Source organism: Pholcus phalangioides, unplaced genomic scaffold, assembly GCF_987345545.1.
Source record: "Pholcus phalangioides strain wild (caught in Gottingen) unplaced genomic scaffold, Ppha-v1.0 ptg000041l_1, whole genome shotgun sequence".
Classification (NCBI taxonomy): Eukaryota; Metazoa; Arthropoda; class Arachnida; order Araneae; family Pholcidae; genus Pholcus; species Pholcus phalangioides.
In genome coordinates this window covers 2,812,651-2,920,303 of record NW_028301627.1, presented here as the reverse complement: position 1 = coordinate 2,920,303, position 107,653 = coordinate 2,812,651, and the positions used below count along the sequence as shown (strand labels likewise).

The 107,653-nt window shown below is 38.4% G+C and overlaps 7 protein-coding genes and 1 non-coding gene across 13 annotated transcripts; 4 read left to right on the top strand and 4 right to left on the bottom strand.

The window, feature by feature from the left end:
* The first annotated feature begins 7,660 nt into the window (after positions 1 to 7,660).
* Positions 7,661 to 107,230, top strand: LOC149065049 (uncharacterized). Of its 3 annotated transcripts, XM_089254335.1 has the most exons (4): positions 85,456 to 85,508; positions 85,569 to 85,705; positions 100,028 to 100,279; positions 104,304 to 107,230. In XM_089254335.1, exon 4 carries the CDS (start codon positions 104,473 to 104,475, stop codon positions 106,123 to 106,125), a length of 1,653 nt encoding a protein of 550 aa, XP_089110461.1. In that variant the 5' UTR covers positions 85,456 to 85,508; positions 85,569 to 85,705; positions 100,028 to 100,279; positions 104,304 to 104,472; the 3' UTR covers positions 106,126 to 107,230. The 3 variants fall into 3 exon arrangements, with proteins under 3 accessions (XP_089110463.1, XP_089110461.1, XP_089110462.1); XM_089254337.1 differs by lacking the exons at positions 85,456 to 85,508; positions 85,569 to 85,705 and adding an exon at positions 7,661 to 7,714; XM_089254336.1 differs by having other exon boundaries at positions 85,468 to 85,705.
* On the bottom strand, positions 8,384 to 15,557 carry LOC149065056 (uncharacterized). The gene is made up of 3 exons (XM_089254338.1): positions 15,424 to 15,557; positions 14,936 to 15,102; positions 8,384 to 10,670 (listed from the first exon to the last, which is right to left on the bottom strand). Exon 3 carries the CDS (start codon positions 10,511 to 10,513, stop codon positions 9,344 to 9,346), a length of 1,170 nt encoding a protein of 389 aa, XP_089110464.1. The 5' UTR covers positions 10,514 to 10,670; positions 14,936 to 15,102; positions 15,424 to 15,557; the 3' UTR covers positions 8,384 to 9,343.
* Positions 16,180 to 25,689, top strand: LOC149065055 (uncharacterized). 4 transcript variants are annotated; one of them, XM_089254492.1, is made up of 2 exons: positions 16,180 to 16,338; positions 22,399 to 25,689. In XM_089254492.1, the coding sequence occupies exon 2, from the start codon at positions 22,717 to 22,719 to the stop codon at positions 23,914 to 23,916; it is 1,200 nt and encodes a 399-aa protein (XP_089110618.1). In that variant the 5' UTR covers positions 16,180 to 16,338; positions 22,399 to 22,716; the 3' UTR covers positions 23,917 to 25,689. The 4 variants fall into 4 exon arrangements, with proteins under 4 accessions (XP_089110618.1, XP_089110615.1, XP_089110617.1 ...); XM_089254489.1 differs by having other exon boundaries at positions 22,060 to 25,689; XM_089254491.1 differs by lacking the exon at positions 16,180 to 16,338 and adding an exon at positions 16,352 to 16,443.
* Positions 40,094 to 41,256, bottom strand: LOC149065054 (uncharacterized). Its single transcript, XM_089254416.1, has one exon. The coding sequence runs from the start codon at positions 41,154 to 41,156 to the stop codon at positions 40,173 to 40,175; it is 984 nt and encodes a 327-aa protein (XP_089110542.1). The 5' UTR covers positions 41,157 to 41,256; the 3' UTR covers positions 40,094 to 40,172.
* LOC149065053 (uncharacterized) lies at positions 45,520 to 46,341 on the top strand. Its single transcript, XM_089254279.1, has one exon. It carries the CDS (start codon positions 45,520 to 45,522, stop codon positions 46,339 to 46,341), a length of 822 nt encoding a protein of 273 aa, XP_089110405.1.
* Positions 54,051 to 67,168, bottom strand: LOC149065052 (uncharacterized). Its single transcript, XM_089254417.1, has 3 exons — positions 66,971 to 67,168; positions 64,326 to 64,413; positions 54,051 to 55,298 (listed from the first exon to the last, which is right to left on the bottom strand). The coding sequence occupies exon 3, from the start codon at positions 55,130 to 55,132 to the stop codon at positions 54,155 to 54,157; it is 978 nt and encodes a 325-aa protein (XP_089110543.1). The 5' UTR covers positions 55,133 to 55,298; positions 64,326 to 64,413; positions 66,971 to 67,168; the 3' UTR covers positions 54,051 to 54,154.
* On the bottom strand, positions 58,504 to 83,425 carry LOC149065050 (uncharacterized). The gene is made up of 2 exons (XM_089254278.1): positions 82,170 to 83,425; positions 58,504 to 59,449 (listed from the first exon to the last, which is right to left on the bottom strand). The coding sequence occupies exons 1-2, from the start codon at positions 83,313 to 83,315 to the stop codon at positions 58,634 to 58,636; spliced, it is 1,962 nt and encodes a 653-aa protein (XP_089110404.1). The 5' UTR covers positions 83,316 to 83,425; the 3' UTR covers positions 58,504 to 58,633.
* LOC149065051 (U4 spliceosomal RNA) lies at positions 77,657 to 77,797 on the top strand. The gene has a single exon (XR_016195698.1). It is a non-coding gene; the product is annotated as a U4 spliceosomal RNA (small nuclear RNA).
* Positions 107,231 to 107,653: the final 423 nt, after the last annotated feature.

Genomic DNA, 107,653 nt, shown 5'->3' with positions numbered 1-107,653 from the left:
ATATCATGTTTTTTATGGAAGATCAGAAGATCTGCGAAATGTGTCAACGATTGTAAAAGATGCAATGGGTTCTTTGACGTGTACGTTCAACTAAAAAAATGGATTTAAAAATCTCTCCTTTTTTTTCGATAATTATAAATAACGCAAATAAATATATTTATAATTATTATATAATCATACTTTTCAAGGATAAAAAAAGTAGAAAATAACTGCCCTCGGCTAAAACCAAAAGGAGATTACTTAATAATCGATCTTTCAACCGCATCTCATTTTCGTGAGGCCCCTCTTCTCTTGAGGCCTCCGGGCCGTGCCCGGGTGGGCCCATGCGTTAAGACGGCACTGCTTATATGTGCCGTAACACTAAAAATTTCGAAAAACAGTAATATTTTTCTGCAATATTTCCCGTCCCTCAGCTGAAATTTATTTATAAAAAAATTCCAAACATAATATGAAAGCAACGTATAATTTTAAAATACTGTACATTAACCATAGCTCTCAAAAAAAAAACTTGGGGATTTTTAATTTTTTCTTCAATTTATATGGAAAAAATGAACGCTAAATAAAAATTTTTGAAGCCAATAAAAAAAAATTAAGAACAAGCAAATTGACTGTTTTCACGTGTAAATGTAGGAATAGCACCAAATAATGATACGGAAAAGTTTAGAATTTTTTTTCTCACTTTTCTTGCCGAAATTTCCGTCGCTCGAGGCCCCCCTCCCCGTATGGTATACGTCGCTTGTTTTCACGACAGTTTTAGTCGTTTGTTACAGTCGATGTGCTACTGATAGTTATCACGGATGATTCTTATTGTTTTGTTTACAGTGAGTATTCAAAAACTAAAAATATAGTATTCAGGAATGGAAGAGCAGAGAAGTTTGTAGGGTGGCTATCTCAACAGCACACTAAATATAATGCCTCACGACTGGCAACGATGGGTTGTGTGACGTCACGCTATGTTGGCCGAAGTGAAGCGGGATATTTTGCTTGTGGCACGGAGTCAAACACGCGGTAGTATTCGTGAGTTATAGGCTTATGTATACATATTTTTTGTTTTTTTGAAAAAATTTTGAAATGGTCTACAAATGTATTATGCCATTTTGCAATGGCAATTACAAAACAGGATCAAAAGTAGCAACTTTTGGGTTCCCTAAAGAAGGCGAGTGTAGAGAAAAGTGGATTCGGTTTGTTCATAGGAAAGATTTTATTCCAACCAAGCATTCTCGGGTGAGTAGTAATTAATGTTATGTTCTTTGAATAAAAATAAAATTTAGTACCACTTACGGTGACCCGACCCGTAATGTGTTTTAACATGTTTATTTATTGAGCTCTGGAGAGAAATGTTTGTGCAATGTTACTGTGCTCTGTTTTCATTACTTCTTATTTTCTCAATTACAATGAAAAACATTTAATAGTGAAAATTCTTTCAACCAAGATATTTTTTTTTTCATTTTTCTTTAGGTGTGTGAGTTGCATTTTGCAGAGACAGATAGAGAGGGAATCCAAGATGTTTGACACCAAGAATGGCAAGTTAGTTATTGCAAAGCTGGATAAGCCTCGTCTACGAAAAGGGGCTTTTCCAACAATAATACCTGGTGCCCCTTCATATTTGTCTAAAGCAAAAGCTTGCAGAATGAGCTTAGATGAAAAGAAGGAAGCTAAAGAGAATGAGCAACTTACAGTGACTATTGCTGAAAGTTTAAAATCAAAGCAAAATGAAGATGAAAAAGATTTTTTGTCATGTCACGAAAAACTTAAGGAAAAAATCCAAATCCATCTGAATGAAGAATGGTATGTATTGAAAAATAGCAAGGATATTATCATTGCAAGGGTAAGCAATAGTCCTAATGTTGCTCCTTGTATAACTCATTCTGTTGTGGTTTCACCAGATTTTGAGGTTAATGTTTTTATTGCATCTTGTAAAATGAATACGATTGGTAAGCACAGTCTACCAACAAAGAGCAAAAGTTTGAAATTCTTTTGCGACATAGCTGACTGTTTGGAATCACTGGCACAAGGACATACAGATACTAATGAGACATTACTCTCTCACATTGTTGAATATATTGAGCTATTGCATTCAGGAGTTCATACGGAGCAGAAAGATATACTGGAATTTTGCATTCATCAGATGAATAATTTTCTGCTTCCAACGATGAAAAGAACTTACAAATCACATTATCTTGTGTTTTTTAGTCTCTTACATTCCATCTCACCCCATGCCTACTGTTTCATGCGAGCTTATTGTTTTTTTATCATGCCTCACCCCTCCACGATAAAAAAAGTTTGTGGTGAACTGAATACCAATCCTGGGAAGGAAGTGTTCATTACATGCGATACATTAGAGAAAGGTTTGTCTCTTTGGGAGAAGCCGATAAAACTGTATCTTTGATTGTAGATGAAATCCATATAAAAAGTTATTTTGACTACAATGGTGGTAACGTAGTTGGCGTGGCATATAAATCTACTGTAGCGGCTACATCAGCCCATGCATTCATGGTAAATAGTTTTTTCTCAAAATATAAAGATGTAGTATATATTTTGCCAGTGCATAATTTTAATGCTTCAGATTTTCATTCGGTAATCCGGAAATTGGTTAATGCACTAACCACCATTGGCTTTAATGTGTTGTGTATTGTAACAGATAACAACAGTATTAACAGCAAAGCAATGAGCTTTTTTTGTACCCCTAATCAAGTCAATATTGTTTATCCTCACCCATGCAATGATGCTAGGCTATTGCAATCTATAGAAATAGCCCCATTGTTTTATGTCATTGATTGTGTGTACACATTTTAAAATGCATCCGTAATAACTGGATTGCACAAAAATGTAATGATCACAGTTTTTATTTCCCTAATTTTGATTTGGCAGAACCACATCAAATGTATAGTGCTTCTTTTGGTTCTCTTCGCAAGCTGAGAGAAACAGAAGGTGAGAATCTTTTGAAGTATTGCAGAGGGTTATCTTTAAAAGCTCTGTATCCAACAAGCTTAGAAAAGCAGAATGTTAAATTGTCCTTGCAGGTGTTTGATCCATTTGTTGTCTCAGCTCTTCGGGAATTGGGTCCTAAGCACAACATTGCAAACTGTGAAGGAACTGCCAAATTCATAGAAATAATTTCATGGTGGTGGAATGTTGTCAACGTAAAAACACCATATAAAGGGGCACGTTTTAATGATCCTCAAAAAGAATCATTGTATTTTACTGATAGTGATAACAATGTTGTGTTTCTAAATAATTTTATAAATTGGTTGGATCGATGGGAGAAATATTCTTTAGATAACGGGAAGCTGTCTAGAGAGACCCATAACGCCCTACGACATTCTACATATGCTTTGTCAGAGCTTGGTGCTCATTGTGTGACAGATTTAAAGAAAGATTATTTTTTACCAGGATCTGTTCAGAGTGATCCATTAGAGGCACAATTTGGTAAATATAGACAGTTGGCAGGATCACAGTACCATGTGTCTATGACAGGTGTATGAATCAGAGTCGAAGTTAAGATTACAGAGCACCATGAAACTTTCTTACAATTCTGGTTCACGTGGTACTGTTACAGTAGATGACTTTGATGTAGACTCTGACAATTTGACATACATCACAAATTTCTCTGCGTCCATTGTTAATCTTCTTCCTCAAATATATGTTGATGGCAATGATATTGAAAAATGTGAAGAAATATTGCCTGTAATTGTTTATCTAGCAGGCTATTGTGTTTTTTCCACTTTGAAATTTCTTAAATGTAAATTTTGTGGTGAAAAGCTCTCTCTTGAAAGGGAACTAAATTATGATAATTCGTATGCATTTATCAACAAACTAGATAGAGGAGGCCTGGCATATCCTCATCCTGATGTTACAAATGCTGTCGTTTACAGTTATGTAATTGTGCAAAAATTGGTTTCTGATCCTCTTGAAGAGATTTTTCTTAAATGCCATTTCTGGCATCGTGTTTATACTTTATATTTCTGGCATCGTGTTTATACTTTATATTTTCGACATTGTGTTTATACTTTATATTTTTGGCATCGTGTTTATACTTTATATTTTCGGCATTGTGTTTATACTTTATATTTTTGGCATCGTGTTTATACTTTATATTTTCGGCATCGTGTTTATACTTTATATTTTCGGCATCGTGTTTATACTTTATATTTTTGGCATCGTGTTTATACTTTATATTTTTGGCATCGTGTTTATACTTTATATTTCTGGCATCGTGTTTATACTTTATATTTCTGGCATCGTGTCACATACTTCATACTTTTTGCATCGTGTTACAATTACATTTCTGGCATCGTGTTATATACATTATATTTATGGCATGCTATACTTAATATTTTTGGTATGTTATATGCATTACATTATGTACATAATATTTGTCATGTTATTCATTGTATTTACCATCCTCTTGTGCAGTTTAATTTGTGTCCATAAATGAAATAAAAATATTTTAATGTTGTACTTGACTAGTTTGTTGGGTTTCCCTCCCCTCCTCGTTTGTAATGGAGAAAATTCCTAAATCACCAGAAGGTAATGTTTAAATGTTAAGATCTGAATATTTAGCTGCCAAAGATTTCACTAAAAAACGGAAGTATTTGTTGTAAGATAAGGTCATCTTTTCTAGCATTATTTTAGTTTTGCTGTATTTTTTTCATGAAGGCAACGTTATTTAAGAGCTGCCAACAATCACCATTAAAAATGCATATGCTATTACTTTGAGGACCAAGAAAAAATATTGTTGTAGAGAGGAGATCGTTACATTAAGATTACGTGTACAGTTAAATCCTGTTATAAGGAACTCTCTCTCTCCTAGAGACTGGAGAAATAACTTCGTTATAGAGGAATTCCAGGTTTTTTCATTGTTCCCATGAGAACATATCTAGGGGATTAGAAAAGAGTTAAAAGATTTTTGCTGCCTGCATATTATCAGTTGCCAACATTTTAAATTTGGTGGTATCTCTTCTGAATCAGAGTTATCAATATCTCCATAAAATGCGTTTTTAAGTATTTATTTCACGGTATAAAATTTATAATTTTTTTAATAAATATATCAACTGATTAATTATGTATTAGTTTTATTAAATTCGGTTTTTCATTGTGGTGATTTAGAGCGAAATATAGATGGTCTTGCCATTTCAAAATTTCTTCAATAAATATCTTTATAGATGGATTTATCATGGTGAATTTTTTTTTTGAGAGGAGTTAAACATCTTAGACACGGCAATTCCAAACCAGATTTCAAAAATGTTATGGAGGGTTATATTGAGTATCATTGTAGCGAGGTCTCACTTTACTGTTATTTTTAAATTTATCGCGAAATTAAAAATCCCTTTAAATCTGTCTAGTAATTCTAAAAAAAAAAAAAAAAATGCACGAACATCGCATTTTAGTAAAAGAGGGAAAAGTCTTGCAGTGAAGCCGATGTCACCAATGCATTTTCCTCTGAGCCAATTCGTGCTGACGCCACATTCCAGTTCCGAGGCATTTCTAGTGTGGTGTTGTTTTTCGCTTGTTTTCACGACAGTTTTAGTCGTTTGTTACAGTTGATGTGCTACTGATAGTTATCACGGATGATTCTTATTGTTTTGTTTACAGTGAGTATTCAAAAACTAAAAATATAGTATTCAGGAATGGAAGAGCAGAGAAGTTTGTAGGGTGGCTGTCTCCGGTGAAAAGAAAGATACAACTGTCACATAATAAAAGATGAAAGCCTAAATCACTCTGTGAGCCCCTCTCTCACTTATTTTATCTGAAGAGACACTAAAGGCAAGGGGCATCTGAAGAAACAGGCGGCCCCTGCTATGGGGGGCGGGGGAAGATGGTGTTCGTGTGAGTGGCAGACGCGACTCGTATCAACACTCCGTGATCGGAAACGAACTATCCCATACACATGGCAAAAAATAAATAATTAAAAAAAAGGAGGACACTAAAACCAAAACTTCTGCACCCATAAAGAGCTCTCTCAATAGTATCGGTGCTCTCGTGGAAGAGAAGCACTTCCTGTAATCTATGAGTGAATATCTGAACTCGCTGAAGCCTATTTTCGGGAGAAAATAAAACCGAGTATTGATGTAAGCCCATAACTGCATGTAAAACTGAATGAAAAATTGTATCGTTATGGAAAATTCAACCAAATAACGATATACAAAAATATGTACGGTTGTAACGAAAAAACACACGACAGTGATATTGGCGGGGAAATTTCTAGGGTATCGCACCAGAATGTTGCCGTTGCTATGGATTTTTGGTAATAGTAACCAATATTTTTCTAATTTAAACAAATAAACACATCGGTTTTTTATATATTTTTTTCTATATCATAGAAAAAAATTGAAATATTCTGTATAAAGGATCATCGAAAACCTCCGATATATGGGAACTATATTTTGCGGCGAAGAAGGAATACACTCTCTACCTTTCTCTTCACTGCAAAGTTAACCTGAAACGGACTATAGTTGTATAACTTTTCTCATCCTTCCTAACTTCTTGCGAAGTGCAAGACCCGCCCAAAAGAGGCATTCGAACTGGACACCCTAGAAAATACTTCACTTGAAAATGAATGACATTGCTGAAAGACAAAATTTCCAAGTGGGTATCCAAGGGTTCGAGCCGTTCCTATCATTTATAAGTATGTAAGAGCGTGATTTTTCTGAAAATTGTGTTGAAGAATCGCTATCGGCAAGTGAAGTTGTGAACCGCGACACACTGTGGTGCTATCGATCAGAGGCTCCATGAGATTTATTTTGTGAAAATTATGTTGAACATAACGGCGTTTGGCGTCATGGCTCTCAATCAATATGCCATGAAATTTCTGGGAGCCATTGGAGTGCTTTAAGATCAAACGATACAATTTAGGTTACAATATCGTTTCTGATGGTACTGAGAACAAATTATTGATTTTTATATTTTTACCTCCTTTTCTGATAGAGGGAAATAAATGAACATTGCTTAATTTCCGAGTGTCTTGTTGTAAAATAAATGCGACAGTATTTACTACCTTTGAAAATGGTTAAAAAAAATCGGATCAAACGGACAACCGTGTCATTGAAATTCTTGATTACTCTGACAAATGAAATGTTTATTGCTCAACTAATAATCATAACTACATGGGAAAAAAAGCACAGCTTTTATTCATAAACAAAAAAAACAAACATTTTCTTCTTCCATTGCATTATCGAGGGTTTTATTTGAGCCATGGCATCTCTCCAGCGTGAAATCTTTGTGATTCAATAAACTTCTGATGACAGAAAACCTTTTACTACAGAACACTTAGGCCGAACGCATACTGCAGCGGGGAGGTAAGAGGACGACTAGGAAGGAGAAAATGCATCGGGGTGTAGATAGAGGTACTCGCACATACTGAACGAGGCGGAGGAGAGCGAAAATGCCCGGAGAGTTTCTGAAGGGTAAAGAACTGAGTGGGTGTGATGATGTGATTCCCCCTCAGAATTTTTTTTTTCGAAGAGAGGGAGGAGAGAAACAAACCAATCAACAGACAGCGAAAGGCCTCACTTCGCGGTAAAAACAAACCGAATTGATCATGTCGCTTACCTCGATGAGTGGCCTCTTTCTCTTCTTTGTCTCTGCTCGAGTATGTGAGGCGTAGAACAAAACAGTACAATTGTTTTCGACGCTTACCTCTATCTTTTACTTCCCCGCCGCAGCATGTGTTCAGCCTTATGGTATGCCGCTCACTTTCACTATGGAGTCTGTCGTGAGTAGTTTTTCACCGATCGTAGCTTTTTTATGTAGTTGTTTAATTTAGTACATATGGAGATAAAATAGGAAAAATTGTGTATTTGTTATTCCATTAAATATTTACGTGTTTATACGGGATGTGGTTTGTAGGAAAAAATTTCGAAGGTCATGGATATTCAAAAAATCCGTCAAGTTGTTTATGTTCTATACAAATGTTAACCCCAAGGTCACAACATTCAAAATGTCCAACGAGGTGATTGAAAAAAAAAGATTCCCATAAAAATTATGGATGTCTCTCACACACACACAAAAATACAACCAAAACACAGCAACCCAATATAAAAGCATATAGCACGTAACAACTACCAATTAGTATCACATAATGCACTGCCCATAGAGAAGATTATGGCTGTCTTAATCTAAGTATGGATAGCTTTTCGATTTACCCCACTATGTTTATCGTACTTTTTTTGTGCGTATTAATTGTGTCAGAATTTACGACCCTCGGAAGTAAGCTATTCCATTTATTGACAACCCTATTACAGAAAAACTCCCTGCGCCACACCACAACAGATTCACAAGTGGTTGAGAAAAACCACAGTTTTATTCCTTTGGGACCATTCAAGTATTATGTAAGCAGATTTTTAGCCATTTTTGACCCCCTTTCCCCCCCCCCCCCCCCTTGTCAGCAAAATTTCGTCAGCAGCTTGGAATATATCATATCTTCAAAAAGGGTGGTTGATGTCGTAAGCAACCTTCAAACCCCCCTCCCCATCAAAAGTCAACAAATCCAAAACCCCCCTCCCCGATGCTGACGTAATACTTGAATGACCCCTTTGTTGTACACAGATGTCATCCAACACTACTATGATAAGATTCATTGTTTGGAAGAAGTCATCTTTTGGAATCGATCTAATGCGGAAAATTTGAATAAAGACCGCAAAGAAAAAAAAACCTTTTCAGATAACTTTTTCCAATTTTCATCTGTTAGTCTCCCTATTCGGATACATAACTTCTATAAACCTTGTGTATTTGAACATTGGTAAGAGCAGTTTATGCTCTCCACACTAATGTTGGACAAAGTGAGAAAACAAGAAAAACAAAAGTTCAAATTATTTTTGTGTCTAACCCTTGAAAAAAAGAAACATACTTTTCAGTCGATTCTTTGCGCAGAAAAAGTAATTTCTTGTTTTCCCATAATGGTTAATCCCCAAAATACAAATAACCACCATTTTAGTTTATTTACAGGTGAATAAACGAAAAGTTCGCTGACTTCAAGGAAGGAAAAAGCCAGACGTGAATTTTTCAAATGTTGTGAGCGGAAATAGCAAAAAATTCAAACACTGTATACAGGAAAAGTTAATATTTTCAATGTATGGAAAAAAATTTCAATTCACGAAAAAAATTCGTCGTACTAAACGGGAAAACGTTGTAAGCTGGGTTGACTATTTGAATTGCAGATTCGAGAAAATATTTCATAACGAAAATTGCACTCGTACGGCATCTCACGAATATCAATTCTTTTGTGATAATTAAATGCCCGCCATAACAGAACGTTTCACCACAATAATCACACCTATACGACTTCTCACCAGTGTAAACTCTGTGAATATTCAAACTTTCCAATTATACAAAATTTTCTACCTCAATAATCGCACTCATGTAGCTTCTCTTTAGAGTGAACTTTTTTGTGTTTATTTAGATCAACGATTCGAAAAAACATTTTATCGCAAAAATCACATACATATGGCTTGTATCCAGTGTGAATTCTTTTGTGAATATTTAAATCACCGATTCGAGAAAATGGCTTACCGCAATAATCGCATTCATATGGTTTGTCTCCAGTGTGAATTCTTTCGTGAATATTTAAATCATCGATTCGAGAGAAACTTTTACCACAAACATCGCACTCATGCGGCTTCTCACCAGTGTGCAATCTTTTATGTCTGCTTAAATGTCCAATATGTGAAAACATTTTATTGCAGACACCGCACTTATATGGTTTTTCTCCAGTGTGAACTCTTTTGTGTTTGTTCAAATTTCCGATTTCAGCAAATGCTTTACCACAAACATCGCAATCATATGGCTTCTCACCAGTGTGAATTCTTTTGTGTTTATTTAAAGTGCCGTTTTCAGAAAACCTTTTACCACAAACATCACACTCATGTGGTTTCGCTCCTGTGTGAATTTTTTTGTGGTTATTTAAAGTGCCGATTTCAGAAAACGTTTTACCACAAACATTGCACTCATGTGGCTTCTCTCCAGTGTGAATTTTTTTGTGTACGTTTAAGGCGTCGTTTCGAGAAAACGCTTTACCACAAACAGAGCAATCATATGGCTTCTCACCAGTGTGCACTCTTTTGTGTTTGTTTAAAGTGTCATTTCGAGAAAAAATTCTATTACAGACATTGCACTTATATTGTTTCACTGCTGTGTGAATTCTTTTGTGACTAGTAAAAGTGCCATTTTTAAAAAACCTTTTACCACAAACATCGCATTCATATGGCTTTTCACCAGCGTGGGCTCTTTTATGTATGTTTAAAATTTCGTTTTGAGAAAACGTTTTACCATGAACATTGCACTCACGTGGCCTCTCTCCAGTGTGAAATCTTCTGTGAATGTTCAACTCAGAGATTTTCGAAAATATTTTCCTGCAGCACTCACAATTATGCGGATAATCTTTAATACCGAAGTGATCATGAAAAATTGGTTCGGAATTCATCACATTCAATGTTGTCGAGATCCGAATGCAACTAGAATTGTCTCCATCTACATCATGTCCGTTATATGATTTCATAGAAGATGTTTCATCCATTTCAAAAGAGAAGAATGTCAAAGATGTATTGAATCATCATCTTTGTAATTCATCAAGTTCCTTGTCTGATTCAATATTTTCGTAAATACTGTTGTTGAATTTTGACCTGTATAGAATTAGAAGTATTCTTCATATTTTGAAAAGTATCTCCGGTTACCTAGAAAAAAATAGAGTTATATATCATAATATTTTCCATACGTCAACCTATACAGTAAGCAAGATATTAAAATTATCACTTCAACAAAGATAATAATAATATGCAGTGGACGCCCCTTATAACGTTCTATTAGGAACATTCGCAAAAAGCATTTTAAAGCAGAAAACGCTTTAAACAAGAAATTTCAATGAGTAATATTAAGTGTTGGGACTACGGAAAAGAGTCGTACTATCTGGGAAGATGTTTCAGGCGGGAACATTACAAGCGGGATCGACCGTACGTTAAGTTCTTACGATCTCAGCTAAAATCATACTCCAGAGTATATTCTTCAGAAATGTATGAAACTCCAGTAACATCCTAGGTAGGGCAGTTCTAATTGATCGATCAAATATTGAGATTAAAATTTTAAGTTGATTTAATCGACTCGATCAATCCAATTAAAATTCATGTAATTTTAGTAAAAATGTTAATTAACCTCTAGCGCTGGAAAGACGTGCTATGTCGCTTGTTATCTGCTTCTAAAGCGGCAATGGTGTGCTATCTACATCTACTTAATTTACTCTGTTTATAATATATATATATATAAGTAAGTAGGTATTACATCAATGCAATATTTAAGCGTGCAATCAGTAGTGCTATTGAAGAGAACTATGTTTGTTGTAAAATTTTATTTGTTTTATTGCGGTACAATAAATAAAAACAACGGCATGGGTTATGTCGATTTACAGGATAACTACTTATTTTCCTTTCCTATGACGAGAAAATTTTATAAAAGCTAAAGAAAAATATTTTCTACCTAATCGATATGACATGTTTCAACGCATTTGTTTTATTTCGCAAAGCACATCAATGGCAAAAAATATTCATTTTCAAAATTTCGGCTGGATGTTGCTGAAGAAATCTTACAAAGTATAAATATTCCTGAATACAGAACACGCGGAAAGCCTTCTGAAGATAATATACCACTGCATCTGCAGGCAAAATAGTGGGGGATATTTTCCAGGAAAAACTCCACCTACAAAAGGTTAACAAAGGCCTCAGCGAAAGTGCAAGGTATGTGTAAAACACAATAAATGCAGTAAAACTGTCTGAGAGTGTAAGAAATGTCTCGTTGCATTGCATATTCATTATGAGGATTGCCAAATGGTGAGAAAAGAGTTGTGATACTTTCAGGACCCAGATCCGATGGATACAAAATTTCACCCTTCTTTGGATAAACTATTTGTAAAAAATAATAATTATATACCATTTATTTCAGTATTGAATGACAAACTCGAGAACCTTCTTTTTTTTAAAATGACCATAACTGACAGAGCAAAGTTAACAGATGGTTGGCCAGCAGAACCTTGAGCCAAACAAAAGCATAAAAAGCTGCACACAAAAAAAATCTCGTTGATACCCATTTACAAGATTTTTATTTTTTTATTTGCAAAATGCATATAAAAGACAAAACAAAAGCCACATAGAAAGGACGACATGAGCACAATAATCATATTGGGCCCCAAGGGACATAAATAATGTCCTTCCAGGCAGCCCTATGGATTAAATTATTATATTTTTCTGCCATTTTCCAAGTACCATATGTTATGTTAATAACAAATTTTATGTAATAAGATACGAATGTTTCAAAAAGTGAAAATCGCTGTAAAAATTTGAATTATCAGATCTGAAATTGTTGAACTATGATATTTCTTGCACAAATAATGAGTACGAAGGTTTTAACAACTGGCTGTTGCGAAGATATATTTTGGAAAGAGAGAAAATTCAGCGGCCCCTGCAGGGAATCGAACCCACGTCCTTTCACTTTCCGGGTGAATGCCCGACTACAGAGGCACGGAATCTCTCAATCTTTCCTTGGAGCTCGTATACCTGGAAAGTGAAAGGACGTGGATTCGATTCCCAGCAGGGGCCGATGAATTTTCTCTCTTTCCAAAATATATCTTCGCAACAGCCAGTTGTTAAAACCTTAGTATGGTAGCGGAGAGTGACGTCATCCTTGTACAAATAATGAGTATATGGAATAAATTTACCTTTTCGTTTCACAATACTATTCATACATACACACACATACATATATACACATATAAATACGTATATGGTATAGATATATATATGTATACCCCCACTTTTTTGTACCATGACAACGTGAAAAATGTCTGTTTCCGCCATGATTAAATCATCCCAATATTTCCCATTGATGTCATTATTTATATTGTATCCTACGAAAACAATCTTCAAATATATTTTTGTAATTTTGTATGCTTTTTGCATACATGAAAGCATCATATTTATTGTTACGATTATGAGCTGTCGACTTAAATGAATCCACTATTTTTGGAACAGTAAACGAAAAACATTTTTGAAAAAGTTGTTCTTTTTTAGGACTTTAAATTCATGTTTGATTCTTGCCGAAGTTCTGTTTGTTTTCCTCTAGAACCAATTATTGTTTTTGAACATAAAATTTATAAGTCTATATATAAATATATATAGACTATATATAAATGTATAGCTGTCTAATTTCCAATGTATGACAATTTATATTGTTATCATATGTATGCCACGTTTGTATTATTAATGTGCTTGCTTTGTTGTATGCATTGGTGTACGCAAAGGGGGTAGGGGAGATTGGGGTTCTAACCTCCCTCAAGCTGAGACGATAGTGTTATTTTGCAGGAAAAAACTTAACCCCCCCCCCCACAAGAAGAAAAAAAAATTGACCCCCCCCCCCCTACACCAACAAAATTCTCCGTATGCCTATGGTTGTTATGGTTGTATGTATTACTTAATTTCGTAATATTGGTTAGGTAAAGCCCCACCCCAGGCACATAATTCATAAGTTATAATTGAGTAAATCCCACACATGCATAAAAAAAAAATGTCCTTTAAAAAATCTCCATCTATTAAGTATTTAATTTATAAAGTAAAAACTATATAAATTCGGATTTTACTAGTTAATTTATCACATTGCAGGTTCCATTTTAAATCATCCTGTATATTAACTCGTAAGTATTCATGTTGGTTGTATTTCATGACAATTGCAGTTCCGTTGTGTTTGTCGGTGGCAAGTGTGTATTTTAATACTTTCGGGTGTAAGCCCGAGCCTGACTCGGGATGCCATTTTTGTTCAAGGGAACTAAGCCCGAACTTTTAACTCTAGTAGCTATAAAATGGCTGAATATATATGTGTTCCTAGTGTTTTTAAATATAATCTATAAATCTTCTAGTTCCAAAAAAAAAGGAAAATAAATAAATAAATATATATATATATAGATGACACCAGCCAATGTATGTAGCTTGTAGCTTTATGTAGAAGTAAGTATGGTTGAAACACATTTGTCTTCCTCTTCCTAGGTAAGGTAGCCATATTTGTTGATGACATGATTTTTTTTTAATAAAAACCATTTTTAGATATTTGTACAACATTTGGATAAGTTTTTACACAGAATTGTTTGAAATTTTATCTTAAAAAAAATTATGGTTTTTTATGCGGAACTTTTTTAAAACTCTAAAACATACTTTTTAATTATTTCTCATTAAACATTAATTAATTGTACCATTAAATAATTGCTATATAATGAAAGAAAAGAGTTTGAAATTTATAGCTAAAAAAACTGTTGAGATATATTCTAAATATTAACAAAAAAAATCATTAAAAGTGCCAAAACCCCTCAGTCCACAAGGACAAACATAGTCGAAATAGCTTAGACCCGAAAGTGTTAATCGAGATCTCGGAATTAGAGTTTATGTTTCATGTTTTAATGCATTGATGCTGGGTACTGTGCACATTTAATTCAAGTTTGTTTTCGGTCATCCACTGATTAATGTATCTGAGGTCTCTTTCTGTTTTTTCTATAAGTTTCTCAAAGTTGTCGTGTTCCATGTAAAGACCTGTATCATCAGCGAATGTTATAAGTTGTCCGTTTAGATTCAGCAAACAGAAGTCATTAATATAAATCAAGAATAATGTAGGGCCCAAAACTGATCCCTGAGGGACACCCTTTTGAACCTGTAGGTATTCACTTATTTTCTTATTTATGACGACTGCCTGTTGTCTTTTACAATAATTCAAGTTTTGAACCATTCCAGAATACCTCCTCCAATACCAGCTTTACGCAACTTTTTTGTTAGTATATTTAGATCTACATTAGCAAACGCTTGAGTGGATTAATTTCAACGAATTAATTCGCTCAAGAGATCTTAAAAGGTATTGGGGCAGGGAAGGAGTCCCTGAATCCGTTAAAACAGCCCCATATGCATCTACTGACCTGCAGTTGAAGAGTTGATGATGAATGAATCATGTCTGAGGGATCGCTGAATCCAAGGAAGATGGAATCATAATTGTATCTCTTGGTGATCATGATCATTATTTGATGATGGTTTGACTTTTCAAGACCGTTTACGACTTGACTTGTTCTTTGGAACCAACCTAGGGCTTTGGAGCGGACAAAAAAAAAAACCAGCTTTTAGAGTGAGAAAGAATCACCATATAATTAGAAGGTATTTGAAATAGGGCTATACATGGGATATTTATCATACATAATATACAATGAAATCCCGCTACAACGAACTCCAACAAACCGGAGAAATCACTTTGTTATAATGAAATTTCGTTGTAAAGGAATTCCAGGTTTTTGCACTGTTCGTATGTTAACTTATCTGGGGTATTAGAAAAGTGTTCGTTAAAAAGAGATTTTCGTTAAAACGGGATTCGACTGTATATATGAACACACACATTAATACAGGACTAACATACCCTGGTCTGAAACTATTTAAAAAAAAAGTATTGACAAATCGGATCAAGATCAACGGGAAAATCGTAAATATTGTCGACTGTGACTGCACTCAACTCACGAGATGAATAAATGATGAAATTCGTAGTCGTTGTCTCTCGAATCACCTTCACGCGATGCCATTTCCCCTAGTTAACTAACATTTCACACTTTTTTCTTCTCATTTCTATCTCAAATAACTTCCCTTTTGAAATATTTATATTATGGTAAAATATATATTCAGCATTTATTTTTAATTTTTTTTTTCCTTGATTTTTTTGGAACATTCTTCTCCAAACTGCTTCTTTTTTTTTTATTTGGATACACGAGCGCCATCTCCTGAAAAACGGAATCATCGTCTGCCATGACAGAATCGTAACAAGAAAGTCTTATACGAATTTTATCGTAACGTTCTGAGAAAACTATCGTAAAACTGTAATGAAATCTTATAATAAGAAAAAGATTATTGAATTTCTCGGAAGATGGCGCTTTTGCTATAGATAAAAAAAAATGTATGACCACATAAACTTCCGAAAATCAAGGAAAAAATTTAAAATTTTAGGAAAAATAAATTGATAAAATAGTTTTAGAAAAGTTTAGTGCCAAGGAAAATGAAAAATATCCCATAGGAAAATGGGTAGTCTTCATAAGAAGAGTATGACGTCATGTAAAAAAAAAAAGATCTCGAAAGATCGTAAGACAACAACTACGAACTTTGTTAATCTTGAGAGTTGATTTTGGTCACAGTCGACTATGTTTACTCGACGGGCACTGCTGTTGAGATCGTGCTCTCGTTGATTTCGATCGTTAAAGGATCATTAAATGGTCATAATGGAATATAATTAGGATCCTTTTTTTTAACGTAAATTCACTAATTTCTTGGACAGATTCAAATACAGGTCAGTAGATGCATGTAGGGTCGTCTTGACTTATTCGCGAGCAGGGCTATACAGTAAGTCCTGTCTCATCCCTTTGTTGATTCAGTGGACGTGGCCTCGGATCAGGTGCGTTACGTCACTGCTTACTTCTAACTAAGACGCCTTTATATACATAAGTATATACAGTGTATAAAGGGGTTCTACTTCTAACTAAAGATCGAACTTGGAATTCCAGGATAGCCAATGGAAATCAATCGGTTCTGTCAGGGCGATGATGTCAGCTGGTACCGACTCCGGCCAGCAGCCCCTAGAGATAGAAGGCCTCTGCACTCTGTTTGTGACGTCAGTAAGTAGTCCATTTTCCCTCAGTATAGGCAGGGGAAAAAAATCCCTGCTCGTACCAGTATCATCGTTGTGGGGAAAAGAAATGATCGGGCTCAGAATTGGCTATTTCTATGCCCTACATCCAATCACTATGCGGTATTTGTGAGCCAATCAGGAAGATTCTACGCAAAAATAAGAAGAAACGAAATAGGATGCTGTGTTTCAAAATGTGGCAAACTTGCTAGGTAGTCTGAATGACGTTTATGGCAAGCACTGCAGAGGCCTTCTATCTCTAAGAGGTGCTGCTCCAGCCAACACCGTACATAGCAGAAAGACTCCGCGTGAAGCTCATGACGTCACTGAGTTGCCCATTTCCCCTATAATCATTGGATATACTGCAAAAAAAAGGTGAAGATTCCACAAACGTCGGCCTGCTATATCCATGACCTCCACATCCTGGAGTGGGGCCCCCAGACTGGGATCGTTTGTAGGCCCCCGGTCATACTTTTTACGGGCCCCTTCTGTGGTTAATTTATACCTTGAAAAAGCAAAAAATAACTGTCCTGTGCCCCAGGGCTAGAGCCCCTGTCAGCCCCCCTCCTTGTGGGGGCCATGGCTATATCCAATGGCTACGGGTAATATGGATGACTTCAAAGCTCAGCACGGAAGCTATCTGCTATAAAAGGTGTTGCTCTGGCGCGTCAGGAGACAGCCCTGATTCTCGAGCTCAATCATTTCTTTGTAGGGGCGGACAGAGCCGGTCCTAGAAATTTTTCTGCCCTTAAGAGACGATCATGTAAAAAGAGTTTTCTTTCGCTGTTGCCCCAATAAGCGTGGGTAATGACTCCCGTGGAGGAGAATTTCCCAAAGAACTTCCTGATAAGGATTTCATCATCCGGGACATAAATAAAAATATGCCGAACCAATACATTGGCATAACTCTTGATCAAGCTACTGTATGTAGCACAAACGGTGTTTCCCCAAAAATAAGATTCGTTCTCCTATTAATTTTTGCCCCACAATGTGCATTAGGGCTTATTTTTGTGTTTTGTCCTATTTTCCTGATGTTGAAAAATTTACATTAATTCTCTGGCTAATTAATAAATTTTGACTTGAATTCCCCATGATTCCATTTAACTATAGAACCATTGGCCTTTATCTCAAATGTCCAGCAACAGAGAGCTCGCCTAAAAAATCTTTCCTATAATCGAGCATTTCTTGTCCACGGGGGTGTCATTGACTCGCTCTCTGGGCAGGCCCCATGCACTAAGACAGGCCTATTTTTTATTGCTTGTTTGATATACCTAAAATATCATGAATCCAGATATTGGCAGTCATTCTTGCTTGCCGTTGTGTGGGCATTGTGAGGATTCGGGTTCGAACCCCATCAGCCACTCATTGGTGGTCGGCTGAAGTTTTTTTTTACAGTTTTCGAACTTTGGGGGGGGGGGGAATTTGAGCTGGTCAAGAAATCTATCAAAGTAATCCCTTTGCAGAGAGCGTGCAGACCTTCAATAGGATAGTTAAATAACGTAAAAATTTAAGCATTTACTATCTTCACTAAGAAACATGAAAGACAGATGGAAGCACTAACAACACAAAATAAGCATTACTGGCAAGATGAATACCTAAAGTGTCTCACATATTCTCAGAAAAAACATTCAGACATGTACTGATTTATTAGAATTTTGGAAGAAGAAAACATCATAGACAGAGAAATAAGATTCCAATCGCTCCTCATAGCTATTCCAATTTTCAACTGATTCATCGAACAGTTACTGTTAGTTCAAAACAGTTAATTCAGAACAAAACTGGAACAGTGCGGTGCCCATCAAGCTTATATTACTGGAGGGAACATCCAGCCACCGTGACGGCAGCGACATCAAATGCAAGGAAATCATGTGACTTGGTGAAAACACAATTCGTACCTGGCAATTTCTCCATTGAAATATACAGTTCAGTCTCGAAATATTGGGTTTTAAAGATTAAAAACAAGGATAGAGAACTCATCTAAAGATGAAAAAAAATTAAATTATTTATTTCATTAATGCGGAAAAATTTCTTTCGTTAATGCTGAAAATTTTTTTTCATCAATTCTTGAATTTTTCTTCATTAATTCTGGAATTTTCTTTCATTAAATCTGGAATTATTTCCTTTATTAATTATTTCTTTCATTACTTCTGGAATAATTGTTTTTTTTTTCAATTCTGGATTTATTTCTTTCATTAATGCTGAAAAATTTCTTTCCTTGAATTTTCCTTTATTAATTCTGAAATTTTATTTCATTAATTCTGGAATTTTCCTTTAGTAATTCTGGAATTTTCCTTTATTAATTCTGGAATTTTCCTTTATTAATTCTGGAATTTTCCTTCATTAATTCTTGAATTTTCTTTCATTAAATCTGAAATTATTTTCTTTCATTAAATCTGAAATTATTTTCTTTCATTAAATCTGAATTTATTTTCTTTATTAATCATTATTTCTTTCATTACTTCTGTAATAATTGCTTTTATCAATTCTGGATTTGTTTCTTTCATTAATGCTGGAATAATTTCTTTCCTTGAATTTTCATTTATTAATTCTTGAATTATCTTTCATTAATGCTGAAATTATTTCTTTCATTAATGCTGAAATTATTTCTTTTATTAATGCTGAAATTATTTCTTTTATTAATGCTGGAATTATTTATTTCTTTTATTAATGCTGGAATTATTTATTTCATTGATTGTGAAATTATATCATTAATTCTGGAATTATTTATTTCATTGATTGTGAAATTATATCATTAATTCTGGAATTATATCTTTCATTAACTTTAGAATTATCACTTTTATCAATGCTGAAATTATTTTTCATTAATTTTGGAATTATCATTTTCTCATCAATCTGAAATTATCTTTCATTAATGCTGGAATTATTGCTCTCATTAATGCTGGAATTATTGCTCTCATTAATTTTGGAATTATCTCTTTCCTTAATTCTGGAATTATCTCTTTCCTTAATTCTGGAATTATCTCTTTCCTTAATTCTGGAATTATCTTCCATTAATTCTGGAGTTAGCGCTTTCAATTATTTTGGAATTTATCACTTCATTAATGCTGAAATTACCTCTTTCATTGATTTTGGAATTATTTCTTCCATTAATTCTAGAATTTTTCTTTCATTAATTCTGGAATTGTCTCTTTCATTAATTCTGGAATTGTCTCTTTCCTTAATTCAGGAATTCTTGCTTTCATTAATTTTGGAATTATCACTTTTTCATCATTCAGAAATCATCTTTCATTAATGCTGAAATGATCTGTTTCATTAATTTTGGAATTATCTTTCATTAATTTTATTATTATCTTTCATTAATGCTGAAATTATCTCTTTCATTAATTTTGGAATTATCACTCTTATCAATGCTGAAATTATCTCTCATTAATTTTGGAATTATCACTCATTAATTTTGGAATTATCACTCTTTAATTTTGGAATTATCACTCTTATCAATGCTGAAATTGTCTCTCATTAATTTTGGAATTATCACTCTTATCAATGCTGAAATGATCTCTTACATTAATTCTGGAATTATCTCTGTCATTCTGGGATTATCTCATCGATGCTGAAATTCTTTCTTTCTTTTATTGTTTTAAATTCCTGTGGATGCCATAAGAAAATAAACGGGGGATTGTGTTTTGTTTTCACCAAGTCACGTCATCTTCCGAGAAAGATGTTGGGGACAAAGTTCTCAGCACTGCCAGGGCGGAGACCGGTGACGTCATATTCTCTTCAGTAATATAATCTCAATGGCGGTGCCCACTAGTTGAGTTTGCCTAGCTATTTCAAAACAAGTACTACGGTTCTGGTATTTTTTTAATCCTCGGTCGCCAGCATTTTGTGCTTATTTAATGGTCCAGCTGATTAGCCATTATTTTTGATTACAAACATACTCAAATACACGATAATGACAGACGCATGAAAACCAGATGCTGTCGTAACAATGACGTGGCGCGAACTCAACTAAACTTCCAAAAGCGGTGATACAATATAATGGTGTTGTAGCGCCATCTGTCCGATATAAAGGCAATCACATACGTAACATGGTGCGAGGCATATGCAGGGATGCGTGGGGGCAGCATCAATAACGAAGCTAACTGATCTAATGTCTAGGCTATAGATATGAATTGGTATCATCATCATCCCCTAGGGTTACCAGATTCGAAAACTGACAAAGGAGAACGATTGCGCGGTTTCGGAGTTACGCAATTTTCAATGGAAAAATTTGCATTTCTGAAATTCTAACGTAATCACAAGAATATTGATCGCTGGGATTAATTATTAAATGTTAATCAAATAAAAAAATGGTTTATTTGATCAAGATTTTGTAATGAAACTAAACTGATTTCTCATAGGTTACACGATAATTTCCCAAACTTTTTGTTTCATCGCCCTCTACTTCAGAAATGTTTTCTCATATCGCTTCCGAACTCAAGTGAACCTATAGGATCGTATGTAAAATCCGCAGGTTCTATTTCCCCCTGGACCATTCCCATTTTGGAAAACACTGAGTTATGAAGATAAAAACTTGGCCGTGATTTAGAAATTGAATCGCAAGACTTCTATGGTATCTGCTGTTTCTGTAGAGAAGATGTTCAAAGTTCAACGTTATTGCCCCTCCTAACGAGTATTTTAATGCCAATTCAACTCTCAGTCAATTTCAACCCACAATCAAAAGTGGGTTTTCTTGCCTACAAACACAAGCAGCTTATTTGTTTCGATGGACCACGTGGCATGCTACTATCTTTTGCACAGATTTTGGGGGAGAAATACGGTCTTTTTTTCGCCGTACCCGAATCAGTCACAAGGCAAGTTACATTTTCTGAAGCTTAGGAAAGTACTATAGTGCAATATACCTGTATTAAGTTGGAAAAAGATAGGTTTTTCCATAAATTTTGGTCCCAATTAGCTGATATACAGTCCACGTCGCTTATAATCGCGGATAACGTTGTTATTTGGGTATTGTTATCACTTTTACAAGGAACGAACCAATATAATAAATGGGGAAAAATTCGTATGTAGTTATCGGGACTTCAGATAATGCCATAAATTTTTTTGCGATCGATTTTTTTTTGTGCATTCCGAAGCTAAGGTTTAACCCATAGTTTGCCAAACTTTTCGTTCCATCGCCCCCTTGTTCAAAATTTTTTTCTTCTCTTCGCTTCCCAACTCAAATCAACTCATAGGATCTTATACTAAACCGTAAGCTTCTATCGCCCTCAGGAGTGGGGCGTATAGTAAACCTTCCGTGAAGTTTGTTTCTGTGTAAAGCTTGTTATATATGTGTAGTGCTGCCATCTGCAATCAATTTTTTTAAACTAAGTTTTTCTCAACTCATAGTGAGTAAAGTGTAATGAATGAATAATTATACCGTTGCAGGCCTGTTGCTCTCTTCAACGAGACTTTGACAGAGGAGATTGGCTCGCATTCACGCCTCGAAGTTGGGAACCTCAGAAAACCAACTTCAACCGCCACTGCGGCGACGGTGGGCCGCTTTTATTTTTTTCCGCTTTTTCTTCAAGCCGCCACTGTGGCGACGATGGGGTTTGAACCCGGATCCTCGCTATGCGAGTCCGTCAATATAACGTATATACCAAGTTGCAATGATATACGTCACCCAGAACGAGCTCTAATGGTCTGAGTAGGGACAATTTGAATACAACCACCCTGTGTATTTTAATCCATGATGATAATGACATATCACTCTATTTCTTCCAGACAACTGGAGATCTTCGGGAATATCAGAAGAAAATTGTCAATTGTATGGAAGTGAACATAGAATGACATCTTTTTTAACAATATCGGAATCAGATAAAAGTATTTGAATTGACAGTCTCTACTCTTAGTTAAAGTATATCTTTGATGGTCTTCCAATTCCACTGAAATGGGAGGAGCGTATGGTAAGAAGTCACCCGATGTAGATAAAAACCCCATTCAAGTTATTTTCGGTTCCACTGAACGTGAAGCGTTCTGAACACGTCTTATGATTGCTCCAGCACCAGAGAAAATCTGCACGAGTGTCATAACTACACAAAAATGTTTTCGAAAAATTCTCTTTTGAACAGACGTCAGAGAACTGAGATCCAAAAAAAGACATATGAATGCGGTGTTTGCGGAAAAACGTTTACTCGAATAGGAAATTTGAAATCTCACATAATAGTTCACACTGGAGAGAAACCACATGAGTGCGATGTTTGCGGGAAAACGTTTTCTGAAATTGGAAGTTTGAATATTCATAAAAGAGTTCACACAGGAGAAAAACCATATAAGTGTGATGTTTGTGGTAAAAAGTTTTATCGAAACGGAAGTTTGAAATCTCATAAAAGAGTTCATACCCAAGAAAAGCCACATGAGTGCAATTTTTGTGGTAAAAAGTTTTCTCAAATCGGAAATTTGAGATCCCACAAAAGAGTTCACACCGGAGAGAAACCACATGAGTGCGATGTTTGTGGTAGAGCATTTTCAAGAATCTGCGATTTAAATGCCCACAAGAAAGTTCATACTGGAGAAAAACCACATGAGTGCGATGTTTGCAGTAGAACATTTTCTCAAATCAGCAATTTAAATGCCCATAAAAGAGTTCACACCGGAGAGAAGCCATATGAGTGCCATGTTTGCGGTAAAACGTTTTCTGAAATTAGAAGTTTAAATTTTCATAAAACAGTTCACACCGGAGAAAAGCCGTATGAGTGTGATGTTTGTGGTAAAAAGTTTTCCCGAACCTGCTCTTTAAACATTCACAAAAAAATTCACACTGGCGAAAAGCCACATGTGTGCGATGTTTGTGGCAAAATGTTTTCTCAAACCAGCAATTTAAATGTTCACAGAAGAGTTCACACTGGAGAGAAGCCGCATGAATGCGATGTTTGTGGGAAAATGTTTTCTCAAATCGGAAATTTAAAATCTCACAAACTAGTCCACACTGGAGAGAAGCCACATGAATGTGATGTTTGTGGTAAAACGTTTTCTGAAATCGGAAGTCTGAATATTCATAAAAGAGTTCACACTGGAGAAAAACCTTATAAGTGCGATGTTTGCGGTAAAATGTTTTCTCGAAACGGATGTTTGAAATATCATAAAAGAATTCACACTCGTGAAAAACCACATGAGTGTGATTTTTGTGGTAAGAAGTTTTCTCAAATCGGAAATTTCAGATCCCACAAACGAGTTCACACTGGAAGAAGCCACATGACTGCGATGTTTGTGGTAGAGCATTTTCAAGAATCTGCGATTTAAATTTTCATTAGAAAAAACCACATGAGTGCGATGTTTCGGTGGAACTTTTTCAGCTCATAAAAGAGTACACATCTTGAGGGCACCCCCAAGACCCCTCTCGTATCTGTTTTCTGAATTGACCATTAACTTTGTGATCGCATTTCATTGTAAAGAAGACGGTTATCTAGTATTGTAATAAAATCTCTGCGATTTACGTTGTAAAACGGTTTTTCAAATAGGAAATTTCGATATTCGTAAGAGACTGGAGAAAAAACCATATGAATGCGATTTCCATCGGGTGAAAACTTTTCGTTAAAGCTTTTTGGCACGATTAAGTAGTTCATTCGAAAAGAAAATTTTTTTTTTGATGTACTGGAAAATTGACAATTTGATCAAGATGTTTCCGAATACGCGAAGGATAGTCCATATTTCAATCGTTATTTATATCGATCCGTATTCAATCTCTCATCAATTTTTTCACATTTAAGTACATTTTGCTCAAATTAACACTATGCTTTCGAATTGTAATTGTTACTGTGTTTTTTTCGGTAATTGATAGTTATTAGAAAGTATGTAATGCTTAATAAATAATATGTATATTATATTCAAATTTGTTTTCTATTAAGGTTAATATCGTAAATTATGCTATTTTATAAATTACAAATTCGTCATTCGTCGAATGCCATAAGAACAAAAGTATGGGGAAAGGGAGAAAAAAATTATAGGGCATTCAAGAAAGTGATTTCTTGAGTGATACATGATAACTTTGGTAATATTAGATCATATTAGGGCATCAGTTAGTACGAAAAAAAATTATTTACATATCCGTTTTTTATGAAAGCCCTCTTTCGATTCCCAAGCAGGCTTTGTTTTCGTAATTGCACATCCATATTTGCACTGGGCATCTTGTTCCTCAGCCACCTCGTTGGGTATTTTGCCAGTTGTGGCTTTGTATTAGTTTGTAGCTTAGAACCGAAGTTACGGCCACTTTAGTGTAGCGATTTTACATCAAGTGATCTGTGAATAAAAAATCTTGAGTACGTTTTACGGATGGCATTTTTTGCCAAGAGTTTGAACATGGCTTCTAAAAGTCTATTTTGTCTCATTACAACATTTTAATATAATATTCTGTCATACATTGTTAACGTTATTAACGAAAAAAATCTAAGGTCTAACATACGTATTTGTTTCATTACAATGTTTTACACACGATATGTAAAACGAAATTTGAAAAATTCACACGTACATCAACAGATTTCTTGTGTAACCATGGGCGGAGATACGGGGAGGCGCGGCAATGTCAAAGGTGAAGTCGACTGATCTAATGTATATATGAATTGACATCATCATCGTGCCCCCCCCCCGACTTCCAAGTCTATCTCCGCCTTTGTGTGTAACTCATGAGCATAAAATTACAATCTGTTACATTTTGGTTCAAAACCCGCATCTTCACTTGCTGAATGTACTGTGAAAATAACTTTCCATCATAGAATATTTTGCAATCGTATTTCGAATGTTACATTAATTTTGCTAAAAATTAGACCTAAAAATGCAATACCTAGTCCAAAATTTATTTTTTTCATTGTTTTGAGAGACCTTGTATCGAAAAATGTTAAAGTACCATTTTATAAAAAAGTACCAAGAAAGGTAGTCGGATATCTTAAGAATGTAACGAAGATTGTGTGTGCATGTTTTTTTTGTGGTTTTTCAGATAATCGTTCTTCATTCTTTGTATTTGAGTATACAGTGGCGCTCAAAAGTCTTTTTGGCAACAATAAAATTGTCTACAAATTTTGTATTTGAACTTTTTAATGAACTTTATTCTATGAAATACACACTGAATCTCATTACAAACTATTTTAACCAAAAAAATGCTTTGCAAAATCAGAAAGCGAAATTTAATCACTTGTATGGAGGGTCAAAAGTCTTGTGACTTTAACAAGAAAGCAAACAGCTAATAAATAGTCAAATCCGTTGTGTCTTAGGCATTATAATTAATTAGAATAAGTCAACTCTTCATTGGGAAACCTTTGGAATGTATCAATCAATATCAATAAACTACATAGCATGTTGGTCAAGGCCGTAGAGAGGGGGACTTGGTGTCTTGTCCCCACGCAATGTGAGATAATGACTTAAAAAAGGGAAAAAGATGGCCAAACCTATTGTTCTATTACTTTGGTTCCCCGAACGAAATTTCTAGCTACGGACCTGATGGAATGTCTTCGGAAATCAACATAAACAACATCGACATTTTTGTCTTTACCCAAAGCTTAGTCACGTCATCATAGACGCAAAGGAGAGATTAGTTACACATGACTTCTTCTGCCTGAACCCATGCTGATTATCCGACAATACATTATTCTCGTCTATCCACTTCACCAATTGCCTTTTGATAATAATTTCCAAAATTTTCGAGAGGGAGCTCGTCAAACTTAATGAACGATAATTTGACACAGCTTCTCTACTACCCTTTTTAAGTATCGGAACCACATTAGCAAGCTTCCAATCCCTTGGGACGATACTTTCAGCAACACTGCTCCTGTAAATCTGCGACTGGGCTCAAATAATTTATATCAATATCTATCCTAGAGTCTTCTGGGAAGTGATATTCCCCGAAGATCCTAAGATAGATATTGTTACGAAGATTAAGTATAGCGCAATTTTTTGAGAACCTCGCTGGACAGTAATTTCCTGTTACCAAACTGGAAATACCAAGATACACTCGAATTGATCCAGAAACTCTCGTATGACTTCAAAAAAGGAGGCGTCGCCAGTTTTGAACCATGGGAGACTTTTCCCGAAAATCTGTCGTATCTTTAAAAACGATGTGAGAAATCATTCGGAACAATATCATCTAGTCCTGGTGCTTTGCTTGCACATACATTTTTTAGAAACGTTTTAGGACTTCCACACATCTCTCCCACTTAAATATCGTTAACGACTTTGTCACCCCGTGCCACATCGTTACTTTGTATTTCGCCTTCACTATTAAAGGCTGACGCGAAAATGTTATTGAAAGCATTACACATACCTAGCGCCGTCTTAATGTATGGGCTCACCCGGGCGCATCAAGAGAAGAGGGGCCTCAGAAAAACGAGTAGTAATTGAATTTTTGAGAATTTCCAGGTAAGGCCTCAGATGAATCATTTGGTCCGGGGGCCCATGATACCCTTAAAATGGCCCTGCACATACCTACACTGCTCTCTACCCTAGACCCTCCTACCGAGAGGCGAGACCAACTGTCCCCTTATATCCATCATTGACACACATGAAAAATAATTCTGGGTCAGCGCCAATGTTATCTGCCAACCTAGATTCAACTTCTTCTTTACTATCCCTTATCGCTTAGGGAAAAGTTAGACAATAAAAGCCCCAAGCTAATTAATTTCAGCTACACGTATCGATAACTATCTTCCTTCTGCTTTACATACGTCAAGGCAGTGCATACAAATGAGTTGGCACTACAAGAATTTTTGCATTTTGTCAAAACAGTTTTGTGTAATGTTCTTAGAAACTCTTTGAGAACTCGCATGCACATGCACTTTATGTGCCGCTGTAGCCCATGTGTTTTCCATCGGATTGAATACCGGAGAACACGCGGGCCAGTCCATTTGCAAGGAATCATTCCCAGGTCGAATTTGCGTTGTGAAGGGGTGCATTGCCCTGTAGAAATTGAACTGTGGAGCCATTTTGGGATTCAAAAAATGAAATTAGATACTGATTCAACAGTTCCCGATATGTCTGAGCATTCAGACGTTCAGATATAACAGCTAACTGCATTTTTTCACTAGCATTGAACGCATCCCAGACGATTACATCACCGACTCCTTGTTGACGCTTGAGGTAGCTCAGTTCTTTCTTTCTGATATCATGCCAATAATATTCAAGCCAAAATTAATTTTTTTTTCACCACTCTAAATGACATTATGCCCCGACATACGACATTTCGAGGATGACGTCACTCTCCGCTATCCAAAGGTTATTAACAGCTAGCTGATGCGCAGATATATTTTTCTGGAATTAGAGGAAATTCAACTGCCCTGCGGGGAATCGAACACACGTCCTCTTAGTTTCCTGGTGAACGCCCTAGACCACTAGACTACAGAAGCAACGAATATCTCAATCTTTCCTTGAAGCTCGTGTGCACTGAACGGGACTGTACATGAACGGTCGGACACAATTCAGGACAAAACTCACAATTGCTGACGATTATGAGAATTATGGCCTCTGGGCAGTACCACACTATGGTGTTGCGAGGTGTGATTTTGCTTCTTGATAACGCAAGGCCGCACACTGCCGAAGCAACAAAGACAACTCTGCGTGCTTGCTGCTGTGAAGTACGGATCTATGGCCTTGCGATTACCACGTGTTCAGATCGTTAAAGAAGGGCCTGAAAGGCTAGCGCTTCACCTGCAATCAAGCTGGGCATGGTGCTGTGGAAAAGTAGTTCCATCATCAGCCTTCGTCTTTACTCATAAAAGGTATCGAAAAACTTGTACTACGTTGGGACGTTTGCCTGAACAATGGGGGTAATTATCTGTAGACTCTCTCTACTGTGCTTCTCATTCATACAACAGTCTATGTTTCACCTGAAGTATGTGTGAAGTTTTTAAAATGTAACGGTCATTATTTCATCGCGAATTGTGTTGTTGGCTCTCCCCGTATGCTTAGTAGCCAGTTCCCATTTTACATTTAAGCCAGTACTATTATTCTTTTTCCCATCGCGTTGTGTAACTTCCTACTGAGATTGAGGTCTCCTTCTATAGTGAAGAGCAACCCCAAATCCCCGTATTAACCCAGGGTTAAACATATTCTAAACTAATTAGAAGTTATTGAGAGACTTGAAAATAATTACGTATACTCCCATTTAAATTTACATTGAATTTATTTACATTATTATAATGAGTCATTACAGATTACACAGGTACATGCACATTAACAATTTACTTTTTCAGAGATGTGGAGGAACATATTCTAAAAACATGACAATACATATTGAGCACCACTTACCCCATCAAAGATCCTAGACCACAATTTCTTCGACGTCATCCTTCTGTCCTAAGATCCCGACTCTCTCTCCCTCTGATCTAACTACCAAAAACTCTCTCTTCTCCTCTCTCTTGCGGAATGCCTCCCCTTCCCCTCTCTCTGTTAAAATCTCTTTATATTTTGATTGATAATTTCAACTCCACCTTTTTGCGCTATTTCAAGACTTTCCATTCGCCCATCTTGAAATTCTCTTTTCCCGTCTGAACCACTTTTTAGTATTAAACATAATTTCATTGGCCCATCTCCTTCTCTGGGAAAATCTCACATTCCCATAACCTTTGACCCTGCCATTTAATTTAGATCCGCTCCACGTCCATAGAAACCGTCTAGACGCACATTCCTTCGTAAATCAATGCATTTGACCAGCGACAAAGATTAGCCTTATCTTATTTTTCATAAGATTTCCAGTGCCACGGTCTTCAGCTTGACACGAATATTATTTTACCCACCTAACGTTCTCAACTAGGGTCCCGTTTTATTACATTTCCTTTATTATCTTCGACTACATACAACTGCATTCCAAAATATAGCTTTTCCCATAAATTCAACAGTCTGTCTCCTAGGATTAAACTTTCCCATCACATGCGATTCACTATTACCCAAAATTTTGCCTCCTGACCTACTTTCTTATACTATCGTAGGTTTCTTTTACCTTCACTGTAACCTCTTACTTTTCTTTTTTTTTTCTGCTCGTTTTCCCATGAAAAACTACTACCATTATATAATATCTATAAACTATTTCGATTTTCCCTAACTACCATCAATTAACTCATCTCGTTAAGATTAACTATCTTTAATTAACTCATCAAGTTAACATTCCTCCCCTTGCCGGAAAAATTTGCTCACAGCAAATTTTCAATCCTCTCAGCCTGGGACTAGTTAACTACTGAATCATTCCTCCTCTTCCATTTACCCTTTCATCATATTGTTGATTTGAATTGAAACAACAATATTGTATACTATACTAGGCTGGGTTGGGGTAAGTCATACTCAAAACACATAACTGTTTCATGATAAACACAATCATACTTATATCATTCATTTTACAACACCATATAATGCAATTCTTTCTATAAAATTTCAAATACTGCAGCTAGAATGATTATTACTCTCTACCTTCACCACATATCGATTATGTTCATGCAAGTACTAAAATTATTTGACTTCAAGGTCCACAAATACTTAAGGGTTACATAAGTAATAACATATATTCTTTCAAAACATTAAAATATTAAATTTACTAGCACATGAATAAATATCCCTCAACTAAAGCTTGTAATTAAACATAAATGATAAACAGAAAATCCATTTGAAAAATAGAATATGTGATAGGACAACAGATCTCGCTAACATCATCTTCCAATGGGAGAATCATAAGGTGAGTCTGCTTGTACCTAAATAAATCATATATACAATGACCTTCTCCATTTCTTCTTATCGTCTACATAGAGAAACAAGAGTAGAACAACTGAAAATAAAAATAAATATCGTTAGAAATGTCATTAAAATAATTCTTGAAAAGTGTGACAGGAATGTATTGGGAAGTCTATTCCAACCGGAAAACCAACGATCAGGAGATACTTGTCCTGCGTAAAACTGCAATGTAGTTAAATTCGGATGCAACAGTTCAATGTCTGCAGCTTCTAAGCAAAACGACAGCGGCTGGCAGGTATGTACGGTACGGCCATAGAGACATAGCTTGTCGGAAATGCACCTGGTTTCCGCCTTAAATTCTACCAACTGTTTAGTGGGTGTAGATTGTAGTCTCAGAGTACTAGTAGCGACCTCGATTCGTTCAAACTTGACAGTCACCATGCCCTCAGCACACGTCGAATATGCCATGAACGTCATTCTGGCGAGTGGCGCACAGGCATAACAGCCAGTTGTCGTGATTTCCTCACTTTGAAATTTAGGACACACTGTTCTTCTTTCAACTACAATGTTATAGTTGTCAAAGATGAGTTGCACATTCACAGGTTTGGTGAAAAGCAGCTCCGATTTCAACTGCTCATTTTCATCAATGAAATAATAATGATAGCCTATGGTGCGAGGAAGCGCAGCGACTTTGCTATCAATCATACGGTTGAGCGCGGAATTCTTCATGTCACAACGAAGCAACTCCTCATATGCACTACACACGATGCTACTTTCCGCGAAAATGAAAGTTTTTGTTAGTGATGCATTTGCTTGAACCTGCCCGATTGCGTTATCTTGAGGCACCCCTGCTGGCGAAACATATTCCATATATGCTTCACGTTGTTTTCCGACACGCCTAATGAGCGACTTCTGTATAAGTTGAGTCGGTTGATCATAAGCTCCTAGAACTTTTATTTTTATGCCGTTCGTTGTAGACATCGCGTAATTCATCACAGTGGCTTGTGATGTTCCGTTCATACTTTCCTCCATTTCGAGATCGTATGAGCAAGTATACCCTGTAATCGCCCTGATTTCGTAGGTACGGAGATAGTCTGGAACCAGAAAAGCTCTGTAAAATAAACAAGGTTGCGAGTCTATTATATGACACGACGATGAACCTCCATCAATCGCAATACATCTGTTAATTCCCGGAAACTGTTTAGATTCCGTTGTTTCGGCTGAGAACCTTTTACCAGAAACACAGTGTTCTCCCCAACCGCACATAACATTTTGAGGACACGCTACCTGTGCTACCGCCTTCAATTCCGTGGGAAATGTAAAGTACATCCTCTGAGTATTCCATGAGCATCTAACTTTATTCAGTTTGATACTCAATGAAAATAAATTATTTTTATTTTCATCCTGAAACCATAAACAGTGAGTGTAATGTAAATTTTCTAGTGTCACCGTCGCTTGAGTGGTCATTTTACATGATTGCGCATCGTGAACATCTTCACACTCTGCCGTAGTCGATTGCACGATTAAATGATTATTGCATAGGGTTGATGAGGGTTGCACCATAGCAAATAATGCTATTAGTACCAGCATGTTCACTGCATGCTCTGGCATCCCTACACGATTAAGGTACTCTTGCGTTTGTTGTACTGAATTTCGCAAACGATTTCCCACATGAGCACCTCCTATCATCGTAATTCGAGCCGTTCCTTTAATCAATCGAAATATCTGGTAAACAACCACCACTGTTGTTTTTACCACTTGGAAAATCGCCACCAATGCGGATTTTAAGTAAATTATTGTTATTGAAGCTAACAATATACACAGGGTGTAGACGAAATATGCTGCCGTTGCTGGAAGACATTTCAAATGCTGAAATGCTGCTATACAAAAGAAGCACGGTAACTTTCTGCATATCGTACGACCATTGACATGCAGCTCCTCTCGTATCGTGTGACCGCCTTTTTCGGCTACGAAAATAAATCGCAATATCCCTGGAAAACGAAGAAAGTTTTCTGGAACTACGGCTTGAGTAGATGTGAGATTAAAGTGAATTATTGTTTCCAGGCCCTCTTTACGCACGATCAACAGTCCTGGAGATGACACTGCCACAATAGGATCATGAAATTCCAAAGTTTCACCATTCAAGGTGAATATTGCCTCCTCTTCATCAAGTAGCGACCTTCTATGACGTTGATGTGTTTGTGAGTATTCTAATGGGTGCTCACAAAACGTCAAAGATATAACTCGGGGTTCATCAATTCTTTTAACACCGTCATAATGAAATATATTGGATCGACCAACCTTAATGTGGCAAAAGCATGCTGATTCCCTACTGCAATTTACTTCTTGGCAATACTCGGCAGTTCCATTACAAGGCAACTGAGTAGTGCACGCACAAGGAAATCCATCCTTATCACATTCGAAGATTCGCGACGTTCCAGTTAATGATGCATTTTGTGATATTGTGAACAGGCGAGGTGTAATGAATTTCTCCTCCGTTAGTGGTGACCAAATGTAACTAATCCACTTTTTCTGGTCACACTGGCTACATAGCTTTGAGCTAGCACAACTATTTCGTGGGAAATACTCGAGGTATTCTTTGGGGACCGCATGGGAACACTTCTTAGTTCCTTCATTAAACAAACAATATTCTGCGTTGTGTTTGAGCGCCACCACTGGTAATAGCGCCAGCACCAAAATCTGAAATTAATTGAATGCGTTTAAGGTATAATTCTTATGTTTTGATTTTTTTTTTTTTTTTTTTTTTTTTTTTAATGGAGAAGTCATACTCAACAAATCCTGCCATGCTTCCTTAGTCCCTCCACATCACTGCATTAAGTCAATTTAATATTACTATTCATTAAATTAACATGATTTACTTTAAATTTTCTTTGGATTTTTTTTTTTTTCAATTCCTCACCTCAATGACATTTAAGAGTTTACTCGCCAATTTATCAGCTAATCGGTCCAGCACCGTTTTTTCCGACTCTTGTGATGCACTAGGTTGTGCCATCCAAGCAAATAATTTATCAGCAATATTCATATTATTGCTACTCGCATCATTACTAGTTCCACCTTCCAACTCTCCATCTCCAGCAGGATTGGTACTTTCTGCCATCCTGTCAATAGAATTCAATTTTTGCACTCTACCATACACATTGCGCGCACGTAAATTGTAACGTGTTGCCTCAGAATTTGACTGAGTATCAGCCACATTCGCGGCAGTTAAGCTGCTTTCATTTTCGGTTTCATTTACACTACACGCGTCATCAATAAAAGATAACTGTTGGGGATCTACGTGAAAACTTTCTGGAGAGACATGGTTTCCCAGCTGGTTTCGGTTTCCCCCTTCTGCATTCGGAGGCAACTGAGTCTGTCTTCTGGGGATTATGTACGAGTGCCATAACTCAGGCAGTTGTAACTCCCCCCCATTGGCTTCATTTTCTTTTTCCTCTTCGTCGTCTGAATTTCCCCCTGCACTTACGATTTCTACTTCTGACCTGTCCTCTACTTGCGACTCATTTTCCCTCATTTCAGGAAATGGGTCATATGGCCTATGTAATGATACTTTTGTGAGTCTATCCGAATGGACCAGTTGAATATCTTTTGGTTTATGTACGTTTTTTATTCTAAATAACACTGGAGATTTTTGTTCAATGATTCTATATGGTCCCGTGGATAGCCTACATAATTTATGAGACACCCCTCTTTTGGGTTTCCCCGGGGTAAATAAATATACGGAGTCACCTAATTTTAACTTCTTGTCAACAGCCGTTCTGTCGCGATACTGCTCTTGACGTTCTGCTGCTTGCAGCATGCTAGAACGTACAAAATCATGTGCTTTCTGTAACTTTGGCAGCAGCTGCAATACATATTGTTCATGCGCATAATAATTAAAAACTGGTGGTTCTTTCAACAATTCCCCTGCCGTTACCATATCTCTTCCAAAGAGGACAAAATGTGGTGTTTCCTTTAACACCGCATGAACAGCACTTCTATACGACATTAAAACATGGGGTAACATATCATCCCATTCTTCGGTTTCCGTTATCATGCACGCTAAAGTATGCGTAATTGTCGCATGACTCCTTTCATTACTGCTATTTGTCTGGGGGTGCAATGCTGAGGTAGCTAAAGGTTTGATCTTCAACTTCTCAAGCATGGCACGAAAAACTGACTTATGCAAGTTTGCACCTCTGTCTGTAAGACAAAATTGAGGCCGTCCATATCGTGCAATAATTTCGGAATAAAATGTCTTCGCCAACGTTTCAGATTTCGTATCTGGCAATGCTATGGCTTCAATAAACTTAGAAAAATTGTCCATCATGACCAAAACATATTTATTCCCCGACATAGTTACGTTGAATGGTCCCATAATATCTACCGAAACTAACTCAAACGGTTCGGTTGGCATAAAGTTCCGTTGTAATGGTGCTTTCTTATTTGGATTATGACTTCGTCTTTCTAAACAAATGCGACAAGTGTTAACGTGAATTTGGCAATCTCTATAGTATCCCGGCCAAAAATAATGACTACGCAGTCTTTCAAATGTTTTGTCGAAACCCATGTGACTACTCAAATTATCATGAATTTCTTCCAATATTTCTTTTCGCATTAAAGTCGGTATTACAATTTGTTCAATATACTCTTCTCTGACAGGCCTAATGTCTTTTGAAGCATAATGGCATAGCAAACCATTCTTCATAAAATATGCCTCAACCATCTTTTTGACTGGCTCTACATTAGCCGAAGTTAACATGTCTATAATTGGTTTTAAATGTGGGTCCAGTTTTTGCGCTTCGCGTATTCGATTTTCTAACGAAGTCGAGTGAGTTTCGACAGTATTTATCTGTCGACTTAGACAATCGGCGACGACATTGTCACGACCCGGTTTATGAACAATTTCAAAATCGTATTCTGACAAATTCAAACACCATCTCGTCAATCGCGGATTATGTGTTTTAAGGTTAAGCAAGTATTTCAATGGTTTGTGGTCACTTTCCACAGTAAACCGTCTACCTAATAAATAAGGTCTGAAATAATTGATACCCTCCATAATGGCAAGTAATTCTTGTTCAATTGCTGGATATTTCTGCTCAGCCGGTTTAAATTTTCGGGACATGTATGCAATAGGATGATTTCCCTGTTCATACCGTTGATATAGACAGCATCCGATTCCTATCTTACTGGCATCCGCCGACATTATAAAGTCCATATTAAAGTTAGGATATGCTAATACCGGTGGATTTCGTAATGCTTTCTTTAAATATTGAAAAGCTTCTTCTTGACTCCGACCCCATGTAAATGTGATATTTTTCTTAGTCATATCCGTAATAGGTTTTGCATAATCCGAATAAAATGGTATAAATTTCTTAAAGAAATTACACATTCCGAGGAAACGTCTACAGTCCTTGACTGTGCGTGGTTGTGGAAATTCATCGATTGCTTTTACATTATCGGTATGTGGACGCACACCGTTTTCGGAAATGACATGTCCTAGATATTTAATTTCTTTCTTCAAGAAATCACACTTTTTCGGTGCTAATTTTAAGTTATACTTTTCAAGCAATTGAAAAACTCGCTCTAATTTCTGGATATGGGTTTCTATATCAGGACTAGCTATCAAAAGATCATCGATGAAACAATGAATATGTTCATCATGTAATTCCGACAATAAACTGTCAGCTAGACGCTGAAATGCTGCCGGTGCTGTTTTTAACCCCATTGGTACAACATTGTATTGATAACACCCTTCTTCATTGCTGAAAGACAGATGTTTTCTATCATTCTCATCAATTTCGACCTGATAATATGCACTACAAAGATCAAGACTACTAAAGTATTTAGCGCCATTTAATTGTGCCAAAATATCCTGAATTAACGGAAGAGCATATTCATCCGATTGAATTGCTTCATTTGTCTTACGAAGGTCAACACACAATCGATACCCGCCATTTTTCTTTCGTACCATAAGAGTGGGAGCTGGATGACTACTGACACATGGTGAAATAATTTCACTCTCTAACATATCGTTTATTTGCGCCCTTAATTCCGCTCTTAAATGATACGGAGTTCTATATCGTGGGGATTTCTGTATCGGCGTTCCATTCCACGGTATTTTGTGCTTTGCCAAAGTAGTTCGCCCGATTTCCGTAACATCTCTGGCAAATACATGTGTATATTTCAAGAGCAATGGTAATAATTTTCTTTTTATTGACGGTGATAAATTATTTAGGTCAAAATCCTGTTCCGACAGTCTAGGCAATGTCTTTTTCCTTAATGGAATTGGAGCCTCTCTAACATCATCTTGTTCCGAAATCGTTCCAGTTCCCAATTTTGTACCCTTATTCACATGCCTGGGCTGTTCAGACATATTGGAAATTAATACTTGAATTTTCCCAGTCTCGTCAATTTTTCCCACTGAGTTTGCTACCCACAAATCACTCAGCTTATTGTTTCTTGGCGTAACCTCTATTTCACTTCCATATTCAAATCCTGGCACATTAACTGTAATCACTTTCTGAGTACGCGCGGGCACCCAAATTTTATTAGGCATTACTAAATTTACACATACATTTTCTTCCTGCGGCACTGTAGCACACCCTGAATTCAATAGTTTTATTTCTGTAAACTTATTCTTTAACATGCCCCTTTTGACATCAAAAACAAAATCTCCCTTTTGGAGAAAATCATAACCTAAAATCATCTTATAATCCCTACTCAGCTCATACTCGGAGACATATACTTTATGATTCACTTTGAATTCTCCCAAATTTATAGGTATGCTATAACACGCTTCGTGTGGTAACGTCTGGCCAGTTACACCACGAATTTCAATATTTTGATTTCTTAATTGACGACACTTCACAGTACACATTATATTATTCATAATACTAGAATCAATTACACTAATACAAGCACCAGAATCAATAAGAGCACAAAATTCTATATCTCCAACTTTCACTGTCACAATCGGTAGAGGAAAACCCCTAACCTGATTTTGTTGAATCCTATATACAATGTTTTCTTTTCTATTTACATGTCTTCCCCTACCCCATGACCGTCACTTCCGAGGTCGGAAAACCTGCTGTTTACAAAACCCTGTCTCTCCCCTAGTGCCCCAGTTATTGGAAGAAACCTGTCCCCTACGAAAATCCTGCTGCTGACGGGGATTCCCTCTGCGAAAACAATTTCGCAATAGGTGGGTGGTTGACCCACATCCAAAACACGCGAGATTCCCTCTCGGCTGGAAACCTCGACCTGAAAATCGCGGAGGCACCTCAAACCTCTGCATATTACGTTGAGCTGGAAGTGGGGTAGTTGACATTTGTGGTGGGACCCCTCTTCCCCTACGAGCAAGGACATTTCCTTCTTTTACTTCTCGTAATTCTTGAGCCAATTTTTCCATTGATGTACGCTGGAGCATACTTTCTTTCGCTACTTCCGCTAACATAGACTGCAATGTGTTCAATTCAAAAGAATTGCCCGTTGCTTGCCTCTCTATGGCATTTACTGTACCATAGTTCCGACTAATTCCCTCATTTCCCTCTACAAGGGCAGCAAATTTGATTGCGGTGGCCAAATCTTGGGGGTCATGGTTTAGTACATGTTTTTGTATTTTAGGGTTCAGTCCCGCTAAAAATTGTGACAATTTAGTACGATCTGCCAATCGTTCAACGTCTGGACTATTGAAATTTGCTCCTTGCAGGAAACCGAAAGCAGCATTTTTTACACGCGAGGCAAAATCTTTGACCGATTCATTCGGTTTTTGTCTACATCCCGTAAAGTTCTGGAGATGGTAAGTTAAAGGAAATTCATTCTTGAAATGTCTCAAAAATTCTGTCTTGAATCGCTCATAATTTCTTTCCTCTCTTAGTTCCGGACTGTTTGCCAGAAATTCAGCGGCTCTTCCCTTCAATTTTGCTTTAAGCACAATCAATTTTTCTGTATCTGCCCATTCCGCAATTCTACCAATTTCCTCTATAGATTGGAGGAAATATTCCGCCGGATAAGACGGCTCTGAACCGGAGAAACTATTAAGGAGGCCTAAATAACCCGCAATTGTATTTATTTTGACAGCTGCTCTGTCACCGGATGATTCTACTTCATTACTGTGGCTCATTTTGTTTAGTGTTTAATTACGTGCAAGTACCCGATTCAATTAATTAACTTATTTGAAAACAAAATTATAAACATTTAAAAATTATTTTCAAGTCTCCAAAATCATTTATATTTTAACGTTACTTTCACGGCACCATTGTTGGCTCTCCCCGTATGCTTAGTAGCCAGTTCCCATTTTACATTTAAGCCAGTACTATTATTCTTTTTCCCATCGCGTTGTGTAACTTCCTACTGAGATTGAGGTCTCCTTCTATAGTGAAGAGCAACCCCAAATCCCCGTATTAACCCAGGGTTAAACATATTCTAAACTAATTAGAAGTTATTGAGAGACTTGAAAATAATTACGTATACTCCCATTTAAATTTACATTGAATTTATTTACATTATTATAATGAGTCATTACAGATTACACAGGTACATGCACATTAACAATTTACTTTTTCAGAGATGTGGAGGAACATATTCTAAAAACATGACAATACATATTGAGCACCACTTACCCCATCAAAGATCCTAGACCACAATTTCTTCGACGTCATCCTTCTGTCCTAAGATCCCGACTCTCTCTCCCTCTGATCTAACTACCAAAAACTCTCTCTTCTCCTCTCTCTTGCGGAATGCCTCCCCTTCCCCTCTCTCTGTTAAAATCTCTTTATATTTTGATTGATAATTTCAACTCCACCTTTTTGCGCTATTTCAAGACTTTCCATTCGCCCATCTTGAAATTCTCTTTTCCCGTCTGAACCACTTTTTAGTATTAAACATAATTTCATTGGCCCATCTCCTTCTCTGGGAAAATCTCACATTCCCATAACCTTTGACCCTACCATTTAATTTAGATCCGCTCCACGTCCATAGAAACCGTCTAGACGCACATTCCTTCGTAAATCAATGCATTTGACCAGCGACAAAGATTAGCCTTATCTTATTTTTCATAAGATTTCCAGTGCCACGGTCTTCAGCTTGACACGAATATTATTTTACCCACCTAACGTTCTCAACTAGGGTCCCGTTTTATTACATTTCCTTTATTATCTTCGACTACATACAACTGCATTCCAAAATATAGCTTTTCCCATAAATTCAACAGTCTGTCTCCTAGGATTAAACTTTCCCATCACATGCGATTCACTATTACCCAAAATTTTGCCTCCTGACCTACTTTCTTATACTATCGTAGGTTTCTTTTACCTTCACTGTAACCTCTTACTTTTCTTTTTTTTTTCTGCTCGTTTTCCCATGAAAAACTACTACCATTATATAATATCTATAAACTATTTCGATTTTCCCTAACTACCATCAATTAACTCATCTCGTTAAGATTAACTATCTTTAATTAACTCATCAAGTTAACAGTGTTGCTTACAAAAATGGTTGCGGCAAGTACATTCCATATTGTATCTGTGTTTTTCCCATTCCGGGGCTTTCATTATTATTAATAGATGCTATGAATGCTTTTTAAGAAAATTTTATTCGAAAACTCATACAAAAACAAATTCTTATTTAGTAAGAGCTTCACTAAAGAAAATTAAGCATGAACCTGGAAAAATCGCATTCGTATGGTTACGATGGATTGCTTCTCTCCAGTGTTGGAATGGCGGATTCAAGAAAACATTTTAGTACATGAATCGCACTTCTACTTCTTTTCGGTATGGACTCTTTTGTGACTTTTAAAGCTCCCTATATGAGAAAACACATCACCACAAACATTACACTGACAGTGTGATGTATTATCACACGGCAGAGAATGCCGTGTGAATTCTTTTGTGACGATTGAATTTGCTAGTATCAGAAAACCTTTCCTCACAAATATCGCACTCATAAGGCTTCTCACCAGTGTGAATTCTTTTGTGAATATTCAAAGAACTGATCATAGAAAACGTTTTACCACAAATATCGCACTTATGTGGTTTCTCTCTAGTGTGAACTCTTTTGTGAATATGCAAACCGCTGATTTGAGAAAACCTCTTACCACAAACATCGCACTCATGAGGCTTTTCTCCAGTGTGAACTATTTTGTGAGTATTTAACGTGTAAATAAGAGAAAACGTTTTACCACAAACGTCACACTCATGTGGCTTCTCTCCTGTGTGAACTCTTTTGTGACGATTCAAGTGGTTAATCAGAGAAAATGTTTTACCACAAACATCACACTCATGTGGTTTCTCTCCAGTATGAACTCTTTTGTGACGTTTCATCGTGCCGATATCAGAGAACTTTTTCTCACAGAAATCGCACTCATGTGGCTTCTCCCCAGTGTGAACTCTTTCGTGGCGTTTCAAACTGCCTCTTACAGAAAAAGTTTTACCACACCAATTGCACTCATATGGCTTTTCTTTCGTATGAACTCTTATGTGTTTCTTCAAATCGCCAATGTCAAAAAATATTTTATCACAAAAACTACACTGATGTGGTTTATTCCTTCCTGAGTGAATTTTTTTGTGTACGTTCAAGTAGCGCATTCGGGAAAACGTTTTACCACACAAATCGCATTCGAGCTTTGCAATGGCGTGAACCATTTTTATATGCTTGTCGAGATAAGATGTTTTCGAAAATATTTTTCCACAGCGCTCACAAGTAACAAGTTTATCTTCATTAAGGAGGTGATAATGAGATATTGATTTAGGAGGCTTTACACTCAGTGCCGCTGGAATCGGAACACAGCTAAAATCACCTTCATCTATATCTTGTGAGCTCCTACAAGAGAGTTCATCCATTTCCAAAAAGAAGAATATCAAAGAAGTATTCTAACTGTGAGCGAAGAGTAAAACTCTAGTTTACTATGTTCTTTTTCGCAAAACAATATCGTTCGAAAAACTGTTGTAGCATGTCCACTTCATAGAATTCACGATTCCCACCTACAGATTTCCACCAGGGTCTTCCACTACCTATAAAATTAGATGTATTATAATTATTGTGAAATCAAGTGACACAGTATAAGAAATACGACAATTATCAAATTAGCAATGATACAAATACTTCTCAACCATACATGCACTTCGTACATATTCCTCTACGGAATCGGTACACGCCGGAACGTGTTATACGAGTGTACGTATATGCATTGCTCTAACATATTTACGTTTTCAGAGTTGTGCTTCTTTCGTAACAATGATATTTTCTTCCGTTCCGAGAGCAACTCCGGTCTATCACCATGGGCAATTTACTAGCGATTGAGTTGTGTCGGAAGTGTAAATGTGTGTACCCAACAGTTTGAGTGCGTGTATAGTTTTTTTCTTTTGTGCTGCTATCTGTGAACGGAGTGATTGATTTGTAACATTGTAGGTCGGTTTCTCTCTGTGGCGAAAATTTTTAACGGGGAGATCGGCTCGCATTCACCCTCCAAGTTGGGAACTACGGAAAACCAACTTCAGCCGACCACCACTGTGGTGTCGGTGGGAGTTTGATTCCGGCGAGTCCAACACTCTGGCCGCCGCTCCACCACCACAGCGGCAGTATCAATCAGGGTCATAACCAGGATTTTTGCCACCCCCACAACTTAAAAATTCGATAATTGTATGACGGTGTTCTTTGTTCCAACCTGAAATTGCAGCCCCCGAAATTTTTTCCGCCAGGGGACGTTGCCCCCCTCTTGTTCCGGCCTTAGTATCAATGGTACTGATGGAGAGTGGCTCATGAAGTTGCCCAATTCTTAACTAGAAAATGTAATTCTCAAACTTTAGGATTGCACCTAAAATCTAAAGTGGGGACAGCAATGAAGAACGTGAGCGTTGTCTTCCAGACTTGACGTAAACACTGGGAATAAATATCACAGTGGTTTTTTCAATTCACGACAAGCTTTTGTGTTTAACAAGTCGTTCCATGGGATCTCGAAATTCGGACGATATTGCCAAGGCCCGCGTCAAGCGTTCGGTCTGTTAAAGAAGGCCCTGAAAGGTCAGCGTTTCACCTGCAATCAAGCTACGCGCGATGCTGTGGAAGAGTGGTTCCATCATCAGCCTTTGTCCTTATGTTCGTCATATAAACGAAAGGAACAACAACAAACAAGGGCTAGAGTGTTGTAAAAATGCAAGTCCAAGAGCAGTGAGGCACACGCAGCTGCCCCATTCAACTTTTTATGTGGAGGATAGTTGGAACGATAAAATATTGATGCCATGGACACCTTCAAAGCCGCAAAGACTGGCCAAGGCGAGAAATGCCAGGACTATTAAGGGGATACCCAGCTGATAAAAATACAGGAATAGACGATTGACCGCGATTACGCCCAGGAGATCACTTGATCATCCGAAAAGAAAAGCCGAGAGACGATTAGAATATATCAGAACCCACTAAGAAGCGACTATGGTCTGACGTCACCAGAAGCGGAAAAACCAGCAACCAATGGCTCAAACAACGAGTTCACCTTGGAAAAGCGGACGGTTAACAACAAATTCAAGAAAATGATATCTCATACACTTGACAATGCAAACGAAGGTCGGTCTACTAGTTTTTTTGTTCTGGGCTTACCGTTGTGAAGTTTATGATCAAAAGGCGAAGATCTGTCCTAGCAACACAAGAACTGTCGGGCATGCTGCACATGTGTCCTGTAATAATGCCTTGAGACGCAATATACAAAGGAGCAGCGAACCATATCAGCAAAAACGGCATACATTCAATTACCATGCGTTGTCCGAGCATTATGCTTATTGCTCGGGCAGTCAACGCGTAACGCATGAATACAGTAGAGAACACTGGAGAAACGTGTTGCATATTTGTGTTTTAACCTTATGTGGCGCCACTGGAGATTTTGTATGTCTATATATATCATGTGCAACCGCGATGCGGCGCTCTTTTTCCCATTATGCTTCTTATTGTGATGCTTATGTGTTCGCGTATCAGTATGTTTAACTGCACTGTGGTTAGTTCTAATATATTAATAAGTTGACATTAACTTCGTAATGGATTAAATCCCCGTTGTGTTTTCTTGCATACAATGGCGTTGAGTGCTTCCTTATAACTGCCTTACTACCCGGAGATTTTTAATTCATTATTTTTGTGCACATGACATTAGGCAGCGTTAAAGCTTTTAATCTATCCGTCGAACATTGCAACATGTCGCGCGTTTGAAGCAATATTTCATTGCAAATGAAATTGTGGATCCACTTCGTAAGACAGCCATATTTTTTACTGTTGTGGGCTCGGAAACCTACAGATTATGTGATTTCCTCTTTCCTGCATTAACTACTGGCAAAATTTTCGCGCAGTTGGTTCAGCTTCTAACGACACATTTTGAACCGACCCCCTTCATAGCCTGTTGAGACTAAAATTTTTCAAGAGAAACCGTTTGTAGGGAGAATCGGTATTTATCGCGGAATTGCGTCACATGTCGAAATATTGCAATTTTTTGGATCTCATGTTACGTGATCGAATAGTTTGTGTAATCGAATGTGAAGAAATCACTCTGAAGTTGGTCACTGAACCAAATCTAACTTTACAACGTGCCATCGAAATAGCTGTCGCGATGGATTCAGCTACGCGTAGTGTTGTGTTGACATTAAAAATTCTACTGCTTCTCCAGGCGTTAATTTAGTGCGATCAAGAGATCGAGAATTACGGAAGGGACAGACGAATAATTCTAGTAAATCTACAACTAAAAAACACTTTCGGAAAAATTGCTATATGCGGTGCGGATTCAATAAACATTTTTCATCTCCGTGTCGTCAGCATATAAAAACGTATTTGTCGTGCGTATTTTTTCAAAAGTTGGACGTATTGCCCGAATATGTCAATCGTCACAAAAATCAAGTGCCACGTCGAGAGTTTGATCAGAAAAATGATTCGGTATTACAAGTTGCGAATCAATCATATAGTTTATTCAAATTCTCAAACTTTAACGCGTCCGATTTACTATTACCGGAAGACTCCAGCGCGTGGTTCTTCGAGTTGAAGAATGCGACCTTGAAATGGAAGTTGATACGGGAGCAACTTATGCTCTCATTTCACAATCTATCTTTGAGCGTTTCAAAACGATTCTCCCTCGTTTGCAAGACACAAACGTGGTTTTGAGATCATATACCACGCATGAAATTTTAATTTTGGGAAAAGTAGATGTAATGTTACGTTTGGAAATAAGTCGGCAAAACTTCTACCGTTGGTTTCGGAGAACTAAAATGTCACCTTGGCCGGCCGGAATTGGATGCTTTGAATTTGATGGACATATTCGTTCAACAAGAGGGAAATAAACTTTCTAATCATCAACCTCTTACTTTACAATCAATATTGAGAAAATTTAATCATGTTTTCTGCTGGTCTCGGTGCTATGCGGAATGTGAAAGTTAATTTGGTTTTGAAACCGAAAGCAGTTCCCAAACTTTTCAAACCTCGATAGGCAATAGCAATTCAGTGCCGATAGCAATTCATGCTAAAGTTGATGATGAATTAGATAGACTGTTACGCGAGGACATTATTGAGCCTATTAAAATTTCTGAATTTGCTACGACGGTGCTTCCAGTCCTTAAACCTAATAGTGCTGTACGATTTCGCGGCGATTTCAAGGTCACTGTTAATTCTGCCACGGAGTTGGAACAGTACCCACTTCCGAATATTGAAAATATATTTTATCAGTTGGCGGGAGGTCAAAAGTTTTCCAAGTTGGATCTAAGGGATGCATATTGTCAATTTTAACTTGATGACGATTCTAAGAAATTAGTAGTCACTAATACGCATAGTGGTATTTTTTCATGGAAAAGAATGCCATTCGGTATTGCATCTGCCCTCGCGATTTGTCAACGGGAAATGGACCAATTAATACAGGGTTTGCATGGTGTTGCAGTATATTTACATGATTTAATTGTGACAGGTAGAGGTGACATTGAACATTTGACTAATTTGGCTAAGGTTTTGTCTAGATCGGACAGTGTGGGTCTAACATTGCGCAAAGCAAAATTTGGTTACATTGTATGTTGGTGTGGCGCTGCGATCGTCACGAGAAAGCGCGCGCGTCCGTGGAGAAAGAAAAGAATTATTGCTTCTTTTCCGGCGCTCGACAAGGTTGTAACACCTCTGTGTGAATAAATTTCTCTTTATCTATTTTGTCGTTTTGTGAACCACAGTTTGGTGACCCGGCATCGAACGATAACGATGTCCAATCCATCGGAGCAACCAACGATGCCCAATTCATCAGAGCAACCACCTGCAATGTTCCGAGTCGCTGTCAAAGCCCCACCGTTTTGGGCCAAACAACCTCATCTATGGTTCAAGCAATTGGATTCTCAGTTCCTGGCGAGTGGAATTACCTCCGATGCCACTAAATACCACACAGCCGTTGCAGCCATGGATACGAGTGTTTTGGCACATGTGAGTGACCTCATCATGAATCCACCGGCGGCAAACATGTACGACGCACTAAAAAGACGCCTCCAAGCTGAATTTGCTGAACCAGATGAGCGACGCTTACAACGTTTGATGTATGAAGTCGAGCTGGGCGATCGTCGACCTTCGGCGTTACTCCGAGAAATGCGGGATCTGTCCAGTGGCCGTCTCAGCGATGAAATACTTCGACGTCTATGGATACAACGGTTACCATATCAAGTTCAAGCAATCCTCTCCACAAGTTCAGAAACGTTGGAAAAGTTATCGGAGATGGCAGACAAGATCATCAGCGTCAGCGGCAAAGCAGAAGTACAGAATATTTCACCAAATCTCGATCACCCACAACAACTTGACGTGCAGCAGCTGACTGAAAAAATAGAGACATTGACATTGCAAGTTGACGCGCTACGTCGATCTCGAGAACAACGTGGAAACCCTCAACGTCCTCCCAATCGAAACCGCCACGAAGGTGCAAAATCCATGAGGTTTCGAAACGATCTCTGCTGGTATCACCGTGAATTCGGACCCAACGCCCGTAAGTGTGTGCAACCATGTAGTTTCTATTCGGGAAACGACCAAACCGACAACTAATGGCGACGAGGGAGTCGGTTTCATTCAGCAGTCGCCTTTTCATCGCAGACCCACTAAGCAAGCTTTCGTTTCTCATCGACACTGGTGCGGATATTTCCGTAATACCCCCTTCTGCAGCTGATAGAAACAAACCACAGTCACTACTCACGCTTACCGCGGCAAACGGTTCTACAATAAAAACATACGGAAAGAAAATGATAAAACTAAGTCTCGGATTAGCAAAAACTTTTTCATGGGTGTTTACCATTGCTGATGTATCCCGACCAATAATCGGCGCCGATTTTCTGAAAAGATTCCGACTCACGGTGGATTTGGGAAACCGAGTTTTGGTCAACAACGGGGGTGAACGGTCTACAACCGGAACAACTGTTTCTCCAACTGTTTCCCCTGCAGTAACTGTGACATGTGGACATGAGATTTTCCACAATCTATTACAAGAATATAAAGAGCTCATGGAAGAAACATCAAGTCCAGTGCAAGCAACACACGAAACGGTGCATCACATCGAAACTACAGGAGTACCGGTTTACGCGAGAGCCCGTCGATTAGGCCCGGAGATGCTGCGAGCTGCCAAAGCTGAGTTCGATAAAATGATTACCATGGGTATATGTCGCCCTTCAAATAGTCAGTGGTCCAGTCCCCTCCACATGGTGAAAAAATCCGACGGTTCGTGGAGATGCTGTGGCGATTATAGAGCTCTCAACGCGAAGACGGTTCCTGACAGATATAGCATTCGGAATATTATGGATTTCACTATGGATCTGCACGGTAAATGCATCTTCTCTACCATAGACTTGAAACGCGCTTATCATCAAATACAATTGTCTGCTTCCGATGTACCAAAAACTGCTATTGTCACCCCTTTCGGACTCTTTGAATTTAACGTCCTCAGTTTCGGGTTGCGAAACGCTGCGCAAACGTTTCAGCGCTATATAGACGAAATATTGCGAGGACTTCCATTCTGTTTCCCTTATCTAGACGACGTGTTAATTGCATCTTCAAACCTTGAAGAGCACGTCGGTCATGTGCGTGAGGTCTTGAAACGTCTGTGTACACACGGATTAAAAATAAATATCGGCAAATGCGTGTTCGCATGCAGCTCAATCAAGTTTCTAGGACATTTAGTCAACTCTCAGGGCATTAAACCGCTACCAGCCAAAGTCGATACCATTGACTCTTACCCAAGACCCAAAAACAAGGCAGAACTTCGCCGATTTGTCGGTATGGTTAATTTTTACCGTCGCTTTTTACCGAAAGCGGCTGCGATACAATTGCCACTGCATCTAGTACTTCGAAATTGTACGCGTCATGACAAAACACTTATTACCTGGACACCAGAGCTCATTAAAGCTTTCGATGACACAAAACTCGCTGTTAGAGAAGCAGTTCTTTTGACACATCCGAGGCCCTATTCCCCAATTGCACTCGTGACAGATGCCAGCAACATAGCTATCGGCTCAGTGGTACAACAACGAGTCAATGATAGCTGGCAGCCGCTCGGGTTTTTTTCCCGCAAACTGAGTGATACTGAAAAGCGATACAGTGCTTATGACCGCGAACTTTTGGCAATTTTCGCATCGATCATTCACTTCCGATATTTACTGGAAGGTAAACCTTTCACGGTTTTCACAGATCATAGGCCGTTAGTGTTCGTTTTCAATCAGAAAGCCGACAAGCTTTCTCCTCGACAAATTAATCAATTAAATCTAATTTCTCAGTTTACAACTGATATTCGTCATATCGAGGGAAAAAGCAATGTGGTAGCGGATGCTCTCTCGCGAGCAGGAGTTGACCTACTTTTTCCTTCTTCCATGAATTACGACCTCATCGCTGAAGCACAGAAGAATGACCTTGAACTGAAGCAGTTGCTTGACGGAAATATACCATCTTCACTCGCTCTTCAACAGCTCTCTTCCCCATCTGGAAAAACACAACTTTTTTTCGATACCTCGACATCTAAACCACGGCCTTATATTCCTAAACAATACCGTTGGGAAGTGTTCAAAATTATTCATCAACCTGCGCATCCGGGTGTTAAATCCACTGTTAAAATGATCATCGACAGATATGTATGGCCGAACATGAAGAAAGACATCCGACATTGGGCTCAAGCGTGCATCGCCTGTCAGAGGTCAAAAATTCATCGTCATACCAGCCCTCATATTGGACAGTTCGTATCTCCATCTCGACGATTTAGTCACGTGCACATCGACATAGTGGGCCCGCTTCCATTATCAGAAGGTTATCGCTACTGCCTCACTTGCGTAGATCGCTTTTCAAGATGGCCCGAAGCCATTCCTATAGCAGATATTACTGCTGAGACTGTTGCTAAGGCTTTCATACATACTTGGGTTGCACGGTTTGGAGTACCAGAAGTGATCGTTACTGATCAAGGTCGACAATTTCAGAGTGATCTATTCCGATCTCTCGGCAAACTACTGGGGATCAAACAAAATCGTACCACTCCATACCATCCGGAAGCGAATGGTGCCGTTGAAAGGTGGCATCGCGTCCTTAAAGCAGCGATCAAGTGCCATTCATCAACAGATTGGGTGGCAGTATTGCCAATCGTCCTTCTAGGACTAAGAGCGGCATACAAGCCGGAACTGGAATGCTCCACATCTGAACTGGTATATGGTGAACCTATCAAACTCCCTGGCGAGTTCTTCTCAGCTTCCACCACAGACGTCAATGAAAAACAGTTGCTCACTGAATTACGACAACACTTTTCGAAAATTCGACCTGTCCCAGCGTCTCACCATAATAAATCCAAAACATTCATCCATAAAGAACTTGATCATTCCACTCATGTTTTCCTTCGCAATGACGCTGTCAAGAAGCCATTGCAGTGCCCATATGATGGCCCCTATGAAGTGGTCGCAAGGCGCAATAACACTATCACCATCAACTGCAAAGGAAGAAACGTATGTGTCAACATTGCACGAGTGAAACCAGCGCACATTGCCACTAACAGTGACAGTACAAACAGTGAACCCATGGTGACCCGTTACGGCAGAGTAAGTCGTCCCCCGAATCGTCTCATTGTATAAGTGCATTCATAATCCCGTCCTTATATGTGTATATATATTTTTTTCTTTCTTTTGTTGTCAATAATTAGTTCGTGCGATCCGCACTGGAGGGGGGGTACTGTGGCGCTGCGATCGTCACGAGAAAGCGCGCGCGTCCGTGGAGAAAGAAAAGAATTATTGCTTCTTTTCCGGCGCTCGACAAGGTTGTAACACCTCTGTGTGAATAAATTTCTCTTTATCTATTTTGTCGTTTTGTGAACCACATTGGCATATTGTTGCGACGTATAGATAATACATGGCGCGAATGTTTTTTTTAGAAAAAAATATCGCAATCTTCTGTTTATCGCAAAGAAGTGCGATTGGCGGAGAACATTCCAGAAGATTCCCCCCCCCCCCGTACGGTGGCGCCCTTGGAAACTGTAAAATAGAATTTTGTGGAATATTCTTTTTCTCGAAGTTTCGACCGTACCTATAAATAGTGAGGCTATCACAAGAAAAGAAAGAGAGTTGTTGGAATAGATGCTGAATAAGAGAACTCTGATCTGGTTAACGTGTATCTCTGCTTGTAAATACATGAAAAAATTGCTGTTCTGTAAATAAATTTGTGACGCTCTTCACCTCGTGGACGGAATAGTTGACGCCGTGAAAGAACTCTCCCAAGAAAATGAATGAAGTCGATGAGAAGCTCTGGAAGAAGATACAAGAGCTAGAAAAGAGAATTCAAGAGCCTACATTTTCCGCGGATGCTCACCAGGTCCTGCCAGCCATAGCTGACGTCATGCGGCCGAACATCAAGCCCTCGACTTACGACGGAAAGACATCGTGGTCGATCTTCAAGACCCAGATCGAGATGATTGCCTCCGCGAACGGATGGGACTGTATGCTCAAGGCCTTCCACCTAGCCGCCACTCACCGAGGTTCTACAGACAATTGCCGCTGAAGACCAATCCAGTTATCCAGCCGATGACGAACGCGCTTGAGCTGAGATTCAAAGAAAGTTATCTCAAGGACTTTCACCGGCTGCAACTGAAGACCAGGTAGCAGAAAGCGGGAGAGGCATTACAAGAACTGGCCATAGACATCGAAAGGCTCTCACAGTTGGCTTACCCCGATTTCCCGCCGGACATCAGAGATGGATTGACCTTGCAAAGCTTCGTCGATTCCGTCAAGGATCCGGACATCCAGCAAGCGTTGCGTCTGGGAGAACATAAGGGCGTGAGAAGTGCTCTTGTCTACGCTATGAAATTCGAAGCAGACGAACGAGGTCAGCGGTTCTGTGGTGGAGGACGCTAGGGCGGACATCATCAGAGCTGAAAGAACTTCTGAAAAGTGCCAAGAATGATCGTAGGACCCAAAAAGACAAGTCCTTGGGAAGCTGGAGACGGTACGAAAAAAGCCACCTGCGGAGCGCATGTTCAATCGCAGCTACCGGTACGGAAGATAGGCCATACCGAGTGTACCACGTCTCACAGCTGCACGGACGAGACCACGGACTCCACGTAAGAGGCGAGATTGATGGACTGCCGTGCAGGATGGTCATAGACACCGGAGCCAACGCGAGCATCGTCAGGACGGACCTGGTTCGAAAATTCCAGCAACGACTTCTCTACGTACCACCATCGTTGACGCTGCAGACAGTCACGGGAGAGAAAATGACTGTGCGCGGAAAATTGGAAGTCTCAGTGAAGTTTGCCACGGTCACCTGTCGACACACCGTTTACGTGGCAGACATAAGGGATCCGTGCGTCATCGGAGTGGACTTTTTGAGGGAACACGGATTTTCCTTGGACATGAGGAATGGCACACTCGAAGGAGCGTATCGCCTTGCTTGGATGTGATCGTAACGAAGTACCTCCAAGGAAAGTGATGGACATTCCAGAAGCAGAAAAAGAGTGCATCTCCGATGCAGAGAAAACCAATGGCAGGACCGGAACTGTTCTCTCACGAGGGTCAGATGGCATGAAGGGGACGATCCAGCGTCGTGAAGAAAAAGCACATGGAAATGCCGACGCCCTGACGAGAGGACCGGGTCCACGGAGTTATCACCATTGGCTCAAGGCGGAAAAGAAGTGCGGACCGGTGAACCCTATAATGAGACGAATAACATCTCAAGTGATGATCCTTGGAGAGACGAGAACACCTGAAAAGCTCAATTAGAAGATCTCGACATACGACCAATAATCCGCCGGAAACAAACCAACGTGGCAAAACGTCGCCTCTTCCAGTCCGACGACCAAAAAATACTGGGCGCTATGGTAGTCTCTGAAGATGAGAGATGCCGTGCTGTACCGCAATGGGAGTCGGAGGACGGGAAAACGTTCAGATGGTAAATCATCCTACCAAGAGCTCGTGTGAAAGAAGTGTTGAATGAGTTGCACGGAAGCCCCACCGGTGGACATTTTGGCATCACCAACACGCTCCAGAAGGTCTGTGAACGGTTCTATTGGGACAAGTCCAGAACAGACGTGGAAAAGTGGTGCGAGAATTGCGACGCCTCCGCCGCTCGCAAAGGACCTCCGAAGCGCATCCGAGCCCGCTTCCAACGTTACTATGTTGGCGCGCCGTTGGAGAGAATCATCCTGGACATCCTCGCACCGTTTCCCAGAACCCACAATGGTCATAAGTACATACTGGTGACCATGGGCTATTTTACCAAGTGGCCGAAAGCGTATCCCGTTCCTGATCAAAAAGCAGTGACGCTGGCTGAAGTTCTGGTGCGAAATTAGGTGTCTCGATTTGGAGTCCCCGTGCTGATCCAGGGAAGGAACTTCACTTCAGCGGTTTTCGACAGCATGTGCAAACTTCTAGGAATAGAGAAGACACAAATAACTCCGCTCCACCAGGAATCCGATGGGATGGTCGAGAGATTCAACAGAACCAGTAGGATGTGGACGCAAAGTTACCGATTTTTCCTGCTGGCCTACCGAACTGCCGTCCGCGAGAGCACTGGATTCTCACCGGCACAGATGCTGATGGGACGAGATCTTCAGCTGCCTGCTGTTTGGGCGACCGCCAGATGTTTCTCTTCCACCTGAAGAATACGTCCAGGGACTCCAGGAGCACCTCGAGGATGTATATCGAATCGCCAGAGACTGGATCAACACCGGCTCCGAAAAGATGAAGAACCGCTACGATGCGAGGGCCACATCTCATGACTTCAAAGGAGGAGACCTCGTCTGGCTCTGGAACCCGAAGCGCCGGAAAGGACTGTGCCCGAAATTTCAGACGTCATGGGAAGGACCCTACAGCAGAGTCGTGAAGAGACTGAACGACGTCGTAGCTCGGATCCAGAAAACACCGTCCTCGAAGTGCAAGGTGGTCCATTTCAATACTGGCCTCTTAAAACAGTGAATGCAACCCGCCGACTTAAGGACTGAATTGTCGGGGCGAACAATTCTATGAAAGGGAGCACTGTTACGATCTATAGATGATAGATGGCACGATTTGTTCGATCTATCAGAAATCTGTCGGCAACAGCAGTTGATACTGGTTTCGGTTTAGTGCAAAGACGTGCGATTGGCGGAGAGGGCCGAGAACATTCCAGAGGGATCCGCCCCCTCCAGGCAGTGGCGCCACAAACCTGGTACTATGAAATAGAAATTTGTGGATTTTTTTTTTTCTTGAAGTTTCGACCAGAACTATAAATAGTGAGGCGATCACAAGAGGGGAGATTCCACATTATAGAGACTGGATGAAAAGTCAGTTGTGATTGAACTTTGCGAGAAAGTTGTTAGCTACCAGCTGATTAGCTTGTAAATACGTGTAAATTGCTGTTCTGTAAATAAATCTGTGTTTGTCCGTCGAACCGCTTCTTGTTTTGTAATCTCGAAGTCTTGTGAAAGTTTCCATCCGGAACAGTATATTGGTTATGGTACTTGCCAAATTGCAATACCCAATGGAGAAAAACAAGTTTTTCCTCTCCGAGTTCGTCTAGGCATTAATATGCAAAAAGTCTCTACATTTTCCCTGACAGTGAAATTAATAAACATTATATTAGATTTCTGCCTGTCTTCTCCTAACAAATACGACAGTATCAATTACCGTTAAAAACATGTTTGAAAAAATTCTGCTCACACACTCATAACCCATAGGCCAAAGTTAGAAATACAATGCCACTCTCTGCTGTTCATACAAAGTGCGAAAGATTGGAGACCATGCAGAGATGACTTTGGGAGAGACAATTCACATTCCTCTGCGGGGAATCAAAACAACCGTTCCCCGCAGCTCAGGGTTGTTCCCACACCATCTATAGCAGAAAACCTCGCGCGAAGCTCGTGACGTCACTAAAGGTCATCTCACCTATAGCTATCGGATATACATGTACTACAAAACAGGGTAAAGATGACACATGCGTCGGCCTGCTATATCCAATAACTATAGGTGAGATGACCACCATCAGTGACGTCACAAGCTTCGCGCAGGGGCCTTCTGCTATAGATGGTGTTGCCTGTTCATATGCAGTCCCATTTTGCGTACGTATAAGCTCCAAGGGAAGTAAAATTCTGGTAATGAAGCAAACAGCGAGAGGACCGTGATTCGATTCCTTCCAGAGGAATGTGAACTTTCTTCCCCGAAATATCTCCGTTTGTTAGCGGATCCGTCGTACTTCATGACCCATGGCCAGTCTGACACTCGATCAATCCGTTTAATCGAGGGTTCACTGCATATCAAAAATGAACCAGAAAAAGCCAAAATTTTATTATGGTTGACGAACAGAAATTAACATTCTATTACTCGAATGCATTATCGAAGAGTTTCGATTTAATCAACGACAAATCGCACATTTATGGCCTCTCCTTATTGTGAACGCTTTTGTGTTTGTTCAAACTTGCAAGTACAGAGAACTTTCTACCACAATAATCGCACTCATATGGCTTCTCTCCGGTGTGAATTCTTTTGTGACAATTCAAACTTGCAGTTACAGAAAACTTTCTACCACAATAATCACACTCGTATGGCTTCTCTCCTGTGTGAACTCTTTTGTGAATATTTAAATTGCCGATTTCAGAGAACGTTTTATCACAATAGTCGCACCGATACGGCTGTTCTCCTGTGTGAACTTTTTTGTGTTTTTTTAAAGCGTCGTTTCGGGAAAAAGTTTTACCGCAATAATCGCACTCATGTGGCTTCTCTCCCGTGTGAATTTTTTTGTGGTTCTTTAAACTTGTATTGAAAGGAAACTTTCGACCACAGAGATCACACTCGTACGGCTTCTCTCCTGTGTGAACTCTTTTGTGACAATTTAAAGTGCCAAGTTCAGAAAACATTTTACCGCAATAGTCGCATTCATATGGCTTTTCTCCGGTGTGAATTCTTTTGTGTTTGTTTAAAGCGCCGATTTCAGAAAAAGTTTTACTACAATAATCACACTCATGTGGCTTCTCTCCTGTGTGAATTCTTTTGTGACCATTTAAAGTGCTGATTTGAGCAAAAGTTTTACCACAATAATAGCACTCGTGTGGCTTCTCTCCAGTGTGAATTTTTTTGTGTTGGTTTAAAGTGTCGTTGCGAGAAAACTCTGCACCGCAAATATCGCACTCGTATGCCCTCTGCCCGATATGAAATCTTTTGTGAACGATCAACTCGGAGCTCTTTGAAAATGTTTTCCCGCAGCACTCACATTTATGCGGGTAATTTTCAGTACCGAAACGATCATGAGAAATGGGTTCGGAATGCTTCTCATACGATGTTGCCGAGATCGGCATACAACTGGCATTGTCTTCATGTACATCAATGTGTAATCTCATAGATGATTCATCCATTTCAAAAGAGTCAGAGAAATGTTGACGTTCTAATTAAACAAAGCAGATCCTTTGTAATTTACCAAGTTTTCCATAATTTGAATTGCTGCAAATACTGTCATTGCTTGTCGACTTGTACAGAAGTGGGAGTTTTATCTTCCAGATTTAGATGATGATCTTCAATTACCTGGAAAAATATAGACTTATAATTTTTATCATCCAACTTGTACGGTAAGCAAGACATTGAAATTATCATCTTGACAGTATACAAATACAAAATCTGAAGCCACAATAGGCAAATTGCATAACAAGGTGGCAGAAAAAAAAGAAAAAAAGAGAAAAGGTTAAAATATTGAGAAAGATGGGAAAAATATAAATACAGATATACGTGATTTCGCTATAACATTATTTTGAATAGTTAATTTCAGTAATTGCAACAAGCGAAATCGGGCATAGAGTTTCACTTTCATCCTGAAAATGTCTTACAAATTGTAGATATAGTTAAATCTTTTGATGACGAAATCTGTTGGACTTGATGAAGCTGCGACAAATACATGTATGGGAGAAATTCTCAAATGCGACTCACCAGACCACACTGATGGACAATGTTTGATAACACATCGATAATGCTATGAGAATTTTTATCGAAAAAAGTGGTTCCAATGAAACCGGAATTATCTTATTTGCGAGGAATATTCCGAACTCGCTGGCTTTGCCACTGCAGTTTTAATGAAGAGACGAAGAATGCTGCTTGTCAGCCGAAGCATGCCAGTTACATTCGAGCCAATGTAACCAATAGGTGTATTGGCTGTTGTTTTCAAGTTCTGTAAAAGATCTTTTATCAAACTTTTATAGGGTAATCCAGGCCTAACATAAACAATAAAGAGTCAGCAAGCAGTGTCAGGGGTAGTTTCTAATGAAATTATGCATGAATATGTGTCTAGTATCCAGGGTTTGTCTGATCTTGCCCAATCTGGAAAGAAAACCAAGTTAAAAAAATAATTTGATACTCGATATAACGATGAACTTCTCCATAAAGATATTCTTCAAGTCTTGTTTGGAAATTCCTATATTCTAATATTGAACTGCTGCCTCTCGATACAACGATATGTTTTCTTGGTCTGCAGAGTATTGTTATATTGAGGTTTCATTGTAATAGAAGATTTAAATGACGTCTCCTCATAAAGAGATGTTTAGGGTAGTATTTTTTTTTTTGGTCAGAGAGAGTTATGAACTAGTAGAGTGAAGATGAAAGTTGAATATCCATCTCGTATTGTCTGTCCATCTTGTATCCGTCTCGACATACCATATGTATAGTGGATCTGCACTCATTCAGAAATAGCAATTATTGAAAATTCTATATTTGTATTCGTATTGTTGACTGTTGAAGTGCGCCAGCTGTCTTATTGTTTAGCGTTTACTTCTATAGATAATATTTTTGATGACACAACTTTTTTTCTACATAGCATTAACTCCTGTATTTAATCGTTTCATTCATACAGTATTATGATCCTTCTAGAAGTCAATTTTTTTCTCCCCTTCTCGATAAGAATTTAAATTAAATTTTTGTTCTATACCAATTTTTTTTGGAGTCCAATGCATACTTGGGGCACAGATGATTAAGTTCCTATTTTGTTCAATAGAACTCTGTTCCTATAAGCCTGCGTTACGTAGGCAAATGGTGAAAGACGAAAAAACCAAATCCGTTTTTTAAAATTGGATTTTGGTAAGTTTTTTTTTTCAAATCCCCTTTGCTTAATTTTTTTTCACTGTTCTCCATTGAGTTCCACTTTGCTTGAAGAAAATCTTATTAAAAAAAGAAGAAAGGTTTTTATTATTATTAACATCATCTTGTTCTTCAAAACATCTTTGCTACATTTGCCACTCCTCTTTAGCTAAAGTTTTATTGTTCACTGAGATTTCATCGAGATAAGATGCACGTTTTTCTTCTCTCTTCTTCTGCATCGAATCCGAATTCTTTATTTTTGGACCACTTAAAATATTAATGGGGGGGGGGGGGTTGTGGAAGGGGAGAAAAAAAACACTTGCCTTTATGATACAGTCCATTCTTGCTTCTGGTATAAAGGCCCCAGGCTGCTTTTTCGTTTTCTCAAAATATTCGTTGTCAAGATATGGCTCGAAAATCAGGAGCCCTGGTGTCTAACAAATGCGAGTCTAAACAAATGCCTAAGCTGCTACCTTACAGCCTACCGCCCGGCTACACAGCACCCCTTACTTAACCTTCTCCTGAGATTTTCTGGTTGAAGTTTTTTAGCTCGGGAGTTGATGCTGTTGGTTGCTCGCGGCTCAGCCAAATCTTTTTTTGTGTGTGTGTGTGTGTGTGTGTGTACTCCGCATATTTTTTTTGAGTTTTAGTTACTTAAAAGAAAATTTTTTAGGGAACTTTTGCTCGTCAGGATTACCATCACTGATTTCCAATGATCGCACAAGAAAATCTGCTACTGTTACATCCATAACTCTCACAGTAGGTTTTTGAAATAAATCATGTGACTTGTGTGTGTTTAAAGAGGTTTTGTGTTTGTGTGTTGAAAATAACTTTTTTTTTTTGTCAAATCAGAATTTTTTTTTTTCTACATTAACCACAATTTCATCAGTAGAAACGAACTTAACATCAAAAATATAAGTTTTGTCATCTTGTCGCGGACCTGTTGGCCATCCTCTGATCTAGTTCATTATAAAAATCAAGCGAGAAGATCAAAAATGGTCAAAATGACTGGCGTGGTCCTTCTAAAGTTAACATATACAGATATTCCTGGAAATTTGAATTTATGAAAAATAATTACACACTAGGGCTTAAACAATGACAAAAAAGTATGTTCCTGTGCAATGGAGGGGGGGATGACTATCATATACGCCGCAAAATACATGAAATTTTGGCAATTTTCATCCCATCTTACGGTGCCATTAAATATACAGTGTATGTTTAAAAAAAATTGAATTAACATGACAATCCATAGCCGATCCAACCCTAGCCAAATCAGAAAAATAAAAGGTTTACTGTTCAATTTATATCCAAAATAAACACACATAAAGAGGCAAAGCTTCTATTCGCACACACACACACACACAAAATAATAATAAATAAAATGTTGTTGTTTGTATTGCATTATCAAGAGTCTTGATCTATGAAAAACGGCACATCTCTATGACTGCCGTTTTTGCGCTTAATTAAACCTCCAATGGTGGAAAATGTTTTACTACAAAAGTCACACTCATGGTTTACAACAGAACTGGACAAACTGTCAAAAAATCTAGATGCTAGAAAACATTTTTTAGGCACCAAAAATGTTTTTTTACCCAAACTAAAAGATCCAAAACAATGTTTTTTTTAAAATTTCTTCAAAGCATAGACTTTTTCATGTTGGCAGACATGCTGCGGTAAATTCCAAACATTTTGTGCTTCTCTCAACCTGCGAAATTTAGTTAGGGCACAAAGAACATTTTAGGCGCCAATACCAATTTTTTAGTTGCCATGGCACCTGGGATTTGTCCAGCTCTGGTTTAAAGCTTATCTTCAACATGGAGCCTTTTGTGAGTATTTAAAAGACAGATTTGAGAAAACTTTTCCGAACAAAAAATGCACTCATACGGTTTCTCTCCAGTGTGAATTTTTTTGTGTCTGTTCAAACTGCTGCTATCAGAGACCGTTTTACCACAAACATCACACTCATATGGCTTCTCTCCAGTGTGAAATCTTTTGTGAATATTTAGATCACCAGTTCGAGAGAACCTTTTACCACAAACATCGCACTCATACGGCTTTTCTCCAGTGTGAACTCTTTTGTGAACATTTAAATCACCAGTTCGAGAGAACCTTTTACCACAAACATCGCAATCATGCGGCTTTTCTCCGGTGTGAACTCTTTTGTGTTTGTTCAAACTGCTGCTATGAGAGACCATTTTACCACAGACATCGCACTCATATGGTTTTTCTCCAGTGTGAACTCTTTTGTGCTTGTTTAAATTGCCGATTTCAGTGAACATTTTGCCACAAACATCACACTCATACGGCCTCTCTCCAGTGTGAACTCTTTTGTGCTTATTTAAACTATCAATTCGAGAAAACGTTTTACCACAAACATCGCACTCACATGGCTTCTCTCCAGCATGAAATATCTTGTGGACATTCAGCTCAGACTCTTTCGAAAATGTTTTCCTGCAGCACTCGCACTTATGCAGAAAGTCGTTGATACCAAAGGGAACAACATTAGAGATGGGTTCCGAATCAATTGATGCTTCCGAGATTGGAATACGATTAAAATTATCTCCATTCACATTATGTTTATTATGTGATCTGGTATAAGACGGTTCATCCATTTAGATAGAGTTGGAAGAATGTCAAAGATGTATTCAAATTAAGAGATTCTTTGTAATTCTCCAAGTTTCTCATCCGATTTAATATTGCTGCAAATACCATTGTTGCATTTCGACTTGTACAGAATTAAAGTATTCTTCTTCATATTTTGAAAAGTATCTTTAGTTACCTGGAAGAATATTGAGTTTTCATATATACATACAACTGATAGAGTAAGCCAGCGGTTCTCAACCGGTGCTCCGCGGAACCCTTGGGGGCTCCGTGTGAACCCTCCAGGGGCTTGAGGGGGGGGGGGAAAGAACCCCAGTAAAGTCAATAAAAATATTTTTCAATAATAAAAATAAATCAGTAACTTTGATGTATAAATAAAAATTAGGCCTATGGGGCTCCACCATAGAAACTATGTACCAGAAAGGGCTCCACGAATCAAAAAAGGTTGAGAACCGCTGCAGTAAGCAATAAATTGTAATTATTACCTTCAACACTTCTAATATACTGGGTCTTTATAATTAAAGTTTCACTTTGAAATGGCCATAAAAGGAAAACTACTGGACAAAATGTTATCAAACTTTTTTTTTGTGGGAAATTGAATCCCATGACCTCCTGTAAACTGTTACCAAGTTTGGTAATATTTTGTCCAGTTTTCCTTTTATGGCCATTTTAAAGTGGAGCATTAATTATAAAGACCTTGTACAGTGGATTTATGAAGTAACTAAATAATTAATTGTCCGATCTAACACTGTTGCCATGTGCGGATGTCTATTTCCCTCTCTCCCTTCGTCAGCAGCTTGCCCAACCTGCACAGCGGGATCATACATATAGGTAACCAGCATCGAACTCAGGACATCTAACGTTCATTCATTTTCTCGTAGGGTCTTTTTTAGGTCACCATTTTCGTGATTTTCCTTGTTTTTGGGGATTTCATTAGCGTGATTTTTGTTTCTTCAGATTAATCTCTTCAGCGTTATTTTTGTTTACTTTCTTGGTTTGTGTAAGTTGGTATCAACTACCGGATCTTCGTTCAAAAAAAAGAACTACCATCTTGGATTTGTGAAATAAGTGTTTTTTAATTTATTTATTTGAACATTTTTTTTCAATCGGTTTGAATTTATTTTCTCTCTCACTCCCATTTTCTTATTAATGTTTTCGTACTTTGCCAGGTTTTTTCCTTGTTCTCTCTTTGTCTGTAATAAAATTTTTGCCCACATGGTCATGTAAGAGGGGGATACCTGGTTTTCGGCCATTTTTGTGTTTTTCTCTCTTCGTTGATATATTTTTCTTGGGTATTTTTAGCGTTAGTGTTAACAGACTTGGTTGTGTGGGTGCAGAGAAAAGCAATGTGTGGTCTTGTTGTCACACAAGAGCCTTGAGCTATAAAGAATGACTTTATTTCTTGAATATTGGAAGAATGCAGATGCCTGGGTATATGATCTAAGTATTCAAAATTCTCAATGGGATGGATAGAATGGACCATGCATTGTTAATACACTGTCAATCAACTGCTTCGACAACAACACCAATATCATTTAGAAAGGGACAATTCCAAGTTGTGTTGTCACAGGGAGGTTTTCATGAATAGGTAAATGCGAATTGGGGTGCCATCTGTTGCACAGTGTCTCAGTTGAGACAGAATTTTCAACACTTCGCGCCCCAATTCGCATCCAAAGACCACTCAGACTCAGCAAATACAAAGGTGAACTCTCCAGATGACCAGACATAAACATCACCACTCCACGACTCATTTGTGTGATTTCTGACCACAAGGTCCTGATGATGGCTCTCCATTGTAGAGCCAAAACACGTCGACCATTCAACCAATTAAATTTTATTTGTCTTAAAAACGTGTCAATTTTTCGTATAAATGTAGTAATTTGATTGGAATCAATGTAGTGAAATAATCAGACATAGAGTATATTGCAACAGTGAACTTCAACGAAAAACAGCAACATCCAAGGGGAGGGAAGCATTGAAAAGATATGGAAACGTTGCTTCAGAACCGTCACATTTGAAGTGATAGCAGTTTCAACTGATTCAATACGCCATTTACTTCACAAATAAGATTTACATGAGCTGTAACTACCTTCGGATACGAATTCCAGAACCATTAAAGAAATAATATTGCAAGCACCCATCAATTTCCTTGTACATAACTTGGATGTATATATTTGTGTTTTTTCCAAACATGGAATCTCATGGATGCTCTTCTTTATGCAGTTAACACAAGTAGTGAATTGAAAATCAATTGCATGGGAAGGTTTATACAAATATTTTAACAAGAATCTATAATTACGTAAAGAATGTCAAGTTTTCACAGGGTGCCACACTCACCATTGTATATTTTCATACCGGGAAAGTGTGGCAGCACACCAGTTTATTTCATTACTGCTAATTAAAAAAATTACTATGATTTTATTGACATAAGCAGATTGAGTATTTCCATAACAATTTGATGTAGTTACATTTTTGTGGTAGGAAACATTAAAATTTGAATAAACAAACTCTGAATTTGAACTTTTAAGGTCCTTGGAATGGCAAAAATGAATGTTTAATCGTGATGCTTTCTTATAAAATTGTATATAGAGACCTTAATATAAGTAATACGGGGGGGGGGGGGGGGGGGGGAGAGAGTAAACAGAAGACCTCAACTTGGGAAAGAATGTCTAATTTTTTTCAACAAAGATATTTTGTTTAAATTTCAAGCCCTAAATTAGTATGAGTCCGTGCTTTCTATGATTATTTATTATCCGTGCCCGCATTGCACTTTGACTTGATTAATTTGATTCTTTGATTTACGTAATTTGATTTCCTTTATGTAATCGTTGACATATCAATAAACTTTGGTTTTGCCGGAGATGCCCTGCCGTGAAGTGCTTACGTTGCTTCTTGCGACAGAGCTTGGTGTCTCACGGTTTGTCCAGTTTCTCCAATGGAGCCCATGCAGAAATGAGATCTAGCTTGAACCGTCCCCAACGTTCCAAAAACCTTATACGGCAAATGAACTTCCCCAGCGTAACTTTCGTTACTTAAACTGTTCCTTTTGGGTATATAGGATTTATACTACTTATGGTGACTTTTAAGCATATCACAATGCTGTTAACAAGCTCTTTTTTTAATGGGAGCCATAAAAATAGTTTGTTCCTTTTTCTCAAACTTTTTCATAGTGACGACTTAACCAAAATTAGCAACGAGTAAACGAGGGTTTAATAACATTGTGGCCTATGAGAGCTGGAAGGGTCTAAAGAAAAATGACGACTTAACCGGAGTGACGACTTAACGAGGTTTTACTGTATGTTTGATATTAAGCTAGAAGATTATTTTAGAAAATTACAGACTGCTGCCACACTTATCTGGGTTGACCCTGTACATACAGGGTGCACAGGTAACAGGACACATGGTATTTTACTGGTGAATCATTGAGGGTAAACCATTTTACACACATTTAATGCTGTTTTTTTTTTTTTTTTTGCAACTTTCCTCCATTATTCGAATATCTCAGTGAATATGACACTTAGAAACATGGAATTTTTTTTGGTGGCATCAGAAGAGACCGGGCAATAAATTTCTAATTGGGTTTCTGACCACAGGATATCCGTATAAAAAGTTCTAGCTAAGTAATTAAGTATAGACGCTCATTGGATAATTTTTTTGGTGGCCAAACGCAACTAGCCCATGTGCATAGAGCCTGCTCAAAGGGAGGGAGAGATTTTTTTTTATGCTTATAGCTCTCATTACCAGCAATGTACCTAATTCATGAGAAATTTCACACATTTGCGTGGAAAAATTGGCCAATGTGGGAAATTTCTTGATGTTTGTTGGAAATTCTAAGGGTTCGTTAAACAAAGTTATGTGAAATTTTATTTTTTTAAATTTAATGCAGTGCTTTTCTTGACGTTAGGTACTTGATAATGTATTTTTCCCAAAAGGTGACAGAAAATTCGTTTTGGATGAGAGAAATATTCTAAACCTGTATAGTTTTGAATGTAGGTGACAGAGTGGCGCAGTGGTAATATGCTTCCACTATGAAGGTTGCTGCCAAGGTCCATGGGTTCGAATTCAGCCAAAAAATATCAGAAAAAGTTCTTTACCCATCAAGCCCGGGGTGACCACCGATACATGGTGCTTTCATTCCCCTCCACTCCACTAGTTGGAAATTGCCACAGGGCAATATATGACTGAAGTTAATGTGCGGTAAATTAGTTTTGAATGTAGATTATAAATAATCCACACCAGCGGCCGATACTTTTCAATCTTCAATTTTTTTCAGCTCCTGGGAGCACATCCACAGAATACTCAATAGCTTTCACTATTTCCAACATCGATTGATTTTTAACTTGTTTGTTAAAGTAGTTTTCATTTCTACTGTACAACAAACATTCATGAAGAAAATATTATTCAACAAACTTGAAGGTTGTGTCCTTTTGGCCAGTTATCCATCTTATATTTCTGAGGAATTCTAGCTAAATGGAAGGAGACGACGGAGCATAAACAGTTTTGTGCTTAAGATCAAAATAAACATCACACAGGGAGAAAGACCCCTCCAAGAATGTCAGACCATGCCCACTAGCACATGCGCATAGGTCTACTTAACAGAAAAGATAGAATCCGATTTATTTCACTAAATTATTTAACCAACTAGCAACTAAATGACAGGTAGACGGTCCTTATCGTCAGCATAAATTTTAAACTACTTCATAACTTAAAATTTATTCAACTACTTAATCACTTCACATGGGTAAACAGGTCTTAAGTACTATACATTATTTGGATATCGTTTATAATAGGAAGCATGCCTCTTGTATCAATGATTCGACAGTAAAATGTCATGTGCCGTTACCTATGCTTGTGTAAAAAGAGTTGGAAAGAATGAAGGATTTTTACCTTCACAGTCATACATCAGTGTGTGCACAAAAGATCAGCTTTTGGCTACGATTTCGGCTAAATCACAAGAATTATTCGCCTTGAACATCTACAGAGAAAAATGAAAAATTTGGATGATGATCAAACAAATGATACACAGTTACAAAATGACTACTTTTCCACAAATTGGACTAAACTTAAATTCTTCACAGTATTTCCAAAAATCGTTTGCGAAACACAATGAAATGGTGAAATTAGCTGCGCTGCCCGCAGGTCACTAAAAATAACTTCCGTCTTGTTGGATATAGGCGTATGGGTTATATTATAGGCAAGAACATATGGCACTAAATTATCCAATTTTCATGTAAAGAATGATTTATTTTAATCGCTAAATCAGATACAAAAAAATGTGTAATTATTAAAATTACTAGATAAATAAACAAATAGTAATTTACCGTTGAAGCTGGGATACCTTGGATAGAAGAGTAATATTTTGTATTCATATCTAGCTTACAATTCTTAGTTCTTTTTCATAAGAGTGGGTAAAACTGCTGAATCGAATGCTAATTTCCCCAGTCACAAATCTTCAATTTCTAACTACAGTTCAAGTCAATACTGAATTTTTTTTCTTCTTTGTCCATGTTTTTACAACACATACAAAGAGAACATTTGTGATAAAAATTGATATCTAAAAAGCTATGCAGCAGTGGGACCGTAACTCAAACACACTCGAGCTAATTTTCTGTGAAAAATATGCATTCAAAGCACAGTCAAGGGATTATCCCTGCTACAATAATGATTATTCAGTGATAATAAAGTAAGAACTATTCTTTTGATCAGCGATTTCACCGATTCTTAGTTTTTAGAAGCTGCCATAGAAGCTGCTGTTAAAGATAAAAAATGTGGTATGAAAAAAAATCAGATTCTTTTTTAAAAACAAATCTTATTGATCATTAAGGATGCATATTTTTATATCCTCTACCTGCTTTTTTTTCACCTATCTCTAAAATTTGATTCAGCATTCTGTTTAAAAGCCGAACTATGAGCGCAAAGGCACTTATATGTTTTGAAAATTGGAATTCAAGATCCGTTTTACATGCCCATACATAGATCAACTTTGAAATTTTAAGACTTCTTTTTTCTTTTCTCGCCTATTTGGCTAAGGTTCTCTCTCATTTGGCTACAACTTTTTCCCCATCTGATTAAATAAATTGCTACAATTTATAAAAATCCAGGGGGAATCTTGGTCCCGGGTCCAAAGGGACCAGGATTTTACTTACCTTATTATGGATACTATCAATTTAGAGCAACGTGGGGGGGGGGGGGCTTGATCAAAGCCTTGGCTCACTAAAGCCAGGTTTCCTAGGAGTAGAATTTCTGCGCCATGTGCAGCGTGAAAACGCTGATTGGTTAAAAACTTGAAATGCAGTTTTTTTTACCAGAGTTTTCACCTGCACACACTGTAAAAACCTGGCTTTAAGCCTGGTTTTCTAGAAGCAGGTTTTCTGTGGAGCGCTCAACATGAATCGTCCTGCGCAACACACCGTCCACTCACCAATAATAAAAGCAGTACAACTGTTTTCCTACAGAGCGTAATACAGCTCACGACAGCACTTTATGTCGAGTGTGTGATTGGCCGACTGCTTCGGAGGAATCAAATGCGTTGTGCACTGCGGTTTTGCATCTCATTTATTCTCTTTACTCTTGTGTGTTTTCTTTCTCTTCCCTTCAAGCCGGAGCATGCAGATGACAGAGTAGCTGATGCCAAGGCTATATATACTATAATATAGCCGCCCTGATCTGATGTACCACGCTAGGAAAACACAAACGTGTAGCGTTTCTGCCGGCGCTAAATGGTCTAATTCGGTTCACGCGGCGGAACAAAACCTGATCCTAGGAAAACCCGGCTGTAACCAGTGATTGGCGGACTGCTTCTGGAGGAGTTAAATGAGCTGTGTATCACAAGTTTCACTGATTTTCTCTTAATTTGTGGTGTTTTCTTTCCCTTCCCTTCAAACCGGAGCATGCAGAACACAGAATAGTTGATGCCAAGGCCATATACTATATAACCGCCTTGAGCTGATGCGCCAAGCTAGGAAAACACAAACGCGTAGCGTGATTTTGTAACACGTTTCTGCCAACGCGAAATGGTCCAATTCGGTTCACACACGTGGTGAAAAAACTTAAAGCCGGGTTTTCCTAGAAGCAGGTTTCCTGTGCCACGCGCAACGTGAATCGCACAGCGCGACACGCCGTCCACTCACCAATAAGAAATGCAGCATAACTGTTTTCCTACAGAGCGCAATACGCCTCCTGACAGCGCATTACGTCGGGTGTGATTGGCCGACTGCTTCTGGAGGAGTCAAATGCGTCGTGCGCCGCGGTTTTGCCGATATACTCTTCCCTTCAAAACGGAGCATGCAGACGACAGAGTAGCTGATGCCAAAGGCCATATACTATAATACAGCAGCCCTGATCTGATGCGCTCCGCTAGGAAAACACAAACGCGTAGCGTGATTACGTAACACGTTGCAGCCGACGAGAAATTATACTGTTCGGTTCACGCGGCGCAAAACACCTATTCCTAAGAAAACCCGGCTTACAAGATTTCGAGGGGGTGGGGGGGCAAGAAACGATAATGCTTAGAGCATGCTTACTTCACGTACTTTCATTTACCGGCACCATGTTGATCTTCAGTCACCGGAAACCTCGCGCACCGATGAGCAAAATGTCGTAATTAATGCACCGATGACTAATTAACCGATGTCAAACTAAAAAAATATCGCGATAAATGAGGGCATAAATAGAAATATGGGCGCTGACCGAAACCACTAATGCCATTGTTTGTTTCTGCTTATTTGTTTGTATATTTTCTCTACCGTTGCCAAAACTGAAAAACTAAAAGAAAATAACGTATGCTGACCATATAAAGCAATCAAAGAAATGAAGTAAAATGTATTTCTCGATGTGTAAAAACGCTGAACACGAGAAAAATATGTCAGATGTGTATGATGGCTAGAAACGTTCGAAAAAAGACGATGTCTTCACAGAAAATAATTTACAAAAAAATTCATCAAAACAACAACTACGAACTCAACCCTCTGTTTACCTCACTGAGCTATAAGTAAATCTTATTAAGTAGAAGTAAAGCATAGAGCCCTCATGCGCCATGCTAGGAAAACACAAACGAGTAGCGCGATTATGTAACACGCTTCTGCCGACGTGCAATGGCCCATTCGGTTCACGCGGCATAAAAAACCCTACTCCTAGGAAAACCCGGCTTAAAATCACGTGACGGGTTACTGAAGAAAAAACTGGTCCTCCGGTTCATTCGTTCGGTTCTTTGGGTCAGTCCACCATTCGACTAACCAACATTAAGCAAAAAGTTTACAACAACTACTACGTATGCAAATTTTTAATTATGTTTTCGCACATGCGCCTTTATGTCAACATTGAATTTTTTGATTTAGATTTTACAAGGTCAAATTTTTTTTCCCACTTGCCGTGGCAAAGCGCAGCTGAGCTGTAAAAACCACCCACGCACAATATGAGTATATGGTTAATTTCCTTATGGAAAACCGGGCGATGGTACAAGGAAAATTCTCAAAGACCTCAATGTGGAACCAATTGGCCGATCGCCTAAATGCGATTTCCAGTCCGACGACCAATAGATACTGAGCGCTATGGGACTCTCCGGAGATGAGAAATGGCATGCTGTACCGGAAATTGGAGTCGGAGGACGGGAAAGCGTTCAAATGGCAACTCATCCTACCAAGAGTTTTTTTTTTCAAACCGAGCACAACTCAGGTCTATTGCCATAAGCAATTTACTACCTAGTGAGTTGTGCCGGAAGTGTAAGTGCGTGTACCTAATAGTCTGAGTGCGTATCTAGTGTTGTGTATGATTTTTCAGTGCTGCCATCTATATCTCAGAAGTGAAGTGAGTGATGTGTAGTGACTGAATATTTGTACTGTTTGTAGGACTGCTGCTCTCTGTGGCGAGACTTTTTAACGGGGAGATCGGCTCGCATTTGCGCCTCGAAGTCCTTCCTACCAAGAGTGCGCGTGAAAGAGGTTTTGAAAGAGTGTTGCATGGAAGCACGACCGGTGGTCATTTCGGCATCATCAAGATGCTCTCAACAGAAGGCGATTCTGTTGGGAGTCTATAAACTAAAAAAAAAAGTGAAATTTTATATTTCAGAAGTAACTAAGGATGGGATTTCACTCTAAAAGGTTTATGAAAGTTATTTTATAAAACTTGAAAAAGCAACCAAATTTATCGGTTACATTCGAGCAAAAGCTTATTGGTTGCATTTGTAAAAGGATTATTATAAAATTTTTATAGTGTAATCCGGGCTTAAGACAGAATTGTGATGCGAATATTTCTAAGCACAGACATTTTGAAAGTCTTCATCCCTCTCCTTTTTTCTACTTGCAGTCTTTGATATCCCCTGAATTTTTTTTTTGGAACATCATTGGATGTTTTGGAATTTTTCTTTCATATTGTTCAAAAATATCATAGATTTTTTTTTTTTTCAAAATCTTTTGAAATATTTTAAGTTATTTTCTCCCGTCGACTACTTGTGACGATCGAACTGAAAAGGCATCTTTATACCCATATTCTTTGGGCTCTAGATTAAACCACCAAAGAATGGCTCTTGGCTGCCTATGAGCACTGAATCAGGGGTGAAGGAGAAAAATAATTACAAAAATTGCAAAAAAAAAATAGTTTTTATTCACAAATTTCAAACTAAGAGCGTACTGGACTGATTGACTCGCAGAGAAAACCGTGAATAAAACTTAATTTTTTTTTTTATATTTAACAATGCGCTATCCACGTATGGCGTTCACTGGGTGAAAACAAAAATCAAAGATTTTTTTTCCGCATCTTTGGTGCTCGTGTGAAAGGGCATGCGGATCCCGACCCGCGTCCGCTCTATGTGAAAGGGGCCTTAGGCACTACTAATTTTGCTACCCCTTTGATCTTGTATGTATTTCGTTTCTTAATTTTTTTTCCCAAAAATCATGCTTACCGCCTCTCCACCCAGTTTTCGAAATGAAAACCATATCTTTACTATCTGTTGTTCCAAATATGGTTTTGATTAGAGTCTACTGTTTCCTACGCACATTCAAAACATAAATGAGATGCCGTAAAAAATTTTAAATGTAATTGTTAGACTGTAATCGTGACAATTTGTAACATGTAACTGATCCATTTCATTCACTATGCTTGTTGTGTCACTCAGTTAATTGTGTTGCAGAATCACAATTAAAAGCTGTGATGTAACATGTAAATCTTCCAGAACTTCTGAATCGGAAATGGAAAAAAAAATCTCAACTTAAAATTGTTGACGATACTTTATTCATTTAAGGGGTGTCATGACCCCTGAAGTCGATTTTTCAAACGACTTTAAGAAATATTTCATTCAATTGTGATAATCAGATGCAAAAAATTTCGTGTTGATCTGATTAATTTGTTTTCTTTTTCAAAATAAAATTGAAAATTAATGAATTAAATTATAGTGTAATCGAGAACAAGAAAAACATTTTAAACGCGTTTTTTTCTCAAATTGCAGTTTTTCAGCTCATCCGTAAGGGTGAAAAAAAAATATTCCTCCAATAATTTTGAAATTTTGTAGGTGTATTTAGACATTTTTTTGTAAGATGGAACCAAGAACTTCGATAGCTGATCACTCCTTAAAATTTTATGAATTTCAAGGTTTGAAAAAATGTATAAATTTGAAAAATCTGAATTTTTAACATTTTTTTATAAATACTTGATTTAATTTCTAAATCTGAGGTTCATTTTACTAACACATGGCGAATAAACATTTCCGCAAAATTTCAGAATTTTCGGGGAGGCAAGTCTTATCTTAACTGATGAACTCGAAAACTGAAATCTTAGAAAATCGTAATAATTAACAACCGCTTGAAAACTCAAAATGGGCTCTCTCACACACACACAACCAAACAGGGAAAAAAACTGGCTTGTGCTTTCTCGATTTCTTATGGTTATACCATTGTCCAATTTAAAAAAAAAAAACCGCCAAATTATACTTTTGGTGTACGTTCGGTAAATTTGGCAGGATTTTGAAGTGACGTCATCAACTTTTAAAGCGTTATAACTCATTATAGGTCAAATCAAAAAAACTGAAAACACAATTCCATATCAGTTTTTCACAAGGAATCACATGATTAATTATTGGGCGTTCGATAGTTACTACCCTATATATGGGCAATTAATCCTCTGAAGGACAGACATTTTTCCAAAACCCATGGGAAAAAATTTAAAAAGCGGAGGTCCGAAGAGTTATTATGTAGATTTGATACATTTGTTCTCATCCGGATGTTTTTATTCAGGAAATTCTGTCGCAATATCTTAAATCATCAACGTTACACACCCCCAAGAAGGGCGGTCTTTCTGTTTCTTTCTTTCAAACCGAGCACAACTCCGGCCTATTGCCATGGACAATTTACAACCGAGTGAGTGTGCCGGAAGTGTGAGTGTGTATATGGTGTTATGTGTGAATTGTTAGTGCTACCATCTACAGTCGAACCCCATTAGAACGAATGCCAAGAGACCGGAGGAGTCACTTCGTTAAAACGAAATTTCGTTACAAAGGAATTCCAGGTTACCTAGCATTGTTCCTATGTAAACTTATTTGAGGGATCAGAAAAGTGTTCGTTAAAACGAGATTTCCGCTACAACGATTCGCTAAAACGGGATTCGACTGTATATTACAAATTGTGAGTGAAGCATGATGTTTAAATATTTGTACTGCTTTTCGGCCTGTTGCTCTCCGTGGCGAGACTTTTTAACGAGGAGGTCGGCTCGTATTCGGGCCTCGAAGTTGGGAATCACAGAAAACCAACTTTGGCCGATAGATGGGTTTCCACTAGGGGTCGTGACTTTGGGAACCATTGTATCAAGGTAATAGCGGTGAAGAAAGAAAACTCTACTCAGACAGTCGTATGTTAAGAGCGGCAAAATATTATTCGCCTGAGGTGGCAGAATTTCTCAGGACCTGTCCTGCATATATCCTCCTTCCAATTAATCCAGTGTTTCTTAAACTTTTGGCACCCGTGGCCCCCTTGACTTCGTCATCGTTTATCCATCGTTTCCCAAACAAGTCTAATGTAAGAAAAGAACACTTCAAATAACTGAAAGGGCACGCATCAATACACCAACATGTTGCGACGCCCCTTAAAAACAGGTTGGCGATGAACCTTTTCAGGATCCATTGAATATTTCAGAAATAAAATAATATAAATGCACTTTTGTACGTACTCATTGCTTTTAAAAACAGAATTTATTCGTTGTTTGATTTTTTTTATTTCACACAACACATAGGTGGTCTACGCAGAGCCGTCTTACAAGCATCAAAGGGATTTTACTGTGACTCCCTACCTGTTTAGAAATATCTGCCTATAACAGTTTTTCCACGAAAATTTTAACAGGATATCACCTTCACGAATCCCCTTTTTCACTCGATTCACCCAGACCGGGCCTGTGTGTGCCCGTGAATTACGGGGAAAGTTTAAAAATGGCTGAAGATACAAACGTATACTGTTTCGGAAAAACCAAATGTACCCGCGAAATGTTGAGTCTACTGCCAAAAGATCAGTGTTTTTCAATTAGCGCTTATCCGACAGCTTACGGTACTTATTAATGTGCAGCTTGCCGTTCTGCGGTTTGGCAGCACTTATCTGAAGGCCCTCTGGTCAAACAACGAGGGACAAACCAAAAACTCTGTAGTCCAGGAGTTCTCAAACTGTGCGTCGCCAACCTTTGTCGGGGGTGTTGCGGAACGGTGGTCCTACAAATGTTTTATGAAGAGATTCTTTGTGCAATAGCTCTAGGGAGCCACAAATAAGCGTTAATTACGAAAAGGGCACCACGGATGTAAAAACTTTGAGAACCCCTGCTCTAGTCTGTACCATTCATTGCTCGATATATTTTCATTCTTCTCTGATGTGTTATGAAACGCCCCCACCAATGAATTTATTTCACTAGAATCAGGGCCGGCCTTAGGAATTTCGGGGCCCGGTGCAAAAAAATTTTTGCGGCCCCCTCCAAAAAGATTTTATGCAGTCGCTCCCGAATCAAATACTGGGATTCCCAAAAATAAAAATTCTGAAACTTGGAACTGTATTTGAAATGTAGATTAATTTAAAATTACTACAGTATATTTCGCTCAACGTTCCCACTTAGAAAGTTTTCTCGTTTAGTTTTAGTACGACTAATTTTCGTTATTCTAACTTTTACTAACGCTTATCGAAATTTTCCGTTTAAATCGTTTTCCTGCCTACAACGAACGTTTTTTATGACGAGTTTTTGGAAAACGCTATAAGTAAGACTCGTTGTATGTGAGCTCTTCAATGTTATTACTTGTTTAAAACCAAGAGTTTCTTGCCGCAAATAAAATCCAAGATTGCAATCTCAATATTTGAATATTCAAAATTCAAAAGACGCCCTGGTATAGATTGTCGAATATTAACAACACTAGCTGCAATCAGCCTAAACCTTAGCTACACTGGTGAAATAAATTAAGAGAATTTGCATATTTTATCGAATTTCATGAAAAGAACTGAACTGAATGTAAAACCACTGCTTCTAGACAAAAATGCAAATCTTGTACGTAAAATACGTAAACGTACACGTGTGTGTAGGCGGAGCCAGTAGAGAAACAGGCTTTATAAGCGCGCGTAAGTTAAGACGCATTTCGTTCGCTAGCACACCTCGGCCAATTTCTTGGTGTTATTTTGCAGCAATCGGTTAATTTCAAATTGTAACAGTAAAAATGAGTAACCACCAACGTTTAGATGATGGAATGAGGTGGCGAATGGTGGGGAGGCTAGAAGCATGCCAATCTCAAGTCCAGATTTGTAGAGAGCTCAATTTAACGCCCAACGTCGTGTGTAACTTATGGAAACAGTTCCAGGATACCGGATCCATCGAGAGAAAGCCTGGGCAAGGTCGTCCAAGAGCCACGACGGCCAGAGAAGATCGCCATTTGTCGATTATAGCGAGGCGTAACAGGAATGCTACAGCTTCTCAGCTCTCTCGTGACTTGTATGCAGCCACAGGAACAGGTGTATCAAGGGTGACTGTTTCCAAAAGACTTCATGAGAGAGGGTTGTTTGCAAGAAGACCTGCTGTTTGCGTCCCGCTCACTTTTACGGACAGGAGGATCCGTTTATCATGGTGCAGAGAGCATAGAGATTGGAGTATGGATCAATGGGCGACCGTTCTCTTCACTGATGAGTCCCGGTTCAGCCTAAGCACCGATTCTCGCCGTACGTTCATATGGAGAGAACCAGGGACCCGCTACCTACCCTCCAATGTCCACGAAATCGACCATTATGGCGGAGGAGTTTTAATGGTCTGGGCAGGCATCATGTTGGATGGCCGCACACCTCTCCATGTCTTTGAAAGAGGCACTGTGACTGGTGTGAGTAAAGGGATGAGGTCTTGGAGCCCTATGTTCGCCTTTTCAGGGGTGCAGTTGGCCCTGAGTTCATTTTAATGGACGATAACGCGCGGCCACATAGAGCTCTTCTGCTCGACGATTTTCTAGAGAGTGAGGATATTCGCCGGATGGATTGGCCAGCCAGATCTCCAGACCTTAACCCTATAGAGCATGTGTGGGACGCTTTGGGGAGGGCAATTGCAACTTGCAACCTCCCTCCGGGAACCATCCAGGAAATGAAAACAGCGTTTCTGAACGAGTGGGACCAATTGCCACAAGAAATGACAAACTGCCTTATTTCAAGTATGAAATCACGCTGCGAGACCTGTATATCTGTAAGAAGGGACCATACCCCCTATTAACCCATCTATTAACCCATTTTTTTGTTTATTCTGCAACCGCTGTTTCATACCTTCCGACTCCAACGAGTGTTACGCACGATCATGCGTGTGTATCACAGTTATTGAGTGGTTATTTGTTTTGTATTATATCAATGTATGTACATATCAAATTTCATTAAAATCAGTACAGTAGTTTTAGAGATAATCGACCAAGTCTGCAAATTCTCTTAATTTCTTACACCAGTGTATAATTTATTTGATAGTAGGCAAACACATTGTCTCATCAGAGAATGAACTTCCAAGCAACGTAGCCTACATCCTAAATTTTCAGACCTTTGTGCTCTTAAATGTTTTTATGCATGAATTCTTTGTTCATGAAACAAAATATTTCTATTGCCGGTACTGTACTGAATGAGTAATCAGACTGAAGAGAAGACGTCTCCCTTTTTTTTTTGGAAGTTCAATAGTAAAAATTGCCAAAATTTAGAATTTATACATTGTATATCCATCTTCCGGAATATATGACAATGATTCAGATGGTGGTGTTTGAAAATTTCGAAGGAGTTCTCAAGCGTCTCTAGCGAAACATCATGCCAGTTCAGAGGTTCCCAGGAAGGCATGCAATTAACACTCTGAACGGCAATGGAAGTTGCCTCACTCCGGGGCAGTCATCATCTAGAGAAGTCCATGCTACAGACTACTATCAATAGTAGAAGCACCGCCGGATCATCGTGTGCGCACTATTGGTATCTCCCTCCAGACCAGATGGTAACTTAAACGAAAGGGACGGTTTTCAAGGGGAAAAAATTACTAGATTTCTTTTGTGATATCTCTTTTCGTTTGATGCCCTAAGCATGTGTTTTTTCTTGGTTTGTAATATAGCCCTGTTATTCTTTAATGGGAGAAAGAAAGGCTCAACTTTTTCAGTGGTAAAGAATGTGACCCCACCTGCAGGGCCGCAACTAGATACTTTGTCATCCGGGAACAGCCGGCATTTTGGCACCCCTTGTAATGCAGAAGCAGTAGTTAAAGGGTGAATTCGGCGCCCCCTTCTGGTTCAGCGTCCGCGGCACCAGACCCGCCTGCCCACCTGCATACACTCTTTCCGTCTTTGAAATAAGCTAATGCCATAGCTAATAACACTAAAAATGATATTATAAGGGCTTTAAACTGAAAGCCTCCTTTCACAATCAATAATAGTTTAATGGGGGAAAAAAATTAAATTTTAATCAAAAATTTCCAAAACATCTGCTGAGAAAGAAGAGTGTTTCTTTTGGAAGAATTGCGGCCCCTGAAATTTCGGCCCGGTACGACCGCACCTTTCACACCCCCTTAAGTCCGGCCCTGACTAGAATTAAATATACTGTGCACAATGCCTGCTCAAGTTTTTCAACCTCAGGCAGAACTCCCCTGTAAACAGTTTCTCCAAAGGAAGCCGATAGACCATCAAACATAAAAATTATTTCAACCAATTCATAGACCTGCCACCTTTACTTCGATTCGGAAAATGGACAGTAACCTTTCAAACACCTAATACGCCTCAGACATACTTGAATAAATTATGGGCACATACCACAATTTCCGGCACACACAAATTAGCTTCAAATTCCTAAGCAGTGTTTCCCCAACCTTTTTGCATTCATGGTACCCTTTGCTTATATGTCTGCAATCTAGTAACATGTGATAGCCACTGTGCGATCGTGTGGGCATCATGATGGACTCACATCGCGATGATTCAAATTTGAAACCTACCAGCGGCACAGTTGTGGTTGACTCGAGCGAGGGTTTTTTTTCAGTTTTCTAACTTCGAGGAACGAATGCCAACCGGTCTTTCGTTTGAAAAGTTTTCCCGCCGAGAGCAGGTAGGCTTTCAACGTGGTATTTGCATAACACGAAACTTGAGGCATCTGCCAGTTTTACTTTGAATGAGGAAAACAGGGAAAAATTCTCGAACACAAACCACGCATAACTATGACATCATAGATACGTTACGGTCACGCACAATGTAAGAAAGAGTTTTCCGGCACGTATCAATTTCTTAGAAATTCTATAGAGAAATGTTTTGGAAGCAACGTACGATTGAGTAACAGTAGCGTATATGTGATATGTGCTTGCGATATGAGTCTAATAATATGAGTCTAATTAATTGAAAAATTAAAAGATATTAATCAATTTAAAAGTAATTAATTTAATTTGAAAAGTAACATCAACTGAAAACAGGAAATAAGCATAATCCGATTTTTTTAAATTTGAAAAATTTCGAGTTCTTTCTACTAATGCATAATTTTTAGTTTGAGCCTGAAGTAGGAACAAAAAATGGTGTCTTTCCGAATTCTTTGCTCCCCCACTTACAAAAACCTGGCTACGCCACTGCCAGGGCCGCAACTGGGGGGGGGGAGCAGGTGGGTCTGGTGCCCCGGGCGCCGAATTCACCCTTTTACTGTTTCTTCTACATTACAAGAGGAACCAAAATGCCGGCTTAACTCGGATGACAAAGTATCTAGTTGCGGCCCTGGCCACTGCCCCCAGGACACACACATCTGCGTCGCCAGTAAGCGTACAAGCAGGAGAGTGTGAGAAAGGACACACCAAGGAGGAGTTTTGGTCATATTTTCCTCCCAGCACGGATGTTTTATTTTAAACTCTTGGATGTGTATGTGCACCATCAAGTGAAAACGATTGAAACAAATAGAAATCTTTACTACGCAGCCAGCACGGCGGAATTAACCATTCCTAGTGGAGTATTTAGAAGTGACTGTGCAGAGAACAATTTATGCGATGAAAAAATTACCGTGATGTAGACCAACGACCAACAGCTCTAGGCTTTGACCGAATCATGCTAAAACTAATAGAGCAGACATGGATATGTTCCCCATTTAGGCCGGCTAAATAAGATTCAGTTGAAAAAAGGGAGACACTGCACAGAAAAATATTATTATACTTTCCGAAATTTTCATGGCACATCAATGAAAAATAAGTACTCCGTTGATGTGAGATAATTATAATTTTTTTCCAAATTTTAAAACGATTTTCAATTTAAAAAAATGGATTTAAAAAACCGCATTTTATATATAATTTCTGAAAGTATCGATAATTATTCTCCGTACGTTTTTTTAGGGTGCCAACTGAAAAAGGGCGTTTTCTTAGTACCAAAATGTTATTCCCTAACATTTGAAAAATGGCCAGAACTGGCTGTGTAGAAACATGACAGTTATGAAACCAATTCATAGCTTTTCAATGACGATTTCATGGCAATTTCGTTTCTTCCTCTATTTATTTATATCAGCAATAGATGGCGCTTCACACATTTTTCTATTTCTTAAGCGCGCCATCTAGTGAGATAAGTTTCATGCAATGAGAAGTGAAATATGTGTATATTCAATATTGAAGTGTATATTCAAAAAATATGAGAAACGTGAAATGGAATTTTCAATTCAATGAATAAAAATTAATGAAATTATCATTAATGTTATGAACTTTTTAGTGGTTACTGTTATAAAAAAGTAAAAGTATTTATATATTTTGAAAATTTGAGTATCGTTAGCTTTGCGCAGAGGCAGTGTCATAGCCAATGAGGTCCTACCGAGGCGTGACTATTGCTAGTTGAAAACTTTTCCCAATACCCCGCTTTGGCGACGTGCAATACCGTCGGCAACGGCAATTTTTGGGAACCCCTTCGGGGGTTTATAAAACTCATGTAGATTTAATAGTTGTGGAGGCAAAAACAGCGTACCATCGGTGATTTCCTAATGAGCTTCCGAGCAATTTTCTTCGGCATTTTTACATCTGTGAACCGTTGAAAATGATTGCAATTTCACACACCAGCAAAGGTGAAGAGAAGACTTATTTGCTTCTGCGCGTGGTTCCAAAATTTCGCGGAAAACTCTACTGGCTCATCTTAAAACGGCAATAGAACGAATTTGTCATAATTATCAATGCGTAATGTCGATTACGCATTTAACCAGTAACTGAGATGAATTGAGTACGATTTATCATGTTTTCCAACGACGCTTCAATATTATGCATAATCACCGGTAAGTCATAAATTTTAGGAATTTGCTAAACGTACCAAAATGGTCGGTGATTTTGCACAATTACCGGTTTTTTTAATATTTTTTTTTGTTTCACTTTTACCGTAACGTGTATATTCCAATAGACAGAGAACCAATGAAAAATAAATATTTTTCTCCCTCACAACTAGGGTTAAAATTCCTGTCCCACGAGAACTTGCTTGGGGACGCAGGGTAAGATAATTAAAGTAAAAGATAATAAAAGTCTTTGTTGGACAAACCGCAAAAAGCACAGCCGGCGTGAAGGAAATCCCGTACTGTTAACTTTAATAACTTACCCAGCGTCCCAAAGCAAGTTCTCGTGGGACAGGCCTTTAACAGATTCGAAAACTGAGAAAGGAAAACGCCTCCGCGCATTCTTGATGACGTCATTTTCCTCAATTTTTAAAACAGATGGTGCTGCGGGGCCGTCATTTCAACTTTTCCCGGGGGGGGGAAGCACATGTACTCAGTGTATGTATATATACCATTTTTAGTGTATTTTCGAAAGCTGGGCCCCCCCCCCCGAATGACGGGCCTGTGGTGCCACCAAAGAAATCCACAACCACAATAATTTTTCCTAATTAAAACAGAACCGCAATATATGTTACAGAAATTTGATAAATTCGGCTATTATGCTTAGTTACCAACCATTTTTGCAAGTTTAATAAATTTTATTTTCCGCATTTACCAGTGATAATGAGTAAGGGATCATTCAAGTGCTACGTCAGTATCGATAGGGAGGAATTGTCGAGTTTGCTGATTTTTGATGACGGGGGGGTTCGGATGATGCTTACGTCATCACCCACCCTTTATAAAAATATGAAATATTCTTAACGAAATCTTGCTTAAAACGAGAAAAACCTTTTGCCGTTTGTGGGCACCTAAACTAACATTCGACGATTAACAAATGTCTCCTGTTTATTAAGAGCCACATTGGTGATCTCTAAATGTTCCGCGGGTCCTTCAAGGGGTCTACTTCACCAACTCTGGCCATATCGCTATATTGCAATTTACTGCCATTAATGAGATGGGTTGGAAATGAAGGCGCGTGGTCTATCGGTACCACCTCAAGCTCGTTGGGGAAAATATCTTAACTACATCCTCCCTCGGATTCGAACCCGGGACAGCAACCTTCACGGTGGTAGACGAGCATCGTACCACCACGCCACTCGGGCGCTCTTCAAGTGATCTGGAAATGCGTCCGGGCTGTTCAAGTGCTCAAGAAATGTGTTGCGGGGCACATAAGTATTCTGGAACTGAGCCGCGTCACTCAAGTGATCCATAATTGTGCCGCGCGTCACTCAAGTGATCCGTAATTATGCCGCGGCTTACTTGAGTAATCTGGGAATGTACCACGGGCAACTTGAGTAATATAAAACTGCACTGGGGCCCACTTAAGTACTGTAAAACTGTGCCACGTGTCACTAAATAAATCTTTAAATCTGCCACGGACAGCTTAAGTATTCTGGAACCGTGTCGGGGGTCACTATGAAGTTTGCGGCACCTTTCCGAATAATATTAAAAACTTGGGGCACCCCCTTCCTTGAATACAGTTTACTACAACAAAAATCACAGTAAAATAAATCAATAGAGTTTTGTTCGATTAATCATTAATGTGAAACTTGTGATTTATGCTTGGAGCACAGATACTTGATATCAGGCCTTACAGTTGGCAACGAAATACATAAATTTTCCTCAAGGTCTTGCAGTCTATTTCTTGCTTTGTATTTTATTGTCGCCGTAGCAGAGAAGGCTTGCTCGCATAGATACGAGTTGAAAAGGGTAAAAGTGCGCTAATTGCTTTCTTCATTAGATTAGGATACTCCTCTCTCAGTCCAAGCCAAAAACAGCCACCGACGCCTCACTCTTGGCGAACTTACCTTTGAATGTGGAATCGGCGCAAAGATAAATAAATTCATCTCGTTCGCGCAAGCAGCGAAATATATTTCCTCCGCACTGTCTGCGAAATTAAATGGTGAGATAACCCAGTCGAGATTCTCGGTGGAAAAAGATGGAAAGTACATATCTATTGCATTTTGCAATGTGGGTTTGCAAGTGTTGACAAATGTAGTTTTTCGGCTTATCGGAAGGTGATGTCACTCTCCGCTATTACTACGGAAATTTCAGCAGCTGGCTAATGCAAAGACAAATCCAAGAAAGAAAATTGAACTAGCCTTGCGGGGAATCGAACCCACGTCCTCTCATTTGCCGGGTGAGTGCCCTAGACCACTAAACTACAAAGCCAACGAATCCTCTTCCCTTAGAGCTCGTGTGCGCTGAATGGGGACGTACATGGACAGCTAGACCTAACTCGGGCCAAAGTTCACATTGCTGACACTGTCACCAGATGGCGGCTTATCCGATAAGTCTGTCATGCATGAGAGTAATTAATTCGACTTCATTTATTTTAAGACCTTAAGTGGGCCGTAATGTCTTTTTATCTCCATAATATCTCGCGGCATCCCGGTTGGGAATCACTGGTACATACCATAGTTTCCCAACCTTTCTTGTCCCACATCGCCCCCTTATTCCGAAATTTTTTTCTCCCATCGCAATCTAGCCCATACAATCCTATATTATACCCATAGCTGCTACCGCCCCCTGGAGCATCCCATCGTCCCCCAGGAGGCGTTAACGCCCACGTTGCGAATCACTGGTATATACCTATATTACATTATGGATGTTAAGTAATTATCAATTGTCAGGGCCGCAACTGGGGGGGGGGAGCAGGCGGTTCTCGGGCGCTGGACCCCAGAGGGGAGCAAATTTTATTCTCAAACCTCTCCTTCAACGTTACAAGGGGGCGCCAAAATGTGCACTTGCCCCGGGTGATGAAGCATCTAGTTGCGGCCCTGTCAATTGTTGGAACTGCAATGTTGACGGATAGTTTCCGTTATTTTTTCGTGTTTGGTGTGTATTTTGATCAAAACTGTTAAAGCACGTTTTTATGAGGAGTTAATTTTCCTTAACAACAACAAATGCTATATGCCAAACAAAAAATAAATTTACTTTTCATTCACAGTTGTTCTTTTGCGTGTAACACATTCATAGCTTTTGAATAAAATAACATTCCTTATATGAGCGGGTCAATTTGAATTTTTGGTTGTTGCGATTACAAACTTGAGCAGTAAAAAAAATCATAATTCTACAAAGGCCCAGAATAAAAAGGTGTATATATTTGTTTCTCATGTGAATATTCGGACTTGACTGGTCTTGAAACTCTTTACTGGAAATAGGACAGACAAAATACATCTTTATTTCGAACTCTTATGTAATAAAATTTCTTTTTAATGAGAATAATTTACAAATTTTAAGAAGCTCCTAGGAATTGGCGCATTTTGTGAACCATTATTGTACTAGTTGAAATCCAAAAAAACATTACTTGCTTCAAACAAGGGGACTTTATGGCTCTTATTGATGATTCCTTTTAAGTAAGGTGACCATAGATCCCGTATTTCCCGGGACAGTCCCGGTTTTTCCTGCTTTTTTGGCTGTTCTGACTTTTTGCAAAAATTTCCCGGTTTTTGCACGTATTTTTAGCGAAGCTAACTTGACTTTTTATTCTTTAAATCAACGATTAAAATTATCTTTCCAACTCAGAAATTACATTACGGTATATAATTACGACTACAAAAAAGAATATTCATCTCAGATATATATTTTTTAATTGACGTGTTTTTTCATTTCCCGTAATTGGCGACTTTGTTTACTTTTGCTATCATTTTTGGCGATAATTGGCAACGTCCCGTATTTTTCTCGAGCAAATATGGTCAGCTTACTTTCAAGTCTTTTTAGGACGATCAGTTATCAACTGCATTGGTTTTTTTTAATGTGTGACAATAATGTAAAAATGATTTATTGCAAACGTCATATTCAAAGAGGTCTTTTTTTGTAGTGTGGATTCTCTCAAAAGGTTTTTACCCGGATTGAAGCTATTTGTACCTTTTTTAGGTTAAACCAATTCGAATATGCTTGTTTGCAAATTCCACATTCATCAGGTTTTTTTAGTATGAATCCTTTCATGCATTTTTAGAGATGAATAACTTGGATATGCCTGGTTGCAAATAATGCATTCATAAGGCTTCTCTCCGGTATGAAGTCTTACATGACATTTTAGTGTAATATTTTGTGAAAATACCTTTTTGCAAATACTACATTCATAGGGTTTCGCCCCAGTGTGAACTCTTTCGTGAATTTTTAGACAATCCATTCGGGAAAATGATTTTTTGCATACGCTGCATTGATAAGGTTTTAACTTCCAATGAATTTTTTCATGCTTTTTCAGAACGTCTAGTCGTGAAAACATCTTTTTGCAAACACTGCATTCATGGGGTTTCAGCCCAGAGTGAGTGCTTTCATGGGTTTTTAGATGAGCTTTTTGTGAAAACTGCTGTTTGCAAACACAACATTCATATGGTTTCTCTCCAGAGTGAATTTTTTCATGCTTATTCAGAGTACTTTTAGATGAAAATTCTTTCTTGCAAACATCACATTCATACGGTTTAATTCCAGTGTGAATTATTTTGTGGACTTGCAGATGTGACATTTGTGAAAATACTTTTTTGCAAACATCACATTCATATGGGTTTGACCCAGAGTGAACTTTTTCGTGAGTTTTTAGATCGGCTCTTTCTGAATATACCAGTTTGCAAACACCACATTTATAAACTTTCAATCCAGTGTGAACCCTTTCGTGAGATGACAGATGCCCTCTTTGTGAAAATGCTCGCTTGCAAATATTACATTCATAAGGTTTTAGCCCAGAGTGAATTCTTTCATGGTTTTCTAGAGTACTCCTTTGTGAAAATACCTGTTTGCAAACACCGCATTCATATGGCTTCACCCCAGAGTGAATTCTTTCATGGACCCTTAAACTACTCATTTCAGAAAAAGCACGTTTGCAAATACCGCATTCATGAGGTTTCACTCCAGAGTGAATTCTTTTGTGTTTATTGAGATTATCTTTTCGGGTAAATATCCGTTTGCAAATGCTGCATTCATAGGATTTCTTCTCAGAGTGAACTCTTTTGTGGGATGATAGAGCACATTTTTGGGAAAATACCCGTTGGCAAGCATCACACTCAAAGAGTTTCTCTCTGGAATGAGTGAGGCTGTTCGATTCTTCTTCACTTGAAGACAACTTTTCCATTTTCTTTATGAACCAAAATATCAACAGCAATAGAATTCAAATCTTTGAATAAAACAAGCAAGGGTCCACAAGATTCCACTTTCGACTGCTGTTACTGATCGGTTGGAATCAACTCGTGTCTGGAACATCTGCAGAGGGATAAATATAACAAAGAATCATGAGTGGGTCATAGCAATACAGTAGAACCTCATTATTACAACATCACTTGTAACTTTAAAAAAAAAAAAATCAGACCTTCGTTAAAAAAACTGGTAATAATAACAAAGGATGCTTATTTTTATCAACAAGTATTGCATTTCTAAGCAAGCGATTGAAAATAAATTGGTTGTGTTGTTCTGCATATATATATATAAACACAGATTCGCTGCATGACTCGAAACTTTCACCAGCCAGAAAAATTAAGACTAATACATTGTACACCCAGTGGCCAAAAAATTAGGTCCATCATGGCCTCATTGAAGGGGTCGCTGACACTTTTTCTCAAAGCTGCATTAAGAGTAAGCAAATACAGTCCTATCATTAAACTGGTATCCAAACGGCATCAGCGCCCTCTCTGTTTAGATGGGTGCCTGCTGGCCTGTGATTGGCTGCTAGAATCGGGTGGGAAAGTCATTTCCCCATCACAGCGCCATTTTGTTTACTTACTTACGTGAAGACTCTGGGTTAGGTTGGTTACTTAGAGGAGAAATAAAAGTTGGTTACTTATATTTCTTCTCAATGGTTGGTTAGCTATTGCTGACGGTTATTTTGGCAAATTGTTCATCTTTAAAATTATAAAAACAGGCCTTCCGAGGGCCAACTAAAATTATATTTATTGAATAAGTCCACATGCATTTGATGGGTGTAAAATGACACAAAGACGGGTGTTCACAAGTATAGATTTAGCTGTTGAAGTGTCGATAACATTGTTATTGTTACTGAGTGATTTATATTTTTATGCATAAGTAAGTCTCCTATAAAGAAGTAAAAAATGTACGGTTTAGTGGGAATTAAGATTTTTAGGTTCCGTAGCAATAGACTTTGAAAAATAAGTCAAGGTTGAAATCGGAATAACGCGATCAGGGGGAAGAGAAGCGTGGGAGCCACGCCATCAATCGGTAAGTTTGATACATCAAACTTCAGATGGCGCTGCTATCAATTCCGCAGCCTTTCTTTAACATTGAGTGGATACGCTTAACTTTCAAGCGGCTTTGCTTTTTCTTTTAGCATGGGGCCAAATGGTGAAAAGAAGTGTAAATCATTCTTCCCCCCTAAAAAAATGTTTTAATTAATTATGAAATTAAGTCTCGACATTTTAAAGTCTAATGATAGAGCAAGATATTTTTGGCGTGTGGGTGGCCAACGGCAGTGCCGTCTCAACACATGGGCCCACCCGGGGCCTCACGAAAATGATATCGGGTTAAAATTTTCTAGAATTTACGACAGAGGGCCTCAGAAAAACCACTTGGCCAGGGTGCCCATAATGCTCTTAAGACGGTCTTGGCCAACGGGGCCCAGACCCAACTTCTCCAGAACAGTAAAAAAATACCTTAACAATCTACTGACCTATACTTGAATGTGAAGTTGGCCACGAATCAACACGTCTAACCAATTAATGAATCGTGCAAGGTGGAATCCTAATTGAATCCCTTGATGACAAGTTATGACCATTTAACGATCAACATCGACGAGAGCACGATCTCAACAGCAATGATCGTCGGGTAAACATTGTCGTCTGTGACTGAACTTGACTCTCGAGATAAACAAAGAATAAAGTTCGTAGTGGTTGTTATAGTTTGTTTTTTTTTTAAACTGATCTAACGTGTTATCTTTTAACGGCCGTATTCACCAACACAGTTCCAGCTGCAATCGCAGGTTAAACGATCAGCGATCGACACGGATTGATTAAAATCCTTCATTTAACCAATCCGTTTTGATCTTCAATCCTTTCACTTGTGATTGCAGTTGAAACTGTGTTGGTGAATACGGCCGTTAATCATTTAACGACATTTCTTTTGTCAAACTTTCCAATTTCATCCTCATTAAACATTCTGTAAAACTGTTCTCAGCAACTCAAAATCTAACCGAATTTCTTCAAAAAAGCTTTTTTTGGAAGAACAACTACTACGAACTACCATCCTTTGTTTATCTACTGAGCTGAGTTCAGTCACAGTCGACGAAATATAGCCGATGAGCTTGGCCGATCGTGCTTTTGCTGATCTCGATCCCTAAAGCCCCCAGTAGGTATAGAGGACACTAATTATTCAAGTCAAGGCTGATCTCGATCGTTAAATGACTATTAAAGATCGTCATAATTAGTCATATAGGGATACAATAGGATCCTATATTGGCGTGTATCCACATAAACCTTGGACGGATTCATTCGTGGTCAAGTTCGTCTTCAAGTGCAGGTCAGTAGATGTAGGCCCGTTTTAACGTGTTCGGACGAATAAAAAGGGAACAGGTGCTGTATAATCCAGAGATTGGCAATTTTTGGCAACTTTCTTTCTCGGCGCCAAATATGTCCGACGACCCGACAAAAAGCCGCCAAGGCCGTTAGACATTGCGGACGCCGAAAAAAAAAATCGCCAGCATAGGAAACAATAATAAAAACCCATTCAAATATGAAAAATATCATGAAACATAAAAGAAATATAATAGTATATTTAAATAAACAACGTTCCTGCATGTTGTATAAATAATTATATTCTATGTATAAAAAAAATTAAAACCCGGACCTTTTCCGGGTTTTTCTAATTAAATAAAATAACGAATATTAATAAGAAAAATAAATAAAACGGATACAACCTTACCGGTCGACGAAAATGTAATCCGGTTCGTGTAATCGTAATGCTCGGAACGAAAAAAACTAAATGGCTGTTCAAACGTTTGAAAGAAAACACTAAAAACAACTAGCAAAAGGTAATCAGGAATAATCCAATGCAACGACGCTACTGCACAAAGGGTAAAAATACCGTTATCCGTTTGAATCGCCCGCGCTTTAAGCGTCATCTCTAATGGATGGGTAATGGAAGCTACGGAGGAACAATCTAGAACAACGACAACCCGGCAAAACAAGTGCGAGTGTCGGTCGGCAGAACTGCAAGTGACGGCGTTGGCGACTTATAGCGCCCTTGGTGATTCTGGATTATACAGCGCCTGTTCCGCTCGATGTCTTAAATCTGGGTTTTCTTAGGCTATGAACATAGTGGAAGCGGTGAGCAAAGCGACGAAGGAGGAGGAAGCGAAATGAGAATATAGCTGCGAGCAAGGAACATAGCTCACATAGTGGGGGCGTTTGATATAGCAGAGAGTATCAAATAGAAACTCGCAATCAGCTTGGTTTTTTAAATTAAAGAATACTTAAAAATTTCATAATTATAAAGATTATTGCTCAGACAACAGTTTAGAAATAATAGTGTTGTGCGAATATCACTATTTTTAAATATAACTATGGAAATATTCCTTATATTTTGGTCGTTTTCAACCCTACACATCTTTTATTGCGGCACTTGAGTGCGATTACTTACATTGATCGAAATATCAATATTTTCTACTTAATTTATGAGTAAAAAATTGAGAAAAATATCGTTTATCAAAGCCCCCCCCCCCCCCCAATAATGTTTAAATTTGTATTATTAGCATAGGCGGGAGGGTAGAAGTGGAAAATTCCCCCCCCCCCTTCCGAATATCTTTATTTGTATAAATATATTTGTTGGTTTCATTTTTTTTTATGCAAGAAACGTAATTATTGACACCCAAAAATCCAGCATAAAAAACATTCGGTACGCTTCCAGTATGGAAATATTGATGGTACCCAGAAAATAAACAAATAAAACTTCCCAATTTTTCCACAGAAATATACATGATTTTTAATTCAGACTACTCAAATACATTTACCCACACACGGTGCACGAAAATTAGCTTAAAACTCAAAATATGAATATTACAAACTCAAAATATAAATAATTTTCAGTTTGGTTAAGCACGTGCCCACGAAAAAGTTTTGACGGGAAATATATAAAAATTATATTCTGTACTTTTCATTTTTTCATCCTCACCATTTTGAAGTATGTCGAGAACTTACATCAACTATTCCGGTGGCATTTATTACCTCACTACCACTTTTCAACAGCGAAAACAAGTCCATCGACAGACATCTTGAAGCTACACACAAGCGAGCAGAGCGGCGAAAACAAAATATCTTGAATGTGCTGCTATTATCGCTTGTGGCGGAATTCCCGCTCTGCTGCGGTGTGTGCCACTATATGCAGGTGCATCGGAATCAGTGTGTTTGATTTCGCTGCTCTGATCTCTTCTCCGCTCGCTGCTTTGCTCTCTGTTTTTCAGCCTTAGGAGCAGGTTTTCTGTGCAACGTGAATCGCCCAGTGCGACACGCCTTCCACTCACCAATAAGAAAAGCAGCATAACTGTTTTTCAACAGAGTGCAATTTCGCTCATGACAGCTCTTTACGTCGGGCGTGGTTGTCCAACTGCTTCTGGAGGAGTCAAATGCGTCTTGCGCCGCGCGTTCTGCCTATGTTCTCTTCACTCTTGTGTGTTTTCTTTCCCTTTCCTTCAAACCGGAGACAACGGAGTAGCTGATACAAGGCCATATGCTAGACCCTATAATATAGCCGCCCTGATTTGATGCGGCACATTAGGAAAACACAAATGCCTAGCGTGATTAAGGAGCACGTTTCTGCCGCCACAAAATGGTCAAATTCGGTTGATGTGCCGCAAAAAACCTAATTCTAGGAAAACCCCAGCTTAACCGAACGATTCCCCATACATTTTCAATGGACAACAAAAAACATATTTCCCCGGACAATTGGGTACTGTCACAATTAACAAATTTTGTGGTGATTACAGACGAGATGGGATTGGGATGAATGTACACATATTAGGATGGAGGTATGATTTAAAAGCAATTGAGCCCCCCACCCCCATGCCATCTCATCTGTTATCTTACACATGCCATATTATATACACAGGATACAAAAAAGAAACGAAATGAGAATCTTATTGTAAAGTATAACATATCGATCGGGGAGTGAGTCATATTGCTTAACACCTTATTGGTGAGCAAATGGGTTTGATAACTTGCGGACTAGAAGCCAGCATCAGTTTTAATGGGTTGAGTTCACTCGCACATATGAAAACATACAAAATAGAAGTATTATGTGTGGGGGAATATATACTGTTAAGATCTGTAGGTGCTAGATGGCGCGATTTGTTTGATGGCTCTCAGAAATATCGAAATCGGTTGATGCCGTTTTTGGTTTATCAGAGAGGGATGCTATTGGTGAGAACATTCTAGAAAGTCCTGCCCCTCCAGACATTGGTTCAACCCCCTCCGTTTGGTAGCGCCGATAACTTAGAAACTGTAAAATAGAATTTGGTGGAATGTTCTTTTTCTCGAAGTTTCTCTGGGGTTATAAATACCGTGGTGCTCACAAGATGGCAGGCTGGAAGAGACTCAAATAGAGAGAGACTGGATGAAAAGTCAGTCGCGTGATTTAACTTTGTGAGAAAGTTGTTAGCTCTCTGATTACGTTGTAAATACGTGTAAATTGCTGTTCTGTAAATAAATGTGTGTTTGTCAGTCGAACCGCTTCTTGTTTTGCAACCTCGACGTCTTGTGGAAAATTATCCGGAACAATTTGGTGTCAGAAGTGGGATAATTCAAGATTTGCATGAAAACGAGAAGAATGGACATGAAAGAAATTCGAGAACAGCTGAACCAACTGATTTCTGTGATGGGCCAGATGAAATCAGGCATCAACGATGTCACCACCTCCATTGTTGCCGTGAATGAAAAGATCGAGGCCATGAAAGAAGATGTCATCACCTCCATTTCTGCCGTCAGAGATTCCATTGCCGCCGTCAGAGATCTGAAAAATCTGAAGTGTGCCAAAAACGATCGTGGGACCGAGAGAAATGAGAAAAACAAGTCGTTGGGAACCTGGAAAAGCCACAGAAAAGGTTCCCTGCCAAGCGCATACTCAGTCGCAGCTACCGGTACAGAAGATGCGCCATGCCGAGTGTACCATGTCTCACAGATGCACGGAGGAGACCACGGGGTCCACGTGAGTTGCGAGATTGATGGACTGCTGTGTAGGATGGTCATCAACACCGGAGCATCGTCAGGGCAGACCTGGCTTGGAAATTCCAGCAACGACTTCGCTACGTGCCCCCATCGTTGACGCTGCAGACAGTCACCGGGGAGAAAATGACTGTGCGCGGAAAATTGAAAGTCTCAGTGAAGTTTGTCACGGTCACCTACCAACACACCATCTTCGTGGCAGACATAAACGATCTGTGCATCATCCGAGCAGACTTCTTGAAGAAACACAGATTTTCCTTGGACATGAGGAATGACCAGTCGCACACGCCTAAGGAACGTATCGCCCTACTCTGATGTGGTCGTAACAAAGTACCTCCAAGGAAAGTAATGGACATTCCAGAGGTGGAGAAAGAGTGCATTGCCGATGCAGAGAAGACCAATGGCAGGACCAGAACTGTTCTCTCAGAGTCAGATGGCGATCCAGCCTGGTAAAGGAAAAGCACATGAAAAGCGCTGATGCCCTGACGAGAGAACTGGGTTCACAGAACGGCCTCATTGCCCCAAGGCAGAAGAGAAGTGCGAACCGGTTAAACCTCTAGTGAGACAGATAACATCTCAAGTCTCAAGTGACGATCCTTGGAGTGACGAGAACACCAGGAAGGCCCAGCTAGAAGATCCCGACATACGACCGATCATGGAGTTGAAGGAATCCACCAGGAGTAAACCAACATGGCAAGACGTCACCTCTTTCAGTCCTACGCCTGCGCCGTCCGCAAAGGAATCGTCCCGAACATCCTGCGACCGCTATAGAGGACCGCCCACGAGAGCACCGGATATTCGTCATCGCTGATGAGAGAGGACCATCGCCAGCCAGGTGATTTGATGTTCCGGCGACCGATAGATGCTGCTCTTCTACCGGAAGAACACATCCAGGAGCACCTCGAGGACATGCATCAAATCGCCAGGCACCGGATCAACATCGGCCTCGAAAAGACTAAGAGCCGCTACGATGTGAGGTCTCATGACTTCAAGGAAGGGGCCCTCGTCTGGCTCTGGAACCCTGAAGCGCCGGAAAGGACTGTGCCTGAAACTTTAGACGTCATGGGAAGGACCCTACAGAGTCGTGAAGAGGCTGAACGATGTCATACCTCGGATCCAGAAAACACCATCCTCAAAGTGCAAGGTGGTCCACTTCAACAGACTGGCCTCTTACCGCAGTGACAACCCGCCGAACTGAATTATTGGGACGAACAATTCTAAGAGAGGGGCAATGTTACAATCTGTAGGCGCTAGATGATGCGATTTGTTCGATGGCTGTCAGAAATATCGAAATCGGTTGATGCCGTTTTTGGTTTATCGGAGAGGGATGCTATTGGTGAGAACATTCTAGAAAGTCCTGCCCCTCCAGACATTGGTTCAACCCCCTCCGTTTGGTAGCGCCGATAACTTAGAAACTGTAAAATAGAATTTGGTGGAATGTTCTTTTTCTCGAAGTTTCTCTGGGGTTATAAATACCGTGGTGCTCACAAGATGGCAGGCTGGAAGAGACTCGAATAGAGAGAGACTGGATGAAAAGTCAGTCGCGTGATTTAACTTTGTGAGAAAGTTGTTAGCTCTCTGATTACGTTGTAAATACGTGTAAATTGCTGTTCTGTAAATAAATGTGTGTTTGTCAGTCGAACCGCTTCTTGTTTTGCAATCTCAAAGTCTTGTGGAAAATTATCTAGAACAATAGAATTAGGGATCACCCGTTCCATCTCGCTTAGCACCTTATTCAGTGAGCAACATGAATACGACAATATGAGTAGGCAGGTTTGTTGTGGGCATGAAGGGCATGAAGAACTTGAATAGCGGAAAGAGAAATACACATATACATAATATATAACTGCCAGACCGAGTCGTCTCGTTCTAAACCTATTTTGGTGAGCAATATGAGATTCGTGTAAACAGGGGATTGTCTGAAGAGAGCTTTAGCTACGGATCATCTTCGGTCTTGTTGTTTTGGTTGACTCACTCTGGCTGGTTATGATTATATTAAAAAAATAGATGTATATAAAATAAAAACTACATGTAATGGTAATTATGAAATCATTCGTGTCCTCCCGCCTAGCACCCCGCTACAATAGCGAAATGGAGAACACTTGTGGTTATCACATTTACATCATTGTAACGGGAATGTCATAAAAATTCTTGTTCGGATCCCGTTAGTACATGCTATATCTTGTACATGTAATGGTTATGTATTAGTAGTGGCAGTCATATGTGGATATGATTTTTGTTGTCGTTTTTATCCATTTCTGTTTTTTTTTCTCCCACTTATTTTTGTAATATTTAAAACATTATTTTATAAATCTGGTGGACAGATTTCTTGTTTTTCGTTGGCGTGTATATATCTGACAAGGCTTGTAATCCTTGCTGCCGTGCTTCTGTTTTTGATTATTTGAGTGAACCATTGTTTTCTGTTGTTTTCGGAATATTTGTACATGTAGATGTTTTGTAAATTTGCACTCTGTTGCTTAGTGAACAGGAGTACCCACCATACCGCCGGCACATTTGTCTGTTCGGCAGCGTTTCTGTTCGTGTTTATATATAGGGAATGGGCCGTGTCCTGTTATGAAGATAGTCATCTCCCTATTCCAGTTTAGTGTGTTGTATGTGACTCGAGGGACAATTTCATGCACTTTCCTAGCTATTGTTCCTTGGTCCCAAATTTGCTGCCATTTCTAAAGGGTTGTTTGTTTAAGCTGTCGCTTCAAGAGCGTTAGTGGGAAAGGGTTATCAAGTTTATTGTCACAGTTGATTGCAGCTTTGGCTAGAGAGTCTGCTCTCTCATTTCCAAGATTACCTACATGGGCCTTGGTCCAACCTAGGAAAATTTTTGGGCTATTTAATAGATGCCTCCTCAATACATGTACTATTGTGTTTCTATTTGTTGGATGTAGAAGTGCTTGAAGGGAGGAGCGGCTATCAGAGAGAGAGAGAGTTATTATTAAAACTCGTTCTTCTGCTCCCTTTGCGTATTGTACAGCTGCTTCTATCGCTAACAATTCTGCTTGAAAGTTACTATTGTTTTTATCTAGCACTGCTTGCCACATTTGTTTTTCTGTATTGTTTGTGTATACACAATAGGCTGCCCCGACGCCTTCGCCTTCATCGGTTTTGGAGCCATCTGTGTATATGTGGGTGTTTGCTAGTTTTGTATCGTGGCCGTCAATCGAAATTTGATTGGGGATAGTTGAGCAGGAGGGGTGGTGGTGCCAGCCATGCTCCAGCGTGCTTCAAAGTTATTGGGGTCAAAGTCTAGAAGTTCTGGTTGAATGTTTTTTCTAAACCTAACTGCATTTGTGTAGACTGCTTCCACATTTGGAGCTTTGGGTGTAGTGGGCAGTTGTCAGTGATCACCTGGAGTCCGAGCGTGGCTGTTGTGTCATAGGCTCCGGTTATTGTTAAAAAATTTCCTGTGTGCGCTATCTAGGGCCTGTTGTGTTTTTTTGGTTGGATGCTTATACCAAGCTGAGGTGCCATGGGCTAAGAATCTCTCGACTACCGTCTTGTAGATGGTGTTCCTAATGCTTTGTGAGATGCTCCAGGATTTTCCTGCTATTTTAGTTAGTTTAAAATGGAAGCAAATCGCTTTTAGTTTGCGTTCATTGATGTGGGATTCCCAGCCGAGGTCTTTTTAGATGGTTACGCCTAAATATTTGAGATTGTTTACATATTTAATATTTTTACCATTAATTTTGATGCTAGGGGGATAGGTATTTATTTTTTGTGAAACAGAAATTGTGCTTTTTCTGTTGAGATTTTGAGGTTATGTTCATTAAGCCAATTCGAAAAATTGTTAAGAATTTTAGTTGCCTTTGTCGCTAGCTGTGGTACATTAACTGACCCTATCACAAAGGCAAAGTCATCAGCAAAGGACTGGATATGGGCATCTTCTGGGAGGGGTATGTTTAGGGCTTGATTCCACAAGATTCCACAAAGCCAGCCTGCTACACGAACCCTGTGGACAGCCAATATCCTGTTTTCTAACCGCCAGGCCTTCAGTGTTGTAATTAAGACAGTCTATTTGCTAGGAGGTCTGAAAACATTGATTTAATGTTGTTAGGGAGACGAGCTTTGGACAGTTCTTGGTTTATTGAGGAATAGGTCAGGTTGTTAAAAGCTCCTTTAATATTGATGCTTATAAGAGCAAAACATCTAGTTCTTTGTTCTTGAATTTGTTAATTTTAGTGAGTATTAGGTTGAGGGCATCGTCTATAGAATTACCTGACCTAAAGCCGAATTGAAGGTTAGAGTTATAGTTTTGAGATTCCAAGTGAAAGTTGAGTCTTTGAGTTAAAAGTTTTTCCAGACGTTTACCTCCTACAGGCAAGAGGGAAGATACGAGTCGATTACATCTGATTTTTTTATCTGGGTTTTGAAAGTATTATACGCCCTATCTTAAAGATGTTGGGAAATGTTTTTAGTTCGAGGCATTTGTTGAACAGCGTGAGAAAAAGAGTTGGGTATTGTTTGTGTACATGTTTGATTATCAGGCCGTCAATACTATCAGGACCGAAGGCTTTGTTTGTGGGGATCAGTTTTACAATCCTATCCACTTCGGCCGGACTGAATGGAGGGTCATTGTAGTTCGACAATGTTGTAGTGTCCGTGCTCTGTGCGGAGGACGTGTTTAGTGGTGTGGGAAAGAGTTTTTCCAGAATTATATTAGCAAAATCTCTTTGGGTTCGCTGTGCATCTTCTCCAAGAAGTTTGAAAAGCTGGGAAGGGATGGTACTTTTGGATTTAACTGTTTTATATTGTTTACCATAAGGATTAGAAGCTTTATTACAGAAGTCTCTGAAGGTTTCTCTTTTTGATTTGCGAATTAGTTTATAAAATTTTGCTCTTTCACGTTTAAATATTATAAAAAGTCTGGGTTTTTCATCTGGGGTGGCTTTTTGCATTCTAAGCTGTAGAGCTTTGAGTTTATTTTGCACGGAATTTACTTGGGGTGTCCACCAGGAGGTTTTGATATTAAGTTTGGATGTTTCTTTTTGAGAGATTTATGACAAGAAAATTAAGAATTAGAAAATTAAGTTTTCTAACACTTCCGTTTTGGTGTTGAGATCCTCAGAGGTATGGCAATTATTAATTAAAGTTATTAATTTGGGGATGTCCCTGAGATGCTTGTTAAGTTTAGAGAGACCAAATTTACTTTTGAATCTTGTGAGTGAGATAGTGTTGGCAGAGATGCTAAGTTCTATCAGAATGTTTTTATGAAGGCTGGCTGAGAAGTCTGTTGTTATATTTCTATTTAGACATTGCACTATTTCTGTATTTGTTGAGAGAGTTAGGTCGGGCCAGCCTTTTTTGTCGCCATGAACATATTACGGTGGGTCTGAGTTTGAGTGATGGAGAAAAAGATCATGTCCGCCAATAAATTGCTTTATCTCTTTCCTCTTCCATTAAGCTTCGGATAGTTCCATAGCAGATTTTGCCGTTTAGATCAGACCCAATCAGTGCTTGTTCCGGTTTGATTGCATCGAGGATAATTACAATTTCAGCGAGTGTTTCTTTCAGGTCGCCATAGGGAGGGGCGTAGGCTGAAATCAGAATAAGAGACTTGTTGTCAAAAGAAAGTTTAATGGCGACGGTGTGATTAAGGGTCTCTATTAAAATTGGTTTTGTTTTATGTTTTGGTTAGGACAGGTTATTGCAGCTTTATTTTCTTTTGCGAGCCAGACCGACCACGATTTTGGGATATTGGGTATTCTTTTATTGTAGATGTAGGGCTCCCGGATGAGGAATATGTCAATTTGGTATTTATTTGAGATTATTGGAAATTTATCCATGGCCGCTTTCATGTGGTCGCAATTAAGTTGGCTTAGTTTAATGCTAGATTTATTAATTAATTGCGTAGGAAAGAGGAGGGGGACATGACATCTGGCATTCTATTTGAACTCATTTTGAAATTTCGGATTTAGTTTTGTATTAGTTAATTGTACTGAGGGAATTTGTTTATTTAAAATATTAAGAGAATCATTTGTAGTTTATTTTCTTCCTCAGCCATTCAGTTAAAGCCCTGTAGCAATGACATGCCAGGGAAGATGCTCTGCCTTCCTGTCTGGTATTTTGTGTAGTGTTCGTCATTGCTCATTAAAGAGTAGATGCACCTGACACGATCTTCTGTGCATGTGTATGTATTGTGCTCCCCAAAGCAGAATATGCCGAAATCTGCGACGTACGGCGCAGAACAATCAGTGCTACTGCAGAACAATCTGGAAGATTTTTAAGAAAAATGTAGAAAATGATATATTATGGGAATTGCAGAACATTTGCAGTCAACCAAGGGCTCGTTGCAGAACAATAAAAAACATTCTGCTTTAGGGATTGTGCCTACCGAAGCAGGTGGCACAATACAGTGTTTCTGACTGGCACTGGCCTGCGGTGTGTTTGTGGGATTGGCACCTTGTGCAGCATCGTACTTGAAGGTAATCGCGCACTCAGTAACTTTCCCAGTGTATGAAAATGATTTTGCCAGCAGAATGCATTCTAGTACCCTACCAGGGACTGCCACTACAATGTGTGTTGTGGCTGGTTTGGTCAAGATTCTTGAATCTAGTGGCTACTACTTCTTTCGCATTCCACATTTTTCTTTTGCATTTTTCTGAAAATGTGACCATAGCTAAAACCCTGGTTCAGGACGAACCAAGCCTCGGAAAAGCAGAAGAATGACTTTCAGAGAATGCGAAGAGATCTTTTTAAAAATAAAACCAAGCATTTTAATAGCTTTTTTAACCACCGCTGAACAGTGTTCAGAAAACCTAAGCCGCTCATCAATGAGAATTCCCAAATCGGTCACCCTACTTGCATTTGGGATAGTGACACCATTCAACTTGTAAAAGAAATGTGCGTTTATCGAACCAAAATCAGTGACCATGCACTTGTCAACGCTAAATTTCGTGCTCCATTCATTTGTTTATGTTCCAATCCTGTTCAAGTGGGTCTGGAGCAACTCCATACCGCTTAGATTCCCAACTATCCCTATTAGCTTTACGTCATCTGCAAGTTTGCTAACAATCCCATCAATACCCTAATCGAGTTTATCGATAAAAAGTGAAAAAAGTATGGGGCCAAGAACACTTCCTTGAGGAACTCCACTTGTGACGTTTGTTCAACCAGAGAATTCCTTGTTTACAATAACTCGTTGCCCTCAAAGCAGAATGTGCCAAAATCTGTGACGTACATCACAGAACAATTAGCGCTACTGCAGAACAATTCGGAAGAATTTTAAGAAAAAGTGCAAAAAACACATGTATGGGGATTTTTACCACAGAACAATTTCCAGTCAGCTGAGGACTCGTCGCAGAACAGTGATAAACCTTCTGCTTTGGGGCTCATTGCGACCTATCTTTTAACCATGATTCTATCTAATTCAGCAAGTTGCCCCCATTCCAATCTCATGTAAACACTTCAAAAGTTTACCAGGTTGGATCCGATAGAATCGCCTTCTGGAAATAGAGGTAAACAACATCAACATTTTTGCCCTTACCCAAAGCTTTCGTCATGTGATCATAGAAGCAAAGGAGGTTAGTCACGCATGACGTCGTTTTCCTGAACCCATGCTGATTATCTAACAATACCTTATTCTCGCCTATCCACTTCGCCAACTGCCTTTTGATAATTTCTAAGATTTTTGAGAGAGAGCTTGTCAAACTCACTGAACAATAATTGGCCACAGCCTCTCTCCTACCCCTTTTAAATATCAGAACAACATTAGCAAGCTTCTAATCCCTTGGGACGATACCCTCAGCAACACTACTCCTGTATATTTGTGCGACTTAGCCCAACAATTCATTAGCACATTCCCTGAGGACCCTGGGATAGATATCATCTGGTCCTGGTGCTTTTCTTGCACATAAATTTTTTAGAAGATTTAGTACCTCCCTGTTTTCCACTTGAATATCATTGAGGATTTTATTATCACATGCAACACTTGTAAATTGAATATCATTATCTCTATTGAAAACCAATGCGAAAAAGTAATTGAAAGCACTACACATGCCTACATTGCTCTCTACTGTAAACCCTCCTATTGAAAGTGGGCCGACTCTCCCCTTACATCCATTATTGACGTATTTAAAAAATAATTTTGGGTCAGTGTTATCTGTCAACCTAGATTCAACTTCCTTTTTACTATCTGTTATTATCACTTTCTTCAATGCTCTACTTTTATCAGTAAACAATGATAGGTCACCTCATTCAGTTTTATACTCTCTGAATGCTCTTTTGTCAAAAAAGTCTTATAACTGGTAACACACGGGCGTTTGTAAAAACTAGTCGTGGTAAAGGGATGAAAATCGTAGTCGACTCAAGTGGAGTTAAGTCAAACATATGTGTCGACTTAGAGAGTTTCCCTACATTTAAATTAGTATTGTGCCAACCAAGGGAATAATAGATGTTGAGTTATCTGGATAGTCAGGTTATCTATATTCTACTGTATTTGTGGGTTGTGGTGAGAAAGAGAAGATATGTACTGATAAAGGACTTAGGCAAGCTGCTTGACTGGCAGTAATGATTATCTCTCCCTCTATTACTCCTCCTACCCCTTTGTCTGCTTAACGAATTGTTAACAGATTCCAAGAAAAATAGATTTTAGTTTAAAATTCTGTACTTTCATAGAGCAAGTCAAGATTATCAAAACTTGTTCCATTAACCACTTTACTGATGAAAGGTGTGTTATCTTTGTCCGTTCCTAGGAAATGCATAAAAGCTTTCATACCTGGTAATCAGATTATACAGTTGGGAAAAAGGAAAAAAAATAGATTCATGCCCTAGTAATTCTTTTTCTTCCCCTTCTAGTGAAAAAGAAGAAAAAATAAGGGCTTGGCTTAATTTAGCTAGAATACAAAACAGATATAAGTAGGGAAAAAGAGGAATTGGTTTTTGTTACAAAAAAACATCAATTTCACAGATCTGTCCCAGAGCTACTCTCAGCATCTGGGGGTTGATACTCGAGATACCAATTAATACCACTCAATTATTCAACCCTTGTCCTCAGGTCGGAGTAAAAGATTATTTATTTACAGCTTTAACAAATAATGTATATATGAGGATGGTTTTAAATTACATACTTATAAATCAGTACATATGTTTTATGCTACTACTCCTTGAGCGAGAGAGGAATGGAGAATGCAATAGGTCAAGACTTACCCCAGGCTTTCGTCATCTTCCGCTCCTTCCACTGTTCCCCAAAAACCGGACAACCACCTCCCATCAAGACCCAGTTCGTTCTGTCCTTTCAACCACCTTCTCTCGTCCAATTTCCTCCTGTTTCCCTCTCATTGGTTCCGTCTCCTAAACGTCACCCCCCTCCCCTTTGGGTCCCAGACTAGAATCCCTTACTGGAATCTCGCTGCTGCCCCGATGTCTACATACCAATGATAAATCCATCTGCCACTCCTTCTCAAGGTACCACTGCCCAAAGGGCAGGGTCAATTCTGAGAATCTGCAAAAGGCGTTGGAGGTAACACCTGTGCATATAGGTGCCTCACCTATTTCTATACACGATATCTGAATAAAAGTCCAACCCAGTTCCCAGACTGTCTGGCGTCGTAAATAAAATTATATTCTAAAAGGCTTCATTAAAATTTAACTACAAATTAAGGTAACAAGTTAGCGAGTAGCTTGTTACAGATCTATTTTCTCCCTCAATTTTTGAAAAGTAAACAAAGATTTCCAACCAGTTTTGGGGATTTTTGCTTGATTTTTAAAAAATATATATCATCTAAAACATTTTTTTTATAGATTTGTTATCAAAAATTCATAAGTACATGACTTTATGGTTATCTATTTATAGAATTCAAAACTGATAAGTGAATTTTTTTTTTATTCTGCAAATTTTTGCCTAGCAGTTTTTACCATGGTTCTTTGCACTGCGCCATAAACTCGCCAACGCTGAAGCTTTCACTAAACAGTGAAGGAGAACAAATTACCATATTTTGGTGATACAAAGTGTTAATTTGCTTAAAAAAAATTCAAATATGTCTCATTTGTCTAACACTTTACAAATCTGTTGATAAATTTGCCAATATAGCTGACGAAGCTGATATGTAATTTACACATAAGCTGCATGTAATAACAAGATTGTAATATTGTACTACATATTGAGAGAGAAATGTGCCAATTGTTAAAGAAAAAGGCTGAACTTGGCTTCTATCGGAATTAAATATTTCAGTTCATTTTTAAGGAATGGCAACCTAGTGCTGGCAGAGAAATTTACTTTGATTGGGTGTTTGGCACATAACTAACCATTAAAAAAATGACACGTCACAAAAGTTAAAAACCTTATAACTCCTATAATATTTTTCCAATCATAAAATGGAAAACACTTTTCTATATTAGTTTTTCACGAGGAATCACGTGTGTAATTATTGAGTGGTCGATAGTTACCACCCTGTATAATTGTTTAAATTTGGTGTTTTTTCAATTTTACAAATTTTTACTTGGTTATAGATTTCATCTTTACTTCGATTTTCATTTTTCACGTATGGTTATTGGGGCTGAGCTTTTGGACAGTAAGGTAAATATACCACAGCTTTTACCATACTGCCCGAAACCTTGCCAATCTTGATTAAAATAGATCTAGTACTTTGTGATGATGATACTTTTTCTTTTACAGATGATCAAAGATTCCCATCATAATCTGGAGGATAAAACATCAGTATCTTTACAAGAGGATATGCAGAGAAGTATTTTGGAAAAACATTGAACTTCACAAGAATCGAAGAAACTAACAGATTTTTTATCTCGTTCTCAAACACAGCTTCAAGAGTATGAATCATCTATGAGAGCACGTAACAAAGATAAAGGCAATGCCAGTTTTGTATAAATTTAAAGGCAAGCTGTAGTTTCTGATCGATTCCTTGATAAGGTAAACTTGCATGAGTGTCAGTGCTGCAGGAGAACGTTGTTGAAAGGGAATAATTTAGACTTGTATCCATGAAGATATTAGACTGAAATGCCCCCATGCTGTAGAAAACACACTTGATATGTGTGATTGTGTAATATCTGTGGTAAAAAAGAAAAATTCAAATAAGCAATTTAAATCTATATGAAAAACACACACTCACAAAAGAAGCTACAATGCCTGTGCAATAGTGGCTTGTAGAACCAACACTTCACAACAGGCAAACAAACATTCACAATCAGGTAGAGCTGCTTGAGTGTTAATTTATTACATAGAATTGTTTTTTGGAGAAATTTAAATATACATAAACATTCACACAAAACATACCATACATGAGAGGAGCCATATGAATATGATAATTGGGGTAAAATATTTTGTGACATCAGCAATTCGAACCAACACAAAATAATTCACACTCAGAAGCCAAACAAGTGTGATATGTGTAGTAACATACACGTTTCACTATTGTAGCAATTTGAATGAGAACAGAAGAGTCCACAAGGGTGTGTGGTGAGACATTTTCGAGTTTAGACCATTTAAATCTACGGAAAAGAGTCCACATGGCAGGGAAGCCACATGAGTGTGATATCTGTGGTAAAACATTTTCCCAAAGTAGCAATTTAAAAATTCACAAAAATGCCCACTCTGGGAATAAGTCATACAAGTGTGATGTCTGTAGTAAAATGTTTTCGAGTCAAAACAGTTTAAAATCACACCTCAGGGCCCACACTGCAGGGAAACAACACGAGTGTAAAGTCTGTGGTAAAAAATTTTCTCTTCTTTTCAATTTGAAGTCACACCACAGGGTCCATACTAGAGAGAAGCCACATGAGTGCGAAATCTGTCATAAAAAATTTTCTCACAGTAGCAGTTTAAGCCTTCACAAAAGAGTCCACACTGGGGAAAAGCCACATGAGTGTGATATCTGTGGTAAAACATTTTCTCGAAAGGGCTATATGAAATCACACTACAGGGTTCATAGTGGAGAGAAGCCACACGAGTGTGATATCTGTCATAAAACATTTTCTCGAAGTGGTCATTTAAACATTCACAAAAGAGTGCACACGGGAGAGAAACCACATGGGTGTGATATCTGTGGTAAAATGTTTTCTAAAAGCAGTAATTTAAACCGTCACAAAAGATTCCATACTGGCGAAACGCCACATGAGTGTGAAATTTGTGGTAAAACATTTCATGAACTGATCAAGTTGAAATTACACTACAGGGTGCATACTGGAGAGAAGCCCTATGAGTGTGATATCTGTAGCAAAACATTTTCTCAAAAAAGCCATTTAAACAGTCACGAAAGAGTTCACACAGGAGAGAAGCCACATAAGTGTGAAATATGTCATAAAACATTTTCCCAAAGTTGCAATTTACACAATCACAAAAATGTCCACACTGAGAGTAAGTCACACAAGTGTGATGTTTGTAATAAAATGCTTTCGAGTCATAGCAGGTTAAAATCACACCTCAGGGCCCACACTACAGAGAAATTACATGAGTGTGAAGTCTGTGGTAAAAAATTTTCTCTTGTCAATTTAGAATCACACCACAGGGTCCATACCAGAGTGAAGCCACATGAATGTGATGTCTGTCATGAAACATTTTCTCAAAGTAGCGATTTAAACATTCACAAAAGAGTTCACACGAATACATGTTTTTTTCTCAGAAGTTTTCAGCTAGTTGTTATCAAAAAGCACAAATTGATTCATTCTGAAGGGAGTCCAAATGAAATTGCTAATGTGAAGCAAATGGCTTAGCAACATAAGATTATGTCTTAACCACAATATCTCGGTGGAAGAACCTGCACCTCTTTAAAGTGATAAAGAGAAGTGTTAGAAAGAAAGAATAAGGAAATAAAAGAATCCTATAAGAAATCTTCAAAAATCTATCTTAAAAATAAAAAGTGAAGGCTTTTTTTTTGTACTCTGTGAGAAGTTTCCAAAAGATGTTGCTCCTTGTTGTTACAAGTCGTTTTCTGTGAATTTTCTATCAACTGGCATATGGAAACTAAATTATCAATGAAACTTTCTCAATACATTCTGCTATTTATATCTTTCTTTTTTTTCTTTTTTTCAGTATTCCCTGTGGATGTACAAAACGTCTTTTATTGAATGTATTAATTCTAGATATTTCACATGATAAAAACTTTATTTCCTTGCCATATTCTTTGTTTGTGATTGCATAATGGCCTGTGCATAATTGCATGATGATTGTGTCAAATGGCCCAAAAAAATATCGAAAAATGCTTTTAAACGCGAATCTGTTGTGTGTAATATTTTCAATAAATCTTCACAGACCGATAGCTGTAGTTTTAGTATGTCTTTGGAACCGGTGTGTGTAATCATTATGAAAAAAACAGGTTTTTAGCATTTGGGAATCGAGGTATGACTTCAGAATTAGTAATTACTGTAGAGAGTCTTTTTTTCTTTTATAACAATTGGACCTCGTTAATCCATAGGCGGAGATAGACATGAAAGTCTGGTGGGGGCACGATGATAATGCCAATTCAAATATATACATATAACGGCTCCGTCATTGACGCTGGGAGGGTATTGCTTCCCCCCCCCCCCCCGTATCTCCGCTCATGTATCTATTTGGTGATCTGATCATGGGCAGATCTATGTGGGAAGGGTTGATCGGTCCCAATCCATAAATTCATATAATAATACATGTAAACAGGGCTAAGGAAGACGGCCTTGTTGAAAGGATACTACAGTATATGAACAATCTTCCCTCCATTATACTTTTCTACTCTTGTAAAGCAGCTCCGAAGGGGGAAAAAGGGGAGTTCCAGCTTGGCACAAAGGGTTTTTTGGAGAAAATAATTTGCTCTCTTGAGCGTCTTCAAACGTTCCTGCCAAAAATGGGTACGTTATTTTTGAGCGTCTTCAAAAGCTTTTGCCGAAAAGAGGGTTAAGATACAAAATAAGAGTTATACTAATCATTAGCTAACTTATATAACTAGCTATCTTATATAATAACACTAAAAACAATTAGGCCCAAAGCAAAACAGTGAAAATTACTATTATTTGGGAAAAAAGAATTCTAGACTGTTTGCTAAAACTAATGCCAAAAACACCCGAGAAAATATATCTACGAAGTGGGAAAAAGACCAAAATGGCAGAAAACAAACAAACAGATATCCCCCCCCCTACACGAGCACATGGTCAAAAATTTGATTATCGACAAAAAAAAACGAAAAAGAACCCTTTCAAAAGTACAAAAACAATGAGAATGAAATGAGAGCGAGAAAGAAAATAAACTCGAACCGATCTAGAAATATGCAAATAAAAATTAAAGTAGGTAGTAGTAAATAAAAAAAACTTATCTCACAAATCCAAGATGGTGGGTTTTTTTCCAAAACAAAAAGATCCGGTAGCTGATACCAACGAACGCAAATCAAGAAAACAAAGATAATACCGAAGAGATTAATCCGAAGAAACAAAAATCACCGGAAACGGAAAATCATGAAATGGCGACCTAAAAAAACCCTACGAGCGAATAAATGAACGTAATCCATTCTTATCATGTACTATCCATTCTTAGAATAAGACAACCATAAGTATTCTTTATGGGCATTGTATAATATTTTATCATGTGTATATATTGTTCATAATTTGTGTTAATTGCATTTTTAATTGGGTTGCTGTTTTTTTTTTTTTTTTTAAATATATGACATCTATATTTTTATGGGCATCTTTTCATCAGCCACCTCGTTGGGCATTTTGCCTGTTGTGGCGTTGTATTTGTATTTGTAAGTAGTCCTGTGTCCGACGCCGTGTACCTATATGTACAACCCAGCAGCGCAGCTTTGGGAAGCTGCCAACGAAGGGAGAGATGAAATAGACATCTGGACGCGGATTTATTATTTACTTCATTTATATAAATCAATTCTATATTAAAAGTGTTGAAGATAATAATATCAATATATCGCTTACTGTATTGATTGATATATATATATGACAGTACAATCTTTTTCCAGGTAACTGAAGATACTTTTCAAAATCTGAAGAAGAATACTCTTAATTCTGTACAAGTCGAAATGCAAAGATAGTATTTGCAGCAATATTGAATCGCACGAGAAACTTGGAGAGTTCCAAAGGATCTCTCAAACTTGAATACATCTTTGACATTCTTCTAACTCTATCTAAATGGATGAATCATTATCTATGAGGTCACATAATAAACATAATGTGAATGGAGACAATTTTAATCGTATTCCAATCTCGGAAACATCGATTGATTCGGAACCCATCTCTAATGTTCCCTTTAGTACCAAAAACTTTCCGCATAAGTGCGAGTGCTGCAGGAAAACATTTTCGAAAGAGTCTGAGCTAAATGTCCACAAAATATTTCACATTGGAGAGAAGTCATGTGAGTGCGATGTTTGTGGTAAAAAGTTTTCTCGAATTAATAGTTTAAATAAGCACAAAAGATTTCACACTGGAGAGAAGCTGTATGTATGCGATGTATGTGGTAAAACTGTCTCTGATAGCAGCAGTTTGAACAGTCACAAAAGAGTTCACACCGGAGAGAAGCCATATGAGTGCAATGTTTGTGGTAAAATGTTCTCTCATAGCAGCAGTTTCAACAAACACAAAAGACTTCATACTGGACAGAAACCTTATGAGTGCGATGTTTGTCGTAAAACATTTTCTGAAAGTGGAAGTTTAAAGAATCACAGAAGAGTTCACACTGGAGAGAAGCCATATAAGTGCGATGTTTGTGGTCGAAGGTTTTCTCGAATCGATGGTTTAAATACTCACAAAAGAGTTCACACTGGAGAGAAGCCATATACGTGCGATGTTTGTTTTAAAATGTTCTCTCGAATCGATCATTTAAATGTTCACAAAATAGTTCACTTTGAGAAGAAGCCATATGAGTGTGATGTTTGTCCTAAAACATTTTCTGAAAGCAGAAGTTTAAAAAATCACAGAAGAGTTCACACTGGAGAGAAGCCATATGAGTGCGATGTTTGTGGTAAAATGGTCTCTCATAGCAGCAATTTGAACAAACACAAAAGGGTTCACACTGAACAGAAACCCTATGAGTGCGATGTTTGTCATAAAACATTTTCTGAAAGTGGAAGTTTAAAGAATCACAGAAGAGTTCACACTGGAGAGAAACCATATATGTGCGATGTTTGTGGTGAATGGTTCTCTCGAATCGGTGATTTAAATACTCACAAAAGAGTTCACACTGGAGAGAAGCCATATAAGTGTGATGTTTGTGGTGAAAGGTTCTCTCGAATCGGTGATTTAAATACTCACAAAAGAGTTCACACTGGAGAGAAGCCATATAAGTGTGATGTTTGTTGTGAAAGGTTCTCTCGAATCAGTGATTTAAATACTCACAAAAGAGTTCACACTGGAGAGAAGCCATATAAGTGCGATGTTTGTGGTCAAACGTTCTCTCAAATCGTTGATTTAAATACTCACAAAAAAGTTCACTCTGGAAAGAAGCCATATGAGTGCGATGTTTGTCATAAAATATTTTCTGAAAGCGGAAGTTTGAACAGACACAAAAGACTTCACACTGGAGAGAAACCATATGAGTGCGATGCTTGTTTTAAAAGGTTCTCTCGAATCGATTATTTAAATGTTCACAAAAGAGTTCACACTGGAGAGAAACCATATAAGTGTGATGTTTGTGCTAAAATGTTTTTTGAATTCAAAATTTTAAAAAATCACAAAAGAGTTCATACTGGTAGGAAGCCATATGAGTGCGTTTTTTGTCCGGAAAAGTTTTCTCAAATCTGTCATTTAAATACTCACAAAAGACTCCATGTTGAAGGTAAGCTGTAACTTAGGACTGGACAAATCCCAGGTGCCATGGCGACTAAGAAATTGGTGCCTAAAATTTTCTTTGTGTAGTTAATAAACTACTAGCTGAAAGCAGCACAAATTGTTTAGAATTTATCGCAGCATACCTGCCAACATGAAAGAGGGTCACTATGCTTTGAAATGTCAAAAGAAGCATTATTTTGAATCTTTTAGTTTGAGTAAAACTAAAAATAAGTTTGGGGCCTAAAATTTTTTTCCGGCGTTAATTTTTTTTTGCGATTTGTCCAGCTGTAAATTGTAAATGGGATTTCTGTAATAAAACATTTTCCGCCATTGGAGGTTTAAAGAAGCGCAAAAACGTCAGTCACAGCAATGTACTGTGTTTCATAAATCAAGACCCTCGATAATGCAATTCTTACAAGGAAATGTTATCTATTTTCTGTTTGTCAATACAAGCTTTGCCTTTTTCTGTGTGTTTATTTTGTATATAAATGAACAGTGAACTCTTCATTTGTGTAACTAATCTAGGGTTGGACTGGCTCTGTGGGTTGTCCTTTAAATTCAAAAAAAATTTAACAAAATATTTTTAATGGTACTGTCAGATGGGAAGTAAATTGCCGAAATTTCACATTCAAGCACAGTATAGCAACAGACCTACAGAATGCCTTCATCTGGCTGACGATTTTAACAGGCCAATTTTCAGGGTCGGGCGTATATTAAAAGCATCTTGAAAAATCAAGCTAAGGCTTATTTTCTGGTTATGTCTTATTTTCAGAGAGAAATCATACTTTTTTTTCTGTTTCACTTGAAGGTGTTCGTTACCAATGTTCAATTCAAGAATCCCACAAAGTTATTTTCTTTTCATTATGAGATAATGTTATTTTTGTCTCTTGATATTTCAGTTATGAAAGTCTGATGTAGATACCTGTATAAAACTTATAAAAAAGTAATGCAAACATGTAAATATTTTTTGAATGAAAATTTTAGTTTACATAGATTGGTTTACTTCTTCACAGAGGCTTCAATTTATTTATACAAGGATTTGTGTGTGTGTGAAAAATTAATGTGTATTATAAATAAGCAATAATTTCTGTGGATATGCTTTTCACATATTAAATATCAGGTATATTTGTTAAACTAAGGTCCATGGTTACATTTTCTGTTTGCGGTTTTCTATTCTTTCTTATTTTAATATGTGAATCTAACACCTAAATGCTTACATAAAAAAAGGTAAAAGAATTATAAAAAGTGTGTGATTCCAAAAAATTATTTATTATCCATTTTTTTCGTAAAAAAATCATTTAATAATATTTCTAAATATTCATATTCTAAACACTGCACTATGCAGCAATTTTTAGAATATATAAACTAAGCTCAAACTAAAATATTTTGACCTGAAAGCAACACATTTTCTTCAAAAACAAACAATATTCCCCAAAAAAAACCCAGCCCGAGGAGGGAAAATGGGTATCTATCCGGGGAGCAAATTTGAGACTACCCTGGCTGAAACGGACTCAATGAAAGTGCAAAGTGACTATACAGTTTTCAT

What these genes read in the sequence shown, in the direction of transcription:
- LOC149065052 (XM_089254417.1), bottom strand. Translation starts at nt 55,132, where the DNA reads ATGGATGAATCATCTATGAGATTACACATTGATGTACATGAAGACAAT.
- LOC149065053 (XM_089254279.1), top strand. Translation starts at nt 45,520, where the DNA reads ATGTCCAATCCATCGGAGCAACCAACGATGCCCAATTCATCAGAGCAA.
- LOC149065049 (XM_089254337.1), top strand. Translation starts at nt 104,473, where the DNA reads ATGGATGAATCATTATCTATGAGGTCACATAATAAACATAATGTGAAT.
- LOC149065056 (XM_089254338.1), bottom strand. Translation starts at nt 10,513, where the DNA reads ATGGATGAAACATCTTCTATGAAATCATATAACGGACATGATGTAGAT.
- LOC149065055 (XM_089254492.1), top strand. Translation starts at nt 22,717, where the DNA reads ATGTTTTCGAAAAATTCTCTTTTGAACAGACGTCAGAGAACTGAGATC.
- LOC149065050 (XM_089254278.1), bottom strand. Translation starts at nt 83,315, where the DNA reads ATGGAAAAGTTGTCTTCAAGTGAAGAAGAATCGAACAGCCTCACTCAT. An exon ending in ATGAAAGGATTCATACTAAA is followed by an intron (nt 59,450 to 82,169) that starts AAAACCTGATGA and finishes AACTCTATCTAA; the next exon opens with ATGGATGAACCGTCTTATAC.
- LOC149065054 (XM_089254416.1), bottom strand. Translation starts at nt 41,156, where the DNA reads ATGGATGAACTCTCTTGTAGGAGCTCACAAGATATAGATGAAGGTGAT.